Genomic DNA, 143,489 nt, shown 5'->3' with positions numbered 1-143,489 from the left:
ATACCGGTGAGCAATGATGCCACACACCAGGGATAGGTACATACCGGTGAGCAATGGTGCCACACACCAGGGATAGGTACATACCGGTGAGCAATGGTGCCACACACCAGGGATAGGTACATACCGGTGAGCAATGGTGCCACACACCAGGGATAGGTACATACCGGTGAGCAATGGTGCCACACACCAGGGATAGGTACATACCGGTGAGCAATGGTGCCACACACCAGGGATAGGTACATACCGGTGAGCAATGGTGCCACACACCAGGGATAGGTACATACCGGTGAGCAATGGTGCCACACACCAGGGATAGGTACATGGTCACTCTTGTCACTCAAAAATGACTTTTAGGCAATGAACAGTTTGAATAATAAAAAATATTCTATCGCCATTACAGATGCATTAACCTACAATAGACAGTACGATGTAGATGGATCGTGATTCACTGAACTTGTATAGAGAAGCGTATTTCCACCACTTGCTGATAAATTACAGTAGTCTGCTCTTATGGTTAATTGACGGCATTGACTGTTAATTTACATGCGAGGGATGAACATTTAACCGTATGTTACAGTTATTATGAAATACTGTAAGATACCATTGAAAATCCACCATCAATTTTCAGCAATTCATTACAGTGTGCGTTACCACTTGCTTTATCTCATTTCCTAAACACCACAGTATGCATTCTGTGGATGTCTGCTCGGTGCAACACAATTGTTGCCAGTAATTGCGAGTCGTTATGTGCTCCATTGGAGCCAGGACCCTGTTGGTTTGCCAGTCAACTGGTGACAGTAATTGAGCAATCCACTGCCTCTGAAAGACGAATAGGCAGCCAACACTGCCAAGGAAACCGTTTTTTGATGCCTGAAGGACTGAGGAAAGCCTACCATAGAAGGGGGCAGTGGACTGACAGGCTGACACAGAGTCAACTATAATTGTACATGACTGATCGATTGAAATATTCAGCAATGTGTGGTCATGGGGATGAATTAAATATTCACTACCGTCAGGACTTCTGTTTCAGAGTGGGATTTGATGTAGTAAGAGGGAGTGGGATCTGGAGTAAAATGGAGAGGGAAAACACAGAAAGAGATGTGAATGGGGTGATGAAAGACGAGAAGGGAGGGCAGATTAGGTTAGACATGGAAGAAGTGAAGTTTTACTTCTACAGCTCTCTGAAGTCTGTGATATCCCAAGCATGCATATGCCAGGCACTGCACACTTACTCCCAGAGGATTTACGTGATTTTCTATCACGTAAATCATTTTTTCAGAATTAAAATTTTAGTTTTTAATAGTTTAATAGTTTTAGTTAAATATTTTCAATTTGGTAACTTCAGGTCACATGCAGATGATTCATGCACATCCTATGCAAATATGCTGAGCAGTGCATGCTGATATTTCAGTTTGTTTAGTTTCAGTTCTTGTTTTAGTGTGTTTGGCAAGAGATATATTTTATTGTGAAATAAAAAAATAATTACAGTTCTTATAGTATTTGAGAATAGGTCTCTAATTGTTTTCAGCAGTTATGGTGTAATACAAATATAGTAAATAAAACCTGCAAAGCTAATTCAGACAGAGACGTAAAGGTGTGCTTCCACAATTACATGTGACACATTCTACAAGCTGCAATATCCAACAGAGCCTTTGTAATAAGTCGGTGTATAGCTGTCAAAAGCCTTGCTTAATCCTGGTGTTCTGGTGCTGCTATACTTTCCGGCTCAGTGTGCAACTAGTGCTGCCACAGTTACTGCTGCCGCACTCCTGCATTTCATCAACAATTAGTGGCTGACCCAGAAATAGCACAGCAGTGGTAGTGTAACAGTCATTCTGCATGGATACTGACACAAAGAAATCCCACATAATATACTGCAGCTGATGTTTGGTTCTGGATCTAAAGTGGCTTTTGGATTTCAAAGCAACATTATTTAAACAGCTTGAAAACATTTTCAATTTTGAATTAAAGCCATAGTATTTCACCACAACATTGAATATTTATGACTAAGCAACAGTAAAAGTAAAAAGAAAAATCTATGCAGATTTGTGTGTGTGTGTGTTGTTGATTCAAACATATTTCATTGACACGCGTTACACACCCAACAAAGGACATCAAGTTCTGTTTTTGTATGTTGCTAAATTCTAATTGGTGCGAATAAGTGCATGAGAAAACCTTTTCCAAACTGAGCCCCGCCCATTTAAAACCAGCGGAGAAAAAAAAACAAAAGAGAAATCTATCATGGCAAACCGGATCCCAATTGCTCATATGAGAAGCTGACTGCCAAAATACATTTTTAGGGCCTTTCAAACCTTTGCAGAGTGATGAGAGCCATGTCTCAAAATATCAACTCTGCAGATACTCTGCGTGTACATTACTGTACATATAATAAATAAATGAGAAGACTGACATTCAAGACAATGTTGATTTTGAGTTAACCACTTAGTAAGTGTAGTGAGTTTTTCTATTTTTTGTTTTTATTCAAAGGACATTCACACCCGCACAGGTGTTTTCAACTGCTCTGGTTGATTAGACCTCTGAAGTTGGGTGGTGCCATAGAGTTGAAAAGTGGAAGGGGTCACTTGTGCAAGTCTTCAGCATTATAAGAAACATGGAACCCTTATGAATAATGTAACAAATACGCCAGACCACCAGTCTGAATTATTTCAGCTTCTGAAAAATCATATCCATAATTTTTGCACGGCGGGCGGGTTGAGTTACAACACCTGGAGCGATTTTGGCCGATCCAAACTAAGTGCTCCAATTGCCAGTCACAGAACATTGTCTATAGAAAAAATGAATGGGGCCTTTACTTCCGAGCGCCCAAAATAGCTCCTTCCAGTCCGCAACTCTATGCAAGAACTTGTTATCATCAATATGTGCTTATAAGTACGACAATGGGGTATTTTTCCCTGCCCTAACAGTTGCAACAAAACTAACAGGAGAGAGAGGAAGATGTAATTTAAGCCTCCACACACACAAACATCCACACAGTTCTGAGAAGGAGTTTAATCAAGCAACATGTGACAACACCTGTGTGGGTTGACTACGGGTGTGAAGGCGCTTTAAGCTCCACATTATTTTAGTCTTTGGGGACAAAATAGACAGACAACTGTGTACACTAAATGACGTAAACTAAATACACACAAGAGTCTCATATCTTCAGGGTCCCTGCAATATTGTGTGCATCAGTGTTACCACAGAACTGCTGCTTGCTCATTCAGTCAGGTTTTTACAACCACTCTGATTAGAGCCCCCATAAAGCTGAGACCATGTCCTAATGCTGCTCTGAATTGTAGGAGACAGAAAGAGAGACAGGAGAGTGCTGCGTATGAGGAAGAGAGAAAGTGAGGCTATGGGTGTGTGTGTGTGTGTGTGTGTGTGTGTGTGTAGAGTGAAGCGTGTTACAAGGAAAGATTGGATCTGACCCATTAACTTTACAGGCTGCTCATTGAGCACCGGTGCAGCAGGGGTCAGTAGGGAGATTTCACTGTAAATCTCTACAACGATCTCAACAATAAATCAACGAGAGAGAGAGAGAGAGAGAGAGAGAGAGAGAGAGAAGGGGGGGGGGGGGTAAGCACAGCTTGCAACACTGTTCCTGACTCTGTCCAAAGCCAAGATAAGTTTTACTAAGGATGGCATCTGCTGCCAACCAGCCAGCTGGACTTCATTTCCTTTTGTTACACATTTAAACACTCTACAAAAAAAGGGCTTTGCCAGCTTAGACATGTTCTGAACAAATGGTGAGTATATGTGGGTTTTTTTTCTAGCCGACCCTCTCTCATGTTCCTGCCTTAAGTAAAGTTGTTTTTAGATGTGGCCTTTCTGGCTGTGTCAGATCACAGCCTGCAAACCCAAAGCATAACCTCAAAAGAATGGCTCATAGGGGGCTCATATGAGGACACTCTGTGCCTCAAGGAAAACACAAACAGCAGATGTGTCTCGTGGATGTGAAGTGAGAAGAGGGAAAAGTCAATGTACCAAATATCCAGCCTCAGACCAGAATGATTCTCGCTCTCCTTTTTTGCCCCGCGGCACAGCAGCTCCTTGGCTTGGTCACACCTCAGATAAAAATAGCACAGAACCCTGCACTTTACTAAACACAACACACTGCATTCAAAATCATTTTGATTACATATAGTACAATGATCTTGAAAGCAGGATGTTACTGTATAGTGTATTTATGCACCAGAATTCATTAGCATAGACTTGTGGGATAATGCACACTGCGTTTTGCTTAGACGATCAGATATTGTGCAGAGTAAAGCCAATCATGGTAATGGCTGTACTCTGGGAGTACTGGATGGTCCAATCATCACCCTTGCCTGAGAGTGCCTTTTTCCAGACTTGACATTTGATATGTGACTGCTGCTTCCATTCAGTTTTGTTTTGATCATTAGAAATATACCCACACTGTTCGAGGCGGACTTGTTTGGTGTGTTGCTCACGAGTACTTGACTGCAGCTCTTGTGCTCACTGAGGTCGAGCTCTGTTCTTTTGTGCCTGGGCTGTTACTGGTTGATCTTTGAGCTTGGCTTCAGAGAGGAATGAACTCTTGGTCAGTTATAACTGACCACTGGATGTGGGAAAAATAAAACCCCTAACACAGCTCATAAATACCACTGACCTGCCAGATGGTACATTCAACTCGAACACTTTTTCTATCAGACATCCTTTTGTTTGCTTTTGTTGTTATTTGCTGATGCAAAAGGTCATGGTTTTTATTTATTTATCAACCCTGACCCCCCCCCCCCCCCATCTCAAGAGCATCACTTTACTTTCGGATCTTTCGGAAGTCAGCATGTAATTGTTTACCAAACAGCAGAAATGTTGGTAAGTTCTCAAGCTAAATACTGCCCAAGAAACAAGATCAAATTTCATCACATTATCTCAATGGTGTGTATGTGTGTGTTCAAGTTAAATACTTTTGTCTGTGTCTCATACAGACTCACCACAAACACACATTGGCCACTTCAGGAGGCAGCAGAGCAGAGGGAGTAATTAAAGTGTAGGACAGGTCACCAGGCCCGCGGTTCACCTCAACCCTGAACACTGGAGCTATTCTGGACCTCTGGGAAAATAAGAAGGGCTGCACTCAGAGGCCAACTTCAGTTACCAGGCCTAAAAACATGAATTACTCATAGGGCCAACACAAGATTAGACTGTAATTGGTGCTTTGCCTGCTCACATGAATCAGCGATTGCTTCTACTGACCACAATATCAGTGACCGATTATAAGGATTGTGTTCTTTCACTCCAGGTGCATGGCAAGTAACCGCCCTCTCTTAAACATTATTATTCAATTTGCACACATGTCAAAGTAATTATGCACTTGGTAGGGCGTGTGAATGTTACGGTTATATAATGGGGATAATGCGGGGGAAGAGAGGAGGGGGTTGGGAGCATTCCAGCACACTGTGTTTGCACACTGTGACCTCAACACGGTCCAGATGTTTGTGACTGTTGTGATGAGTAAACGGTCAGATAATCACATTCTTGTCTGAGTTGCACTTAATCCAAGACACTGGTTTAAGATTTTATTTTGTTTTCATTTATTTGCTTGTATTCTATGTAAATGCCTAAACCTGTTAAAATGTTTTTTGAGCAACTGACATTAAGCTACAATTAAAAAATCTGTCTCATACTGTGCCAGTCAGAGCCTCTTGTGGTTTTTAGATGTGCATTTACTTCATGTCCTTAAATGAACTGGGACTTCCATTTTCTGCTTTCCTCTGTATGTGTTTCTTAATGTGTGTTGCTGCGACTTGGCTAAACCAGAAAACCACAGTATTTTGGCACACTGTTTTTTATTTTGTCCAGTGTTGCATAATCTCTCACAGAAGATCCAATGATTTCCCAGAAGAAGGCCATGTTTGAAACCTTTGCACAATATTCCCCAAAGGAACCTTTCCATACACAGCAGAGACGGATGTACCTCCCACCTTTGGAGTTTCCATGGAGTTTCCCAGTTTAGGCAGACTTCAGCCTGAGCCATGGGAGGGGATGGGCCAATACAACAACAAAATCAAGGCCGAAAAATCTGTCAGTCTAAGGAGCAATGAGTTACAAGACGGGACACATGGGCTTGAGGGGCACACAGTTGATTTGCTGACACTGTTTTTATACAGAAGTACCCAGAAGAGCTGTTATTTTGAAGACTATTACTTTGTTACATCTGCCTTGAATCTGGACACATTCTGACAAAAAAGCTGGTGGAGTATTTTGTTCTGTCAAAATCACCAGAGAGACCATCACTGTTTGTGTGAGACTGTGGCCATGTCGGCTGACAGACTGAGCAACATGTCAAAGGAAGTGAAGCCAGAGAGTGTGTTGCTGCATCCTCTGGGCACAGCAGCTGCCCCTGAGCAGGAGCTGCTGTGTATCTTCGGGACGGGGGACTTAGGGCGCTCTCTGGGCCAGCGTCTGCTCCAGTCTGGCTACAGGGTGGTGTACGGCAGCCGCAGACCTCACAGCTGTGGCCCCTTGCCTCAGGGAGCTCAGGTACGAAACAATGCATGACGTCTTCTCAAACTCTGGGATTCAACTTTTTTGCTGATTGTTCAGAACATGTGTCGCATGATGGTCCTGAACCAACTCAAACAACTGTCGATAAAAGTGCTGGAAAAAATAGAAACCGTTGTTGTCAGGCTTTGAAATCCGACTGAGCTAAACAAAGTCACTGTGTGATCATGTGTGTCTGCACATGTTGAGGCATTTAGTTTTCATCTGTTGTGTAATATGTGTTTAACTATAGTGAACTATCACTGAACACGCTGAGCCTGAGCTGTGTTGCCACATGTAATGTTCACGCAATGTTCAACACAATAGTGTTTGTGTATGTTCTGCAGGCGACGAGCCACGAGGCAGCAGCCCAGTCAGCTGCTCTGGTCTTCATTTGTATTCACAGAGAAAACTATGACTTCCTGGCGACACTTGCACCTCAACTCAAGGGGAAGGTATACCTTGTTGCACAGTCAGATGCCTTTGTGTAACAAAGCAGTTTGTTGATTTCTACTTTTTCATCCACTCTGCTGATTTCATTGATTGTAAGGTGCTGGTGGACGTCAGCAACAACCTCAGGAAGAATCTATACCCAGAGGCCAATGCTGAGTATCTGCAGAGGTAAGAGGAAATCAGGCACCACTGTAATGTCATTTCCTAAAATATTGGGAGATCTCATACATCACGTGATTTGAATTATCACTGTGTTTGTTGTTTGTCAGGCTGATCCCTGGAGCTCATGTGGTGAAGGCTTTTAACACCTTGTCTGCCTGGTCCTTGCAGAATGGACCCTCCGATGCCAATAGACAGGTGCTGAATGTGTTTGAGATCTGTTGAAAAAATATTTTGGTTGCGTATTGGTGCATTTGACACTTTAATAAGTGCCAAATTAGGTTTTCTTTCTTCCTTGCTATTTAGGAATTAATTTGTTGTCTTCCTAATGGTGACATATCTATTTTTGGAATTAAACTGTTCAGCACTGCTTGTCAAATCCTTCTCCCACTGCTTTTTACAATTCTCTAATGTGTTAACACAGCGGGGCATTGACCAACGAGTTAAAAATAATAGTCTCTTTCAGACAGAAAAGTATTTCAGTCCAAACTATATTATTAACTCATTTTGAAGTTTTGATCAAACCAAATCCAAGTAAAAGAAGCCAAATCTGAAGAGTCATCCTTGTGTCTTTGCTGTGAATGCCATCTCTGATGTATCCTTGAATCAATTAACTCCACAGTCTCTCTTAGATCTAAGCTCTCCGTCACGTGCTTTGTGCTCTTCCTCTGTACTGCAAAGCTACAGCATATGTGGGTTTTTCATTCAGTCCATTTTGATCTGGTTGTGCAATCCCCGAGGAAGGTAAAAAACACACAGTGTGTGTGTTGGTGGGGGTGTATGTTTATGTGTGAGTTGGTGTATTTGGAGCACAGTCAACAACATCAAATCGGTGTTGACTGAGCATTGGTGTTAGTTTTTTACCAGCTTTATTACAATAAATTTAGTATTTCTTACAGAAAGCCTTTCCAGGTAGTGTTCAATCCTCTGGAGTCAAAAGAATCCTTTCATCATTGCGTGGGCAAATGCATCAACATAAATGCATAAACATGAAATAATGAAGAGATATACTCCCCACATGGGGCATTTCGAGTGCTTTAAATACTATGGGTGTTTTCATGCTACAGGTGTACCTGTGTGGAAACAGTGCTGAGGGGAAGCTGACAGTAGCAGAGGTGGCCACCAAACTGGGCTTCACTGCTCTGGATAAAGGGTCTCTGTCAGCAGCCAGAGAGCTGGAGGACTTCCCCCTGCAGCTTTTCCCAGAGTGGAGGCTCCCGCTACGTGTGGCCTTCGGCCTCACTGCTTTATTCTTCTTCTACGTGCTCATTAGACAAGTCATCTACGCGTATGTTGTAGAGGGGAAAGACATCTCCTTCAGAATCATGGTGTCCTTGGCCAACAAGGTAGAGTGTTTAGTGTCTGGTAAATTAGCATCAGTTCCTCTTTAAAAGTAACTGACTTGAATCTGTCTTCCTCTCAGTAACCACTTCTGTGTTTATCCGTCATCTTTCAGGTGTTTCCTATTGTGTCTCTCATCATGTTGTCTCTGTGTTACCTGCCTGGTGTCATAGCTGCCTTCCTTCAGCTCTACCGAGGAACCAAGTACAGGTCAGACATCAAAACAGGATGCACTGATATTTAGTGCCTGCAGAGAATACATACCAAAGTGTTTTATTGTATCCTACAAGTCAAAGTATGTTTTGTTTAAGGCGTTTTCCTGACTGGTTGGATCGCTGGATGCTGTGCAGGAAGCAGCTGGGACTGGTGGCACTTGGCTTTGCTTTTCTACATGTGCTTTATACTCTCGTCATCCCCATAAGGTATGTAACAGGTGCACACATCCTCATACTGGTTCATTCAATAAATGTTCAATCACATTTTTCTTGACAATATCAACCAAAACAAATTACGACAGTTTTGAGCTAGTAATCATAACTGCAATTTCAACTGCAGTCAGTTGCCAGTTTATCAGGAACACAAAGCTAAAACTAATCTAATTTAAAGACAGCCCTGCATAAATCATACTTTCATGATGGTTTTAAAGTTGAGTTTGTACATAAATATATGTAAATATGTTTATTTTGGTAGAAATAGGAATGGCAGCAGTACTGTTAATGGCAGCAGTGGTAATCACAGAGGAAGTAGTAGAAGTAGTCTTAGGAGGAGTAGTACTAGTGATAGCAGTAGCAGCAGAATGAAGAGTAGAGGCACTCACTCTTTAAGAAGCACTTAAAACTGAGATGTAATGCTATGTTGAATGGATTGTGATTGGGTTTTAAAATCGAGTGTATTAAATAACACATAATGATAAAAATCAGGCATAGTGGAAAAAATGAGAGAGAGAAAGAGCTGTGTGATGCTGACGTGTCAATTGTGAAGATTAATTGCAGCACACAGAAAGACAATTTAAACCCTAAGTACCCACAAGAAAGTGCAGCTAAATGACCAATCATTCAGAGTTATAATGCTAAACTACAGATGAATAACATAGCAATAACACTAGGAGTCTTTTTTTATTAGTCATGGTAACTACTACCTTAGATATGTAAAATAATTAGGCCTTATTTAAATGGTTTCATCCTTTTCTTCCCCAGATATTATGTGAGATTCAGGATCGCTGACCATACCATCTCACAGGTAAGACATGAATGTAATTATTCATATACAACCAAATACATTCAGATAATTTTGCTTAATACTGTACTGTTTCAGTACATAAATGGACATATATCTGTCTTGTTTACTGTTGCTTTAAGATCAGAGAAAACAAAACGTCAGTGTTTGACACCACCACGGCCTGGCGAAGTGACTCTTACTACTCCATGGGGATTCTGGGATTTGGCCTGTATCTCTTGTTGGGAATAACCTCTCTCCCCTCCGTCAGCAATGCTCTCAGCTGGAGAGAGTTCAGCTTCATACAGGTAGATACTTGCATGTTTGTCTGAGTCATACGATATGTGGGTGTCTGGATGTGTTAGAGTGTGTGAGCTTCAGTGTGTCTGCACATTCATAGGGACACACGAAATACAAAACACTTCTTGGGCTGCATCTTGTTCACACGGACAATCATTGGCAGTTGCAACTGGAGGAATTTGGAATTTTTTTATTACAGTTTCCAGCGGTGCTGGCCCTATCGATTCCCAAGCAATCTGTCCGCCTTTCCATGAAACACTTGTGTGTCCCGTACGTGTTTTTACAGAAGTTGTTGAATCACAGATTGAACCTAAAATGACAGCGGTTTGTTTTTCTTAAAGAACTTCACCAACCCACAAGTTGAGAAGGTACATATGTGTGTATACTCTCTAATTAGCTTTGCACTTCAATGCTTTTTTTGACAACATGGAAGACAGCAAAACCTTCACACCTTTTGTAGCCAACAGATTTGGTGCTCGTAGCTCACAAAAAGGAAACTGAATGGCATTCAAACACGTTGTTGGTCATTTTAGAGCCATTTCTGTGATATTTCATGAGTATTTTTCTGAGAAAATTAATACAAACAAGCTCATCGAGAAAGAAAATTGGGACAACTGATTATCTCACCTCTACACTGTGGCCTTGAAAAGCTGCAAATGACAACCAGATTGATGATTCAGTTAACACAGAGATACATGCTCACAATATTAAACAGGCTCAGTAGGTATCCACTCACGATGTGCCCGTTGGAGGTATTATAAAGTGCGTTATGAAATGTTCTGTCTACTGCCACTACAGTATTGCACCTGTGTATGCACGAGGCTGCTGAGATTCAGTTGGTGAGGAATTTTACAGAGAAGCTACGGGACAATATTTGCAAAGATATTCCCATCATGTCCATTAGCCAAGATTCCAGCTATGACTGATAAGGAGGATTGTGTGCGTCAGCCCAGATGGAAACAAGTTACGTGGGCCAGATGGCTGCGTACAACTTCCCGTTGGATAACCTATTGGAAAGTGTGTTGGTGGTATTTCCATCCTTCCTTTGCAAAAACTTGGGATTGTTTTTACTGTTGCAGACACAAAAGTTTACCTTTTTTCCCACTTTGGCCAATCGAAAATGAAATCAGCCTCACTACAGGGAACAAACTAATTCATAAATGTAACTGGGTCATGTCAAGCTCATTTTCTCATTCCACACACCTCCCCTTTACTCAAGCCCAAATTAGAGCAATGCTTTAAATGTTAAGTTATTCATCAATTGTAATTTGCGGGGCATACATTATCTTTCACCACAGTCTTTAGGTGTAATTCATGTGTATGGAATGGATATACTTGCTTGTAAATTTGCAAGTGTGTATGTGTATGCATGGTCTCTATCAGTAGTGGAAATATCTCTATATGTATGTGTGCACAAAGTAGATAAGTGTGTACACATGTGTAGGTCAAACGTGTGTCTCTGTAAAGGTCAGTCTATCACCTAATAAGCCTTTTACACAGTAATTAGTTGTGTAACTATGTGAATGTCTTAACTGGTTTTTCTCTCTTTCAGTCGAAGCTGGGATACCTGACAGTGTTCTTCTGTACCTTTCACACCTACTTGTACGGATGGGACAGGTTCCTTAGTCCCTCTTCCTACAAATGGTACACTCCTCCAGCCTACATGCTCTGTCTGGTGGTGCCTTCTTTGTTGATTGTGCTCAAGCTGCTGCTCCTCCTGCCCTGCGTGGACCGCAGCCTCATCCGCATTCGACAGGGCTGGGAGAGGAATGATCCAGAGGACGGCAGTGCGAAAGCACTGCTAGCATAGAGACTATCAAAATTACTGACACAAAACAATGAGGCACAAGAAAACGCAGACACAAAGACCTTTGGCCTTCCAAAATCAACAGGTAACCCAGGGTCATTGTTTTGGATGTCATAGACAACTTACAATAGCAGAGACAAATGACTGGAACTCCTTTCAGTGTCTCATTCTGTAATCATCTTGTAATTGTTATATTTTGTACATAGTATATGACGCAATTGCAATGTGTAGGTTTATGTAAATACCCTGGAACAACTTAAAGATTAAAGCATTAAAGCAGCCATACAGCATTTTAACACTAGTGTTTAATAATATCACCATACCCATGTACATCTAGAGTTATTACAGCCTCTAACTCTGAGACAGGCGACTTTGTTGCATTTCCCAAAACGTCAGCAGCAACACTTTGACTTTTATATCTCAGAGTTTCTCTTCAACCTTCCTCTACAGTTGTATTTTCTTTGTATTTTTTTTCTTTGTATTTTCTTATGCTGTATGTCAAATTGAACAACTGTTCAATAAACTTAAGCGTGACTGAACATAACCGGCATGCCTCTTTTTTCCCCCTTCCATATACATTTCATCCTGTTTAAAAGCTCAGTCAAACTCAGAGAGTGTCTCCCTGCAGAGTTGAGTGTGCTCTGTCTAGTGGTCCCGGTCTGATCCCTCTCCAGGGTTCATCCCTCTGGCTGATCTGATGCAGTTCTCCAGGAAACATTTGCTCTGAGCTTCAGGATCTCCCCAGTTACTACAGGATCTCATCACATCAGTGGAGAGAGGAGCGTGCAGAGTCCTCCATCACTGAAGTCCTTTGCAGAGAGGATATCATATTTGGATGTGACAGTAGAGATAGGCCCTTGATGTTGTGCTGCAGCAAGTCATTTTAGTTGATCATGAAGTGAGTGAAGAAAGCATAGAGCTGATAACTGGTAGTTGTTGGTGACACATGATCAAACATTAATCAATACACTTGGACAAGCAGGCATGAAGACATGCAGAATGTTGTCACATGCATGAATGCATTTAAAACACAGCACACACACACACACACACACACACACACCTGTAGTGCAGGAAGATGAAGGATGGAAAAAAGAGAAAAAAGAACAACACGCCTCAAACAAAAATACTCACCTCATGGTTTCAATTACTTCAAAAATAAACAATTGAAATTGTAATAATGAATGATTATGCTGCATTTTGTGAATCATGTATCTGAGTTTTCTCCTACTAATGGAAATGACTTGACAGAGAACCATCTGCTATAAACTCTATATGCATATTCGACAATTTCACTATTCGCAAACTTTGCCACCCTTTTACCAATAAAGTCAAACCTCAACTGGCTCAACAGGAGAGTGGGCTGGCTAAAGCGGCACTCCCTGCCAGCCCAAGTGAATAAGTGAATATGTCAGGACATTCATATACATTTGCTTCACTGGACACAGTCATTTACAGAAGAAAATTATCTACATATTAACTTGTGAAAAACAAAAGACAGGTATAACAATAAGTAAACTAAAAGGCAAAGTGGGATATCAAAAAGGTTTTTGTTTATAATATTCTCTCATGGGAGCTATGATCTTCCTCAAAGCTTCATTCTTTATTCATGAATCATGAGTAATGGTTGGGCCACATGGGGAGAAGTGTATAGTTCCTATTTTTCTTGTTTGTTCCTGAAAATTCTGCCGAACTTTCACAAAAAAATGTTAACGCAATTGATTTTGTATCTTCAATTCATGAGCGTCTTTCCAGGTTTGTTCCTATTATGATTTTTAACATTAAATGTCTGAAACATTATTGTGTATATTTAGTGCATCTTGACATGATTGTCAGGTGTGGTTAAACATGCAAAAAAACCATAATCTCAGCTAACCCACCTTGGTGCAATGAAGGAAAACTCCAAACAAGCACAAATCCAAGAAATAGACCACCGCCCAGTGAAAAATGCCTTTCTACTGCATTTGTACTATACTTCACAAAAAATACACATACAATGTTACAGTGAGAGTACAGATTGGCTATATACGTTGTAAAGTGTCAAGTTATTTTATCTGATCCACAGGTGAATCCAGAAAACATGAAACATCTCTGGTAACCGTTATGTGTTAGTCATGAGTGATCAACCTTTAATCTATGTGTGTGGATTCATTGTTGTGTACAGCTGATGCATTCAAATCACAACAGCATGCACAGTTGTTTGGGAACTATGTGAGAAAATATTATATTCTTCAAGCAGTAGTATAGTAATTCACACCAATATGTATAAATAGTAAAAACAAGATAGAAAGTTACATTTTTTGAATATTTCATATTTCTTATTGCAGTGATTCATTCTTTCTAAAAGAGAAAAAGTAAAAGCACAAAAAAGTGCCTCACTTTACTTCAGCTTCATGGAGCACCTCACAATAATGTGACTATTTCAACACGAGGATGACTTTCACTGTAAATTCCGATGGTTCAGTGGAAAGCAGTAAACAGCTTTTTACACAACAGGAATCTGAAGCCAAATAAATATTGTAGATGAGGAAGAAAACACAGAGACACGTAGACACAGAGACACGTAGACATGAATGAGGAAGCAGTGATTGCACAAATCTCACGATCCTGTTCATGCTGCACACAACATCCAGACTCTGATTTCAAGGTAAGATCTACACATGACAAACTGCTAAATATAGGAATTTAAAGTTATTGTAATATTTGAAAACCTTTTGTTTTGTTTTATTTTTTTACGTTTTTCAGCTGTATTGTTTATTCTAGCAGTTCAAGGTAAATCGGAGTTAATTAATTTGTTGCACATAGAGTACTAAAGGCAAATCAAAAGTGTTGACTTCATGGTCTCTTTCCCCTTTTATATTAGATGAAGTTTTTGCTGCTGTTGGTGATGTTGACAGCATGTGCTGCAGCTCCTCAAGGTAAATATAAAAAATCCTTATTTACCAGAGGGAATAACAAAAGGAAATGTTGGAGTTTGTAGCAGTTTGTTGCCATTGTTCCTCAAATTTGCTCACACACTTGTCATGCAAAACTCTTTTAGACACAAGAAACATATTTTTTTCCAAATTCAAGGTTTTGCAGTATATTAATAGCAGATTTCTGAACTGGGCAAAATATGTCAGATATCTCTACTTAGTATATTACCAATGTTGACTTCAAGCATATGTCTGATATATTTGAGACAATACATTTATTATTTTCCATTTTCATATCAAATTTTCAAGTAACATTGTTCTACAAAATTACGGTTGACAAATCTAACAGAACAGAAAAGTGAACAAAAGACTATTATGTTTTAACATTTTCTTGACTCGACAGCCAAAACACTGGTGCCCCTTCCACTTTCAATCATTACTGCATTTGAAGATTAAATGTACCTATATATACTTGTGTAAAACAAATAGATACACGGCAAAACAATTAGCAAACCAAAAAGCTAATTGGAGTATCAAAAAGATTTTTAATAACGGTATGTAGTGTCTCTATTTGTATAAGACATCATAGCAAGTATTTTCCTTCCTCAAAGTGTTCTTATAAATCCTGAATGATGGCGTGCAGAGCGATGCTTATATGTGTGACAGAGTTCAACAGACAGTGGTTCACATGGTACTGTTTCTAATACCGTGCAAGATGACGTTCATCCAAAATATCATGTCATGTGTCACCACAATTTTTGTATAATATTCATAACGAAGATAATGTAAAATGTAATTAGTCAACTGTTACACTGCTACACCATAGGGCTGGAAATAATAATCCATGCTGACAAAGAAATCAATAAATAAAAATAAAAAATCGCCCCTCTCTGTTTTCAGATCTGTCAGGTAAAATGTTCATCTTCCCACAACAAACCAGCTCAGCTAAGGTGAGGCTGACAGCATCAAGACAGGGTTTTGGTGCTGTAACCGTCTGTCACAGGTAAAACTGAATGTTGAAAATGTACAAAACAACCCATTGTATCTCTGACTGTGATAAGTATCATGCATGATAATGTCTTTTCAATGCCTACAGATCCTTCACAGACCTTAAGAGAGACCACGTCCTTTTCTCTTTGGCCACACCCAGTTCTGCCAATGACTTCCTGATTATCTGGGAAGAAGCAACTAAAGAGATGGAGCCCCATATCAAGAATGTAAAGACAGAATATAAAGGGTGGGACTACAAGTCGAACATGTGGCACTCTATTTGTACAACATGGAACTCTGAGTCCGGACTGGTGCAGCTGTGGTTTGATGGACAACCTTCAATTAAGAAGTTTGCCAGCTCTGGATCAGACATCAGTGGATCTACTATAATTATCTTAGGACAGGTACAGTTTTATTAATAAGCACCATAATAAATGTTCTAAATAAACACATTTATTCTTAGTTTATTGTGTGTATCTAGTGTATAGATTTCAGTACAAATATTGTACAATTTAGCTTTTATTAACTGTATCTCAAACCGCATTTGTAATCTACAGGAGCAGGATTCCCATGGTGGGGGGTTTGACTTGAAGCAGTGTTTCATTGGCATGATGTCTGATGTCCACATGTGGGACTATGCCCTTTCCCCCTGTGAGATCCAGAAGTACGTGGATGAACTAAACTTCACCCCAGGGAATGTGGTCAACTGGAGTGCGCTGGAGTTCCAGATCACAGGCAGAGTGCTGATAGAAGATAAACAAAAGTTCTGTTCCTAAACTTTAAAACAAAACTACAATAATTTGAGTTACGCAAATCAAGTGGGTTTGAAATATTTCTCAATAAAGTCCTGCTACAAAGGTGTGTCTTCACAGTGATCTTTATTGTGTGGTTAAACACAAAAATGTTCGTCCAGAGGCAGAAATGTTGGATTCTAATGCTGTGTTCACACCAAATACGATGTGATTTTTTCGCGTGACAAGATTACATACAAAGTCTATGTAAAGACGCAAAAAGATGCGAGTAGACGCAATATCTACAGATGCTAATGCGTGCCGCGAATATGCACAAGATTAACTTTTTCAACTCTGACGCAAAATTCGTGTGACGCTGTGAAAGCCTATCAGCGTTGAGAATATTGTAGCCGTAGGTGGGCACCCAGAGCTCTACGATACCTCATATTAGTAGAGACCGGATGAAACTATGTGAATAAATGAATGTGTATAAACCATATGGTACAGGGAACAATAGCATGCCACACCCTGGACAGGCAGGGATGGGTAGCCTGAAATGACAGAAGGCATAATGGCAACACTACTAACAAAGTTAAAAAAAGGTATGAATTAGCTGGCATGTTTGTATTAAGACTAAATACAACCCTTTGGCTTAAGTATTTCTTGCTTCAGGTGGTTATTTGAGATTACTTTGGCGTCTGTCTTTTGCAATGAAGTTGATTTAAAATAAAAATGTGACATTCAGCAGTATTTCAAAACATTCAGGGATACACCATTCATCATTAAATGCCATTCTGCAATCTGTGTGATTATGATCCCTAACATTATTTCCTGGTCTGTTTTCATTTCCTAGCTTTTCAAAATCAGGTATGAATCCAAGACAAGAGAAAAATTAAAAAGTGAATCAATCGGCCACGTGTAATGCTTATCACTCTGCATCTTCAGTGTACTATGTACAAAAATGATTTTGTATATAGTATATGACACAATGACACTGTGTAGGTTCATGTAAATACCCTGGGACAAAAGACTCGGACATTAAAGCAGCCATACAGCATTTTAACACTAGTGTTTAATAATTTCACTATACCCATGTACATCCAGAGTTATTACAGCCCCCAACTCTGAGACAGGCGACTTTGTTGCATTTCCCTAAACATCAGCAACAACAGTTTGACTTTTATATCTCAGAGTTTCTCTTCAACCTTCTTCTACAGTATATGGCAGCTTATGTTTGTTGGATTTTCTTTGCATTATATTTTTGCATCTTTCTTATTAATGTTGCTATGTCAAATTGAACAACTGTTCAATAAACTTAAGCGTGACTGAACATAACCGGCATGCCTCTTTTTTCCCCCTTCCATATACATTTCATCCTGTTTAAAAGCTCAGTCAAACTCAGAGAGTGTCTCCCTGCAGAGTTGAGTGTGCTCTGTCTAGTGGTCCCGGTCTGATCCCTCTCCAGGGTTCATCCCTCTGGCTGATCTGATGCAGTTCTCCAGGAAACATTTGCTCTGAGCTTCAGGATCTCCCCAGTTACTACAGGATCTCATCACATCAGTGGAGAGAGGAGCGTGCAGAGTCCTCCATCACTGAAGTCCTTTGCAGAGAGGATATCATATTTGGATGTGACAGTAGAGATAGGCCCTTGATGTTGTGCTGCAGCAAGTCATTTTAGTTGATCATGAAGTGAGTGAAGAAAGCATAGAGCTGATAACTGGTAGTTGTTGGTGACACATGATCAAACATTAATCAATACACTTGGACAAGCAGGCATGAAGACATGCAGTATGTTGTCACATGCATGAATGCATTTAAAACATAGCACACACACACACAAACACACACCTGTAGTGCAGGAAGACGAAGGATGGAAAAAAGAGAAAAAAGAACAACACGCCTCAAACAAAAATACTCACCACATGGTTTCAATTACTTCAAAAATAAACAATTGAAATTGTAATAATGAATGATTATGCTGCATTTTGTGAATCATGTATCTGAGTTTTCTCCTACTAATGGAAATGACTTGACAGAGAACCATCTGCTATAAACTCTATATTGTCACAGCCCGACTCATAGACTGAGACAAAACAGGGAGACAATGAGCTGGCGCCAAAAGTAGTATTTTATTTGTGACGCCAAAAACACACAACCGCACTTTACAAGGTCAGCAACCGTGGTCGCGGTCCCGTCAGCACATGTCTTCCTTTCCCCCTGGGCTGCCAACTGGAAAGGGTATTTAAGGATGAGCCACACCCCGGCACAGGTGAGACTCATCCTGGTAACGATCCTCCACTCAGCACCTGTAACAGATGGAAAAACCGGCACCTCGTGTATGACAGGAGGAGGGTCGTCACAATATGCATATTCGACAATTTCACTATTTGCAAACTTTGCCACCCTTTTACCAATAAAGTCAAACCTCAACTGGCTCAACAGGAGAGTGGGCTGGCTAAAGCGGCACTCCCTGCCAGCCCAAGTGAATAAGTGAATATGTCAGGACATTCATATACATTTGCTTCACTGGACACAGTCATTTACAGAAGAAAATTATCTACATATTAACTAGTGAAAAACAAAAGACAGGTATAACAATAAGTAAACTAAAAGGCAAAGTGGGATATCAAAAAGGTTTTTGTTTATAATATTCTCTCATGGGAGCTATGATCTTCCTCAAAGCTTCATTCTTTATTCATGAATCATGAGTAATGGTTGGGCCACATGGGGAGAAGTGTATAGTTCCTATTTTTCTTGTTTGTTCCTGAAAATTCTGCCGAACTTTCACAAAAAAATGTTAACGCAATTGATTTTGTATCTTCAATTCATGAGCGTCTTTCCAGGTTTGTTCCTATAATGATTTTTAACATTAAATGTCTGAAACATTATTGTGTATATTTAGTGCATCTTGACATGATTGTCAGGTGTGGTTAAACATGCAAAAAAACCATAATCTCAGCTAACCCACCTTGGTGCAATGAAGGAAAACTCCAAACAAGCACAAATGCAAAGAAAAGACCACCGCCCAGTGAAAAATGCCTTTCTACTGCATTTGTACTATACTTCACAAAAAATACACATAAAATGTTACAGTGAGAGTACAGATTGGCTATATACGTTGTAAAGTGTCAAGTTATTTTATCTGATCCATAGGTGAATGCAGAAAACATGAAACATCTCTGGTAACCGTTATGTGTTAGTCATGAGTGATCAACCTTTAATCTATGTGTGTGGATTCATTGTTGTGTACAGCTGATGCATTCAAATCACAACAGCATGCACAGTTGTTTGGGAACTATGTGAGAAAATATTGTATTCTTCAAGCAGTAGTATAGTAATTCACACCAATATGTATAAATAGTAAAAACAAGATAGAAATTTACATTTTTTTGAATATTTCATATTTCTTATTGCAGTGATTCATTCTTTCTGAAAGAGAAAAAGCAAAAGCACAAAAAAGTGCCTCACTTTACTTCAGCTTCATGGAGCACCTCACAATAATGTGACTATTTCAACACGAGGATGCAGTGGAAAGCGGTAAACAGCTTTTTACACAACAGGAATCTGAAGCCAAAAAAATATTGTAGATGAGGAAGGAAACACAGAGACACGCAGACAGAAATGAGGAAGCAGTGATTGCAGAAACCTCACGATCCTGTTCATGCTGCACACAACATCCAGACTCTGATTTCAAGGTAAGATCTACACATGACAAACTGCAAAATATAGGAATTTGAAGTTATTGTAATATTTGAAAACCGTTTGTTTTATTTCATTTTTTTACTTTTTCCAGCTGCATTGTTTATTCTAGCAGTTCAAGGTAAATCAGAGTTAATTAATTTGTTGCACATAGAGTACTAAGAGCAAATCAAAAGTGTTGACTTCATGGTCTCTTTCCCCTTTTATATTAGATGAAGTTTTTGCTGCTGTTGGTGATGTTGACAGCATGTGCTGCAGCTCCTCAAGGTAAACAAAAAAATCCTTATTTACCAGAGGGAATAACAAAAGGAAATGTTGGAGTTTGTAGCAGTTTGTTGCCATTGTCCTCAAATTTGCTCACACACTTGTCATGCAAAACTCTTTTAGACAAATCGCATATTTTTTTGTAATATATTAATAGCAGATTTCTGAACTGGGCAAAATATGTCAGATATATCTACTTATATTACCAATTGTATCTTTAAGCATATGTCTGCTACATTTGAGATAATACATTTATTATTTTCCATTTTCATCTAAAATTTTCAACTAACATTGTTCTACAAAATTACAAGAACTTACGGTTAACAAATCTAACAGAACACAAAAGTAATCAAAAGACTATTTTGTTTTAATATCAAACTTGGATGTTTTAATGATTTCATAACTGTTGTTAATTTGTTTAATTGTGGACATTTTCTTGACTCGACACAGCCAAAACACTAGTGCTCCTTCCACTTTCAACGGCACTTTTCATGACTGCATTTGAAGATTAAATGTACCTATATATACTTGTGCAAAACAAATAGATACCTGGCAAAACAATAAGCAAACCACAAAGCTAATTGATTATTATAAGTTAATATCAAAAAGATTTTTAATGACGGTATGTAGTGTCTCTATTTGTATAAGACATCATAGTTGACACCATAGCAAGTATTTTCCTTCCTCAAAGTGTTCTTATAAATCCTGAATGATGGCGTGCAGAGCAATGCTTATATGTGTGACAGAGTTCAACAGACAGTGGTTCACATGGTACTGTTTCTAATACCGTGCAAGATGACGTTCATCCAAAATATCATGTCATGTGTCACCACAATTTTTGTATAATATTTATAACAAAGATAATGTAAAATGTAGTTAGTCAACTGTTACACTGCTACACCATAGGGCTGGAAATAATAATCCATGCTGATGAACAAATCGATATAAAGAAAAATCGCCCCTCTCTGTTTTCAGATCTGTCAGGTAAAATGTTCATCTTCCCACAACAAACCAGCTCAGCTCATGTGAGGCTGACAGCATCAAGACAGGGTTTTGGTGCTGTAACCGTCTGTCACAGGTAAAACTGAATGTTCAAAATGTACAAAAAAACCCATTGTATCTCTGGCTGTGAAAAGTATCATGCATGATAATGTCTTTTCAATGCCTACAGGTCCTTCACAGACCTTAAGAGAGACCACATCCTTTTCTCTTTGGCCACACCCAGTTCTGCCAATGACTTCCTGATTTTCTGGGACGAAGCAAATAAAGAGATGGAGCCCCATATCAAGAATGCAAAGACAGAATATAAAGGGTGGGACTACAAGTCGAACATGTGGCACTCTATTTGTACAACATGGAACTCTGAGTCCGGACTGGTGCAGCTGTGGTTTGATGGACAACCTTCAATTAAGAAGTTTATCAGCTCTGGATCAAACATCAGTGGCTCTACTATAATTATCTTAGGACAGGTACAGTTTTATTAATAAGCACCATAATAAATGTTCTAAATAAACACATTTATTCTTAGTTTATTGTGTGTATCTAGTGTATAGATTTCAGTACAAATATTGTACAATTTAGCTTTTATTAACTGTATCTCAAACCGCATTTGTAATCTACAGGAGCAGGATTCCCATGGTGGGGGGTTTGACTTGAAGCAGTGTTTCATTGGCATGATGTCTGATGTCCACATGTGGGACTATGCCCTTTCCCCCTGTGAGATCCAGAAGTACGTGGATGAACTAAACTTCACCCCAGGGAATGTGGTCAACTGGAGTGCGCTGGAGTTCCAGATCACAGGCAGAGTGCTGATAGAAGATAAACAAAAGTTCTGTTCCTAAACTTTAAAACAAAACTACAATAATTTGAGTTACGCAAATCAAGTGGGTTTGAAATATTTCTCAATAAAGTCCTGCTACAAAGGTGTGTCTTCACAGTGATCTTTATTGTGTGGTTAAACACAAAAATGTTCGTCCAGAGGCAGAAATGTTGGATTCTAATGCTGTGTTCACACCAAATGTGATTTCTTTGCGTGACAAAATTACATACGTCTAGACGCAAAAGGATGTGAGTAGACCTAGAATCTCGGATGCTAATGCATGCCGCAAATATGCACAAGTTGAACTTTTTAATTTTAATTACATTTTTTAATTTATTATACTATATTGGGGAATTAAGGGGGAAATTTGTCTCTGCATTTGACCCATCCCTGTATATAGGGAGCAGTGGGCTGCCAATAAATTTGTGTGACACTGTGTCGCGAAAGCCTATCAGCATTGAGAATATTGTAGCTGTAGGTGGGCACCCAGAGCTCTACGATACCTCATATTAGTAGAGACCGGATGAAACTATGTGAATAAATGAATGTGTATAAACCATATGGTACAGGGAACAATAGCATGCCACACCCTGGACAGGCAGGGATGGGTCGTCTGAAATGACAGAAGGCATAATGGCAACACTACTAACAAAGTTTAAAAAAGGTATGAATTAGCTGGCATGTTTGTATTAAGACTAAATACAACCCTTTGGCTTAAGTATTTCTTGCTTCAGGTGGTTATTTGAGATTACTTTGGCGTCTGTCTTTTGCATTATAGCTTTAAAATAAAAATGTGACATTCACCAGTATTTCAAAACATTCAGGGATACACCATTCATCATTAAATGTCATTCTGCAATCTGTGTGATTATGATCCCTAACATTATTTCCTGGTCTGTTTTCATTTCCTAGCTTTTCAAAATCAGATATGAATCCAAGACAAGAGAAAAATTAAAAAGTGAATCAATTGGCCACATGTAGTGCTTATCACTGCATCTTTACCAGTGGCGGGCCGTGTGTTTTATACCTGGGCCTTCAGTGCTGTCCTACTACAGTTGAACCACCTCCTAATAACCTCATTATGACGCCACAGCTACGGGCTATTATTTTTTGTGTAAAAACATCATATACCCAAAACACTACATTTGACAAGTAAATAAAATGTTACATGAAGCTCAGCACCTATGAAGGCAACAAATACATTAACTGCAGAGTGCAGATACATGAATACACGCAAAACTATAAAGGATGCAGGTCTATCACTATGACGCAGCATGACGGGATGCTGCGTCATTAACGAGTAATGCATATAGTCAAAATCAATGTAATTAACCCAATGACAAGAACAAACGCACAAGAAGGAGTCACATATATTTATATGACAACAAAGCAGGTAGAATAATATAAAACCCAAATAACACAATTCAACAGGCCGCTGCACATTCTAGCAAAATTGCGGCGCTAAAACACACATTCCACCACACACTCGAGGGCACCATTCAAATAGTATTCACATCAGAGGGAACAATATTAACTATATCATAAAAAAACGACACGATAGAAAAATGAACACAGTAGTAACGCTACTGCAGATGTAAATACAAAAGCAGTTCACTTACCACTTGCTCCTTTCTTTGATTACAAAGAGTTTCATGGCACATTTGTACAGTACATCGGTGCGGTTCAGTTCCAGCAAGAGGTCCTTTTCGATTGCCATGGACGCCAGTGATGACAGTCGAGCCTCCCCAGTTGACGTTTTAATGCGTTTGAGGACTGAAAATGTCCACTCGACAAAGTCAGTAGATATTGGGATTGTCACCGCCAAACATGCCAAAACGCTAAAAATGTAATGTCACGTAAAAACTTCTTACATATCTTTAAACTTTAACTCTTACTACTACAAAGTTCTGCTAGCTAGTTTCACAACAGTCAGACTAGCCCACTGACTGAAGCCGCACGTTAATGCTGACGTACTTGGCTCGGCCAGCTAGAAGGCTCTGGCATGTCAAAGAATACGCCCAACATGTCAAACAAAAAATCTGATTGTCTGTCAGTGTCTAGGCCAGCAAAGAAGGCCTTGCCTGCCCTGACGGCCCACCACTGCATTTTGTAGATAGTATATGACACAATGACACTGTGTAGGCTTATGTAAATACCCTGGGACAATATAAAGACTCAGACATTAAAGCAGCCATACAGCATTTTAACACTAGTGTTTAATAATTTCACTTTACCCATGTACATCCACAGTTATTACAGCCCCTAACTCTGAGACCGAACTACCTCAGAATTTCACAAGTAGATGTGAAATGGGGTTTGGGGGTTTGAGTGCTATCTCTAACTGCAATCTGAATGAACATACAGGCCCGATCCCTTTGTTTCAAAGCACATGGTCCCAACACAACCTTGAATCTATGTGTGCAGATTCATTGTTGTGTACAGCTGATGCATGTGAAACAAAGATGAAAACATTCAAATCACAACAGCATGCACAGTTGTTTGGGAACTATGTAAGAAAATATAGTACTATTCAAGCTTAGCTATGGTAATTTAAACCAATATCCTGTTACTACTCCTGTAAAATTTGCCTAAAACGCCTATCCAAGGCATACCCAAAGTAAATTGAAAGCTGTTATTGAACCATTGCATTGTTTTGATCTCTTTTGAAAGGTAACACTCTGAAATTGTTTCCCCAACAGTCAGAATCACTCTGAGTGCTACTGGCATTGAGTAATAGAAGTTTAAACACACTCAAGTAGAAGGTTTTTATTTCCGCCTGAATAATTTTTTGCAAACAGATGCCTGCAGATGACTATAGCTGGGACTTATTCGCTGGAAAACACAATGGGACCACAGCATGAAGCCTTACCTAGTCCAAGTTCAAATTTGATAACAATACCACAGAAAATGAATATTTTACACATGTTTTTCTAAGGGTATGTCGAGGCGTTTTCCAAAAAAGGCCATTTGGAGACGCTTGGTAACCGTGGTCACATACCTAGGCTAAAAAGGCCTAACCCACTCCTGATCTGAATCTACATCATAGGGTTTCCTATTATGTAATTTATAAGTTATTTTGCCATTATTTACTTTCCTAAAGTCTCCAAAACCACACATTTTACACACGGATGCAGGGAGCTGACTTTCGCTGTTACGCAGTGACATCCCGTGTTGTGGCTCTAAATCCATCCACTGAAGCTGTATATCGTTATTTTCGAAATTTCATTGGCTATACGAAGCGTCAGTCATCAGAACGATTGGTTGCAAATGGCTTGGTCTTTACACGAAAGAAGAGGGGCAGGCACTTTCCTTCAACGCGGACTCTCGTTGGCTATTGTAGGCTGTGGACAGGACATGGAAGCTCCTATTGGGTCAAGTGAGGTGTCAATCGAAAGGTCAGAGTGCAGCCGCCATTTTGAGACCCAGATACCGGCAATGTTTACATGCAAACTGGAGTTACAACAGAAAATACATAAATAATTAGGCATATCCACCGGCTAATTTGAAATGATGCAACAGCAGTCCGTGGGTATTTATTGACGTAATAATGTGTTTTGGACTAAATATTTTACTGGATTGGATCGTCTGGACCTTTGACAATGTAACAAGACCGTTTTTGTTGGAATATTATCGATGGGTGGATTACTATGAGGCTTCATAGGTGAGTTGTCTCAATTTTGTAATTGTTTGTTTGTTGGTGGTCTGACATTTGCGTTGATTGTACCTGCTGTTGTAATTGTATCTCGAAATGGTTTACATAAATCGAATCACAAGAATGTTAGCTTTTCAAAGATATGTCGCATCAGTACCTACCTATACATAGCAGTTGTGTACATAACACAGATATACACTTTACATTACATTACAGTCATTTAGCAGACGCTTTTATCCAAAGTGACTTACAATTCAGAGTCTATCACATTTCTACACCGCAGGCACAGCTACGGGAGCAATTTTGGGGTTAAGTGTCTTGCTCAAGGACACATCGACATGCAACTAGCGGAGCTGGAGCCAGAGTTCGAACCGCCGACCCTCTGATTGAAAGACGGCCCTGCTATTCACTTAGCCACAATCGCCCCCACTTAACACTCCAAAAGCCAGTGGGCGGGCCGTCGGAGTGTTAACAGGATATGTATACATATTAAATTCTGAAAAAGTAAAAACAAGACAGAAATTAAAATGTTTTGAATATTTCATATTTCTTATTGCAGTGATTCATTCTTTCTGAAAGAGAAAAAGTAAAAGCACATAAAAGTGCCACACTTTACTTCAGCTTCATGGAGTACCTCACAGTAAGTCACATAAGGTGACTATTTCAACATGAGGAGGACTTTGACTGTAAATTCTGTTGATTCAGTGGAAAGCGATAAACAGCTTTTTACACAACAGGAATCTGAAGCCAAAATAAATATTGTAGATAAGGAAGAAAACACAGAGACACGAAGACATGAATGAGGAAGCAGTGATTGCACAAAACTCACGATCCTGTTCATGCTGCACACAACATCCAGACTCTGATTTCAAGGTAAGATCTACACATGACAAACTGCAAAATATAGGAATTTAAAGTTATTGTATTATTTGTAAACCTTTTGTTTTATTTATATATTTTTTGTAATTTTTTCCAGCTGCATTGTTTATTCTAGCAGTTCAAGGTAAATCAGAGTTAATTAATTTGTTGCACATAGAGTACTAAAAGCGAATCAAAAGTGTGAAAAACAAAATGAGTGACTTCATGGTCTCTTTTCCCTTTTATATTAGATGAAGTTTTTGCTGCTGTTGGTGATGTTGACAGCATGTGCTGCAACTCCTCAAGGTAAAAAAAAATCCTTATTTGACAGAGGGAATAACAAAAGGAAAGTTTTGTTTGTAGTAGTTTATTGCCATTTTCCTCAAATTTGCTCACACACATGTCATGCAAAACTCTTTTAGACACAAGAAACATTTTTTACCAAATTTGCAGTATATTAATAGCAGATTTCTGAACTGGGCAAAATATGTCAGATATCTCTACTTATATTACCAATGTTGACTTTAAGCATATGTCTGCTACATTTGAGATAATACATTTATTATTTTCCATTTTCATATATCATTTTCAAGTAGTTCTACAAAATTACAAGAATTACAGGTAACAAATCTAACACAACAGAAAAGTAAACAAACGACTATTTTGTTTAAATATCAAACTTGGATGTTTTAATGATTTCATAACTGTTGTTAATTTGTTTAATTGTGGACATTTTCTTGACTACATACAGCCAAAACACTGGTGCCCCTTCCACTTTCAATCATTACTGCATTTGAAGATTAAATGTACCTATATATACTTGTGTAAAACAAATAGATACACGGCAAAACAATAAGCAAACCAAAAAGCTAATTGGAGTATCAAAAAGATTTTTAATGACGGTATGTAGTGTCTCTATTTGTATAAGACATCATAGTTGACACCATAGCAAGTATTTTCCTTCCTCAAAGTGTTCTTATAAATCCTGAATGATGGCGTGCAGAGCAATGCTTATATGTGTGACAGAGTTCAACAGACAGTGGTTCACATGGTACTGTTTCTAATACCGTGCAAGATGACGTTCATCCAAAATATCATGTCATGTGTCACCACAATTTTTGTATAATATTTATAACAAAGATAATGTAAAATGTAGTTAGTCAACTGTTACACTGCTACACCATAGGGCTGGAAATAATAATCCATGCTGACAAAAAACCTCCCTTTCTTCTTTTAGATCTATCAGGTAAAATGTTCATCTTCCCACAAGAAACCAGCACAGCTAATGTGAGGCTGACAGCATCAAGACAGGATTTTGGTGCTGTAACCGTCTGTCACAGGTAAAACTGAATGTTGAAAATATACAAAACAACCCATTGTATCTCTGACTGTGATAAGTATCATGCATGATAATGTCTTTTCAATGCCTACAGATCCTTCACAGACCTTAAGAGAGACCACGCCCTTTTCTCTTTGGCCACACCCAGTGGTTTCAATGACTTCCTGACTTTCTGGGACGAAGCAAATAAAGGAATTGCGCCCCATATCAAGAATGCAAAGACAGAATATAAAGGGTGGGACTACAAGTCGAACATGTGGCACTCTATTTGTACGACATGGGACTCTGAGTCTGGACTGGTGCAGCTGTGGTTTGATGGACAACCTTCAATTAAGAAGTTTATCAGCTCTGGATCAAACATCAGTGGCTCTACTATAATTATCTTAGGACAGGTACAGTTTTATTAATAAGCACCATAATAAATGTTCTAAATAAACACATTTATTCTTAGTTTATTGTGTGTATCTAGTGTATAGATTTCAGTACAAATATTGTACAATTTAGCTTTTATTAACTGTATCTCAAACCGCATTTGTAATCTACAGGACCAGGATTCCCATGGTGGGGGGTTTGACTTGAAGCAGAGTTTCATTGGCATGATGTCTGATGTCCACATGTGGGACTTCACCCTTTCCCCCTGTGAGATCCAGAAGTACATGGAAGGACTAAACTTCACCCCAGGGAATGTGATCAGCTGGAGTGCGCTGGAGTTCCAGATCACAGGCAGAGTGCTGATAGAAGATAAACAAAAGTTCTGTTCCTAAACTTTAAAACAAAACTACAATAATTTGAGTTACGCAAATCAAGTGGGTTTGAAATATTTCTCAATAAAGTCCTGCTACAAAGGTGTGTCTTCACAGTGATCTTTATTGTGTGGTTAAACACAAAAATGTTCGTCCAGAGGCAGAAATGTTGGATTCTAATGCTGTGTTCACAACAAACACGATGTGATTTTTTCGCGTGACGATATTACATACAAAGTCTATGCAAAGACGCAAAAGGATGAGAGTAGACGCAAAATCTCGCCGGGCGGCGTGAATGGATGCTAATGCATGACGCAAATACTCGCAATTTGAACTTTTTCAACTCTGATGCAAAATTTGTGTGACGCTGTGCGTTGAGAATCACGCCTATCAGCGTTGAGAATATTGTAGCCGTAGGTGGGCACCCAGAGCTCTACGATACCTCATATTAGTGGAGACCGGATGGAACTATGTGCATAAATGTATGTGTATAAACCATATGGTACAGGGAACAATAGCACGCCACACCCTGGACCGGCAGGGATAGGTAGCCTGAAATGACAAGAGGCAGAATGTCAACACTACTAACAAAGTAAAAGTTAGAAATTAGCTTGCATGTTTGTATTAAGACTAAATACAACCCTTTGGCTTAAGTATTTCTTGCTTCAGGTGGTTATCTGAGATTACTTTGGCGTCTGTCTTTTCCAGAAAAGTAGCTTTCAAATAAAAACATTCAGGGATACACCATTCATCATTAAATGTCATTCTGCAATCTGTGTGATTATGATCCCTAACATTATTTCCTGGTCTATTTTCATTTCCTAGCTTTTCAAAATCAGATATGAATCCAAGGCAAGAGAAAAATAAAAAAGTGAATCAATTGGCCACATGTAGTGTTTATCACTCTGCATCTTTACCCAGGTATTTAGCCCACCTACCACATTGTCTTGGTTTGGTCTTGCTGCACAGACACTCTTTTCAGACTACAACTAAAAGGCGGTGATGGTGCTCCATGCCTGCTGATTATGTAAGGAGATAATCATTTTCTTTTTTTTAACATGTTGGGCATGACAACTTTATGAAGATCATATAGGGGCTGTGGATCTGTCAGCTTGTTTTAAATTGTCTCTGCCCCCTACCCCACTGGCCAAAAATTGATAAACGCAGCTTTAAATGAGTTTTAATATTTTTATCAATTGCACTGATCTCTTTTTTAGACACTTAAATATATCTTCATTCAATGGGACAGCAATACTTTGTAGTCACTCCCTTGTATGTGAACGGGCCTATTCTTAGAATATTGGCACAGGGCTAAAGTTTCTCCATGTTTCATCACTTTCCCAGTTCTTTGATAGTAAATCACACACACTCTGACATGGACTTTTGATTGTTCATGCGAGTCATTCTGTGCAGCCAGATGCTGGCAGTCTCTCAATCAATAAAACTACTACTCTGTCTCATGGATCCACATTCATAATGAGAATGCTACAGAGGCTGGTAATTAACAAAGCCATGTGGGCACATAAATTATCAAACCTATTTTTCTGAAGAAGCTACCCAGACACTTCACTTTTATTGAAACTTCTCATTGAGCTCATGAGAAGAAACTGACTGACAGAGAGTCTGGACCTTTCTGTATACATCTGTTTTAGCACCATTTAGCATCTACATGTATACCTTCCACAGACAAATAGTGAGTGAATTCTTCATGATATTTAGAGCATGAAATGTGTTTTTACCCACAATTTACTTATGCTCTTGGACACACTACAACTGGTAACAAGGAAACAGCTAGCCTGACTGCCATGGAGCCTATTATCTCCCTCCCAATATGAAATTGATTTGAGTACATGTTGGTTTGTAGAGGAAGGTGCAAATTTCTCTCACTGTTCAACATTTATATGAGCCGTGAACATGTGATATTTGAGAGATTATTGTTCACTTAATGTGCTTAGCTCACACAGGTTTTCTGTAAGGGGACTTTAATTTCCTGACCTGCCTGACCCTTTAAGAAGTTGTGCACTTCCAAATGAGGGATGATTGTTGACACCTGAGTTAAAGTGGCACTAATTCCAGAGATTATCCCTGATTGGCCACAGACAGCAGGTGGCAGGTTACAAAAGGTCTTGGAAGACAGCAAACTGCTTGGTCTGGGTTTTTCCACTCTCTAGGAAAATGGAGCAAGGCCAGTGCTTTGTCTGCCAGAAGGTTCTCCCTCGATGATTGCAAATCAGTCTTAATTTGGGAGTTGTGCTGAGCAACACAAAAGAAAATTGTGTTCAATTTTGTGAATATTTCACTGCCATGTTTTGTCTGCAGAGAACCTTAGACGATAACCTAATGAAATGGTTTATTTTTTCCTTTTTTTGCCAGTCAAGTAAAGTTGCTTGCAGGACCATACTTCCCACTCGCACTACCAACCATCCTCAAGTACAACTATGTCTTTATCTGAAAGAAGTCAAATATTCTACAGTCATGTTAACACTTCTGTTGGGCGGTTATTTGGCACAGTGGTGCTTATTTGAGCTAAATGTTAATGTCAAGGTAATATTTGTTAATTATCACAAAAAAGTACAGCAGAGGCTGATGGGAATGTGATAAGTTTTGCATGTATTTAGTAAACCAAATATTATCACAAAAATATTGCCACATCATATTGCACCAAGGAACAGAAACTGCTGCTGGTGAATAAATACTTTGGCGCATAACTTCTCATAAAACAGCAAATTGGGGATTTAACATAAATTTGTATATTGTTGAGGACAAAGACATCTGCAATGAATACATAAAAAGAATGAAATTTAAAATGGATGTTGTTGGACAGAGTTGGGATAACTATTTTCCTCTGTTTCCAGTATCTGTGCTATGCTAAGCTAACTGACTGCTGGATCCAGCAACAGTACATGTTTAGGGCAATCTTACATACAATACATTTGTAATAATCTTCTCATCTTACTCTTGGCAGGTCAGCGAATAAGTGTATTTCAAATTTCTAACTATTCCTTGTGATATGTTGTATATGTTCAAACAATACATTGTAAACATATGGTGTTCTACAATAGCTGTTATATAAAATTACTATTTGTTGTATTTGAGGCAAGATCTAAATATTTTTGATTTTTGAAGTTGTAAAGTTGTATTGTGATTAATTATTTCTGTAGCTCAATAACTAGCTACGCTTAACAATTACATGTCCTAATTAAGGAAATTGTAAATAATATATTGGATATCATGTAATGACTTCACTTACTCTGTTTCTGGAATGATTAGAAAAATATATTTACTGTGGAATCATAAGTTATTGCTGCAAAAAGCGAGAGCTGATAAGTAGCTGTAAGGGGTTATCCTGAGTGTAAAAATACTTTAGTAATACTGTAGATTAAAACGTATCTTCCCAAAAATGGGAAGATCTCTACCACAAATATATTTATAGTAAATATAAAGTTGTTTTCTGGATTTAATGCAAGGCAACTATTAGTTTGAAATTAGCTAATTTCTCTTCAGCATGACTGTTGAACCTCTGAGTCAGTGTCCAATAGCTTGTGCACAATGATTGCTTTAATCTGCAGCAAGTGTTCCTGTTAAAGTTGTACTCAGCTATTTATTTATGCTTATATAGAAGTGAGCCTTCATAGCTGGAAATACATAATCATATTAGGGGGTTCAGGGTTGTCTAGTTGTGTAAAATTAAACATGAGTGCAAATGATTAATGTAAACTAGCTTGTTTCACAGTTTTTCTGTATGTTGCTAGATCTTAATTCTTTCCTAAGGCAATGTTTGAATACTCTATCTAACTTATACATCAGCGTACGCACACACACGCTCACACTCGCACTCGCACTCGCACTCGCACTCACACACACACACACACGCTCACACTCACACACACACACGACCCAACAGCAGGAAATTGGCTATCAAAAGCAGTTCTTTGGTAATAGGAGAACAAAACAACGTGAGAGGCTGTAAGGAATTGGAGATTGTGTGTGCAGATAATGCTGTTAGATGCTAGATAGTCAGATGCCTCTGACTAAATGTTCTGCTTTGGGCAAAAAAGACGCTGCACATTTCTCTTGTAGCACAAGACTCTGTCATGGCGACAGCTGCTCCCTCCTCCTCTCTTCCCTCCTCTGCATCTCTATCAACAAAGTTCTGTTTTGCACATACTAACTTCTCCTGTCCTTCCCACCTGCTATGCGGCCTTGCCCACATGTTGTCACTACTGAGTCCGAGTCACATGTGAACCCAGCTGCTCTACATTAACCTTATTCACACTAGACTGTGACTTATTCACTCAGCATGTGAATCACTATCCAAAATATTTGTTTGTACACTGTGTTCTTTTAAAAATACCACAAGGCAAACCACTAGAAATAAACTTGTCACATTGACATATTAATTATAGCTGTGCTTTTTAAATCATCCAATGTGTACATACTGTAATTGCAATGGTATGTGTCTGATCTTGTTTTCTTCTTTTGCAGTCCAAGACGGGTCATCTGACACCAGGCCCCATGCAAGAACAAGACAAACAAGCTGATTGTTCTCAGTAGTTAGGCCTTTCCTTGGACTGGAATTGTCTCTTATAGGTAGGTTCAAAATTCCCCCGTTGTCCAAACCTGTCAAACGAGTGATTTGCTTTTCACCACAGGGAAAAAAAACACTAAAATGGCCTGACATTTTAATGCCTGAATACGATAGCATATAACTAAGACAAACTCCATGCATAAAAAATATTCTGGTTACATCATCATTATCATCATCATCATCATCATCATCATCATCATCATCAGGGCTTGTCAATTTACTGAGAGTTTTTGTTCTACTTTCTGATTTTCATTAACATTTTTCAGCAAAACTGTATTTGATCAGTTAAATGACCAGTGGCTGCTGAGTTCACCAGTTGGATTACTGTGTGATAAAGTTACAGTTACTGTAATTTACTGTGGCGGCGAGGATCCTCTTTGCCTTTCTATGAGTGTTTTATTTTCTTTCTTAACTAACCCACACACATGTATTCACACACATACACTCTTACATTACCAACAGTGGACTGTCATGTTATTCTAATTAAATGTGGACTTGTGTTTCTTGTGTTTCTGGGAAGAGGGAAGTCTGGGTCAGCCTGCTTGGCCTGTTGCCACCGCGACCCGACCCCGGATAAGCGGAGGAAAATGGATGGATGGATGGATTGTGTTTCTGGTCAATTTCAAAAAACCAATTGAATGAAAAATGTACTTTTATGGTCTTTATCCAGTATATTACTGTAAATGTGCTTTTTAATTTTTTTTAAAGAAATTGCCAAGAGGGGACCTGCATCTTTGAGTGATGTCTACCTATCAAAGAGGGGACGTCAATATATTGCATTTCTCTGTGATACCAATATTTTAAGAAATAATCATGGCAACTTTAAATGAGAATTATGTTTTAACTGCAAATCAGAAGTGAATTGGCTGCATGCACTAATATCATGGACTACAGTATAAGCAACAAGTTTACTTTATCTAATCTTAAATCAAATAAAACATTTTAAGGTTACATTTTAAAGATTGATCACAAGAGTAAACATTAAGTGTAATTTTCTCCGTGGGGAATTCATATTCTGCTGTGGAATTGTTGGTCATTTTTATGACCGGTTTGGAATGGTGAATTGTTAAGTTTCTATGACTATCCATGACGACACAACTTTGTGAAGAAATGTCCTATGTTAATGTCTGTCATCATGATCTTGCAGATTATTGAATAATCTTGAATTGTCTGATGTCTTTAAAACTCCACCTGATAATTCATTGCTGCCCTTCATTGCCCTGCCAGCAGCATGTACCGTATGGTTTCAATGAGCTACATGTAGCTGGTTCATCAATCTCATAAAGTGAAACATTTTGTAAGATGCTGTGACTTATTATTGTGTTGATAGGTGTAATGACCTTAGCCACATTTTCCACCACACCTTTTAAAAAAATGCTCTCCAAACACATAAACAAAATGTTGCTCCTATTATAATTACTTGTTTTACCAGTATGGTCTGCTTTTGTCCATGAAAACAAGATAAGCAGGTTTTCCACATGACCTTTTACTGAGAATTTGTCATGAGGGTGTGTACAAGGAAGTAATATATGAAATTAACATAAGCAGGGGGGGTATAAATATAGCTCCTAATCACTGTTTTGCACAACATCCTGACACAGAGTCAAAGGTAAGATCAAAATACATTCAGAGTATTAATTAAGGTCACTGCACTTTTTTAATCTGTATTGTGCTGTATACTGTGTCATGCAATTGTGTAAGTGTACACTGGTAGTTAATACCGTCTCAAGAGGATTTGATGTAGTGGATTTACACTAGCATTTCCCTTAATGTCTCTTTATTTGTCTTTGTATCAGATGGCATTCCTTCTTCTCCTGGTGATGCTGACAGCATGTGCTGCAAGTCCTGAAGGTAAAAGATATATGCTTAATTAACAAAGGGAAAACAAGAGGGAATTTCACAACACGCATACATACACATATAGACAGTGTCATTCGCCTTATCATTTGCAAACACTTTCTGAAATGAATAGGATAAAACAGCTATATTTTGCAACTTGGAAAAACATGTGGAATGTATGTCTCAATTACATATGTTGAGTGAATCTACTATGCTTCTCATTTTAGATTAAATGTTGTACAAATATTTTAACATTATAATAGAATTTTATTCAACTCTTTTTCATTTTTTAAGTTTGTTTTATACTGTACAGGATACATTTATTTAGTGTGTATTGTAAAATATGTTATACTTATACACATTTATCATATTCCAACCGGACATTCATTTGTTTAATTCACAGACTTGACATCAAAGCAGGTGTTCTTTCCACTTTCTGCAAGGAATTAATGATTCTGTTTGCAGGAGAAACCCACCTTTAAATCTGTGCAAAACAGAAAAGGGATTTTGTTAACCATGCATGTTTACTTAGCTTCCTAAAATCTTCATAACATTCATGAATCTTAAATGATGAAGTGGCCACATGGGGAGAAGTTCTCATACGTATCCCATCAGATTTCAAGAATCAGTGGTTCATTTGCGTCCGTATGTTCCACATTGTTTGTAAAAAGACTTTCACCAACCAGTAGATTCAGCAGGTTCTGGGGTTGTTATCACATCTGAAACACTTTGCATTGTATGCTATATAATTTGTTCATTAACTTACATGGACATTTAGCATTTTTCTGTTTTCTTTTTTTGTAGATTTGTCTGGTAAAATGTTCGTCTTCCCAGAAGCAACCAGTACAGCTAATGTGAGATTGACAACATCAGCACACAGTTTCAGTGCTGCAACTGTCTGTCTCAGGTAATGTTTTAAGTGCAAAATGCTTGAATGAACTCACTTTATTCTGACTATAAAAGCATCATATTTGATTTTTTTCTTTTTTTCTTTCAATTCCTGCAGATCCATTACAGACCTCCGCCGAAACCACGCGCTATTCTCTCTGTCCATATCCTCTGCTGACAATGCCTTCCTGATATTCAAAGCTGCCACAAGTGATGTGCTTGATCTCCATGTCCAGAATGAAAAGGAAGGATTTGGAGCGCTGGACTACAAACTGAACGCTTGGCAGTCTATTTGTTCTACATGGGACTCTGAATCTGGTCTGGTGCAGCTGTGGTTAGATGGAAAGCCTACAATTAAGAAATTTGTTGGTGGATCACAAATCAACCACCCCATTGTTATCCTCGGACAAGTGAGTTTAATTGATAAACATAGTTCATAGAATTCCAGACATTTCTGTATATTGATACATTTTGTGTTAATTTTAAGTCTGTAAGATAAAATGTTTTTATCTTAACTCTTTGCAATCACTACAGGACCAGGATAACCATGGCGGGAGATTTGACAGTAAGCAGTCTTTTGTTGGCATGATGTCTGATGTCCACATGTGGAACTACGTCCTTTCACCCTGTGAGATCAAGCGCTACGTGGATGATCTAAACTTCACCCCAGGGAATTTGATCAACTGGAGGGCGCTGGAGTACAATTGCATTGGAAGAGTGCTGACAGAAAACAAACAAACACCATGTGACTTGCCCACAACATGCAAGGAGTAAATTAAACAAGGTCTTTTCTTTTGAATATGAAATGCAAATGCTATGTTGACTTAAAGAGTAGCTTTAAACAGTCTGTAGCTTTGTCTTTGGGAAGGGCAAGGGTTTTAATCAACTTGAATACAAATGTTATATGTTTTACAAATTACAATCCATCTCTTGATCTTCAAATTAATGTATGTTATTAACTGTGCAAATACTACATTTGTGATATATTTTGGGTCTGCCTTGTCTACTGTTTTTTGGGTGATGTTCTTCTTGACAGTTCATTAAAATTGGCACATTCTGCAGTCCCGTCTCATGTCCATCCTTTGATATAAATCATTTAATACAATTCAGCACATCAGTGGAAGGCTGGGGTGCCCTGAACATTTTTGGCCCCTTGATATCAGCTCAACAAGCCTTGATGCAACATTTCTTTTAATCTCTAGCATGTTTGAGAGGCCCAATCCAGCTCTGTGTCCCCACGGTGCTACAAGAGCTTGACTTACTAGGTTATGTCTGTCTTCTTTGTCCTATGGGCAATAACGATGTCAGCCCGTGAAGACACGATACTGCTTGGGTTGCTGCATCAGCATCTGCAAAGGGAATCATTTCCCCCGGGGATAGGGGTGGGGTACTTATTTTACATGCATGAATGATATAACATTTTGAAAATGGAATTACATTTTCTACAAATTTGTATCTTTGTCAGTTGATGCTTTATGATTTAATGGTTTGTATCAGAACCAATGTGAGGAGTGAAGTCAGTGCCTGGATCTTAAGAGTAGTGGCTTGTGACTACTGTATATTTACATTTCATAATTCCAACTCATTGTCGTTCTTTCTCCTAAACCTGTTTTATATATCAAAGGGTCTCTTTCATGAATGCTCAGTATAACTGAGACCATAAACTTGCTGTAGCTGAACTAATGTATACTTAGCAAAACTCAACACTCAACACAGCAAATAAAATGTGAATAATATATCAGACATAGAATGTACAACAACCATAAGCTCTTTAAGAGAGCTCTATTACTGAATGTGTTTTGAGCTGATCTGTTCTGTTTTCTCACTGCATGCTGCTGTGAAGTGTGAAACAAGATACAAGTAAGCCCATGTCTGCAGGTTTGATTAACTGGGTAGGTGGTGTCTTATCAGTCATCAAGATGTGTGATTTATTGTTCTATTTATTAGCAAGATGAACCAGTCTTTCTTCATAATGTCCTCATTTGCTTGACCACATTTTCTTCTCTGAATGAATTGCAGCATTTGCTCAAATGATATGGCACTAGTGATGCTGCAGGTGGCTTGCAAACATCCAGGGACTTCCACAATAAATTAGGCTGCAGGATAGGAGCTGAAGCAGTAACACGACTCACCTTAAACGCCTCTCTTTGACATTCCTGCTGAATCAATTAAGCATTATGTGCTGTGTGAGAACTCAGAAAAAGACTCTTGTGGTATGCTAGCTGCTCGCTGATGTAATGGAGGGCAACTTTTACCTCAACAGACTGAGAGATTGAGGGTTTGCAATATTGTAAAAGTTTAATTCACCGGATCATGAGGGACACTCACTCGGGATGCCATTTGCCCCCTTGATGTCGTGGTCCACGGTGCATGTGCCCCATGCTGTGCTGAGTTATACAGTCTTCAATGCAATCCTGAGGTGTTTCAGAGTTGGGCCTTCTTATCTGTAGTGAAAACCAGTAAGATTTGCCAAAGAGGTTTAGACCTTTATTTAATCTATTTCAGCTAACAAGTCTCACATTTCCTTTGAACACGGAGAACTCACAATTCAGCGTTCACAGAAGGCAAACAATGTATTAAAACTTGTTTTAACAATGGAATAAATAGATTTGGGTAAAGAGTATAACAATTCTTTTAAAACGGTGTATTTAGGTTTTATGACTGTTCATAAGTAACAGACACTTTTTTAGGTGTTGAATGTCTACACAGCCATGGATCTGTCTGAACACCACTGTGACAAGACAAAACCAAATCTATTGAGATATGTTAACAGCTTCACAAAAAGTCATATTGATATAATGTAAGACAGTAATCAAGATATGCAATTTCATACAACTAAGCAAAAGACCTGGGCATGATTAACATATATCTTGATTTGTCAGAATTTTTTAAAGATCATTTTTACAACTTCACACAAAAAAACACAACTTTACAGCAAGAAATTCCAAGTAATTTAATGTCAAGATCATGTTGTTATTCAAGCTATGTCCAACCTTTGGCATAGCACATTTTATTATATCCCTTTAATTTAACATCCAAGTGTACATGTCACAGATTAATCCTGGGTGAATTTTCCATGGTGTGTGTCTTCACCCACAATTTCAGCAGTTTATTTTTGCCTTTGTAGAATTGAACCTCAAGGATGGCAACATAGGTTTCTAACACATTCTTGCCGTTTCGCCTCTCAACAGCTCTCAACATGGCAACGGTGAGATGGAGGCTTACAGCAGACAGTGCTAACAATGCCGAAAGTGCTGACCGAGAAACTGACAGAGGAACCAGAGGGTGGGTGCTAAACTCCGGCAATGACACTGTTGGTCAGGACAGCATTATCAGCTTTAACCGCCGTATGAGAGAGCGTACTACGTCATCAGACTCCCGGAGCATTTTCTCTGAGCGTCTAATAATGAGACGGATGGATTTACATTGTACCTACGTGAAAGCCCGATGTGTCTCATAAAGGGTGCCTTGTGCGATGGTATCAGACGCCCAGGGGCTTGACAAAGTGACAAACAGCAGGATATCAGCTAAAACCAACAGCAGTTCTCTTGTAATAGGAGAACAATAAAGTGTGAGAATGTGTAAGGGATGGCAGATTGTGTTTGCAGATAATGCTGTTAGATGCTAGATAACAGGATGCCTCTGACTAAATGATCTGCTTTGGGCAAAAAAGGCACCGAATATTTCTCTTGTAGCACAAGACTCTGTCATGGAGACAGCTGCTCCATCCTCCTCTCTTCCCTCCACTGACTTTGGATCATCTGATTAGTGTTGTACATGCTAACATATCTTGTTGTTCCACACCTGCCATTCCGCACCACCAGCCGACACTATTGACTTTGCCACCTCCGCTCATCTGCTGATCAAGTCACCTGCCATTGACAAACTGTCTATGTTATGCAACCTACATTCTGCTCTGCCTCCTTGTACATGGCCTGATGATCCACCTGCTTTAGCCCTCTGTTACCCTGTTTTAGATCTGTAACAGACGCATGTTCTTCCTCCTGAGTCTGCTTTTGGCTTCCAAATCTGTTATCCACTGTGGTGTTGGCACTTGTATGGGTACATCTGTGTGCGCGTGTGTGTTGAGTCTGCATGTGGTAATATAATTAGCTTAACCTTACTCTTCTTCACAGTGTATATGTGCAAGCATAGTGTGTAATTGTGTACACTTGCATGCCCTTAAGAGGAAAGCAGGTTTTGGGAAGCAAGGTATTTGTGTTAGAAAACAGGGAGATCAATAACATCCTGAAAAGAAAGCAACCTCAGGGATACAATCGCACAACTTGAAGGGAGGGGAGAGAGGAAAGCGGAAACTGTTGCCTACGTTTATCAAAACAATGGGTCAGCGGGGGATATCAATCTATTTTTCTCCACATTCTGTGAAAAAGATACAGCACAAACATGAAATCAGTTTGTTTTTTCAAAGCTCAAAGAAAATAGACATTAAAAACATTTAAATCCAGAGAGACCTGTTCATTTGGCTGAAATACACTATACTTCTTTGTTTTGTTTGGCTATTGAACAATTGAGAGGAGGCATTGCCGACTGATCAAAGGACACAATCATGCACCAGCATGGAAGAAATTATCTTTGGATATGTTATGCTATTACTGCTATTACTGCTATTACTCATTCTACATACCAACCTGAATAATAAGAGATTTCCCCCACCCAAACAGTACATTTGAGAAAATGAATAAGTTAAGTTGTGAAGTTTCTTTTTTAATTTATGATCATCAGTATTCTATACTATTTGAAATGTATACTGTAGTTATGACCAGTTTAGGACTTATTTTAACCTCAAATAACAACTGACATAGACGTTCAATAACCAGCATCTCAGATGACTTCAGAGGTCAGAGTTCACAGGTTGGTGGCCTTAACCATCTCCTCGTCCGGCTGCGTCCTCTCCCAGCCTTGTCGAATGCGGGTTAGGGTTCGATCCACGCAGGGGAGGAGGACCAGTGCCTTCAGCACCAGCACCACAGAAGGCACAATCAGACAGAGCATGTAGCCAGGAGGAGTGTACCATTTGTAGGTAGAGGGTTGAAGGAATTTGTTCCAGCCGTAAATGTAGCCATGCGTTGTGCATATGATCAGGGTCAGGTGGCCGAGCTTAGACTGGGAAAAAAATCACATGGAATGGAAATGTTAAAAAGAGTAGTGAGATATTTTAGGAAACACGCTTATTCACTTACCGCTCTCATGTCTGCACAGCAAATATATAGTCATGGCCAGCAGCTGGTTGGCTTAGGTTAGCACAAAGGAAACAGATGCCTGTCTCTTTCCAAAGCTAACAAAATCAACTTACCAGCACCTCTAAAGCTCACTAAATCATGCGTTTTATCTCAGAAGGTTACCAAGCTCGGAGAAGAGATATTCCAGCACATAACCTCATACTCTTTGGTTTTCCTACAGACAAGTGAGATACAACATGAGCTTTAGAGACGCTTGTGGAAGGACTTTGTGAACGTTGCACAGATCCAAGTTAGCTAGTGGGTTAGTCTTTACGCTAAGCTAAGCTAACCGACTGCTGGTGTTATTCATATTTAGCGGACACACATATAACTCTTGGCAAATTAGCAAATGAGCATTTTTTTCTGAAAGATTACACTATTCCTCTAAGCATTTTATACACAAATAACACACATTGCATGATAAAAAAAAAAAATGTTCAAAATTAAATTTGTTTTGGTTCAATTGAAACAACAGTACAGCTGATTTTATAAATATGAACCTGTCACACACTGAACATTTCTGTGGTATGTTTCTGAAAAATATGAATTTTATATAAATCCAGAGTAATTGGTTTTGTAGCACTAGTGGCCTTTGAGGCTCCGTTATTGTTAATTACTTGGATAATGTGCTTTCATTTACATGTTTAGCATTTGGCTGTTGACGTTCTCATCCACAGTGACTTAGAGTAAACAGCACAATAAGGAAACGTTCATATTAATGAAGTGCAGTAATGAACGGTGACCCTATAATGATAATCGAGCATCTTCTCCAACCCATTTACAACAGCAAATCCCTCTGCTGTGAGCATTGACATTCATTCATTTACATTCCTTGGTTCACAACCCCTGAAAAGAAAAACATTTTATGTAAATTGATACCAGTTATTAAATGTTTTTCACAATTTCTCTCACCAGATCATAAGAATCATCTTGACCTAGACCTCTATCTCTGAGTCTTATTCCCTATCTGAGGTCTATCTATGGACCTGACCTTTACACAAATGGACCTGTGACCTGTATTAACAACCTCCTCCCTGAGGATTATACCAGGTATCATAATTATATTTAATGAATAACTTAACATTTAAGATCCTGGGCTAAAGTCAGCCTGTGTTAGGCAGTTAGTTAACTAGCCTTCGGGGATATGACTGCCAGTGACATATTGCTTTTACAACACTTTAATAACTCTGGTGAAATCTTGGAAACTCCAAATATAGATTATCACAGCCCTAAAATAACTTTTTTACTGATAGTAAGCACATGACTGACATAACATCTGAGGTCTTAAGGTGAACGCAAGCACACCCACCCAGACTCGAACACAATCACATGCACATAAAGGACTGTATGTTTCCAACTGAGCTCTGACCTGAATGAAGTTGAACTCTCTCCAGCTGAGAGAGCCTCCCACCGAGGGCAGGGATGTTAGTCCTAGCAGGACATAAAGAAAGAAGCCCAGGATTCCCAGCACATAGAATGAGTCTTGGCCCCATGCCTCCGTGTTATCAAAGTAAAACGGGGTGGTTTTATTGTTCTTCATCTGAGGGAGACAGAGAGACAGTACTGTAAGTAAGGTTAGCTTCATGTTATACTTCTCTATGTTCAGGATTGTAGAAACACTACGAGGTTTGACCCAGCCTGCCCCGTACCTCATCCACCACAAGCGAGATGAGTTTGTGTCTGACAGAATAGCGAGTAGGAGTGACGAATGTATAGATGGCATGGAGAAAAGCAAGGGCCAGTGCAATCAGACCCATCTGCTTCCTACACAGCATCCAGCGGTCCAGCCAATCAGGGAAGCGTCTGGAACATGCAAAACTGAGCTAAGCCTTAAAAAATTAAACACCTTTTTTTTTACAATAAATTGCACAGGTAGTGGAGATTTTTGTGATGGTTTGATGTCTGACCTGTACTTGGTACCTCTGTAGAGCTGAAGGAAGGCAGCTATGACACCAGGCAGGTAACACAGAGACAACATGATGAGAGACACAATAGGAAACACCTGAAAGATGACGAATGAACAGAACACATCCTTTAAAGGGGAACACAAAATACCATCTACAGAACATTTAACCAGACGGGGGCAAATCTTTACCTTATTGCCCAGGGCCACTGTAATTCTATAGGAGATGTCTTTCCCCTGTTCAACATAAGCGTAGATGACATCTCTAATGAGCAGATAGAAGAAGAAGAAGGCGATGAGGCCAACGGCCACACGTAGCGGGAGCCTCCACTCTGGGAAAAGCTGCAGGGGGAAGTCCTCCAGCTCTCTGGCTGCTGACAGAGACCCTTTATCCAGAACAGTGAGGCCGAGCTTAGTGGACATCTCTGCTACTGCCTGCTTTGCTTCTGCACTGTTCCCACACAGGTACACCTGTAGCATGGAGGTGTGGGTAATTCTCAAAATGTGCTGCGGCCGTTTAAAGAAAAAGGTTGGTGATTTACTATATATATATATATATATATATATACACAGTATATATCGCTTTCCCTTAATACGTCCCCCCTCACCCACACAACAACTAATGCCTCAGAATAACAACAAAAATAGAAATATTATTGTCTTGCTGCATTCTGCTCAGCTTTTGTTTTTTAGTTGCTAATAATCACTCTAAGATTATTGTTAGGTGACTCACCAGCCCTGTTTGGAGTATATAGCGCATGACTGCACCGTGTATCTACAGTGTCTGTCTACAGAATTAACCTTCTTTTGTTGATCTCCGCTGTGCTGTTTCAGTCATTTTGAGATGAAGCCCCTGCAAGTGTATGACTATGCAAAGACACATGCATACTATATATATATATATATATATATATATACACTGCTCAATATGTAATCCTATTTCTAGATCTTCACCATGCTGAAGGTTATTACCACACTCACAGCTCTGTGATAAGACGATTAACTTGTTCGTAAAGGGGGGGCGTATTCTACAAAGGGAGAGAGGGAGAGAGAGGGAGAGAGAGAGAGCAGTTTGACAGGCATATAGTGGAGTCAGTGGGATTGAGCAGTCTTCCCCCAGGTGTGTGTATAAGTGGACCGGGCAGCCAGCCATGTCTCCCTACATTACTGCACCAGTAACAGCAGGGGATGGCCGACAGACTAAATCTTCATCTGAATGTAAATGTGACAGATCCACAGCCCCGCTGTGGATCTAATCAAATTGCTGGACAACGAATAAGCACACACTTACAAGCATGTGTGTGTTGCTATACACTGCACCTACACATGCACTGATAAAGACACACATTCAGACACTCCTGTTCTCTCACAGGTACCTGTTTTCAAAGAAAATAGAGCACTGCAGTGGTGTGTGTGTGTGTGTGTGTGTGTGTGTGTGTGTGTGTGTGTGTGTGTGTGTGTGTGTGTGTGTGTGTGTGTGTGTGTGTGTGTGTGTGTGTGTGTGTGTGTGTGTGTGTGTGTGTGTGTGTGTGTGTGTGTGTGTGTGTGTGTGTTTGTTTGTGTGTTGAAGAGCATTCAAGGCAGATTCAGGTTTGGTCTCCAGAGGTTTCAGCATGTTTGTGTTTCTCTTTGTAGCTGTGAAACGGAAGCTGCAATAAACAATGGTCTTTCTACTCTGTAACATCATTAAGTGTGTTTGTTTGTTTGTTTGTTTGTGTGTTCATACAAGCACTGTCCTCATTTTCTCTTGCATTGTTCTGGAAAGACGGCAAAATCAATCATCTGCATCAACAAAAATGAAATCAATTCCCTTCCTAAAGTTTGTGTGTTTTTTGGTAAAGCATTCACCTCCTATTATTAACAAGCCTAAGATATTTCTGATGTGTTCCAGGAAATGTTGAAAGTAGTTATTGTTGCCAGGTGAGAAGTTAAACATGCATCGCATCATGAAAAGATCAAGTTGGTAATCTCTGTAAGTGCTCTTCGTATCTTCAGTCAACCAAAGCCTTCCTTAAGGCTCGGGAGCGTCCTGGCTTTTTCGCCCTGATCCCACTGCCGTCTTTAAACAGATTCCTCACTTCCCCTCCTCTCTCACCTGTTTTCCTGCCAGAAGTCCATTCTGCAAGGCCCAGGCAGACAGCGTGTTAAGCCCTTTCACCACAGCAGCTCCAGGGACCAGTCTGTGGAACACACAGCAAGGACTTTAGCTGCTATTGTTTCTATCTACAAATACACAAACAGGAAAAGAAGGGCCTGAAAATGGTGAGAATCAATGTTTCCACTTCAAATGAATAGACACACAGCAGGCCGTCCTGCCAAGGGAGCTGCGACCGCGCAATTTCTCTTCATTTCTCTTCATTTCTTTTGGATTCAGTTGAGAGTTTTGATGTCTCATGCTCTAAGTGGTTTTTAGGAGCACTTTCCCAAAAAAGACTGCCAATATTTGAAAGAAAAGTGGCACCTACTGTTGCAAAATGATTGTTGACATTAAACCTATATTTATCTGCAGAAAAGTGAGCTCCATTTATAAAACATTATACTTATGAGGATGGAAGCTTTTACATGCACAGTGTCTTTATGACTGAGACATCCTTTGTTTCTTTTCTTCGCTTTCACAGTCTGTTACCTCTGCAGGTAGGCAGCATTGGCTTCTGGGTACAAGTTTTTCTTCAGGTTGTTACTGAGGTCCACCAGCACCTTGTAATCAACCCATCAGCATCGACAGAGTGCAGAAGACAAAAGACATTTTTTTCAATCAATTCAATTAACTCTTATCTTGTCTCATACATATTCCTATTACAATAAAGGGAGCATGTTGAGCTATCCAGCAAGTATGATAAAGGTGTGAACAGAGCTGAGCTGATTACAAAAAGAAAAAAATGCTGATTAAGTCGTGTCAGCGGTATTGCTTTACAGCAGAGGTCTTCAACAGGGGGTCCGCGAAATTTTTGGTTGATTAGACAATAAAAAAAAAAATAATAATAATTTTTTTTTTTCCCCAAACATGAGTGTGTCCATTATTTTATGCAAGATAACAGGTATGTTTATGCATGGCAGGCCATCACTAATTTTTTGTTTCCACATTTATGTTTAAAATGAAAACATCAATTTGAATAGCTTGTATGATTATCATGCAATTGACAGACAATGTTGATATTGGCATTGGTATCAGTTGACAAGGTGTGCTTATAAATAGCAGTAGCACGGCCACCCTACTCACTGTACCTTGCACATGTGGCATGTGAGGTGCCTCTCTCTTGAAATTGTCATGTGTATATGTGGCTGTGATATGGCTACTTATAAAGTTTTGTAGTGCTGAAAAAGATGTTGCTTGAGCTACATTCCTTGCCCTTGACCTCTTCATTCTGCTTACACGATATATTGGGTATCATAATGAGAAGTGAACCCAGTAGCACAACTGAAGTAAAAACAATAAAAAGCTTGTGCTACAGGGAAATCAGTTCACAAATGTTATGATGATCAAAGAGTAACGGCCCTAACACTTAGAGGCTAATGTATGTTACAACACTGTACACAAAGTCGAGAACAGTTGCTGTGATATATGTAAAGAATAAATCGTGAATGAAATGGGCATTAATAGCTAATAAGTTTCACTAACTCTGAATCATGGATTATATTGTGGCTAATGGTAGATTACTTGACAACAAATACAATGTTAGTTTCTGTGAATCTGAACGCTCATCATTTACTTCAGTGGTTCTCCCCCTCCGAGGGATCACAAGACCATCTTGAGGGGTCTCAAAATGATTTAGAGGGAAAACATACGCCCGCTACATTTTTCTGACAAGTCATTGCTGGTTTCTTGTTGAAACCTGGACACTTGAACCTCTTCATGCCTCTAAAAAATGTTCATATGAAACAGTCTGTGGGAAAATTATTATTCTTCGGTGGAACTACTCAAAAGTCAATGTTTTAAGGACCACTGACTCACTTCATACTAATATATCGGTTCATAGCACCAAAAACGTATCACTGCCTCTTACACTGTGTTCGTATTAGTTACTATCTTGTGTCCCCTCTAAAGAAGTAGTCCATCACTGTGAGCTGTTTCTCAGAAAAAAGGTATCTTAAATGACCTTCCGTTTAAGCACGGGGGCACAAATATAGTAACTGCTATGTGCTGTACACAGCATTGGTTACTTATTTTTACATCCCACCTATCACCTGTTTCAGAGGTTGCTGGGTGCAACTTGTCGATTGTCAACATGTAGATTCCCTGATTTGGAGGAACTAAGAAATATGTTCCAGTTCATTGAGGATATTCCTTGATTCAGCAACAGGAACTACTTTTTTAAATTGCTATTTGTAATTAACTATTACTTCCTGATTATTTCCCTTTAGTAACTACTTAGGATTACCGTATTGTTGATTGATTGATTCCAACATCAAACCTTGATTCACCTTTTCTTTAAGATGAGAAGCCATTGTCTCCAGGAATGCGTAGTGTTCTCTGTGAACACAAATGAAGATCAGACTGGCAGATTGGGCTGCTGCTGCGTGGCTCATCACCTGTACACAACACATACATCAGGACATTGAGAGACATGAACATGTTTGAGCTGCACACACACACACACACACACACCTTTTTTTTGTACATTTTGACAGACTAAAAGTGCTATGTTAAGCCATGTGCAGTACCTGAGCTCCCTGAGGCAAGGGGCCACAGCTGTGAGGTCTGCGGCTGCCGTACACCACCCTGTAGCCAGACTGAAGCAAACGCAGGCCCAGAGAGCGCCCTAAGTCCCCCGTCCCGAATATACACAGCATCTCTGGCACAGGGGCAGCTGCTGTGCCCAGAGGATGCAGCAACACACTCTCTGGCTTCATCATCTCCAACAGTCTATTCACCACTGTTATGTTCCCCCTCTGAGTTTGGATGGTCAATGTTTCCTGCTGTGTAGTTATATTACTGTGGAATCTGACCTGTACACTGCCTCTCCCTCTTTGAGTGTGCACAACACCGTGGGATTTTTAACCCTTTTCCTCCCACTGTAAAAGTGTGTTTGCACGTGTGTGTGTGTGTGTGTGTGTGTGTGTGGGGGAGATGGGGGTGTTCTTAACACCTGCAATCAACTCCTGAGATCATATGTGTAGGAGTGTGCGAGCATGCATCATATAACGATGTGTCACTGTGAGTCAACACTACATTTAAGAGTGTATTTTTTTTATCTTTTTATTATGTGCAGTCAAGAGATTGATTGGTACAGCAGGACTTTAAACTGTAAATCAGTTGAATCTGCCGATGCAACTATAATCTCAGATTAATTCATGTTTTCACATTTAATCTCTTCTTAGAAACACAGAGAGCCTATCTGGTTCAGCCAGAATTTAACTTTTACATTTGATAGAAAAAAAAAAGAAGAAAAATCGTATTCTGCTGCTTTCCAGGGCTGCATTATTCTATTTATTTCCTCACTAGACATGGTGCCATGTGGGAGATCCTGGCCCACAGATTCATTATCATTTCAAAACCCACCGTTCCAACCAAATGACTGGGAAGAGAATTTGTGCAAATAGTGTTCATGTCCCCATGGCTGAAACATCTGCAAAGTTGTGACACGAACAAACTCAGCAGAGCAGAAATGAAGCTTGGCACACATGTAAGTTGTTTTGTGTGTGTGTGGCTGCTTTACTTTGTATGAATGCATGGCTTTGCTTGCAAGTGTTCGTCGGTCAGTGTGTGTGTGTGTGTGCACGCGGAAATCAGGACGATCAGAGCGGACTACAGTCTCAGCTGTGATCCGCAGCACCTGGGGAGTTGGCTCTGCAGGCAGGGTGACTACCATCACATCAACTTTACTGACTATTTGCACAAAAATACGCTCCTCATCATAAAAGCAGCCTCATTGAAATCACAATGTGCATATAGAGAGGCGATGATATTTATGGAAGACAAGCAGCGCGTGCAGCCTCAGGAGCTTTCACAGTCAAGTCCATAACTAAAGCATTAATGTCTACCTTGGGGGATATCGCAGCAAAATGAGAAATCATTTTATGCCTAACCTTTAAGGCATCCATTCACTTGTAGCGCTGTTAGAATAGACCTGATAGCAGATCCAGTCCGATGACTCATTTATTCGCTCTGCCTCCGGGACATCTTCCCTTTCTTCTCCTCTTCCCTCTCTATCTGCCTAAAAGTCACTCTCTCTCCTACATTGTCTGCCTTTCTTTCTCCCTTTTGCTCTTCACACTCTCACTCGACCCCTAGTGCTTCCCGGCCTCTCTTTTCCAATCTGTCTCTTTGAGTAAATCATTGAGTAAATTCAAGTAAAGCTGGCTGTTATATTTTCCACTAATCTGTTTCTTTAACAGAACAGGGTAAATTAAAAGAATGCCTCTTTGATCTCAAGGTCACCAACCCCCTTCTCCTACACACACAGAGACACGCAGGTAACACTTTTAAAGGACACTTCTTTGGATGCTTGCTCTAATCCTTCAGTTTTCAAATGTGGTTGATTTGGCGACACCTGTAGCTAAAGGTTTTAATAATACAGGTTCCAGAGGCACATGAACTGACAAGTGTCATCCACTGGGGCCATCCCTTATGGCCCACACACACACAAACACACACACACACACACACACACACACACACACACACACACACACACACACACACACACACACACACCTCTTCAACACCTGATATCCTGAAGGTTTCTACAGAAGTCCAGAGAGGATTTGAAAGCATGCAAGTGGTTTGTGCTTATCCGAAAACATCTTGCGACATTTAACAGGGAATGCGCTCTGGGACATGTTTACATCAAACACACGCTGAACCGCCATTTTATAAATGTCAGGGTGGAGTACAGATTACAGCTCATGTGAGAAACTGAGCTCAAATTGTGTCAGTGTTGTGTTGGATCAGCCTGCAGTGCATTACTGAAAGAACATGTAACCTTGCAATAGTGAACATTAAACATTTATTCTGCTAGTTTAAGAGACAAAAAACTAATTTGCAACTCTCACCGACAGCACTGCACTGCATGCACTGCAAGCAAGCGTGAACTGCTGTGGGGATGAGGTTCAATTCCCAAGGGCAATTATTTGGAAGTTTCCAGCTGCTTCCAGCTGTCAGAAGGCACAGAGAATGATATGAGGCACAGTTATTAAGGACAGTTTTGAGTTACAGCATGCATATGCAGTTCAATGCCGCTACAATGGACAAGGAAAAGCCTGCAGGATAGATGAGTTCTGCGGGATTTCTGTTATATGATGGCTACTGTAATGCATTAGGTATGAGGCTCAGATTGAGGTTCTGACTGAGCTCAGGTTTTGAGGTTGATGAAAAAGTAGACAGAGAGAAAGGTATGAAGGCACAGAGAGAGATACTGTATATACAATGAGACACAACGACAGAACCAGAGAGAGAATAGCAGAGAGAGTGGAACACAGAAAAAGAGACAAAAGGAGAGATGCAACTTAGGAAAGATGAAATTGTGCCTCTGTAGAACAAAGAGGCTTGTTAGAACCAGAGTTTCCCAAAAGTATTCCCAGAAATATTCTATAAATATTCCATTACCAGCTTTCCAGACAGACACGCCTGGGATGTTCATTATGAAACACTTAGAATAGGTTTAAGGAGAATCTGAAACAGTTTGGATGGAAATGCAACCCATTTCTGCAGATGAAAGCCTTTGATGAAATTGCTGAATTAGGGCTGATGCGATACATTAATAGATCATATGCCTGTGCATATGGAACATGCTGTATGTGTTTTGCATGCTCGGTGTAAAGAAACTGTATGTGTGTGTGAGTTTATACTCAATGTCACATTATCGCCATCTCCACAGCAGGAATACAAAGCACATAGAAACATGTCCTAACTCAGAGAGCCTCGTCCTCTATCTCTGCTTTAACAGGATGAGCATTGACTGCACGTTTGAAGTTAGGACTCTTATCTGGCAAGCCAAGCGGCAGAAATCAGAGGTGGGGAGGAGCTGCATGAAACTGCAGATTTAGAGATTTTCCTCTTCCGTCCGACACACATCGCTGCGGAATTATATTGCTTATTTCAGAATTCAGCCTTCAACACAGGGGGATTGTGACGCTTTGAACATATCTCGACAAAGATAATGCTTGCATGGGATTGTCTTATCCTCTCCTTGGAAAGCAAGCTTTGACAATCTGCTTGCCTCATCTGACTCCTTCCTTCCCTCTTCCACTCCACGTCACTCTTTGTGTGATCTAAGATGGATGAAACTGAACAGAACCATTTTGGTTGCCATGCTGGGAGAGTTGAGATGAAAATCTCTGATGTATCTGTGTCATTCTATATAATCATATCTTTGACGAACAGCTGTGGTCTACAAATAGCATGCATCCACACAGCTCCTCCCTCGTGGCTGCAGGGAAATCGGCAGCCCATTATTAGGCTGAAATAGGCCTAAAGAATTTTTCGCCTCATCTCCTCAGCCTTACCTCCAGTCGAGTGAAAGAGCTGACAAGGTAGGAAAAAGCTGACACAGAAGTCTAATTCTACAAGGATGAAAACCTCGGACTCATCACAGATGCAATTTTCCTGCTCTATAATTTTACAGCAGTAAGGGTGAAGGAAGAGGAGAGTAGGGTAGGCAGCTTGCAATTTGCACGAATTTAATGAGCAGTATGGTGATTAATGGTGATTAGGTAAATTGTTGTTTCTATCTAGGCTACATTTTCACACCAAATCTGTAGTTAACAAGAAGGAAAAATTCTCCTAATAAGGGAGGATGCCATTTGTTCTCTTTCCACTTCAAACTGCCTTCTGGGATACAATGCCACAATGAGGCGACTCGCACAGACCCATGATTGGTGAAAAATAATTACGAGCCTGCAGCAGGCCAGTAAGGTTAGTTGCATGGTTACTAAGTTTAACTGAGGTCTTGTCTGTCGTTTCAGTCTCTATGTACCTGTCTCTCTCATGTCTATCTGTTTATTGTTTACTGGCGGAGTGAGTCTGCTATTGCCGTGCTGGATTTAATTGCCTTCACACACACAGACACACACTCACACACATCACAGATAATGATATAAGGGCGACTGTGGCTCAGTGTTAGAGCGGGTCCTCCTTCAATCAGAGGATCGGTGGTTTGATCCCCGGTTCCACTACTAGACCATATTGGTGTGTTCATGGGGATTTATCAACAATTAACGCTTTTAGTTATAATGTTCAACTATTCATAAACGTATAAAGGCTGTTTTGTTAGAATGTGGTACCAGACATTTGTGTGTGTACCTTTAACAAAGAATAGCTTTGCCTGAAATTGCCTTTTCTTCAACTTACCTTTTGGTTTTAACATCAGTTCTGACTGTGGGTTATTTCATGTTTTGTGTTGATGATTTCAGAGCAGACATCTCTCTTCTTACATCCATAGAACTGTGTTTTGTGGGGAATTCTCACAGACCGCAATAAAGAGTTAACTTTAAAGATGTTGGCAACCTGCATTTCCTGCTTGTGATGTGGTTATTTGGTGCCATCCCAGTTTGTCAATCTATGTTTCTCTTCATAGACAGTACGTGTGTGTGTGTCTTTAGCTGTCTGTTTATCCGTCTGTTAGTTTGTCTGTGCACCCGTTTACCTCTGGATGTAGTTATTCAGGGAGAAACATGATTTCCAGGGATTTGCTTTGAATTGAGGTGTATTGTGATGTAAAAGCTTTGTTACTTAAATTTCTCCATTATTGCAAAAAAAAAAAGAAGAATATTTTCATTATTTCAGAACCATCCTGTGTGTCTCGTGCTTTTCTGGAGAAAATACAACAATACATACTGTGAGCGCTGATAAGACACAACAGTTTATTGTGCATTTCGCTGTCTCATGAGAGGGCTTTTTTAATAGAGAAAGAGAATTCTTCATTGTCAGCTAATCTGTAAGGTCCACTATTCGGTTTGCCATTCTATGTGATTCTATTATGTTCTATTGTGCTGAACATTCCTGAACAGCAGATGGTTTGCTAACAGCGATAACAAACAGACACTTATTTTAATAAATAAAAATGACGATTGGGTGTAACATTTAAAATGTATACATGCGAAGCTGCCATAAAAGAACACAACTGTGTTGTCTTCACTCTCATTTTGCGTTCAGTGTGTGTGTGTGTCTGATTCTTCCGCTGAACTATTTCACCTGCATTTTAACGGAAAACATATCTTTGAATAATTGGTATTGAATCTGTGCATTATTATATAATGCTTGCCAAATTTTGGACTGACAATAGGTCAGCCCGACAATGGATACTTGAGAAACAGCTGTTTGAAATAAAGCTGTATGTGAAGTGCGTGTGTGTGACGTGTAGATCTGCAAATGTGAGAGAGAGAGAGAGAGAGAGAGAGAGAGAGAGAGAGAGAGAGAGAGAGAGAGAGAGAGAGAGAGAGAGAGAGAGAGAGAGAGAGAGAGATTATGCCAGCGTATGTCCTTGTCTTTCAGGAAAATAGATTTTGAGAGAAATGTAAATAATTAATGACTTGGGAATCAAATATTAGAGTATTCAAACATGAATGATGTGTGTAGATGTTTGTGTGTGCATGTGTGTGTGTGTGTGTGAGAGAGAGTTTGTGTGTCACGAGGCAGCTGGGTGAAAAATGCAGTGCATGCAAACCTGAAATGGCAGGTGTCGGCAAGTACAGGTGAAAATCAGACACTGAATGATGCATCGAGTATCGAGAGAGTAAGACAGAAAGAGAGACTGTAAAGGATGCAATATTTGACAAAGGTTGGCATGAAACTTGCTGCACATGCTATAGTTTTTATTAGATCCTAGTCCCTCCAGAGTGCAAATGTCTCTGCTAAAATATTCCATTTAATAAAATTGACCCTATTAGAAGGGCACAGATGGAAAAGGAGTGGAGAGGGAGACATACAGTTCAAATTTTCATCGGTTGCAGTTAATGCATGTGCATGAATAGGTGTGTGTGTGTGTGTGTGTGTGTGTAAGAGAGAGAGAAAAGGAGTAGGGAGGAGAGACCGTTTGTACAGTATGCGAAGGTTAATTGCTGTGTGACCATGTTGAGAGCACTGAACTCTGACCTGTCAAGGGTCAGGCATGGCCTTCTCTGGCAGAAGAGAAAATTTATAATTACTCTGAACACCCTTGCCGATGACCTTCATACTCAGCGAAGCACATTTAAAGCACACATAGCGCAGGCACAAACACACACAGTGTTGCCAGGAACTTAGCGATGTTTTTAATCTTGCAACCGGATAGTTCCTGATTTAAGATTGAGAAAAAAAGAAAAACACTCAGCGAACAGCTAAAACTCCAGCTTCAAAATATCAAATGATCACATGCTATATGGGCTGTTCTTACACACAACTGTGATCCCCATAGCTGTGAACAAGATGACAAACTTTACATGTGAATGCATACGTGTGTGTGACAGGGATCACTTTGTATAATGTTTCTCCCAGAACATGTGGTTCTCCATGAGTGTGTTTGTCAATGTGTGTGTGTGCGTGTGTGTATGTGTGTGTGTGTGTGTGTGTGTTTGGCAGTATTCCCACTGGCGCCCATGTCACGTTTCCTGTCAGGTAGCCGTGGAGATTTAAAGAAAGAGCCAAAAGAATGTCTTTGTGTCAGCAGAGGAGTGTAATTAGTCTCTGACTTCCTGAGCTACAGATTGACATTTAAGTGTCATTCACACTCCTTTGTCTTAGTGTGTGTGTCACTGCACAAGTGTGTGTGTGCGTGTGTGTGTGTGTGTGTGTATGTGTGTGTTATTTATGTGCTATGTTCAGAACTATCAGTTGTATTGGTTTTACACATACTGTGCACACACAAACACACACTGTATAAAAGCCTCAGGATGTGATCCCCCCCACCCCGTTCTATGTCATGTCTAAAGCTGGCCTTAATCTTACATGACAAGTTATGACTCAAACTATGACTTGATATCATATCATCACAGCTGGCAGACCCCTAACAGAGACAGCCTGCCTACACTCAATACTAAATGGATCCATCTCATTGTAATGTACGGTGATGTTTCGTATTGAGCAGAGTTATATTGTGCTGCATCATATTGTATTGTATGCTAATGTTATGTATTGTGTGTGGTAATGCACTGCGCCTTTTTGAAGATCGTTTTGTATTGTGTTGTATTTCATTGTGTATGTCCAGAGGCTAATTTACCCCAGTGCAGCTGACATGTCCTGAGGACTCTGTAAATATTAATGTTAGAGAGACTCAATATTCCTTCATGTGAGTGTGTGTGTGTGTGTGTGTGTGTGTGTGTGTGTGTGTGTGTGTGTGTGTGTGTGTGTGTATGTGTGTGTGTGTGTGTGTGTGTGTGTGTGTGTGTGTGTGCGTGTGTGTGTGTGTGTGTGTGTGTGTGTGTGTGTGTGTGTGTGTGCATCTCTCAGCATTAATGCCATGGAGGAATGTGTGAAAGCTGTCAGAGAACATCAGGTTCCTAAAATAGACATTCCCCATGGGAAAGAAAGGGGAAGTGTGAGAGAGAGAGAGAGAGAGAGAGAGAGAGAGAGAGAGAGAGAGAGAGAGAGAGAGAGAGAGAGAGAGAGAGAGAGAGGGAGATTGTAGAGTAGGTATTCACATTTGCGAGACAAAAGCCCAGATTCTAGCACAGTGACAATGATTAATTATAGATTACAGATTACAGTAAAGAGACAAGCACATACACGCTCATGCAAACAGACAGTCTCACACATCGACAAACATGACGCCTTGTGGAGTTGATGAAAAGCTTTTTGTTGTGGTACGCTAGAGGAAGGCCAAATGCCAGAGACAGCAGCTTCTTCTCACCATCCAAATAAGAAAGTCTGAAAATGAGTCTTTACAAAGTAGTTAACACACTGAAATAAAGAGTGAGGTAATAGAACTTCCCTGTATTAGAGGTCAGGATGTGTAAGAGTTTAAGTTGAGTTTCGCTATTTACCCAAGTTAAATCAACTGTCATTGAAATAATGTGCAGAGGAAAAAACTCAAGAGGGTTTATACATAACCCCTACCTAAATAATATAAGATGGTTTTCAGGGTTTCGAAGATATACTAAGATTTTGACAAAAAGCTTTTTTTCATTTTATTCCGTTTATATATATATATTTCATTTTAACCAGGATAATAAGCTAACAATAATTCAAGACCACTACATCGTATTGAACACCGACCTCTGCTAGTGAGATGTTTGGGAAGATGAAGATTAAAAGACTGAATGAGTCAGAATTAATCTGTTATTTAGAGAAGTTTGAATATTGGACATAAAAGGGTCAGGGAGATTTCCCTCTGATTTGTTACCTATTAACTTTTGGTCAACATTAATAGTAAATCATAAAGGAAGTTGAAATAACAAAATGTAATTGACTCTAGAGTACACTGTATATTAACATGAGATTGGGGGGATTTCCTTGAAGGAACATTGCAATGTTTTTGCAAGCAATACATTATATCTAATCATTTTCAAATGTGTGATGTACAGCTTGTCCTACCATTACAAGCAGATAGTGCTTTCCATTTTATGGCATTCAATTAGCAGACTTGTGAAAGATGCTTGAGTTGTGTAATCGATCACTGAGAACATTAAATCTGCATTATATTCCCATCTCTCCGGCTCTTTACATTTAGAGATAATTCATTTACTACATAAGCTAAAGGTGGTAAAATGTGAAATAGTGAACATTGTCATAGGACCGTCAACAGCACAACTCACACACCTTGAGAGAAGTTTCATTGTCATTGTGTGGTAATGCATTGCAGATGTACCATTGAATATGCACATAAACTGCAAAACAAGCAATGACAATGCGACTTTGATTAAAAAAATGTAAAAAAATCTTTTAAACTTGATGTTTTCTCTGATGGATGAAATAACATAAGCAAGTTTCATATGTCTGCTATTGGTTTTTGCATCCTAAAGGACACATGATTTGTAATGGGAAAAAAACAGTGGTATGGTCCTCTATGACGATCTGCTTCAACAGACCTGACCAAGGCAGGTCTTCTTTCACAGTGGCCGATGAATAAGGTGCAGTGTCTCATGGGTCAAGGTAAATATCAAACCATGGAGAGTGATTCATGGTATGGTGACACATTTTGTAATGCTTTCCTTCAATGTACCCTTGCAAGAGAGATTCAGTTGACTAGATCGTACCACTGATGGATTTTTTTTGTTCTCCGTGCTGGTATTTTCCTTTATTCTCACATCTGACTAATACCTAGGGGAAAAAAAACGCTTTCAGGTCATGTCAGTATCTCTTTCTAGAATGAATTCCAATGCCCTACGAGTACATAGTATGCAAAAGAGGGATTGTGAAGGTATAGTGGGAGATGGAGGAGAGACAAGTGTATAAGAGACTCTTTTAAGATGACAGAGAGATGAATCCTCTACTGCAATATTAGACAGAGAGAGAGAGAGAGAGAGAGAGAGAGAGAGAGAGAGAGAGAGAGAGAGAGAGGGGACTCAATCATCAAATCATCATACACTTTTGGCAGGCAGTTGATGAGGGAATGTGAGCCCCTGCTATCTCTTCTTTTCCATACCAACCCTCTGCTTTCCACACAGGAGTAGTGGATAATTAAAAGATAGACCGATAGTACGGGAGAGCAAGAGGGCCATTGCGACCTCATCTCTGTTCTCCACACTCTGACATAATTAAAATAGAGACTTTATAAAAATCATTCACAGGATTCATCCAACTGCAGATTTTTTCCAGCTCTTTTCATCCACACTCACTCCATCAACACAAAGCATTTTCAGCCGTAATGACTCTGCTTAACAACACAGAAAAGAGGACCTGTTAAAGATACGGGATGTTTTATGGGAGCAATCATGGGAGCCGTTTAATTGCTTCAGGCTGAGAATAGAGAGGTTCACTGTGTTCCCGTGGTCTCAAAATAACCAAAGCAAACTCCTCGGGGGAGTTACAGCAGTTATTTATTGTACTGCTGTAATTATGGCGACCATCATTTGTATTTCTGTTGCTTTCATGCGAATAATGTGCATGTTTGCATGTTACTCTTATACCCTGGGAAGGTGTTGGGTTGTAGCTGATCACAGGCTGGTATGAAATTGTGTGAATAACGTTCTTGTCTTTTTTAGGTGAGGTGTTTCTGTCTCTTTTGTGTATGTGCCTCTGCAAGTCAAAGAGCTATTGCATTGCCAAAGCAGTGAGGAATAGAGAAAGACATTGTATATTTCAACATACTGTGTGTTATTGTACAGTACAGTTTGACAATGCTTCAACTGGACAAGAGACAAATTCCACAGTAAATCTATAGCCAAATTCACAATTTACGATTGCAAATGATCTATTACTAGAGCAGTCACTGGATTTCTTTTTTCATAAGATAAGAAATACAAGTCAACTTAAGGTTAACACTCTTGGACTCTGCAAAGTCAACAAGGATCAAATGGAGAAGTAAAGCGGACTCTTGACATTACGTTCAATTTCAGGAGCATTCAGATGAAAACTAATCTCAGCAGAAAACAACAGCATTGTCTGTTTGTCTCTGAGAAGTAAAGGCTGAAATAGTGTGATGTAGTTATAATGCTGTAAAAAAAAAGTCTGGGTATATGATTGGTTATAAAAAGCATTACACTTTGACATCAGGGGCTGTGGTACAAATCGTATCATCTGTCAACTATCCATGTTGGTTACTTTTAACCATGATCACTATCTTTATCTTGCCTGAACCAAATACGAAGTTGGTACAATGATGGTGATGTAGAGCATGTGGTATGGCTGAAAGCTCCAGAGCAGCTGCAAAGTGGACACTGAGATGAGATTAGTGTTTTTACGTCAACACAAATGATAAGTCCTTAAAGTGCTCAGGGAAAAAAGGAAGATTTTAAATCTACAATTCTCCATTTGTTGATGAGGCTCATGTGATATGACTGAAAGCTCCAAAACAGCTACTAAATGGACCTTGGTGAGACTTAGCCAAGTGGTTTCAGTTACTTAAACTGATGTAAACTTAAGCAGATGGCAGATCAGAAAACATTCATATGACTCATGTTGGTAATGTCATTGGTTGATTTGAACAGCAGAAACAACCTAATTAGTTTTTTAGCTGTGAGGATTCCCAGTATTTTACAATCATTTTCTGAACTTGTCCTGTTAAAGCATTTCATTGATTTGTTGGGGGAAATAAGTGCAGCTACTCTGCCATGAGAACAGATTGAGTTCTCCACTGCCCCATTGACCACCCCTGGTCACCTTAACCACCTCTCTTCAGCCTCAGGGATTGACGGATCAATTCTGTCTGAAACTCAGCTCCCCCCACGTATTTTTGAGTACCTTCATAGCTCCTCGTCTTCTTCCTGTCATCCTGCTACCATTCCCAGTTCAACCGTTGTAATCCCTCTCTGCCTCTCTGCCTCTCATTCGCTCAATCTTCTTATTTTTCACTCTCTTTCTCTCTCTTTCAATGTACAGCCTCTGCTGTGTGTGTGTGTGTCTGTGAGAGAGAGAGAGAGAGAGAGAGAGAGAGAGAGAGAGAGAGAGAGACAAAAAGAGAGATTTTCTAAATCCTAGGTAAGAGCAGAGCTTTTCTGCAGGAGAATTTCATTTCAACACCTCTCATCTTACACAGAGAGCAGGAGGATAGGAGTATCCCAGTTATGAATCCAATAACCATTGTGTGTGCCTATATAGGTGTGTGTGTGTGTGTGTGTGTGTGTGTGTGTGTGTGTGTGTGTGTGTGTGTGTGTGTGTGTGTGTGTGTGTGGGCTAGACTAACGCCTTGTTTATAGGATTGGAGGTTACTCTCATAAACTCAGACTGAAGGTCAAAGAGAGAAAGAAATACAGAGTCAAGTGTGGAGAGAAAAGGAGTGGGGGATGTGTGTGCATGAACATGTGTATGTGTGTGTGTGTGTGTGTGTGTGTGTGTGTGTGTGTGTGTGTGTGTGTGTGCTTGTGTGTGTGGGGATGAGGGGGTCAAAGAGTGAGTGCGCAGATCGAGGGCAAAGTCAAGGTGGTATCATGACACACAAGCACATACTCACTGTCTATATGTAAATATGCTTGTATGACAAACAGGCCAGAACGCTCTTACACACATTTATATACACACACACACACACACACACACACACACACATATGCATGCTGCAGCTGTGTGAAAAAGAGTATATTGAGTTAGAGAGCTGAGGTCAGCTCTAAATCATTTCAGGTCACCATGGCAGGCCTGGCTACCAGATTAAATTAACGTCTAGCTGATAGACCCAGCCAAACACATTAAAACACACACACACACACACACACACACACACTCATGCACACACAAGCACACACACACACACACACACACACACTCATGCACACACAAGCACACACACTTGTGCATGGAATAAACACAAAACTGGATACCCTAGCACATTAATCACAGTGGGCCTGGATGTACTGAGATGTAACTTTAGTTTCTTTCATAGAACGAGTGGCTGTTTCCTGACCCCTGAACAGTAAACGGACACATAATAGATAAAAGTCCCAGTGGAGCAGACTGCTGGGAAACCAGCCTATTAGGAAGTTGAGGAGACTGATTAGAGCCTGAGATGGGTCACCCTGGCTCCAGAAACTCTCACCAACAGGACGACATGGTTGTGGATACACACCTGTGTTTAATTCTCTGGGAAATGCATGTCTTTTGTTGAGACCAAAAGGTGTTAGTGTGTTTGTCTGTGTGCAGTTGCATGGAAGAGAGGATCAAATGAAAAGAGCAGCAGCTGCTGTTTATCTGCATGACATCTCCACGCTTTCGAGCACAAAACAACACTATAAAGCTCCCTTGGTGGGCTATATGTTACTGCGAGCAAAGACGGGCCCCATATCCTGCTCGCAGAGTGAAAGATGGAAGATCTCCCCTGTCTACCCCCTCTCTATCTCTTTCTGGCCCAGCAGCATGCCTATCTCTCTCTGATAGGTGATGTATGTCTGACCTTCAGTGGTAAATTTGCCATTCGCTGCCAAGTGGATCTTTAACTGCATCCATGATGCACATGACCTCACTTCCTCTGACCCTGCTAGGCACTGCTCGACATGGCGGGCAGCCAAGAGCGGAGGGGCACAGAGCCAGACCGGATAAGGGCTTCTCCGAATCAGCTTGGACTCCTCTCCTCTCCTCTCCTCTCCTCTCCTCTCCTTCACTCACTACTGTAGGGCGGTGGAGCCTGTGCTCTCTCTAACATCGTATTTAATCTTAACTGTCATTGCTTTGAAGTACAATAACTGTGGATGAGAGGACTCTTGAGTGTGCTCCCGTGTGTTTGACTAAAATTGGCTCCGCACAGTGTGTTTTCCCATTGTCCTCTGGGACAAACCAGAGCCCATCAACAGACCTTATCTATTATTTACAAAGCACCACTGATATTCCAATAAATAAACTAGCTGCCATTTCAAACAACTTTCTACTGTCACAAACAAGAGGAAACACATTCATATGCTTTCCGGCACTCAGACACAGCGGTATCTTTTGATCCAGGCGATAGCATTTCGAATCAGGCATCACAATGCCAAACGAGTATGGGGTCGAGGCTGGTATAAGCTCATGGCACACATACTTGCAAACAAAAACAAAAGAAGGAGAGAACTGCACAACATAGGCCATGCACACATGTAGAGGCACACACTTCAGACTGATGTCATTCATTCTGGACAGGAGGTTGTGTATTTCTGTATTGGTGCTAGCTCTTAGGGCCATGACTTTCATCTGCAGCAGAATATATGCTGATTAGCTTCGAGGGAGCATGCCAAGGGAGGGGAGAGGGCTGCAGAGGGGAGAGGAGGCAAAAGAGGGTGGAGGAGGGGGAGAGGATTTTGAGATATGTAAAATGAATTGAAGTGCATTTAAACTATATCTTGAATCTCAACCCCACCGGAATGTAGCACAGGGAGTTTGAGCAAATGCATGCAAAAACAGACACAAACATACACAGAAACTAAAAGTACTAAAACATATGCACACTTTGGTAAATACACACTTTCTCCGCGTATGAGGGAGAGTTGCAGTCCCATTAATAGTGTAAGCGCAGCAGCACACCTTAATGATCCCTATCTTTTTTCGGTGCAACTGCCTCTGACACCATTTCACTTTAACTGCAGGTGCAGCAGGGTTCAGGTCAGGACAGAGCATCACTCATGCACTGTCCATATATCAAAGACATATCAGAACCCTTTACCAGAGAGTGACTAATTGACTGCCACCCAGGAGATCAAGTCCAAATCCGAAGCCAGGTTGTCAGCTCTGACAGGCTCAAGTCTGGCCCTCATCCCATATTTTACCCTCCGTTCCTCTCTGTTGTGTGCTGAACAGAGTCCTATTCAGAGCAGAGGCCACTCCGCTCCTATTCTTCTGTCTAAATGGACCCTTCTGACCAGATTTGACCAGGCTCTTATTTCCTATTCCCTCTCCCTATGCATTGAGCCTGCACCCATACTGCTCAACCATGCATCCGTAACTAAATATAAATCATCCTTTCTCTTACTCTGTCATTCTGATAGCCCTTCCACACTCTCTCTTTTGCTCTCTTTATTTCCCCTCAATCCCCCTTCTCTCTCTCTCTTTTATACTCTCTTTCTTGCACACCACCTTGCACAAACACAACTCTAATAAATTGTGGCACTGGTAATTACATAGAACCCACCGGTAAATTTCACTTCCATTTACATTTAGATTACAGAATATTTCATTCCTATCAATCTGCAGTGCAAGACCAATGCGTGCATGGCTTCGCCCATATGCAGACACAACTGTTCATGGCATTTTTGTTTTCTCACTGGTGCATGTGCGGACACACACGAGATGAACACACATATAAGCACTCAGATATACACGTACACAAACTGTGCACACACACACACACATGCAGGTGAGTAGACATACACACACACACACACACACACACACACACACACGCACTGAGCAATAAATCTCAATGTTTACCAGCACATATGGACAAATGCACATATTAGTGTGGTAAATCCTATTTTCACTGCACACATATGTGCAAACATATGTGCTCACACACCCGCTCACAGCTAATGGTGTCTTAGAGTCAAATGATAGCTCTCTTACATTTTGTTCACAAATGTAATGCTGTTTTAAAAAAGAGCCACAGTTTACCTTGAACTGTGCAATTTGGATCTGATAAAAGGAATCACCCTCACACAGCCTCTCTGTGGAACGATAAAGAAATCTCTTTTGTACGAATATTTATGTGCCTCCACACGTAATACAAATTATTTGCACACTATTTTCAGAGCGATGCTATGGTGGATTTTTGGAGGGAACATACTGCTGTCCCACACATAGACATACCACACACACACACACACACACACATTTATTTCCACACAAACTTGCCCACTTCAGGATCATAACACATTCAGATGCAATCTCATCCACTGCGCATAAAAGACAGCAATATGTGGCAAAACCCTTACTGTAATATTTCAACGGTTTATAAGGAGGGAGGAGAGGGGAAATGAGCCAGAGGCGGCAACTGGGGAAAACGGATACCACCGAGATTTTGCCTTCTCTCTTTTTCTGTCTGTCTCCCCTTCTGTCTATCGCCCTGACTCTCCCAGCCACCCACCCACACCCATCCTCTCAGTATTACTGCATCATTTCCATCAGTAATAAGTGCACCATGGAGCAGGGAGATAGCAAGGGGATTTTCAGGGAATAAGAGTGTTTAAAATATACACAACAGTATAACCTAAAGATACAGAATCACACACCTGTACCATACTGTGTGCTTTCTGATCCCTGAAATTATTAAAGCATTATCAACAAATACATGGGAGCTCCTTTTTCCAATCACTATCAATGACCCTTAAGTGTTGGTGCCATTGTTTTCTGCATTACCTGATTATTCAGGATGCACTCATTACTGGCTCTGCTTTGCTCTTAGCGCATTCCAAGACACAGACAATACGTTACCTAGCAGTGCTTAAGTGTATGAGACATTAACTAAAGCTTTTACTAGAAGATAGCGTGGAGGTAATTTCCTGCGTCAAATTGGTTTCCCTTTTTCGCTTTTGTGAGAAATGTATTCCCAGGTGGTAAAGTGGCTGAGGAAAAAGCAGAAAGACAATGTTTCCATCGCTGACATACGACACGTGCAATTGGTGTTCATTTATAGTGTGTGTGTGGGTGTCCGGATGCAAACATGGGTGTAGGGATGTTTTCTCCACCCAGATGATTTTATTGTCATTAGAGAGTCCTGCTGATATGATCTGCCGCAGTTCAGGCCGGTGGCTGCAGGAGGAAATTGGAGAGCGACGTGGGTGATGTCAGCCTTTAGACTGCTGAGCAGTGGCAAACCAACAAACTGACAATGCAGGCCATTGGGATGGAGCAGCGTCAGTAAACAGTCTCACACGTATGCACACATGGTTACATGTAATCCTCAGGGTTACAATGAACTGGCAGAAGATGCTAGACGGCTTAGCAGATAGCAACTCACTGGAGAGACTATGAGCAGAGGAAAGCTGCTGTACTTATGTAAGAGCATGCAGACCCACAGACGCAGGCACAACCACATGATCAGCACTACAGGGCAGTGGCCAGCATATTAGAAATACTAAAATCAGGAATCCTAGTACATCCTCCCCTTTTTTTCATTTCAATTTTTCAGTGAACCTTTCCGTTATATTCTCTGTAAATGTTATTTACCAACACAAAGATCTCTTTCTGAAAACCATGAATGGACAACTTTTCATGAACTATGACAATGCATTTTCCAGATAAATTCAATGTTTTTTTTAATGACTTAGCCGAAGAAGTAAGAGAACATTTAATCCTTGTATTTGTCTGAAAAATGCAAAACAACCAAATTTGCAGATGCATAGATTTCAATGGACAGTGATTAGTCAAATGGAGATTAAAATTGTATCTTTGTATTTAATTATTAGCCTGAAATAAACCAGAGTTGAAAAGAATGTTGTCTAGAAATACTGAAATCAGGCTGAAAAGTTTCCAACTATGCAGAATATAAACTCACCCCAGGTTCCTAAAACCGACAACATTCCCAGAAAAACGCCAAGAACAAGACCACTGTGTCCTCAATAGTAGCTACGGTTCTTCACACAGACAAGAAAAAATATGAATAAAAAATATCACTAGGTCTACAACTATTATTTCTTCTAGACTTCCCCTTTTAAATCCATACCAATCACAAAAAGAGACACTACTGACTAAATTGTGATAGGTGCAAGAAGCGTCAATATCTGAAAGATTATACCATAAGCTTAAACAGGAGTTCTAGGCCAACATCTGTCTCAAAAGGGGAATTTAATCTTGAACTTTGCCTTGGCTGTATTTCTGAATAAAAGTTGAGCTATGTAGTGCTCCATTAAGTCCAGGCCCATATCTGAAGGAGTATGGTATAGACAGACACATCCGTGCGTCATTCTTTCTGTGTTTACTGTAACGCTGGAGATTCCCAGAGGAACAAACCTCTCATGTATGAGGGCATGCATAGAAATAAATCACATCATACACTCTCTCAGTCATACCAGATCAAAACCAAAAAGCAACATTGCTTTGACTAACAATGCTCCGAGGCTAGTTCCTGAAGTGATGCAGGCAGCTACAAAGGGCCGTGGTTTGAGAGGGCTGAGAAGTGGCAGCACCTGGCCTCGAGGACTGGACAGAAAATGCTGTAGAATGAGAGAATGAGTAGGTTGCGGAGGAGCAACAGTTTGATGAAGAGTAGGAGGTGGCCGAGAATAATATGTTTGCAAAAGTACAAGGGTCAGCCATATTTGTATTAGAAGTGTTTGGAAGTTAAAAACTGTAATAGAAACCAAAAGGTTTTTCACAAGGTGTCCTTTGGGTCTTTTTGTTGAATAACCGATGCGAAGAGCGAAAGTTTTTGTTGAGGTTCCTTTTTTCTGTGCATCAAAACATCTGCAGCACCTTGGTTGTTTTTCTAACTTTGATTTAGTCACTGCAGGAAGGCAGATATTTGAAGAGCTTAAAGCAGAATTGATAGCTGCACTAAATCTAACGACTTGGGAGGAGCATATCAGAGTCAGACTTTTTTTTTTTTTAAACATAACTCATCTACAGTGACAGGTGTCCTACCTTAAATAAAGCTGAAACCTGATAACAACAGGAAAGTTGTGCTCACCTGAAGGATATATGTGTTTTCTGTGCACATACATCAAGTTTAAAAAAAAAGAGCAGAAAGTGGACTCTCTTCCCAGGCTGTGACTTGTCCCTCTGTGTCCTTCTACCTCATGTTTACCTCTAAAACCCAGAGCTGTCTGTAGCGCTCAGTGTTGACGTTGAGCACAAAAGGCACCCTAATCCCGGGCTGAATATGCATGACGCGCCGCGGTGCTGTGGCTGCTCGCAGCTTAATAGTTTCAGCACCGCGCTGGTGAACAGCGCCATACACCGCTCAGACACACTGAGGCTCAGCTGCAGCTAGTTCCGAGCTACTCTTTGACGGCACCCGGCGCAGTTTGACAGGCCGAGCCGGAGAAAGACCCTTTTATCTGTAATCAAATTGGCTCCGAGGTTGCAACTGAGTTGAGGTTTCATTTTCCCCTGACGATACCGAGATCTTGTAAAAAAGCATGGCGCTTTTACTTTGATGCCCTCAAAAAGAAAAAAAAAAAGAAGGAGACAGGGGTGAGGGTGGACCAGATAAAATGAGAGAGTGAGAGATTGGAACATTGTCGGTGGCTCACTTACAGATATTCTTAAATCGCACACAAGTTTATCACCATTCCTTCTCAGAAAGATGAGAAAGAGAAGAAGAAACTGAAAGAAAGGAGAAATGGAAGAGGGAGGGGGTACTTCAATTCGTAGTTGCTCAAGCACAGCGCGAACAGAAGTGATTCCCCCAACCCCTGTCCCAGTATGGGCACGGGCTGCATATTATGGGCTACAGCAGACAGCTCCAGTGCAGCCACCGGGAGAGAGAGAGAGAGAGAGAGAGAGAGAGAGAGAGAGAGAGAGAGAGAGAGAGAGAGAGAGAGAGAGAGAGAGAGAGAGAGAGAGAGAGAGAGAGATTTCTTCCTTGAGAGGGAATCTGAACCACTTCAGCCTGCCTGCGCTGGAGCCCGACAATAACTACAGCACTGCTCTGGATGGATGTGGCGTCTCTCACACCTCGCACCGTCGGAATTTAATACACAGGACGTGTGATTTTAATCAATAGTGAGCAGAGGAAAATAGAAAGGGTCAGATTCCCTTTCTTTATTCTTCGACGTGCATGAAGAAGAGGCGCACCTGCGAGAGTGCGTGTACCCCCTTTCTTTACTGAGAACTCCATTTGGGCTGCTGCTGCTGCTGCTTGGCTGAGGCTGCACACACTTTACAGACAGGACCAGTGCGAGTGAGAGAGAGAGCGAGAGAGAGGGAGAGGGAGAGAGAGAGGGAGAGGGAGAGAGAGAGGGAGAGAGGAGGGGTGAAACAGAGATTGGATGGATTCATCTCCTCCTCTGGCACTCCACAGGCTCTCATTCATTTTTTTAAGCCCGACCGACGACAGCATGCCAAGCGCAGACTCAAGCGGCGGAGCTCGGTCAGTATAACATCCATGTCTCTCACTCTTTCTGTCTCTTTTTGTCCATTTCTGTTAGCAGTTCTCACATACATCGCTTAAGCAGGTCTTCACCTTCTCATATTGTCTCCCTTTTTGAATGCAGCCACATACTTTCCAACACAGGACCGGAGTGAGACGCCCTCCTTCGCACCGGCCCGGTTGCGCTCTCACCCACTGCCCGCATTTGCGCGGGACCCGACTTTGGCGACCTTCGGGACACTGCTGACACCCAGGACCCGACGCAGGGAAGTGAGGCACCCGTTGTATATGGGCCCAAAGCCCCGTGAGGCCCCTGGGATGGCGTGCAGCGCGTGTTACTACCTGGTTATCAGCTCCACACACCTGAGCAATGGACACTTTCGGCGCGTCAAGGGGGTCTTCAGAGGACCACTGTGTCCAACCGCAACCAGTGATTCACCGGTAGGAGAACAAGCTGAATTTCTTAAGTGTGTGTGTGTGTGTGTGTGAGTGTGTGTGTGGAGAGAGACGGTATGCTTGTAAAAGAGTCAATTTCAGCCACTTTTTCCACTTTCTCTTGTGACTCTTTCATCATAAAGGTTGGGAAAACGGTGGGAACGTCCTCACAAGTATACGAAAGTGTGTCTGTAAGTGTAAAGTGTCTGCAGGATATAAGAATAGAGACCTACTGGCACATCTGAGGAGGAGGATATTTTTGGAAGGGGTGGTCTTTTTTTCCTTTTTGTGAGCCACAAAAAAGAAGATTTTTGTTTGTAGAAGACAGTTAGATGGGGATATGTTAAACAGATGAGAAATTAGGTATCCAACCATGAAGCCATTGTCCCTCCATGCCTCCTTCTCTCTCGCGGCTATGGGAATTAAACGAATCAAATTACATTAGTGCTTTCAGGAGGAGATGAGTTGCCCAGCTGAAAATAGCACTAATTACCTGGGGAGTATTTGTTAGGTGTGTGTGTGTGTGTGTGTGTGTGTGTGTGTGTGTGTGTGTGTGTGTGTGTGTGTGTGTGTGTGTGTGTGTGTGTGTATGTGTGTGCGTGTGTGTGTGTGTGTGTATGTGAGTGTATGTATGTGTGTGACCTGCCAACAACTTCCTGACCTTTCCCTGATGCCTGTGGTTCCTTTGAGCCACCAAACTGGCATTTAGTTGCAAACTGGGTCTCAGTTTGTGTGCACTTACTGACTGTGTATTTTTGTACTTGTACTCTTGTAGAGACAAAGAAAGAGTGTGTGACAGAGTGAGAGAGAGAAAGAGAGAGAGAGAGAGGGGGGGGAGAGCGAGAAGGAGAGAGAGAGAAAGAGAGAGTGATGTAGTGATATAGAGAAAGAGAGAGAGAGGAGGAGAGACAGCTAAGAAAATTACAGTACATGTAAATATGTACATGATATTTTGGACTGTGTGAATTTGTGTGTGTGTGTGTGTTCTAGATTCAGGAACTGCTCGGAGGGTCTCTGGTAATCACACATTATTCATGAGCTCTTAATGTGAGACGAGACAAACTGGCGGAGCTGATGACAAGTTTGATGAGAAAGGAGGAAAGGAGCAGCTGGTATGTGTGTGTGCGCGTGTTCATACTCAAGTCATTACCAGTCTGTCATGTTCGGCCCGCGCTCACTGTGTGATGGGAATGAGCGAACAGTGTTGAGCAGACGCAGTCAGACTGGCAGAGATGCTGCAAAGAGTCATATTAACAAACAAGCATACAAACTTTTGCACACACACATACACGCAGAGATGGGCTAAAAAAAGTAGTTAAAGAGATCGTTACTGCACACACTCTCTACAGTATGCATACATCTTCATTTCTAGAAATTAGGGCTCCCCTTTTAAATTTGATCATTTGAATTATCTGTCTCGGAGCCCATTCATCTCCTTGTAGAATCATCAAATGCTCATTTTTTTATTGCACACGCAATCAGTTAAGTTATGTCTCAGAAACAAGACCGATTCCTCAGAGGAAGTCTAATTTGGATGCTCTTGAAGCGTACTGACTATATCCGGCACATCTACATATTTGAAATGATGAATGCGGTTGCCTATTTTTCAGGCATTTGCTAATTGTATTCCTTTTAGCATGTTATGAACATTTATTTTAAGAGACTTGACACTTGTGCTATCTTTACAATGCACCACATCTTTTCAGTTTCTGTCAAAACTTCCCAGTAAGGGATGAGTATGAAAACAAAATACTTTTTGAGTGCAGACCAAAATCTGTCTGTAGAATTATTGAACGGTGTCATGTATCATCAGAGGTGGACTTGAAACAATTAGTCAATTAATCAATATTTGGATTGACAGATCTGCAACTATTTTTATAAATGATTAACTACCTTTTGATCAATTGTTATCTATATTGATATGAACTCAATATCTTTGGATTTTTAACTGTTGCTCAGACAAAATGAGCAATATGAAGGCCAGTCTGGAATCTGGGAAATTGTGATGGATACATTTCACAATTTACAGTCATTTTATTGACCAAACAATGAAGCATTGAATCTTAAAAATGATAAGCAGGCTATTGAACTAATAATGATTAATAGTTGCATACTAACCAAAAGCATGTTGATTCTTAGGCTTGTTTAATTGTTTTTTGATTAGATATTGACTTAAATCAGGAAAGCGCTAACTTTACTCAAACTACAAAGTTTGTTTAACATACAGTGAGCAATGTGGCATATTTTGCTATATGTAAAAAAAACATGTTCATATTCCATAAACTAAGATATCTAAAGAAATACTGGTTTGCTATCAGCACCAAAACTCAGGAGTTGTATTGGCATAATTTTCAGACGGTACTGTGCAATAAGGCTGTTATTATTTGAAAAATATCCTGATTCAAGCCTTCACTCTGCTGAAGTGTCCCCGATCAAAAAATTGAATACACACTCAGGGTCTGACAGGCTCAAGTATAGCAGACCTCTATGAGGACAAAAGCAAAAATAGAAATGTTGAGTTCATAGTATTCTCTTAAAGCTGAAGGCTTTCAGAAATAGCTGTCATTCGTGGTAGGAAGGACATCATTTACCTCCATGTCATAACTAATGTAGATAAGTGTGTGGGAAGATGTCAGTGCTGGAAAATGCTGTGTAAGTAATGGAAGGTCGAAAAAAAAAAAGAAGAGATTTATCCGTATTAGTTTCGACATGGCCAATGTATGGGCCTGTCAGCATGATAAACAGTGAGCGCTTGTGGACAAGTATAGTTCAAAAGTGACCTCTTGTGTTAGGCTGAAAAACAGAGAGCAGGTGAGTTTAACACACCTCTCCAAGACATGCTGAGCAACATCTTTTGCACCTGTCCGTTCCGTTGTAGAGGATGCCGCGCAAGCCAGCACTACAGCCAGCTGCTCTTTGATTTAGCTTAGATCAGTGGAGCACAAAGGATATCTCAACTGGGCTTTGTCAGGGGTAACTTTTTGTGTCTTCACTTTGATAAGGCATTGCAGCATTAACAAAATACTGGGCGCCTATGAATGGTAGAGAAAAGCCGTCTAGACACACGGCCCCCTTTCTTTCCCTTTCATAACAAATCCTCTTGTGTTTGTCAAGAGTTCTGTGCTTTGTTGTTTGGTTCGCTTCCCTGTGGAATGTCTAGATTAGGATTTTGCTCATTACTCGTTTATCATCACTAATTAGTCATTGTGATAGGTCTCTCGGACGTGTCTAAAGTTTGGTTCCCGTATGTACATTAGTGCTTAAATCATCATTGGTGAGTCATTCTTCAAACTCTCATTAACACTTCAAAGGTTTTTCATTCTTGCTCTCAGCATGGAGGGAGGACAGGAGGAGAGATGTAGAAAGGTGTGTGCAAAGAGGTGCTGCCCTCATGTATCCCTTCATGTATCCCTTCATGTATCCCTTCATTCAAACAGATCCAAACTGAATCTTACCTATCATGTCTCTTGCTGTCTCTTGTCCAAATATCCCTCAATCCCTTTCCCTCTGTCTCCCCATTTCCCTTTAGAAACGCCTCCCTCTGTAGAATATTATAGCTTTGTGTGTATGCATACTTCAACTGAGGACCACTTTGATGTATATTTCACTGCCGTTGCAGAAAACAGATGAATCGTTGGCTATATCGCAAAGTGTCGAAGTAAGCGCGAATGGGCCTGTGCGTATATGTGTGTGTCTATGTATGTGACTCTGTGTATGCAACCTTGTGTTTTCATTGATTCCGCAGGGAGCTGAACAGTGTTTATGTAAATGAGGTGGCATTTAAACATATGCCCCGAACAATTATCTTGAAACAAGTATTCAGCTGCACAAAAAAACACCGCCATGTTCGAAGTGAGTCAAGTACTTAGCTGCAAATATTAAGCCATCAGGGGACAGAGGTGAGATGAGCCAACTGGCTCGCCATTTGCCGTGCCAGTTTGCTCATGCGGGTGTGGGCATCTTAGTGCGCAGTTAATGATGATCATAATAATTAGTGATACAGATTCAGTATCAAAGAACTCGCTGGGGACGATCAAGCTGGTAATAGCATCTTGACATTTATGAAGTTCGACAAATGTCAGAAAGAAAGAGATTAGTTAAATGTGAGTTAAAAGTGATTTTAATTTTAAAAAAGGTGTTTGTGATACAAGCATAAAGCAGCAATACAGTTCTTGAGTCTTGTATCGTCAGAAAAAGCTATTTCAGTCATGGCCCCTAATGCTGCTGCAGTCACTCATTCATACAGTGTAATGGTAATACACGCACACACACACACACACACACACACATACCAATGCAACCATCAGGCCCTAGCGGAGCAGTTTGAGAGCGAGCAGGTGAGTGCTGCTGAATACTAAAGTCCTGCATGACTGGCCCATTCCTGCTGACCACTGCAAAGTGCTCCCACTGATCACTGCTAATGTCCTCCATCACAGTTTACACTCAACACTCTGGAGAGAGAGAGTGTGTGTGCTGGGGAGAAAGGTGGATAATTGGGACAGATGGGTGAGATAGGATGACGAGGTAGAGGGGTAGAGTCAGACAGTTGGCATCGATTTTAACACTCTCAAGCCTTTATTGACATTTCATTTAGCTAATGAATTCATTAGTGCTTCATAGCATAATAACCTCTACTTGATAACCAGGATGGTTCCCTAGAGCACGTCTCCCACACACATACACACACACACACACACATACACACCTCTGTTTCTTTTTATTTTACCGAGCAAGTTCCCTCCCTGTCTGTTGCACTGTGTAACTTTTAAATTAACCTTAGTTTGAGGTGACACAACCTGCCAGTGCAGCACGCCCTCAAAATGATAAAGAAAGAGAGAAGCCTGAGATGTACAAGAAGATTCATCTCTGCCTATGTATTGGTGCCTTTGTGCTTCTGCTCGCGTGTACTTGCCAGCTTTAGTGCTTGTTCACCTCTGAGATGGAGATGATCTTTATTCAATTTCAGTCACTCTTTTTTTGTGTGTCTTTGACCTGCTGCTCATTCGAAACGCAATCATGCACACACACACACACACACACACACAATCCTGACTTGCATGGATTGAACGACCGTTTTTAAACTTATCCAAAAGCTGTTTTATCAGTCACATAAAGGATGATGTTTGACCCAGAAGACGTGTGTTTGTACATATTTACAGCCCTCCAACTAAAAGTTCTGTCAGACTTAAAATGCTGGTTTATGAACTGGAAGCATTTATTTATTTATGTTTGGTTCTAATGCTTGAGAGTTAAAAATTGTCTGTATGGATGTCTGTGGTGCCGAGCTGAACTGTGTGGGTGTGAGCACGTTTGGAGGGGGCTGAGATTGTTTGGTAATAGTTTGTCTGCTTCATCATGAGGTTTGCAAACATCTGTAAAGTGCACATGCTGGTATTAGATGTACAGTATGTAACGAGTGACACACAAATTATCATGCATGCGCACACACACAGACAGCACAGATGGCCAACCTCTCATTTTGTATATTACCTCGGGACAGCTGTTAGTCTGTGTGGTCATTAGTGATCGCAGCATCAGGTAAATTACCTGGAGACACATCAGCACATGAACACACACACACACACACACACATACACACACACACACACACACACACACTGACATACAATTAGTGAGTGTTTGATAATTATAGGATGTTTGATGAACCATCTGGAACACCAGCACAGGTAGAAACTGACAGAAACGCTCGAAAAATTTAAAAACGTGCAAAGCGAGCCGACGAGTGCGAGATAAAGACATTAAAGTGTTTTTGTTTCATTGCCATTAGGATGCCATGTCTCATTCAAGGTTTGGTCTTACACTCTTTTAATCTCTTTGACTCTTCATGCTCTATCTCTGCCCTTTTTCTTTTTTTTAACTATAATTTCTGCCTCTCTGTCTCTTCTCCACTCCATTTCTCTAGGCGATACCTTTGTTCCAATCCCCCTCTCCCTGACACTTTTTTTTATCTCCCTCTCCTATTGCTTTTCGTCTCATCTCTCCAGCCCATTCATTTTTTAACAGGTCAACGGTTCAACCGTTTAGGCCTTTAAATCATAGTGTGTGTGTGTGTGTGTGTGTGTGTGTGTGTGTGTGCGTGTACAGTATGCCTATATGGGAGTTTGTGTGTGTGTGTAGGTGATGGGAGTAATAATGCAGTAGCGATATTGCTGAAAACCCCTTGAAGGAATGAAAGAAAAGAGAGGGTGTGCTTTATTTTGCTGGTCAGTATTTCTGTTCTTCAATAACCCCCATTTTACTCCGCTTTCTATTCTGCTGCACTATATAGATTCATGCTTTCATGTACTGAGCATATGTGGGAAACAATTATAGCTCCATTAACTCAGGGTGTATATGCTTGCATGAGCAGGTGGGTGTGCACGTTACACATATTTGCACCTGTGTGCTTGAATGCCTGCATGCGCGTGTCTCCACCACTGACACACCGGGCCGGGGTTAAGAGCAGCTCAGACAAATTAATTATCTCTTCTCTGGAGGAGAGATGACTCACTGAAATAGAGGCTGCAAACCAGCTCCTCGTCTCCTCGTGGTTGAGCAGAAGCCCAGGAATTACTCCCAGCCTAGCAGAGAGCAAGGGGCCTCCTTCTGAAAAAACAACAACTTGGATTTCATCCTCAGCTTGATGTTCAGATCATATTTCTTCCCACTTTTCATGTGCATAAGGCCAATTTATAAAAATAACTGCGACTGAAAGAAGACGAGCAGGCACGTTGCATTTATAGATCAAAGTGGCAGAGGAATTTTAATGCATATGAACAAGTTTCCCTTCCCTGAAATCGTTGACATAAGATCAAGGCTGCCATGTTTTGCATTGCCTTGCCTTGCACAGAATAGGCTGTTTTGGTGCATAGTGTGCTGCTGAGTACACCAATACACAAACACAGACAGCTTCAATTCATAGCCTGAGAACTGAGAGATTGACATAATGATTTAAAACCTATTATAAAAAACGTGTGTGTACATTGGTCATTCGGATGTTGCAAATCTAATTTCAATGTCTGCTGTCTGGGAAAAAAACTGTATTGTCAGTGGGGCTTCGTTGAATAGTTAATGATTCTGCTGTCTCTGCCACAGCCTCTTACCCCTGACCTTTTCACCATTCCCTTATGACCTCTGAGAGATAGCCCTGGGGAAAAGAAGTGATGAAAAGGTCAATGCGAAGGTCAAGGAGTCCGATAAAAAGGTTTTTATTGAGCTATTACCTTATTATATCTCTGTGTACCTATAGGAATACACTGCTTGTATGTGTGCACATAAGGCACAGTATCATCGAGTAGAATGCCATGGTACATACACACAGGAAGGTTAACAAAAAAAAGACAAGAGCACAAGCGAGGCAGAAATCCATGTAGTATTATAATAACACTATGTGTTCACTCTGGTGTGCTCTCATGTTTATTTATCAAAGCAGATAGGACCTACTAGGACATTCTAGTAGCACGGGGTCGGCCATGCATCAGTAACAATGCATCACATTATGTCAGACTTACCTCCACCAGCAGCACGAGCCATGATGCAGACACTAATAATTCATGCCGTTTGCTTCAACCAGCCTTCACATCAGCCATGATGCCGAGAACAACCCACCATTATCGTGAGCAGCAGCATTCCTGTGCTTAGCAGATTGGAGATGCCAGGCGCCCAGCTTAGCGCTGGGCAGAAATGTCCTGGCTGCGCGCTGCAAGGATGGCAGGATCACAGTGGTCTGCAAGCATCCTCCAGCTACCAGCCACCAGGCCTTGGCTACCTCCTTTATATGGGCAGCGTGCCTGTTTCCTCTGTCTGTTTGTGTATGTATATTTGGCGCGATTGTGCTTGCACATTCCTGCAAGAGTCTGCTACGGGGCCTTCTTACCCTTGCTGTGAGGTATATTCTTACCCTGTGGTACGGGATTAGTCACAACGCTGAATGGGAAGACATGGAAACAGCAGCAGGGGAGGAGAGTAAGAGGAGAGGAGAGGAGAGGAAACCCCACAAAGATGAGAGGAAACGTGTGGGTGGATTGTGTGAGTTCATGTCTGCCTGCACACCATGGATATTCATCAATTTCCCTAACATTCTCTACTTTTCGTCTGCCATGAAACCCAGAGGCAAGAAGTAAACACAAACTCTATCAGCCTCTGTTAGTTTCTCTCTCAGCCATTCCTCCTGTTTCACTCACTTCTCTCCAATTGTAAAGTTAGCTATGCGTGTGTGTGTGTTTGATTGATTGATAAGTGAAACGTCTCTGTTGTCTTGTCGGAAACAAGTATAATGTGAGGTCCGGAGGATGTGGAACATATTCTCTTTAATCTCTGAATGTGCAGGTGTTGCAGCTGCTTAGTGCTTGTCGTGAACAGCATAAGTCCCGTTCTAAATTCTGTATCGCAGCGTGAAGTTACTTATCTCTTCCAGGTATGGCAGACGTGTGTTTTTGGAAACGGATTGAAAAAAAAAAAAGCTTGAGTCATGCACTTCACATAGCAAGACAAAATCGATAAACTTTGTGTGTTTGGCTGCATGTGGGTGTGTGTTTGTGTTTATGTGTGAGCGTGTGAAAAATAGCAGCGTGTGATTTATGTAAATGAGTGTCATCGGCCGAGGAGGAGGCAGAATTCCCAGGCCTGATGAGTGGCTTAATGATTCATCAGCCTGGCTGAGGCAGGCATCAATATTGGATGACAGAGTGGGCCATGCAGGATTGCTCGCCCCTTGATTAAAGTGCTCCACAGCTAAACGCCTCACTTCCTCCCTCTTCTCCCCCTACCTTCTGCGAGGATGAAAACAGAAATGTGCCGTATTGGCACACCCCCTCACACACACACACACACACACACACACACACACACATGGTCACACACACCTCCTCCTCGATCTCCTCCTGTACAGCCTTATGTCATCTCACCTCTCACATGCTTAATAAGCTCTCATCCCCTCTTCATCTCCTCACTCTGCTTCTTTGGTCTTAATCCAATCACGGTGGGTGAAAGAGGAAGAGAAAGGGGTAGAGAGAGGCAGCGAGAGAGCAGGAGAGGGGGGAAAGAAGACGCTGGAAAGCGTGGGAGAAAAAAAGAGAAAGACACAATTTAAAGCTTTATAATTTGTCTGTACGGAAATGGAACCTTTCTCTCTGGAGATATGACAGCAACATAAATGTTCTTTCTCTCCTCTCCACGCACAGAGCGGAGGGAGTCATTTTCCCTCTGTCTCTCTCTTTAAGCTGTATGGGGGTGTTGGTGTGACAGGACAAATCTCTGTCTATTAGGAGACATAAACCTCTAAACCCCGAGCTACACGGCCATACATACTAATGCAACCATACAGAGGGCTGGATAGAAGTTGGGAACGATAGCGAAGACACACTGAGAAAGGAGGAGATCTGGAGAGCAGAGAGATGGAAGGAGGGAGAGCATGATGTTGAAAGCAGAGAGAGTCCTGGTGGGATTTCAATCCCCGGCCAGCACAGGGTCTTAACTGCTACACAATCTTTGAGTACAGCAAAACCAGCTTTAACAAAGTCGGACTGACGTGCACCACAGAGTGAGTTTGTGTGCGTCTCCCCTGTGTGAGTGTGATGATGTTGTACCAAACAGTTCATTCCAGCCTTCTCGTCCGTAGCATCATTAATTTGCCATTCGTGCGCTCATACTCTAATGTGCCAGAGAAAAGATCACTCACTTTTATTGACCACACTCATGTTATCCCTTGATAGCACCAATGAACCACACACAGTGAACATGCACACACACACACACACACACACACACACACACAAATGCTCACCCAATCATAAATGCCTGAAAGACAGCAATCATTCCTCAATTCAGCGACAGCAGAAACCAATCGCTCTCGCTCAGCCATCCTCGCTCCCCTCATCTGTGAGTTTGGCGAGATTTAGCCGAGCGTTAAGAGTGCAGCGTCTAATCTGCAATCGCATTAATCCTGTTCTTTAAATCTGTCTCTTCCCAAACTGATTACCTTCATCTTCTTAACTTGTCTTTCACTCTAATCTGTATTATCACACTCTGACAGATTACAGTCGCAGTTTGATCACTCCAACAGATAGTGACGCAATCCTCTTTGAGGCAGTCAATCAACTGTCTTGTCTGGACAGACGGAGTCCTGTACATTACGTGTGTTTGGTGTGTGCGTGTGTGTATGTACCAATTTAGCTACACTGTATATCCATTTGTCCATGCTGGGTTTTCAATTGTGTCTGCAATTTAAATGGCAAGGGTGTATAGTCCATATAATTCCATTTTTCTGCCAGCTGGGAGAGGAACGCATTTAATACTGGAGATGACATTTAGCAAGAGGGGAAAGAAGCCTTATCGGCACACAGATGGAAGGACACATTGTTACTTGGACTCTAAGACTATGCTTTGTAATCTTTTAGTGGTCTTCATTAGTTTATCTGCCTTTGTTTTTATGTTATCATGAGATAAGCCAGGATAGGGTATCAAAGAGGTGCATATACATACAAAGCATATACAGTATAAATGTAGACATTTCAGAGACTGTGCCTAAAGTTCACCTCTCTATCCTTTATACCAACCGTATATCTTTGTCTCCCTGTAATTGGCTTATGATGTTCTCCTTAATGTGCAGAAAGGAAAAGGACATCTTCGCCTTTCAGAGAAACAAATGCAAGTCCCTGAAGAGCACTGTGAGTGAGTGGTATGATCATAAAAATACATTTAAATTCACTGAGGACAGCACAGTTTGTAGAACGGCAGGGTATTTCAGGAATTTGCATGCACGCTTTCATGCATTTGTGCTTCTGCCTTGATCCCACCCCAACACAAAATGTATCCACAAAACAACTGGAAAGAAACTATGGGTCACGTTTGTTCAAGTGGAGAAAATGTCTTAAGATGTCCTCTGCTTTTCTTTTTTTTTTGCCCGAAAGCTATGCTCTGCCCCGGTGAATCATTTTAACTTGTCCAGCATGAGCCAGGGGCCGAACTCACATTGTATTCGGGATGAAATGAACACTGAGATTGAGAGAGGAGGGGGAGGATGATGACAGGTGGGTAGATTTTAAATGTGGCACCGAATAGGACGGATCAATGATACAGCGCATGAATAACTCTGTGATAATAAGGGAGCCGTGTTGAATGAGGAGAAGATGGAGAGAATGAAGGCAGTGAGGATGGACAGATCCTTGGCCTTGCATTGTGATGGACAAATAATTAATTTTGATAGCTTGCCGGTGATTGTTTGATCGGACCTTGAGACAAATCCTAGATTTATGACCCAAACAGGAGAGCGGTGCAATTTGTTCATTCCCAAGCTTCCTGCTGTTGCCCCAGACGAAAGCAGTCGGCTACAGTTATGACTTTGTGTGTCGTTTGTCTTTTGAACACCCATCTCTCATTATTCCCCCCCCCCCCCCCTCTTTTATATTTGGATGTGATATGTCAGCCGTTGCACACAGACTGTAACCTGTAGCTTTCTTTCTTTTTTATAGCAAAAATCTATTAGGCAGCATTGATGCCTATATTTGTGTTTAGAGTAGATTTATTTTTAACAGTACAAGTATAACACAGTACAGTAAACAACGTGCGAAAGCAGCACTTACCTTGCAGCCTGTAAATATTAAGACAGTGACATATTTTAAGTTTTTTTTTGGCTTTGGCGTATTAGATTGACTACAAGGTTAAAGTGTTGACTTTCACCTTTAAGTGTTTCCGAGTGAGTCTTCGTTCATATTCAGTAAACAATGTAAAACATACAGATTTCCATTTTAAAAAGAGTCAATATTAGGACAGTGCAGCAGGACAATGGGCCTCATGCAAGAACCACTCGTATGAAAAGATTTGTTCTTAAGCGGCTTCTACAAGTAATCTTCCCGTATTTTGAATTTTCACTTAGATACGAACACAGTGGTTAAGATCTCTTGTAGGAGGCATGTGAAAATAGTCTGCTGTTATCCAAAATTAGTTTTTCACTAATGGATTGTATATTTTATTACTTTGAAGTAAAATCCTATAATTACACTTCATTATTAAGTTGACATTTTTCCTGTTTGACACTGCAATTTTGAATTATGATATAATTCAAAATTGCCTATTGTATAACACTACAGTATCAGTATGAACATCTCAAGCTGTAAAACGGCTTAAAGTATGCACTAATTGAAGTTTAATTTGTCTCTGTATTTAATAAGGTAATTGAGAAATATAACCAGGTGCGTCGCGGCAAACTAGCTTCTTTTGAATGCCTTAGCGAATCAGGCCCTTGGAAGAGAGCGTCCTAATATTTGCCGACAGATGGCTGTTTCTTCACATGAAGGTTTATGCAAGTCGTTGTCCTGGGGAATATCTTCCGTTGCAATGCCTGCAACATCACATTTAATGGCACATATTATTTGAGGCATTTTCATCATGAACTATTTTGCCTTTATTCCACTGACAGTATGAGCCTCAGGTGACACACCATTAACAGCGTTCGTTATTTTCTTCCATTCCGTGGCTTAAGCACGGTCCCTTATGCAGGCCGACGCTGTTATAAAGTATCGATTTTTCTTTATGGATCTCTGAAAGCAGGACCAAAAATCTCCAAACTTGTAAAGTTATCTTTTTATTCTTTGGTGTCATGTTCATAAATGAACACTTCCGGACATATAGGCCAGGACAAATAGCCTGATATGATGAAACTGGAGCTTTAATGATGCTAATCTACAATTCTCATGAATGAACGCTCATTTACGCACAGGTGGCATTCATCATGTTTACTGTGCTTGTTTACAGTTATATGAAGTTAGGAGCAATTGCTGAATTTGACGTGGCTCACTCGTACGAGCCCAGGGAAAGAAAGTAAGAGAAAGTTCTGATAAGAATACGAAAATGTTCTTGCATGAGGCCCAACGATCCTAAACATACAGACAAGGCAATGGAGATGTTTTTAAGGCAAAACAGTGAACTTTTCCAAACTAACCAAATCAGTCACTTGATCTCAATCCAACTGAACATCTGTTTAATTGGTAAGAGATTGCTGCACTACAGGCCTGACTAGAGAGGCTACCTAAGTGTCTGTGGGTCTCAGAGTTCAAGCAGTCACTGACAGTTTATGTTTTTTGCAAATGTAAAGTTACTTTTGGATCCCCAAAATTGGAGGTTATTTTTAAAAAAGGGATGCAATTCCCATATCAAGTCACTAAAGCACCTTTATAATTCTGGAAGAAGGAGCTTTAGCTCTTCGGGATTGTTCTGTTTCAAATGCCATTTGCAGGATTACAGACCCAACAAAATAGAAAAAGTACACTCGGGAAAGATAGATAGATAGATAGATAGATAGATAGATAGATAGATCTCGGGTTTAAGGATCAGATCCAGGGAGAAGCACACCTCATTTCAACGAAACAACAAAGGGCACAGGGCAAATTTGCAAATATAATCCCTTCATCATTTATTCATTCAGTTTGTTTGTCTTGCATGCTGCTCAACTTAAAAGGTCAGAGGGAGACGGAACATTCGGTTATATTTTGAGCAAGACACAATGGAAAGATGAATGCTGGTGATTCATGGTGTGTAGAGGCCGTTTCTTAAGATAGCGCACAGTTTATGAGTCACGACACACCTGACTCTGGATCATTGGAATAGTCTGTGCATGTGGTGGTAATCTTGCTTTGTGAATTATTTTTGCCTGTCTACTGTCTCCTCCACAGAGTTGGTTGCTGGCAGTGTGTGAGATGACGTTGGTCACTGGTGCTAACACATCTGTCCTTTTGGCTAAAAGAAGCATCGGACCGTATCTATGGTAAACACATCTGCGGTTCAGGCTGGGGTTGCTCTGCTTGTTCTAGCCATACTTCTAACTGGCTTTAATGACCTGGAGCAAACAAAGATACACCAACATTATCAGATGGTTTCACACAATACCGGCCGGGACGTACATGCAGATGCCAGATTAATAAATCGGTGGGTACTGGCCATAGAGGCATATTAAAGGCAGTCAAGGGAGATGCATTAGGGCTGTAAATACCAGCTCATTAACACTCAGCGATCCTATTTGGCAGTCTGTGTTCTTATGTGTGTGTGTGTGTGTGTGTGTGTGTGTGTGTGTGTGTGTGTGTGTGTGTGTGTGTGTGTGTGTGTGTGTGTGTTGTGCTCGCAAATGTGTCTGTCGCCGAGATCTACAGGTCATTACAGTAACAAGCAACTTAGCCCTCGGGTCAGCTGCCATTAGCTACAGAAGAATGGCCAGAAATCAACACGGCAACGCCAGACTCTCACACTGCCAGACTTTCTCCACTAGTGCATGTGTGAATGCATGTGTGAATGCATGTGTGAATGCACGTGTGTCTGACGGAGATAATCACAGGGACACTTTAGAGAAAGGGCAGAGATGAAAACAGAGAGGCATTTAGACTGCGAGGGGTGGACAGAGCTGGAGCGAACAGATTTGCTGAATTATTTTTGTACCACCAATGGAATTGTTTCTATTCATTACAGTGGCCAAGTTTGGGTGATAATTATAGGCAAAGATAATTCAAGACTTAATTGGGCTTGATAAACAGTTATGAATTGTTTATTGAATTGTCCTCACAAGGCACAGTAGCAATTTGAATTTTTCTGAATTGGTAAATGTCACTGTTAGTCCCTGTGTCACTCTCCTCTCCTCTCTTTACTTTCAAGATTCATTTCATCTTAAAATAAGCAGATGTCCTTTATGTTTTTCAGAGATCTGGTCTTGTACTCTCCAAATGTTGCTTTATAAAAAGCACCACTCATTAGATTTTGTCCATAATAAATCAACACTGTTATACTTAACAATAGCATCATGCATGGATTAACACAGCTGGAAAGAAGTTGTTTTGTTGTTGTTGTTGTTGTTGAAGAACAATAGTTTCCTCAAAGTAAGCCATGTTCATGAAGTTTTTATCTCCCCCCTGCAGTCGAAGTACTCTTCAGTTAATATATTTGAACAGAGAGAATCTGTTACCACCAGTTATGTTGGGCTCTCTTTTACTCTCTCTCTCTCTCTCTGGATTTATTATGCAAGCTGAGGCATAGTTTTTGCTAGTTTGGATATGTTTTGAATTTCATACTCAACCAAGATTGCAATTAAAACGTGTGGTGCCATGTTGTTAACAATTATCATATATGAACAGTTCTCACTATGTCCAAGCCAACACAATTTAAGTCAGAAGTAGCACAAATTAAAATCCTGGAAATGATATTTCTTTAAGCCTATAGTTGATCACTCTGTGCATTAAGCCCCAGCCAAACATCCCGTTTTAACAGGAAATACATCACATTAAGGAGGCAAACTCCTCTCAAAAGAGTGACTGTGCTGTAAAATCACTCTGTAAATCTTTCCTCACACTCTGTCCAGGATCGGAGTCCAGCCATCCATGGAATTACTGTTCAATATTTAATTACAACTACTGAGAAAGTGACCATTAAGACGAGTGAAACAATTTAGCTCAAGTGCAGTAAATGTCTGTAAACTATTTAAATTATTTATTTTAATGTAATTGATTAAATCGTAGCAAATTCTTAAAAAGATTAAACTGCACTGAACATATTCAAGTCCCTGTACATAAATTCTTTATCACTCTGAGCATTAAAGTAGCTTAATTTCCAATGTTTTCCATCGTATATGCATTTCATGTCATTTCCAACAAATGTTCAAATGTGTTCTGCCGAATTTTCTTTTCTTTTTTGAAGAACAGCACATTGTTTAGTAGATGGCTGAAGAAAAAAAGCAAACCTTTAAAAAAAAGAAATAGCTGATGGCATATGAATAGTGGTTAAAGCTAGTTCCAATTGCAGACTTGGCCTCAAACATCCAGCCTCTCTCTGTCCTTGAGGTTCCACCTGCAGTCAGCTTACTGTCAAGATGTTAGTAAGAGTTAAGTTATGGCAGTGATAAGCATATTATCTCAGGGGTCTCCGGTTTTCTGTGTAGATCAGCAGTCTTGAAGGTCAAGATCACAAGACGAAGAATTCTGAAAAGCTTTTAATTATGCTTCTTTGAAATCTCCATAAGTCTTTCTATAGTATGCTTACAACTAATGAGGGTGTCATTTTTTTATTTTATATGCCATAAAGGGTAAGATGGCAGTGAGGTGATTGCCGCCAAAGCTTTGATCTGCAGAACTCCCAGAGGTTTCTCAAGGGACTGTGTCTTTCTAAAGACTTTCTTGTGAATACATTGTATGTCATTACTTTCCAGTGCACACATTTCCAAACGCTGACATACCACGTGTGCAAAACACTTTAAGCGTGACCTGTTCATTTCCACAGAAGCTCGGGACATTGAATTACATGCGTGTGTGTGCCGGAAACTCCAGTTGTGGTTTCTTAACAATTCTTATTTCTGGCATAATTTCAGCTATGAAGAGGAATAACATGGCACTTCTCGCACAAATTGAGGATAAGCGAAGAGAAGAAAAAAAGCTCATTCACATTCACAGCCTCGCATAAACACTCACACACATAATCCTGCAAACAATCACTGTTCGTTTAGGTCTGCAGATATCAGCTGTGCTTTCTCTGCAAACACATTTATAGGTAAATTCAGGTCTATGTTAATTTAGCACTGGTATATCAGGTAGACAGACTATGTGCGAGTGTGCATGCACAAGTGTGTTTGTGTTTGTGTGGATGTAATTCTGTAAGCATGTCTATCCATTCTGTGTTGGTGCATAAGGGTATATAAATCATATTAGGTGTATTTATTTAAGGCAAATGAAAGCTCTCATGTTTGACTTTATTCAGCAGGAAAATGCATGCCAGGAGGTCTCCGACATAAACAAATGGCTCCTGAGTTCACACACACACACACACACACACACACACACACACACATTTTCTGCTTTCTTGCATTCACACCTTTTCTCATGTACATACACCCCTCTTTCTGTATAAATGTCTCCCTCTTCAAAATAATTACCCTGACAGAATGCAGAGAGGTGAGAAGAAAGGGTTCGGGGGTAAAAAGGCAAGTAGGCAGAAATATGCATGTACACACATAAAATGAGTATATGAAGACATGCACAGCTTCTAATCTTGCATAAGCCCAACGGTTGACAAATAAACAGCTTTCAGTATCTCAATCTCTTCACCCTGGCACCACTCAAAGAAAGGCCGCTCTGGGTGATTGGACCATTTCCTGGTCGTGACTTAAGCCTGCAAGGCAGATCGATGCCACGGCGGTACACACACAGAGTAACACAGGATTAATGTATATTAGTTACCTTTCTGCTGATTTCAGTGTAGGAGAGTCCTGTCCGCTTGGTCCTTTCTTCAGCCTCCTCTCCTCTTCACCCAATCTGACTGAAAGCCAGATGGAAAGAGCCAAAGGGAGGACAGTTGTTTTCTCTGTACGTGTGTTTAAGTGTGTGTGTGTGTGTGTGTGTGTAGTTATTATGTAATTATAATTGTAATTTATATGTGTGAAAAGTAATGACATGAACAGGGATTGTTACTCTGTGGTAATAATAATGCCAGGTGTTTGTGAATGTCTGCGACGGCAGGCAGGGGTCATTTCTTCTCTTGTCTGCATTCCTATCCTCCCTCTCTTTTCCTCTCACCTCTGTTCCCGTGTGCAGGCATATTACTGAAGCAAATTGGGGCCAATAGACTCTGTCACTGCATGACCTAGGGCTCACCAAACAGAAAGGAAACAAGCTAGACAGAGAGAAAAAGGCAAATAGAGGGGATAAAAGGGGAGATAGAAGAAAGAATAAAGAGTGAGTTAGTGGGGGGAAAAAAGGCTGGGAAATCAGGAGACAAAGCGAGGGAGAAAAGCCAAGAGATGGACGGAGGGAAGGAAAGAAGCAGAGAGTGAGAGAAAGAAGTGACAACCTCAAATTAAATTCCCATCATGTCAGTGTAGAACAGAATTCAATAGTGTTTATTGGCAGCCCCCAGCCTCAGGGAAATTACATTCTGAAGCAGAGCATGGCATGAATGCACACACAACCCTAAACATGTGCACGCGCCCACACACGCATATACACACACAAGCACACACATCTGTTGTACACAACACAGTGCATGTCCTCGAAACCCCCCAAAAAAGGCCCTCTGGCTGATGTGAGCATGCAGACAAGCGATTTATCCCCTGAGATCCATGTGCCATTAGTCCAGAATGTGCATCTACGTCCATGCGCTATTTGCGCACCTCTATGTGTGTATTAGTCTGAAAGTTCTTCACGTGCACGGTTTTGCCAGTGTACAAAAGACCAAGTTGTACATTTAAGAAGCTCAGTTTTTCTGTCTGTCGGCCACAATTGCCACTTTCCCTGCAGTCAGACTCCGACTATTTGCCATTAAAGTACATACACAGGTTTCTATTACAGTGGCTGTATTAAATGTGTCCCCAGGCTCAAGTTGCCATGAACACAGGGCTTCAGTGCCTTTGTCCAACCTCCAGCAGCAGCAGCAGCAGCAAAAGCAGCATACTTTAATGGGAAGCTGTTTAACAGTTTTATGCAGAGCACATGTAGAGGCTATTACTGCTGATGTCTCTGGGATGCAGATTTGCTCTAAATGGCTAACAATCTGCTATTCTTTCAACCCTCCTCCCCCTACTCCTCTTGCTCTCTATCTCTGCCCCTTTAACCCTTCATGTCTCGGTCTGTTTATGCCTCTATCTCGACTCTCTTTCATTTTTCTCCTCCTACCCCTCCAATGCACTCACTTCGTCTTTCCCTTTCTCCAGGAGCATGCAGAGAGGGCTTTGGGCTGCTCAGTGGAGGATCTGAAGGCTCTTTTCTACTGTGAGCTGTGTCACAAGCAGTACCTCAGACACCAGGAGTTTGACAACCACATCAACTCCTACGACCATGCACACAAACAGGTACATGGGATGCACCGGCACTGCAGTTACACACACACACACACACACACACACACACATGCTTTGTAACAGCACACATGCAGACATTTCTTATGATCTCTTGTCATGGAATTTGGGTGTGTTAGCTTTATGCATGTTGACGGAAAGCTACTTTACATTTCCATGTCAATCTGCCCATTGGGTACAGTTTCCCAGCAGGCAACAGTAGGAGTGTGACAACCGCATCATCTCTTACAGCACACACACAGAGGTGGAACTTGTGGCAGATACTCACATGTATAATGTAGACACACTCGTAGCAACTGAAAAATATTATTAATCATACGGTGCACAGTATTTATTTTAAAGTAATTAATTTAAAATCTTAAAATCAAAGTCCCACATTTATAATAACTAGTGCAGTGCATACATACATGCATACATACAAATAAACACTTTTCCATTTTAGTTAGATGGAAGATTTTTTTTTTTCTGGTTCAAAATTCAAAAAAATCAAAAAGTAAATCAAAAGCACTTGATTTGTATGTATCTGGTACATGAGGATGCTGCTACAAAATGCACTTTATTCTTCAAATCGCAATTCTTTCAAAAGAGAAATAAATATTCTGTACCAAATAAAACATGGGGCTATTAGCATTGCTCAAGTATGATTCTATTATTCCGGTTTGGACACGATGAGACCAATGGACCATTAGGAAAGGGCCCGGCAGCAGGTTTTCTCCTGCGTTCTGCTTCCACATCCATTTTCATACACAACCTCCACTCTGGACTAACAAGCTGAAGGTTCTGCTGATAGCACATTCTCCCACAGCTATCTGTTGTCATGCCAAGGCATACACTCACATACAAAAACATACCGACATGCACTTCCCCGTGTACACACTTGTCCACAAACACAGGCAATCTCTCAACCAAGCCAAGCCACTTCCTACTTCTGAACGCCCACACTGTGCAACATGAAATAAACATGAAATAAGACTGTTCCTTCACTGTCATTGTATTTTGAAAATGAATCGAAGCAACTGCAGGCCGATGTTAATAATGCTTTGTTTTAGCCAGCGGCAGGGACATGAAACGAGCTGCATGAGGCACTGAGCTGACAGTAGCCACTGGCACTGTAGGAACACACACACATACAGGCATGCATGCACACTACTGAGCAGACAACAGATGAAATTCTAGCTGAAGCGAGCTTCCCTGCAGGAGTATTGGCTTTGGAGAATGGCAGCTGATTGCGTTTGTTCTGTTTCCTTTCCTTGTCATCGATTCAGGGATGAACATCTCTGAATGCAGCGCTTCATCAGCATTTACTGCTGATTACAGAAATAGCTCATTACAAGAGAATTATACTCCCTTTTAAATAAAAGGGCAATCAGCCCATTAGCATGGCCCCTCACATGCTACCTAAGAATACACCAATCCTCACTCTAAGGGCCTTGTGGATTTGAAATGAATCAACTCTGACTCATCCGTAGTTGCCTCAGCCTGCGCACTCCTTAACACATCTAAAGGAATATTGATCGAGGCTTTGACAGATGGATTGAGCTTCACAACACATAGCTAGACTGGCATGTTGGAGAGTGATATCGCTTCAAGCTGTTGGGGACATGACATCCTCTTTGAAGACAAAAGTATCCGCTTTAAAGTGTGAAACGGAAATATCTCTGCACTGTGTGCTCTCTGAAAATGGTTCTGTGTGCAACATTTTGTTTGGCTCTAAATATAGCTACAGGTTTCCCTGCAGTGGGATCTGTTTTTAAGAGAGAACAATAACCTGGCAGAGTGCAAATGCAAGAGGAAGGAGGAAGAATGCATCTTCATACATTCCATCTATTATAAACTGTTCTCTCTCTCCCTCAGTCATTGCCATGGACAGCTACTCTGATCTTTTCTTCCTCCTCTTTCCTAGCTCTGTCCGCAATCGTTCATTATGTATGCCTCTCTGCTTGAACATGATTAATATTTCCCATAGAATGAGTTTAGCATCAAAGCCACTCAAAACTCCTTACCACACACTAACAAACACACACACGTGATCTCTAACACATCTATAATGCACAAGCACCTATACCGTATGTTTAAGGGACACAAATCCACAAGTGCTGCTCCGTTGGCATGCATACTCAAGACTTGCTGTCTTCAGTGAGCTGACAGTGGGATGTTAAGCAACGAGCAATAATGTAAAAAGACACCCGATTGTGTAAGACTCAGCAGAGATTAACCTGACGACTGTCAGCTCCAGCATAAGATCTGGGTGTGAAAGAGAGTGAGTGTATAAATAAATCTGATGTCTGAGGGGCTAATCTGATGTGTGCATGTGCGCGTGTGTTTGTGCAATACATACTGTATGGATGAATAATAGCGTAACATAATCTAAAAGTGAGAGTGGTGTAATCCTGTTGCAAGTTATACTACAGGATAAATTCACAACTATATAAAATAAACAACAAATCCTAAATTTATAAGCCGTGGGTGGATTGCACACTGAGGTAGCAAAAAAATATACTGGGAAGCGAGAGAGAATAAGACGGGAGATAAGAGGGATAGTGGTGCACGATACTGCAGCTATTCCCAAACTCCTTAGTCCCTCCTTAGCCTTCAGACATACTGTAGAACACACCAGCATGCACATGCACACACACACACACACACACACACACACACACACACACACACACATTCACCTGCCAAGCATGGATAAAGGAGGGATTAAAGTGTGTCAGAAAAGGAAACTGGAGAGAGAGGCATGAATCATTGTTTCCCTTAGAGGACTGGCACACCTGGTTATAAACACATAGTTTCACACATGTACAAATACACACATGAGAACTCACACAAAAGAAAACCTCAAAATTGAGCTAATTGTTATTTTTTATGCACTATGATGGGGATGAAGACCCACCAGTTTACTCAAAATTAAATCACCCACTACTCACTACCATGGTGTGCGAGTTATGTTATGTTTCTTGCATTTGTAAATACACACTCACACACACACACACACATACATTCTGGCATTTTTCCAGCAGAAATCTCTTTACGATGTCTCAGATGGCTATTTTGCCAATGTGTAATTTCAGCAACGACAAATGTACCCTTTGCTGCACTCCAGCTAAAGAGCAGATCAGTCATTGGATCAGCTTGTCTTTCAAACCAAGCTGTCACGACTGACGGAGGGCTGAACATTTTCGAAATTGCAGTGGCAAAATCATCATCGTCATTAAATCACTCATGCCACTCATCTCAACTGCGTATGTAATCTGCTATTCACCAGTTGAGATGTGTTTGCTTTCAAGCTGTGTTGGGAAAAAGATGCTTTCTTCCAGGCTGAATGGAGTTAATTGGACATGAGCTTAGAAGGAGAACATCTGCAAACGCTGCTGACTGATGTGTAGGTTTGAAAGACAGCTGCCTGCAGAGAGCTTCCGAAAACTAATTTCTCATTCTCTCTTCTCTTTGTCCAACTCTTGTGCTTCTCGCTACCCTGTGCCCTCCACATACTTTTTCTGTCCCCCCCCCTCTGTACCCCTTCATTTTCACTTCCTGCAGAGGCTGAAGGAACTCAAGCACAGGGAGTTCGCTCGCAACGTGACCTCAAAATCATGGAAGGACCAGCGCAAACAGGAGAAGGCTCTCAGACGTCTGCACCAGCTCGCACAGCTGCAACAGGAAACCCAGCGGTGAGTGGGAGGAGAGTGTGTTTGTGTGTCTGTGGCAGTGTGTTAGTCTAATGAGACCAGGGGCAGGAGTCCAGAGGGGTTAGAGTGTGTCACATCCAGTCAACGTTTATTTCATTTGATGGATGTATCCACAGACGTTAGAGCACCCAGTTGTCCTGGATAGGCCACATGTGAAGTAAATATAACATGAAGACACATTGATGCTCTGAGAGTAGATGATTTGTAGGAGAAGGAGATGTGAGTTTTAATGAAGTGGAAAAAAGGTGTTTTTAAGACGTAACTAAAATGAGTAAAACAAGTTGAACGATGAAAGCTTGCCTCTGTGTTTGCACACCGACAGCAATCAAAACAATGGATAAAAAAACAATACATCATACATATTATAATCATCTTGATTACGCCTATTCCCTGTGCAATTATATGTGTTTTCTTATCATCAGGCAATAATATGTGAACAGCATTACTGTGAATGCCAATGTTAAGCCTCTTCTTGTTTTTCTTCATGTCTTTCTTTCTGTGGTTCTTTGTTCCTTTCTTTTCTTTCTCAATGGAAAACTCATTCTATCTATCTATCTATCTATCTATCTATCTATCTATCTACTATCTATCTACTAAGGTATTATTCTCATGATTTGAATTCATCTATCAATTCAATCAATTACAGTTTAATTTATTTGAAATAATCCAAGCTTAAGTGATGTGAAGTTAAATCAATTCAAATCAAGAACACTTCTATCACTCTCTGTTTCAGAGTCCCAGGAAGCACTTCTGGACTAAGAAGTGCAGTCAGGGCTGTGAGACAGCAGCAAGATAAAGACAAGGACCAAAGCGACCGCATCCCTGAGAACAAACCTGAACCCTTCAACCACACCCATAGACCCCCTCCTACACAACCCAGATCAGCACGTCTCAGCCACCCGCCAGAAGATCCATGTCAATCTCCCTCCCAGATGCCGCTGGCCACTGCTCTAGCTGAGTCCCCACTAATCACACATCCGGCATCCAATACGGACCCTTCTGCAGTGTACCCCCAGTCCTGCCTGGGCTTGCATCCCCAGCTGCCTCTCCCTGGGCGGGGGAAAGTGGGAGGCAGACTTGGCGTGTCCTTCTGCTTCTCACGCAGAGGGCCCAGGCTTGAGCCTTCTGCCTCTGTCTTCTCAGATCTGGAAGAGGAGGAGAGAGAGAAGAGGGAACAAATGAAAGAAAGGATAAAGATGATGATGGAAAACATTGACAGGAAAATTGGGGCAACAAAGGAGGGGAAACACAGTGAGTGTGAAAAGCACGAGTCCAGATCTGACAGTGTTAGCCTTAACGACACAGGGCCAGTTCCCAGAGAGGCTGCCAGAGAACAGGGGGAGATTGAAACAAGAGATGCAGTGAAAGCACACTCTACTATTTCCACAGCAGCACCTGATAATCAGAGCCACGATTCACAATGCTTGCTACCACAGACCCAGGTGGCCCTATGGAGCACAGCACTAACAGGGTCACACATGGACACTGAGCACACGGATAGCGAGACAGACAGAAAGCCAGAAACAGAGTTGGGGATGGAGGAGAGTCAGTATATGCGTGTGCTGGGGAAAGATGGCTCCACCCGTCTGAGATGGCCTGTCAATTTGCTTATGGTCACCAAGTCTCAACCACACATCTCCTACAGCTGCAACCCACTCTGTTTGAACCCACAACAACCAGAACAACTCACAGAGGATCTGCGGGAGTCACAACAAAATCAGTTGTCTGCTCTCTCAGATGAATCAGATCTACGTGTGCCAGCTATTCTTACACCAGATGCTCCTTCCTGTTCAGAAAGACAGACAAGACAAGAGCTGAAAGCACACATAGAGGAAGCTGAGGATCATATCGATGTGGAGACAGAAGCACACCTGTTGCTAAAGAACGAAAACCTTTCATCGTCAGAAACAAGACCAGAAAGAGGAAGATGCTCGCTAAGTATGGATGATAATGTGAGGGCAGCCTCCAAACCATTTGACCCCACTCATAGTGAGAGCTTTGACACAAACTCCCAGAATCCACTGAGAGGCAGATTAGGGGGTGCAAGAGGGATCAGGGAGAGAGCCATCATATCTCTGAGCTGTAAATTAGAGTCTGTCACCCAGCCTGGCACACAGAGGATGTGCACCAGCCCGTCCAGGTGTGACTGTGGGAGTGAGACAATATGCAAGTGTGCCAGTGCTCCACAGCCGTACGTGGGCGTCTCAGAAGTGTCACGCAAAAAGAGGAAAGCCAGCACAAAGAAACACAAGCTGGGAAAGAAGAAGAGGGGTGAGAGGGAAAAAGCTTCAAACAAGCGCCAATCAGCAAGGTGCAAAGTGAGGAGTGTTGTCTCTACAGTCTCCATTGGCACAGAGAGGAGTGGAGAAGCTGGAGGGAGCTGGGGGAAGAAAAGGAGGCAAAGGGAGACGAGGATGAGGAGGGTGCAGGGAGCTGGGAGCAGCTGTCTCCTGGGAAGATGTGAGGCTGAGCCAGTATCTGTCCCTGTCAGGAAGAGGAGGCCTCACAGGAGCCTCAGCACTGAATCCCAGTCACAGCCAGACAGAGAGCAGGCAGAGCACTGCAGTGCCTACTCCCAGCTCGCCAGACACACAGCAGACAGGCACAACGAGGGGGAGGGAAAGCGAGACGGCGGTGCAGTGACTTTTCCCTCGCGGTCTCACTTCTTCTTACACTCTTTCTCACCAGGATGTAACTCAAAGCTGTTTTGGGAAAGGGGTCACCATAGCAACCCCAGGAGTTTTATTGACTGCTGTTACCCTGACAACAGCTGTGGTTGCAGCCCGGCGAGAAAGAGAAAACTCCTCCACGGGGACAGGAAATCCATTCATAGTAAGCGGAAGAGTTTGAGGCATCGTGAAGTCTGGGAGGAGACAGAGAGGGGCAGGAACATGGGAGGGCATTCAGGTTACAGAGACAGGGGCCCGATTTCAGACACAGAACAATGGGAGTGGTTGAGGCGGGGCTATCCTCGAGGTAGTGAGGAGGGCAGGTCAAGAAGTGGGTGGAGATCGAGAAACAGAGCAGTGGAATGGGATCGGGTGGCAAAGTTTAGCCCCAGTCCGAGCAGCTGGGGAAGGAGAGGCCGACGTCTGAGCACAGAAGATGTAGACTGGGACAGATGCAGCGTGGACAGATGGACATGGGGCAGCACTGACAGCTGGGAAGACAGGGGGACACACAGATCCACATCAGGCTCCAGGACAGGAGTAGAGAGCAGAGACAGCCCGGGCTGTGTGTGGAAATGTGCAGGCACCAGACGCTCAAGCTCCGGACACTTCTCCAGCCCTGAGTGGTGGACAAGTACTCAGACATACAGCCCCCAGAGTGTGATCAACACACAGTCCAGCAGGTGCCACAGCCCGCGCTCCTGCAGCCCCTGCAGCAGCACCAGCGTATCCGAGCTAAGCTGGGAGTGGAGCAGGAGCAGTACCTGCTCAGGAGTCACAGCCGATGGGTTGACAGTTAGCTCCGGCAGGACGTCCTCCGTAGCTCCAGGACTCTCATCTGAGGCCCCTCAGGAGTCAAAAAAGCAGAGCAGCCCTATGTCCACTTCATCCGGCCTTACCTCTTGTTCCTTCTCTCATTCCTCGCCTCACAGATCCTATGTTGCTCCCACAGTCCCGAGCCTCAACACACACCATTGTAACACAAGCCCTTCTCAACTTAAGGAGCCCAATACACAGTCTGACCTTGTACATAGACCCTCTGCCCCTGTTGACACAAGCAGGTCAGGCACAACTCTTCCAGGACTATCTCCGAGTAAGTCTCTGCCACAGAAACCAGCCAGAATGTTGCTTCTCCCTCTCATAGGGAAACTACCTGCAATCCAGAGAAAGGCCAGAAGGAACAAAGGGTTGCTGGAGAAGAGTCAGGAGAAGGAGGGAGAGGAGGAGGAGGAGACCAGGGGCAGTGGAATGGATCCTGGAGCGGTCGTCAACAGTCAAAAATGTCCTCTGGACACGGTTGAGTCAAACCCCAGCAACACTTCAAGTCTCTGCCTGACGCGGATTAGGACTGAAGACAAGCAGACAGGTAGAGAGACAGCTCTGCCAATCAGCTTTACTGCTGAGGAGATGGACAAATACCGCCTCCTGCAAGAGCAGGCGAGAGAGCACATGCAGAAAGTCCTGGAACAGATGCAAGAGAGCGCAGATATACACACAGAGACAAACTACACACACGCGGCACAGACAGAGAACTGTGGGACTGTAGAGGAACAATACACACCTGCGCACTTGCACAACACTTCACAGCCTCAAACCCAGTCACGTCACACAGACACGATGCAAACACAGCACACCCTCCAGGTCAGTCTCCCACTTCCACATGTGGCCCCACAAGAGAACTTCACTCAACCCATGGCTCTGAGAGTCCCTAGCCTCCCCCCTCTCTCCAGCCTCCATCATATAATTTTACAACACGCAGCCCTCTCCATGCACCCCTCCTCCTCCTCATCCTCTTCCACCTCCTCCAACTCTCCTTCCATCCACCCACACCCAGCTCAGCTGCCTCACCCCCTGCTCCATCTCCACCCCTCCCTCCCTCATCACCTTCACCTCTCTCCCTTCTCCATATCCTCCCTGTTTCCCTCCATTCTGCTGTCCCATCATCCCATCCCTCTCCTCCCCCAGTCCCCCGCTTTTCATGCGACCCCACTCGCTCCACTCTCCCAAGTAGCCTTGCAACCCTTGAACCCGCAGTCTTTCATGGAGAGAGCTTGGCCAGTGAGGTTTCAACAGAAGGCATTGTGATTTTCAAAGAGTGGCTGCCATGTTTATTTATCTTCCTTGGCAAAACAGACTAGTGAGTGAAAGAGAGGAACATTTTTGATTTGGATGAAAGCCTGCTATTTGAAATGGGGTTGTATCAGTGCTTTTACTATAATCAACTCCAATCACACACACACACACACACACACATACACGCTTACACACAAACAGCCCAACTATTGACTGTTTTCAAATGAAAATTTGTTTCTCGATCTAGCCTCTGCTGTGTTGAAGCAGACATAGTGAAAACAGACTTTGATCCTTTGCTTTTTCCATCATACCTCATTCAGGGCCAGAATAAAGGGAAAGGTGCACCTGCCATTCAAAGACAAGCTGGGTTTGTGTCATCCTCTCTCTTTCCTTCTGAACCACAGACAGACCGGCTGCCTTTTGAAGTAGCCTTCATGCCAGAAACAGAGGGGCAAGAAAGAGTGATAGTACTATCCCCTTATCTCCATTTCCTACAGGTTATCTGAGTTAGAGTGTGACTTTCAACAAACATAAATGACGTTCCAGGGACCGGTAGGCTAGCACATCCATTTTAACCTTGGTGTATGCTGTATTTGTGTGTGTGCAACTGTGCGTGTATAAGAGGTACTTCTGCACTGCCACATACACAATAGGAAGGACGGAAACTACTTTCCATATCTGACACATGTAAAGACCTGTTTTGTCTCTATAGTGTAAATAGTCTGGCAGTGAGTAATGACATTAGAATCATGGGATGCAATAAAACAAAAGGTGGATTCAACCTTGACCAGTGGTACAATGCTTATTCCACAATCAACAGCTTCAGTGATACAAACAAATTGTCATTGTCATATGTGAAATGAAAGCCTTTTTTTTTTCTCGACACAGCATTTAACAGCAATGAATGAATCGGATGTGCTACAATAAATGTTGGGTGAAAATGAACAGTCTTAAATGCTTTTTTCTTATTCTGTCTGATTCGTGTTTATCGTGCAACATGTTGCGACATGATGAATAAGCTACTGTGTGGTTTACCCCATCTCAAAGTGAGGCCCAGGACTCCTCAGAGATCTTTAGAAGATCGCAGAGCTGTGGCTCCAAACCTGTCTTACTTGTGACCCATTAGGTTGAATCAATGTCTACTTAACCCCTTGTCACAGAGTGCATGTCTATGAACTGTGAGCATGTCAGTTGGGAAGGGAATTTTCCTGTTTGTGCTGTAAGTTTTAGATGTCACAGGAGGTAAAAATATACAGTATTTCACAAAGGAAGCAAAGATCAAAAAATAGTAAACAAAAAAATCTCTGTGGCCGAATTAAAGATTGCTTATATCCTAAACTGGTGATCATCTTGAACGCTTAAAAAACACTATTCTAGAGTGTCTGAAGAAAAGACAATGATGGCATTTAATAGGTTTGTCCAGCAAGTGTAGCAATTCATTTAATAAAAAGGTGCAAATAATGTTTAAAATGTCTTTATTCTCCATTTCTAAATTATAGAAGGACCAGTCTGAAAATGTTTTTATTGTGTCAGTCATCGACTTAGATGCTGCCCTTTTCAAAAGTACCATTTTAATAGCACTCAATTAAAGTTAAATAGGCTTAATTGAGTGCTATTATGTTATATTATCCTATTCAATGCAAGATTCTCTGATTCGTTGACCACATTTCACGTCCAGTTTGACCAGGCGCGGACGTATTAAAGCTGCTTGCCAAACAGTTGATCACTACAGTGGCCGGCACTCAGGGAGCAGAACGCAGAGGAGAACAGAGCGGCATCCAGATGGTCCATGGACTTGGACTACCCAGAGTGCTTTGAGAGATTGGATTGATTTGCCCTACGTGATATTAGTGAACACAGCCCAACACGCAGCAAGCGGTGACATAAATACAGCAACAAAAACAAGACACAAAATGTACACTCCCAGTCCTGAGGTGTTGGCTGGAAATATAAGTCAACCCCTGCAGAGATTCTGTAATTAGAGCACAATTCCTCTTTTTCCTCCTTGTGACCCCTGAGCTTGCCCGTGTATGTGTGTGTGTGTGTGTGTGTGTGTGTCTACAATTGTGTGAGTTTGTGAGAAACAGAGAATCCCTATCTCTCTCCACAGGACAGGAGATCAAACAGACTATGTGAAATATAGAGCAGCAATAATTAGCAGCTGTTACAGCATCAAACCTCTCTATCTCTACCTCTCGCTCTCTGACACACACACACACACACACACACACACACACACACACACACACATCCTACTGCTCAGTTCTTATCCCAGGCTTTAATTTAGAGATACTAAAATGAGCTGCAACTTCTCAGTCCTCCACTACTGATGATTGTGGAGATGATACAAAAATCAACCCACTGCATTTTTTTGCTCCATTTTCTCTCTGCTTCTTACGCATTAAAATCACTCGCACAGTCTAAAGGGGGAAATGCAGGAGAAGAGTCACATCAGGGAAAGCTTAAAAGCAATTACAGTACTTGAACGAAAAACACAAAGAATGTTATTTTAAAACTTCATCAATGAATATGGAGTGCTTGGGACCTCCTCTGTATTATTAAGCAAAATTAGAAGTCACACAAGGGTCACGCCGAAATAAGTAATCACGATATCACTGTACTTTCTGTCAGTGACTGATTAAATCATTACCTAAGCCCTGAGATGTGCCCCCTGGTGTGTTCATGTTGTGCTGTTTTGCTGTACGTGCGTGCGTGCCCGTGCACGTACGCAGGAGTGTGGTTTTGATTTATGATGGAGAAGAAGCGGTTTCCTCAGTCAATCGCGCCTGTGAATTAATGAGGTATAAAAAATAAAGCTGGCACTCAGTCAAATACACCAGCAATCACAGAGAGCTCACTGCTCTATTGGCACCACGTTTGATTGTTAGATTGTGTGGTATAGATTGCACTGAGCAAAAAGTGCCCCTCACAGCTACTGAAGCGACCCATCGACCCAAATTGCAATGCTGTATAAATGAGACACTTCTCTTGCTCTCTCCCGTTCTTTCCTTTTTTTTTTGGTGGTCTCGCCTCTTACCCTTCTCTTTGATTCAACCGGGTCAGTGGGGCTTCAGCTCCCCCGGCTGTTCTCTGACTGTGCAGAAGAAAAGGCACCATTACACTTCGTCCTCTCAATTCCCCTCATTCAGAGGTCTACATTTGTTTCTTTTATAATTTTGAATGTTGTACAGCACCGGCATTCAAAGCACAAGGTTCTTTGCAGTATTATTATGAGACAGGGAAAGCCCTTCCCATACCTTTTCTCTCGCAGTGACGTTCATTAAAGGTTTTTGAGTCGTGGCGGAGCGTGACATACAGTACCAGACTGTTCCACTACAATTTAAATCTTTTAACTGAATATCTGTTCCTCTTAGAAATAGTAGTTACAGCAAGGGTAATATTTCAACCCTTCTACTGAGCCAACAAATGACATTCAAAAGTTACAAGTGAAAATAGTTCAAAGGGATCAAGTTCTCTCAATATTAGAGTGCACTAAAAACTGAATAGAAATTCTATTTTCTATAGTATTTTAAACAGACGGGTGTCCTCTTAGTTATCCCATTTGATCGTAAATTATCCCGCATATCTAACGATTTCAGGTCGATGCATCATTTTGCTAACTTTTGTGAGCTTCTGAACTTTAAGCTTCTCGCTTCAAAGAGTAATCTGTCACCGCTGATGCGTCAACAGACACTGCTATTGCTGCAGGTGCCATATATGGAGAGCTAAGTGGCTTCAGGCTGTTTAGAGCTTTTACATCAAAAAGATATATCACCATGTATAATTCTGAGCCAGAAAAAGCACCTTCATCCTATAAAACACCATCTATTTTTGTTATACTCTATTCACTTACTGTATGCTGGGCTCTCTTGTTGAGGAGAGACCTGTTTGTGTAGGACTTGTATTATCCAGAAATATCTCTGTGAATTCTGTTCTACGATGGATTTAGGGATTAGAGGAGGTAGTGGGCTCTGTGATACTCTTAAACTTGGCAGGCGCCCCAAGGACATGACACTGTCAGCACATTGCTTACACTCAGTCGCACACACACACATACACACACACACACACACACATAGAGGTGTAATAGGGAATAATTTAGGAGGCTGTAATAGTGAGATGTGATGCTCGGTTGTAAGACAGCATGGCTAATTCCCCGGTTATGTTATCTCTGAGAGACAGATGTTCCCACCAAAGATTATGCGTGCACCCACAAAACAAAAGCAACACACACACACAAACTGTTCATGTGTCTCTGCATGCACACAGACAATTCTCAGACAATAGAAGCAGCAGGGTAGTCTCTAAAATAGCCTTATTGACAAAAAACACAGATCAATGATGAGGACGACTTCTCTGAGAGTTAATCATGAGTATTAGTAATGAGTTTCTGCAGAAAACAATGAAGAGAAAAGCACGTGCAACTTTTCCTCAACAAATATTTCATTTAAAACCATGAAATTAATTGAATTATGGACGTTGACCCCTTGCCATATTGATTTCAGGAAAAGCACACGTTTTCCCAATAGGACCACTGTGAGAAAAACGATATCACCTTTTAATAATCACATTAAGCCCCACGAAGCTGTGAGTATTAACCCTTTACGTCCATTACCCAGCAAATCCATCCTATTCAGGAAATGGTTTCACTGCAGAGAATAAAGGCCATTTGATTCATGGATTCTCACAGCGGCTGTCAGGAAAACCCTTGGGTCAGATAACCATCACTCCCATTATGTCGTTGACTCACAGTTCAAATGCACGGCCACAGCATAAAGACAGGGATGTAGATGAGTGGCATGCAGTTCCTATCAGTCAATCCTCAAGTCGGGGGAGTCGATTCTGTCCTTGGTCTTCTTCGTATTGCTCGTCTGCATTTCTGTCACAGAGTGTCATTGAATATCCATTAAACCTCTCATGCATCCAAACACAAGGTGTCCGTAAGTATCCAGATAGCGGCTTTGAGAGGTTGAAAGAATAGCTTGCACACCTTGAAGCAAATTTGAATGCTTTGCACGTGACTTCAAGAGGACATTTTACACAAGTGAACATGTGAATGCGTGTATAAGCGGTAGAACTGCCTCTCAAAGTCCTTACTCCTCTGAGTCCTGATCGCCCTCCTCTTGTTTCCGTTTAACTGGTTTCAGCTTTAAATCTCCACATTCTAATAATTTCCCCCTTAATCCCTTAAGAGGAGCACCCCGCTTAAGTCTCTAATTAAGATCCGTGATACACACGTACTGTACATCAGCACAGGATAAACAGCACATGCACACACAGCTTGGAGCATTCAGCTGTCTGACAATTGCTGCGTATGTGCGTATGTGTGTGTGTGTGTGTGGTTACTAAGTGTTTGTGTGTATTTCAATGATTAAATCCAAATCAGGATGTTGTTATGACGACACATGCATTTTAAAGCTGTTAATCCAGGATTATTCTCTCCTCCTCATCTCATTATGTCGATTATTAAAAAAATACATACGGGCACATGCGCATACACACAAATACTAATTATGGGTTAGTTTCCCTGGAGACTGAACACATGCTGCTGGTCTCCAAAGACAGCTTGACATACAGGTAAAACCTCAGGCAGCAACTATATGCATACAATGTAATACGTTTTGTGGTTTAAGCATATATTTGTAAATTCATGGACATTTGAAACACAAAAACATAAAAGATCAAACATTGCACATCTGCAGCGTAGAAATATATTCATACAAGGCTGATAATTTCTGTGCTCCGGCCTCTCAGAGGGCCATTCTGGCCTTTCAGAAAACGATTTTCAGCACCGAGCGAGAAAGAATGCGAGTAAACAGCGAGTGTACTTTCCCTGTGATTGAATGTGTGTCCTTGTGTAGAAACGGCGCTCTCCTCTCTCAGCAAGTGAAAACAGTCCTGCGGTGCCGAGGCTGATGTACAGGTGAGAGAATGGCCACGGATTTTGAGATCACCCGAGGCTTTGTGTCCACTACGGTCCACTCACACTAGGTCAGCTCAGAATAACCAGAAAGGGCTGACCGCCGATGTTCACTCACCCCTGGAGTCATTAATCACGGAGCACTGCAGAGGAGCCGCGTGGACACACGGTAACACACACAATAGTGTAGAAACCCACATACACACTCGAGCCCATTTTAATTATGAAGCCAAATGCTCGATGACAGCATCTCTCCAGGTAGTCAGTCCTCTAGGCCTGTACTCCTGGTGCATTATCATACATTAAACATCACAGACGTGAATATTTCTGAACAAAGTTGGGTCAACTAATAACAACACATCATATCACATTAAGCTATCAATATCTGCAGCATATACAGACGCGCACAGTTTCTCCTGAGCATTTTGTAACACTCTTTAAAACACAAACACACACAATCAGATCAAGGTATCTGAACCCCTGTATTGCCAAACAGGTTTTCCAGCTTGCAGCTGGGTCGCTATCAGGAGCAGGATCTCAGATAACGTTCCTATTTACTGGTTGAAAAAATTCTTCAAAGGGGCCGTGCAGCAGTGGATGCCTGTGGTGTTTGTTAACAGGCATGCTGCATTGAGACACTGTGGTATATGTGGGTTACAGCACGCATGTCACATACTGACCTGCACTATAAATATATCAGGGCTTCAGAAAAGTCACAACTGTTGTGTCCAATATATTTTGCAAGGTAGAAACTAATGTACAAACTGCATTTAAAAAATCTTAATTAAATAGATGCTGGTTTAATTGGGCCAGTCAATCCCAATTTTGAGTGTTTAGATTTAGAGATATTAGGGGTTGTAATGTGGAAAAGTGAATTAACTATTGTCACAATAGGTTTTTGAAATTTTCAGTCCGACATCTTTTGACTGAAACAATAGTTTTTCATGCTGTAAATGTCTTACATTTTAAGTTTTATTTTTCTCTTAGTCCCAAAAATGTTTTTCTAACGACATAATCTTTACTTTCCACAGAAAATATAGCGTCACGTGTACTGTTCTACAACTTGGTTCAAACTCTTACTCTTCACCTTGCTGAATTCAATTGTAAAAAATATAAAAGAAAGTAAAAAAGCATCGGTCATTGTACCATTCCATTACACTAACCCATGCCGTTACACTACGACGTAGTGACTACGTAGCCTTGCCTGAGAATTTTAAAAGGCCTTGATGTGAACTCTAGTTGGAGAAAGAGTTGCCCGTTTCTCCTCTGAAAGACTTTGTACCAGACACTTTCAACTGTCTAGAAGACAGAAAAACGCATGCTGCATAAGTTAATGTCAAACTCTCTCTATTGTGTCTTGCCTTGTTGAATCCAATGATTTAACCGAAAAAAAGAATGGGGGAAAAAAAACAAAGCAGGAGTGTAAACTGAATAGCATAAACATTCAAGGATTGCACATGAACTTGGAATATTAGAACCGTTACAAGTAGAGACAGCGTTGAACGTTGGCAGACGCGGTTCTCTAATAAGGCTCACTTCCTGTTGAGATGCAGTCTGAGAGGGAAACGCTGCTGCTGCTGTTGTTTTGAGGATGAGCTGAAGTAATTAACGTGAATCTTTTGTGTTTGTGTGTGCGCACAAGTGCCATGTATGTTCGCTTGTAGAGACCAACGTGTGGGTGTGTATGAGAGGAAAAAGCATTCAAAGGTGTTTTGCTTTTGCTGCTGGGTAAGCAGTAAAGCTGTGAAACTAATTTCTTTCATCAACATATGTCAGGGAGATTAAGGGAAGCATTACTCGAGTATGCACTTATTTCACCAAAAGCATTAAATAACTCACTGAAAGAGATTGAGTAGACGGCTGCGTTTAATGTCGCTCTTTTGTGCATCTCAGTTGATTTCAAATTTCATCTTTGATAAACTGGTGTGAAAGGATAGTCAGTACAAAAGGCACTTTAAAGAGTGCACGACAACATTTTAACAAGAGGGAAGCATGATGGGGAGAAGGGAAATCACAGAGTACAGGCAAAGGGGCGGTTGTCAGTGTTGCATGGGGGCCTCTGCATCGTCCTCCTCCTCCTCATCACTACAGGGTTCATAGTCTTCATCCAAGGCCGGGTCTCCCTCCTCCCCCTCCAGCTGTCCTCCCAGATCGCCCAGCAGCTGCTCCACGTGTTCCAACATCGGCTGGTCATCACATCGCAACTTGCTGTACAGCTGGGGAAAAGGGGAGAGGAGACAAAAAGGAAAATGCAAGTGTGTAATGGGCTAGTAAGTAGACTGGAAAAAATGAAAATTTGAAATAGAAAGTAGGTTATACAGCAGCAATGTGGAGAACGAAAATTGTACCGCGGAGGCCATACACGAAATGAGATATGGTGAGTGAAAAGCCCTCGACTGAAGCTCTTCCATTGTGTCACTGAAGATAACGGTGCATCACCACAGCATCAGTAAGCAGCAGCTTGGAGTTGAGGGAAGTGAGCAGCCCCGAGGTTTTAAGTCTCCAAGTGCTGGTTAGGCCGCCTGAAATATCCAACAGCAGCCGCATTCTGTGAGTGAGGCAGTCACGCTCGCAAAACGCTGGTAAACAGTTTTTGTCTTTCATTTGGCAAATCAGCACATTTGACACACCGCTCATCCGTACAAGAGACAAAAAGACCATTTATCTTCCTTTTGCTTTTGCGACATGCATGCACACACACACACACACACACACATGCAGAGAACTGTATCCTGGAGCACATATGGTTATGTGGCGCACGTGTGCACTTACACACACACACACACATATTATCAAAGTTGTTATCTCTGTGAAATATGCCGTGAAGGAGCAAGATAAAAAAAAAAATTTTAAAAGTCCTGCTCTCAAAGCAGCCAGCACATTTATCTTTGTAAAATACTTTGCTTGTGTCTAATTACTGAACTCAAAGTGGAGTTGGGTGATAAAACTACTGGAGCTACCACCAAGGACAGCAAAGCATAACTATGTGTTTCAGACTGGGTGCATATACAGAGTAAGGGGAACTGATACAGCAATTTATATCTATGCTTTTCTTTCCAGAAAGAAAACTAGAGAGAAAAAGAGGGTGAGTGGGGAATGGTTCGTGAGATCTAGGAATATTATTCTATTTAGTCGAACATGCACACACACACACTCTCACACATGCGCACACAGTCCCTTGAGCTCATGGACAATAAGCAGCTGAGTGCCATCATTCTTACTAAAAGTGTAACGAGGCCAGAAGAGTGTGTGTGACTGCTTTGCCCCAGGACCAGTCTCTAAGCAACAGCAGGTCCTGACAGGAGACACGCAGTCCCACAGGAACTCATTTGGAGTGTAAGAATACGTAGTGTGTGTGTGTGTGTGTGTGTGTGTGTGTGTGTGTGTGTGTGTGTGTGTGTGTTTAAGTGGATGCTGTCTCCAGGGAGTTGGAGCGTGACACAGGTCCAGGCTCAGGGTCTGATACCGGGGGAGAGCTGACCCTCTCAGCCTCCTTAAAGCACCACACACACACACACACACACACACACAGGGGAGAAAAACACAGATTTTCATTCCGCCAACGTCACTCTGAAATGCCTGGAGATGTTTATCCACAATAAGCCCAAAGAATACAAGGTGGGTTTGCTTTACAATAGGCTTGGCTCAATAGCCAGCATAATTGCACATTACAGCCTTGGGTATGACGTGGAGGGTGTCTTTCATATGAGTCGCGTAAGAGAAATAATAAAAGAGAAATTCAGTGAACGTGTGCAAAAGAAAAAGAAAAATACTGTATGTTCTAGAATACCGAATGCCATTTGGAAATTGTATTTCTGCGTGGTGATATTTCCTACGAATCAATAACATAGTGTGTCTGCTGGATAGGATGTAATTACTCATTGCGATGCTTTCAGCTAGCTAAACAAACAGCAGCTATTCTTTACACATTTCGCAGCGAACGCTGCTGAGATCAGCATCGCCGTCGCAAGAAACGCAGGCATTTCTCATTTACCACAGCCTATGTTTTCTCTTCTCACTTTCACGGCCCAGAGAGCTGCCTCGAGAGGGAGGGAGAGTGTGTGCGTGTGTGTGTGTGAGTGTATGCAATCGTATAACTCTTTCATGGTCCACTTTGCTCTGCTTTCAAGCCCCCGAGTCACAGCCCAAAGCACAATTGACCACCGCCATAACAACACACAACAATCATTTTAACTTGCACACAAAGGGGCACATAAGACACATCTGTTCTAACCATCTACTCGCTAGTCTTTGCAGCCGCGTTAGCGCCATGACTCCAGGAATTTGACATCGGTGTTGAAGAGTGATATCTTGACAACTATTGGATGGCATTTTGCAAAGTCGAAATGTTGTACAGACCTTCGTGGTGCTTTGAGGATGAATTTGAACAACTTCTGTGATCATGTGACCTTTTTCTCAACACCATCATCAGCTCAACATTTAGAACTGTAGTGTAGTTTGTGTTCAGTGCTGATGCATGGCTGTATATTCTTAGTTTCTCATACTGGACAAACGGTCAAATGTCTTTCATCTCAACATAATCTAAAAAATAAGAAGTAAACACAATGCAGCCACAATGTATCCTGTTGAATTCAAGCGATTACTATATTTCTGTACTTTTTAATTAACTTGTTTCATTACATCTTACTGCTTGCTACGCATATTGTGTAACTCAATGTCCTTTGCTACTCTATCTTCAACTGGGAACTGGCAAACTTCTAAACCGGGAAACCAACTTGAAACTTTATTTCCAAACAAGAAGTGGCATACATCAACAGCGCTGGCAAGTTTGACTTCATGATGATGACAGTAGCAGCTCCAGCTCTTGGTAACAGAATTGAATCGGCTGGATGGATGGATTTTAATACAAAACAGAATTATGTTCCCTTAAGGTGCACGATGTAGCAGTGCTTCTGGGGCCGAATGAGGTCTCACCCTGTTTATAGTCATTATATTGCTTTCTGCTTAGTTTAAAGTACAGACTTGATCGTGAAAAAGTTTTTAAAAAAAAGAAAAAGGAAATGTACCAATAGATACGAATCCAATTTGTTGTACACCTTTATTCATTTCTTTCTCTACAATTGCTTACTTCTTTTGGCTACATAATATAGTGTGGTTCAGCATAGATTATCTGTAAGGTGCTATCTTTTGTCCCGTGTGCAGCAGAGAAAAGTGTAATAATAAGCACTAATGTACCCTTCATACGTAAATTGATTCTTTTCCCCTCATTCTTTGATAGAAACCTCTTTCTACAGCTCGCATGGCAGAATAAAGACAGGCTGATTATGTGGTGAAAGACTAATCATACCATCATTGTTCACCTTTTGTTCCACACCTATGCGTAACTCCCCCTTTCATTTCACCTCTTCTAATGATTTCATTCTTCCGCCTTGTCTTTTGACCATTTTCCTTTTGCCTTCTGTCGCTCCCACTCGTACACGCTCACCAAATGACCTTCCAGTCAAGGAGATAGATACCTCTTCATACGTTCACATCTTATACTTACACACACACACACACACACACACACACATACACACACACACACACACACACACCACGTCTACCATACTGGCAGAATAGTTCCAAAATCTTGCCCTCCTCTCATCTTCCCTCTCTATCCCCAACACATTTTTAGACCAAACACAGCACTCCAGCTGCACATCTCTTCATTAGTAAGAGAACATTAATTAGATGAACCGTTTCAACACATTTTCTTTCTCTTAACTTCTGTCTCACTTTGTGATAAAAACATACACAGACTCCCTCACTGGCAAGTGTGTGAGATTTGACCTCCTTGAGTGTGAACAGGCCATGTCGCTGGAAGTCTCAAGCGGGCTGAGCGCAAACTCTCACACTCTCACACACACACACACACACACACACACACACACACACACACACACACACACACACAAAGCACACACACACACACAATGCACAGACTGACACAACTTAACACTTCAGTTCTCGAGTTACATCCTTGGTAGGGAAAGGCATTAAAATTACATGACAAGCACACCTTGGGCCAACCCTCCCCACAATCTGTGCTCATGGGATACCCTTTCAGACACATCAAATAGTAAAGCTTTTGACCTCCGTTTGCCCTATCTGCCTCTGTGCACACTCACGCACACGCACACACATATATAAAATTGTCCTCTGTGCATACACTGCAGATCCTTCTTCAATCGCACCCTATCTGGCTGAGACTCAAATTCCATTTCACGTCCGGTTTACTATTGATTTTACCCTCGCCACTATTCACCAGCTACACCCCTGCACCCACACACACACACACATACACACACACACCATCCAATCTGTTCCCTTCCTCGCCTCCCCTTTCATTCTCCCATTCCTGCTCACCCTGCTGCTACACTTCTTTCTTGTCTTCTCAACCCATCCGTTCCTCCCCATCATTCCTTTTTATAGTATCTCTGCTGAACGCAATCTGTGTGTGTGTGTGTGTGTGTGTGTGTGTGTTTTTGTGAGAGAGAAAGAGTATCGATCACAGCTGAGGTGGATAATGAATACAATTTTTGAAAATAATTAGATATGCAAGTTGGCACACACAACCATTATTAAATATGTGCATCCACATAAGGTGCACAGAGCCGCATGATTCTCTCACTGTCTCATATCACACACACACACACACACACAGACACACACACAGGCGCACACTCGCACACTTAGCAAAGTCATACAGTATGCAGAGAAGTGGACCGGCGCCAAAACAAGCCGTTGGGCTTTGAGGTCTCATTTCCATGTTGGAGCCCATTTTAACTAGCAGACTGACTTATCGTTAATAATTAACACTCACAGTGACGCTCAGAAACAAAAGCTCTGATATAAACAAGGGAGAATCTTGACTACACAATGTACAGATGCACACACACACATGAGCAAAAGCTGCCAGATGGGGAAATAAGTGAACCACAGTCGGGGCTTTTCTCTCCACATTCCACCTCACCTTTGCAAGGTCTTCGTGCATTTGCCTTTCACATTATTCTGCGCCTGTTGCTTCACACACTCTACAGCTATGCTGTTTACTTGTCACGCTCCGCCGCCTCACCCAATTCTTCAAAAAGTCTTTCACCTTTTTATTCCTTTGCAGTACTTAATTTCTCAATTGCCATTTGTTTCTTTTATCTTTATTAAACTCTTACTACAAAGCCGGCAGCTCAAATGTGCCGTGTGCCTTTGTTTTCTTTACGCACAGTTTCTTCTATTCTCCCTCTTGGCAGCTCAAAGCGCACCTCGCTCCTGTCCCCTGTGGAAGCTGGTCAGACAGGCCTGTCACTGCGCTGCTGGCCAGAGAGACTGACATTAATACATCGCCACTCTGCTGCCCCTACTCATCTGTAGAGGAACACAATGTTGAGGGAGAGCAGGAGGGAAGGTGGGTAGTGAGGTGGCGAGGTGAAAAGGAGAGGAAAGTAAAGAGAAGGAAAGAAAGAATTGTAGGTTGGGCCTGCTATCCGTCAAGTCTTTGCTGTCTGATTTACAAGCCTATTGGATTTTAGACTAACATGAATCATGGCCCCAAAGAGGCATTGCTCCCTGACAGAATGACAGAATGAATGAAAACACATCACTCCAAGTGTGCGTGTGTGTGTGAGGGGGAATGGAAGAGAGACAGCCGTATATTTAAACCTCTTTGAGATAGTAAGAAAAAATATTTCTTTGGCAACAATAGAGCTTAGTTAAAATCCTCTCACAGTTGCAGGACTGCATGTACTCCATCTCTGACAAGGACTGGTTCTTAAGAGTTTGACCTATTCTGACTAGATGTAACTATCCGTACCCACATCTGCCATGCACAGTGGTGGAAGAAGCATTCAGAGCCTTTACTTAAGTAAAAGTATTACACTATAAAAATACTCAATAATAAGTAAAAGGCAAAATCTCACTGAAGTAAAAGTATGAAGGTTTTATCAGGAATACCCTGAGTATCAGGATAGTACCACAAAGTACTGCAGATAAATGGCCCTTATGTGTGCTATATTCTTGTTTGTTACACCATTACATTATTATTACTCATTGCTTTTTTATCTAAGCAGCGTTTAACCCGTGTTGTTGGTTGAGGTGAAGCTGAATTATTTTATATACGGCTGCAACTAATGATTTTCATGATGGATTAATCTGCTAATTATCGTCCCGATCAAACCAGTAGCAGTTTGCTTTGTAAAAAGGTAAGAAATCGTGAAAATGCCCATCACAACTAGCCAGAGCTCAAAGTTACACCGACCTCAAAATGATTCAGTCTCCTGCAATTCAATGTTTGGCATTTTTGCATGAAAAATGGCTTCAATGATTGGTCGATTAATCAACTAACTAGATAGATAGATGTAGTGGAGTAAAAAAGTACAATATTTCCTTTTGGAATGTAGTCGAGGTGATGTGTAACGTGTCCTGAAATGGAAATACTTTAGTGAGGACACAACTGCGTCAAATATGTACTAAAGTACATAACTTGAGTAGATGTCCTTACTTACTTTCCAACACTGGTAAAGCACTATTAAAATAATTATCAATTAATTCAGTCGCATTGATATACTTTACAGCAGTATTTGCTTTGTGGACAGATTTTCTGAGCTGAATTACCTTCGTAGCGTTGGTCAGGTACGATCTGGCCGCCTCCTTCAATCCATTCCACTCCTCTGTCTCCTCCTCTGTCACTTCTCTCCCATCTCTTTCCTGCTGCTCCTTTGCTTTCTCCAACTGGAGGCAGCAGACCCAGCCGGAGAGATACCACACCTGGGAGGCACAGAGGAAGAGAGGCGGGTTGGGGGTGTGGGGAGGATTCAGACAGAGAGAAAGTGTTCTTAGTTGCAGTAAGTGAGCTGTGACAAGGGAAACACATCCGTAACCCTCACGAAGCACGTCCGCATGACATCCCACATCCTTCTCTGACAAACAGGTTTCACGCACATGACATGGAATCCCACACACACACACACGGGCAATCAATCACTCACATCATAACTGTCAACCTGATCCAATCTTGACATATATACGGTTCTCATTTACAAACGATGCATGTAAATGCACATGTGCACATAGTGTAGCTTAACAATGAATTCAGACCCGACATGTGACTGTGCCATCTGTCACTACCAATTTGTTTATCTTTCTATAGCAAAAAGTGCATTTACTTTGTTGAAACGTATACCAAAACATAAGGCAAATGTATTCTCTGCATTTCAAATCGTATCATACTCACAGGTTGTGTACAGTATTAGCCATTCATTTAGAGGACGAAATAATGTTTAATAATCTCTTTATCTGACTAGTAATTATTTTATTCCACACATAATTCTGCCTTGATATGAATTGTGGAGGAACAAAAGTACCACAGTCCTGGGGCCTGAACCACGGACACAGATTGAATTTACAAGTAGGTCCATGTCGGTTCGATGACTACATTTTTGACATGAGACCAGTAGTATCATCTGATACAGAGCTTTAGATCCATCAATGTGCCTCTTCTGTTGCAAACGTGCAACCCTTAACACGATTATGACACAGACACACATGACTCATTTCAAGAGTGCACCATGTAGACGAGGTGTTAAGGATCTCCTAACTGGCTCTGATTGAACTTCATGAAAACCTCATGAATATATGTAAAATTCTAACAAAAAAACCAAGAACATCCCTTTGAAATAGCCCTGTTGCTTCACAGAGTTCAAACAGTGAGTGGAGGCATATTTTAAATTGTAAGTAAGTAAGCTGAAAAACACACAAAACATTCTTTCTTTTCCATAATCACATTTTTTTTTTCCTCCCACATAATTACATATACTGTGCTATGCTTGCTCTTCCACCTCTACACACAATCATTTTCAACTCTCAGTGAACTTGGAAGTGTGTGTGTGTGTGTGTGTGTGTGTGTGCGCCTCTCATCTGAGGCCAAAGATCACCCACCCACTGTTCTTCAAGCACCAAGACACAAATATTCACTGGATTCATTATTCATTGAGGGCAGAGGCAGTGGGGACCTGCACCTCTGCCAAATAAACCATTTAGCTAAAAAAAAACACATCAAGGCGTACCACACTGAATTCAGAAATGCCACTAAGCATGCTGAGTGGGTGGCTACCCCCTGCAGCCATACTTAACAGAACAACAGCAGCGCTGGATAAATGTAGTTATGTGGCAGAACCAGTAGTACGACATTTATATCAGTGAAACATTTTCTGTGAATGCAGAAATGTGTCCTTGTGAATATTTGTGCATGTCCGGGAGAGAAAGTAAAATTTGGGTCAGTTCAATTCAAAAGTTTAGCTTCCACTGCATGTCTTTAAAACAGCTAGAACAATCTTTACAGATGGTCCACCGTCAAATATTTGTGTATGCGGTAAAGACGACTTCCACACTTCAAAATTGAAACAAAACAAAAGTTGGCTAATTGAGAATTTGAGAGAAGCCGCTCTTCACAACCGCAACCCCAGACAGAAGAAGCACACATAATAAAATAAACTCTCGTCTGTCAATCAAATCACTGAGACTATTGTCACTTCAAAGTGAAGGCACATCTTAGTTCCCATATGGTGCGGCAGAGGGAGGAACAAAAGCATCATGAATCAACTGAATACCTTTGAAACAAGATTTGCAAGGAACCAGCTCAGTTGTTGGTGCAGACGTAACATTTTAGAAGTACGGCTCCAACTTTGAGATATACGCCAGAGCAAGAAGACGGAGACGAAAGCGAACAACTTATCTACTGCACTTAAGAGAGGAAATAAGAAAGAGAGTAAGACAAAGAGGGGAGGAGAGACGGGGAAAGAAGGAGAGAGAGTAGTCAAATGTGTCAGTCAGACACTCCAGTCACCAGTATGACCAGCAACAGAACTGTGGTGCAACCTGACAAAACACTTTCTGACCATCAGAACCGGTGCCTGTATGTATGTGTGATTGGCTGCTGGCCCACTCAAATCGATTGTCACAGCTGTACGTCTCTGGAGCAAGTTTAAAAGTTCAGCCCCCCAATGATTGCTCCCAATCTGTCAGCTCAGGGGTGTGTGTGGGAGGCTGAGCCTGAGGGGGAGTGGGGGGGAGGGAGAGAGAGAGAGAGAGAGAGAGAGAGAGACTGCTGTGTTCTTGAATCTGACACTCAGTGGTAAACCTTCACTTCATCTGCCACTGACAGAGGGGATTTGGAGCACAATGACAGCACATACTTCCTACTAAAGCACAGCAAATACTGTCATTTACGCCACTCTCTAATAAGCATTCAAGTTCTCAGACATACATCGTCGTGTACGAGCAAGTAATGACAAAGTCTGGGCGTGGAGACACGTCTTAGTGCGTGCACATAAACAGTGGCTCAACAGAAGCAAAGAGGTGCACAGGCTGAGGCTCTCTCCTTCCCTCTGGGCTGATAAAAGATCGGCCGACAAGTTGGTCTGATCCAGCAGTAAGACTGTATCATGGCAATAAGACAACCTGCAAGAGGACACGAGAAAAGACATCGCTTAACCCTATGTCTTGACAAGTAACACACACGTGCACACACATCCGCGCACACACACGTGCATAAACAAATCAGAGGTGTGGGCTGTGATTCAGAGGTCTGGAACCACAAGAGAGAGAGAGAGAGAGAGAGAGAGAGAGAGAGAGAGAGAGAGAGAGAGAGAGAGAGAGAGAGAGAGAGAGAGAGAGAGAGAGAGAGAGAGAGAGAGAGAGAGAGACCGCCATGCTGGAAATATGAAAACAGTTAAAGCAAAACCAGAAACCCACATTTTCAGAGGCACAAAGCTTCTCTGTATTTTACCACATTATAAAAAATACAAAATGAAAACAATGAATGAATGCAGACAAGCACAGTTTTTAGACATTGCTTACCTGGACTACTTCATCATCCTCCTCCAGAAGACCCTCCAACACATCCACCGCCATCTAATGCAGACAGACAAAGAGACTGAAATGAGATTTGACATAATCTTTAACATTGACAGAATAGTCAGACAAGAACATTACTTTTAAGGTTCAACAAATTCATCAGTACACGCTCATTGATACAGCCTCGATCCATTAACAAGCAAGTAAGCACGTTGCACACGGTGTTGAGCATCTCCCAGGCAGCTCGATCAGAGCGATCAGAAGGTCTGATAAGCGTGTAGATCGGCGTCTTATACACAACATCGTCGATACCAACAAGACAACAGACATGGCCGTCGATAGACACACTCACCAGTGCTTATCGCACAGTCAATAGTCACTCTGGCTGCTCTGTTCGATAGCCCTTTTAATCCATTTACAGACATCAGCAGTCAATATATTGCTAACCAGCATCACCCCATTGGACGCATTAATAAACTTAAATATCAGCCTGACCCATCGTCTCTATCACCCCCCCCCCTCCCTCTCCTTTTATGGTCTAAACTGAGTTTAATGTTAGGTGACCTTTACCAGAGAGCCCCACTGTCTGGGTCAGACTCTGTGGGAAGTTTCTTTTACAGAAAACAGACCTTGACTAAAGTATGCCGTGTGTTTGGTTTGCTCTGCCTCTCTCCTTGCGGATGCTGTGGTTTTGGTGTGTGCGTGTGTGTGTGTGTGTGAGAGAGGCCCCAGGTGATGATATATTGATTTTTGTCAACTTCAGGTTGGAGGCGACTGTTAGCCAATCACCCATGGTGAAGGGCAAGAATAAAAGACACGCACGCACCCGCGCATGCACTCACACACCGCCGCAAAGTCACACACTATAACAAAGCTACACACAACAGTGAGCACAACAAGCAGCACTTGTTTTTTGTTAAGGCAGTCTTATTAGCTGGAGAGCTTCCTCATTTCCTCCCGCTCTTTGGACTTCTCTCTTCTTTTCATTAAGCCTACGTGCTTCTGGTGGCAATAAAGAGGTGAGCTGTCCGTGTAGACGGAGGGAGAGTCAGGTTAATTGAGGGTATCTCATTAAGAGTGTGCAAATGTCCGTGTCAGGGAGTCCATTGATTGATTGCTCGACCAATTATCAGCCGAAAACCCCCATTGTCTTTAATTAATTAATGACTGATTAAAAATACACAAACAAAAACACCTAATCCCAGTTGACGATGAATGGATTCATGCCCAGCGTCAGAATGATCCACTTGACTTTCATTGTACCACACCGATGTGACAGGCAGACACACAACCACACGCATACACACACTCGGAGTATGTCAAGCTAAGCCCTAGATATTAGAGATAGGAGTAAAGATCTGTCTGGGTATTAAACAACTGCTAGAACAGGCAGTTTTTTGGAGCAACAAAAATAGAACAAGAGATATCTGGGAGCCAGGATAAGTAGCAATGATAACCATTATATCATCTCCAACTGTACTCCTTCCTAACTACACCGGTCAACCCAGAGGCGAGTGATTAAAGATTCAGAGATTCTTAAGCCGCTTCACGCTCTAAACAACAACACGATTAATATTCGCATGAAGATAAGGGGAAGAGAGGAGGCACTACGAGGGGAAAAAAGTGTGAAAATGGGAAGGAAGGGCACAGAAAAGTATCTTAATAAACAATGTGAAAGTGGTCCATGAACAACGGTGCACGGCAAAGACACACAAACACACACGGCAAAGACACTCCGTACATGCTGTCCCCTTTATTTCAAGACCTGTTAAAGATTTAAAAAAGCAACACTCTGGGGAGAAACTCATTTATAATGGCCATTGTGTGTGTGCACGGTTTGTGTGTGTGTGTGTGTGTGTGTGTGTGTGTGTGTGCGTGTGTGTGTGTGTGTGTGTGTGTGTGAACTTCAGGCAATTTTGTTTAACAGAATCATTTTACCGGAGCGCATAGCAGAGACAGGAGAAAGACAAATCACTTTACAAGCGAGGGCAAGCAGTATCTCTAACACACAGAGACTCATACAAACACACACACATGCACGCACACACACGCACACACACACACACATGCATTGCCCGCACAAACAGGGACGTCGACACTTAAGTAAATAAATCCTGGGGATGTCTGTGCTAACTGTACTTGCAAGCCACATTGGAAAGTACAAGCTGCTTTCCATCACGAGCTAAATTTAAGAACAGAAATGTTCGAGGAATAACATAAAAGCTGACAAGAGTGACAACGACAAGGAGAGTAACTAACCATCAGCTGCTGTGAAAGCTACGCCGAACAGACACCTTAATGGCTGTTCGGCGTAGCTTTCACATCAGCTGATGGTTAGTGTCTGTGTGTCTGTGTGTCTGCTACGTGGCAAGTGAAGTAATGGTGGTGATGGGTGATGATGATGGAAATGTGTGTGTCTGTGTGTGTGGCAGTGAGAAAACTGTGGTCTCTGAGGGCCGCATTGTTACGACAAAGCACATTTGTTTTTCATTTATAAAACAAATATAATAAAACATGAATAGGGCTACAAATAATGATCATTTCATTATGAAATAATCTCTTCATAGATGGATTTCTTGTTGAGTTTTTATTATTCAAATGAAAGAAATTATTGAAAAGCTTCGTCAAACTGATTATTTAGTGCAAACAGCCGTTTCAAAACTCAAAGATATAATTACATAAATTGGTATAAAGCAGCAAATCGTGACATTGGGGAAGATGGAACCGGAGATTGGTGTTCCTGCTTGATAGATGACTAAAACGATTAACGGATTAGGAAAATATTTGGTAATTATTCAGACAATCATTTCCGAACTGGTTTAGTCTTTCAAATATCAGAAAAAAAGTGAAAAATGGCCATTACAGTTTGCCCACAGCGCTGCCTTGAACTGTTTAATTCCTCCGACCAGCACTCCAAAACCCCAAAGATGAAAAGGAGAAAAGCAGCGGATTCTTGTTTAGTATTCATGAGTGACAACAATTAATCTTCCACCCATCAACATATCTATTAATTAACTAGCTGTTTCAACACTACAAAACCAGAAATATTTAAGCAGTGACATTTTTGCAGTTGTCTCACTTATGCTGCTTTTCAAGCACCCCTGGTGTGCTTCAACTCAATTTCCATTACAGATATGGAAATCAGACACATTTGGCATGCATTCAAGTGTCTCTCCTCAAAAGCAAGGGGGAAAAAAAGACCCTGAAAAGCAATTTGTGTTGACTTTTTCCTCTTTCCAAATTAAGTGGCACAGATCATCTTGCTGAGAGAAGATTTTGGTTTTCAAGAATTTAGTAGCCCAGTTTGTTTTTCTCCAATGCTAGTTTATTTACAAAGAGCATGAGACGAGTACCAATCCATCGGTTGACGTCATGGTTCCTCTTGACCCCTTATTTTTAGGTAACTCAAGCATCGTAAAAATAACCACTTCCTCAGCCAAATTGAATTTCATTTTGAACTTCTCATAAGCACTCAGCTTACAAATTGGTCGGAAAATTCTCTTTTAAAAAGGTTTTTTTTCCCCTCAAAACCGTTTTGGAAGTCTTGACAGATTGTGTTTTTTAAAAGCTGATACTATAATAATTTATGCACATTCCTACTTTGGGTTTAGCATTACTGTTGCAGAGGCTGCCCACTGGCGATGAATTGGTGACCGCCTCTATGAATGTCATGAGAAATCAATTGGCTTTAATGAAATAACCCCGAAGAAACTCTCAAGACAAAAAGGTAAGCGGTGCTATTTCAGATAGCAAAGGTCATGTATTCAATGTGTGAGCCATTTGTGTGGACCGTCACCTAGTGAAGCCGCAAACGACAGGATGTCCTCTACCTACCATTGACCAAGATCTGTCACCACCATGCTCTACAGTGATTTCCCAACTGTCGAGATAATATCATACACCCAGATCATTTGGACAACTTAATCACACTATTATTTTGCCAAATGCCTAATTTTCTCAAACTCAAACCACATAATGGCCCAAACTGCATTCATCAGACAAACAGCTTAATCGCCAACAGAGACAGACAAATGCTTTTTGACAAAGAACAGGGTAGTTCTTTATTTACCAGGAGGAGCATTATACTCTATGAAGCTACAGAAAACCCAAGTTATCTAAATGTGTTTCTTTGGCATATATATAAATTAAATATTCAAAGCCATGGCTCAGTTCGGAAGACTAAACTAAATATCCAATAGGGAAAAAATACAGACAAATTGTCGCACTCTGGCGCCCTGCTAAGACGGTAGCCTTCAAAACTTTACAGAGTTTAGTTGTGAATAGATTTATAGTCCACAGGGAGAGATGGTGAGCGCAGAAATGAGTGAATGTGTGTGTGTGTGTGTGTGTGTGACAGAGGAGTAGAGGAAGGAAAGGGAAGCGAGGATGTCCCTATCAAATCCGGCTAAGTCCCAGTCTGGGAGAGACGGACAGAAAATAGCTCGCTTCTACTCCACTTCTATCCGTAAGCTCAATTTCCCTCAGAAACGTTCACATAGCTGCTGGATAAAAAGCATATGAGCAACCTTGTTCATGGATGTGTATGTGCAAACGTATCCGCACAGCAAAATAAAGCACTCAGAATGTGTGCAGTTTGTGTTTCAGTCGTGATGACACCAACAGGAGGATGAAGACAAACGACATGTCAGAAACTGTGGACCGGGACGTTGTCATTTTACTGACACACCTGACAGCCCATCTCCTAGACACACACACACACACACACACACACACACAGATATAACTGCAGCTGAACCATTTAGGAGTGAGGGGGGAGAAAAAGGACACTGTTCTCATTTCCTGTCAGTAATAACCATAAACCACTCAACAAGAGTGACTAGAAATGAATCAGCGGATCACAACAGAAAATAGTTGAAGCGCTGTTGGTTTGCCAGCAATCACAGAAAATGACTTCAAGCGTTAATGACTGCAAAGGGTTTTTAGCACCGAAATGAAGGCAGTGAGCCACTAAAATCGAGGCCATTAATACTAGAAATTGATGAGTGATCTAGAAGTGCTCCGTATCACAGATATGGCAGCAATTCATCAGACTGTCCCCCCCCCCCCCCCCCCCCTTCCTTCTACACAACCCCCCTCCCCTGTGCGCCCCCCCTTACCCCTGTCCCTCTCTGTAAATACCACTCTTAAATTATTGAGACTGAACTCTGGAGGGGATAAAGACCAGGCATGGCCTTCCCACCTCCAGTGCTATTCACTAGAAAGGAAAGCACTCCAACGCTTGCGCTCACACACACACACACACACACACACACACACACACACACACACACACACACACACACACACACACACACACATACACACACACACACAAATGCCAGGCCAACCTCCCACCATGAAACAAATACAGACCAACAACAGCACAGTGCACGGGCACAACGTTGTACCTCGTATTCCTCCGACTCGATGAGCAGTTTGGCTGTGGTGACGCGAGACTCGTACGGCGGGATGTCATTCTGGAGAGAAAAGACAACGCCGTCACCTCTACAGCGTTCACGCAAACATAGTTCTTCATTTGTCTGATAATAACTCGGTCCAATTTCAAGGTACGCAACATTCTGCAGCTATGTGGCTGTTAATCACAGCAAAAGTGTGGGCAGGCTGAGTTGAGATCAACCTGCTCCTACAGATAAGAGTCGTAACTGTGGTGCCGCTGGGATGTTTCTCTCAAATCATCACCCCCAACCCCTCTTATATCACATTTGCTCACTATCGACTTGGTGTCATTTAGAACCCATCCTTACTTTGACATTACAACCATTCCTTTCTTTATGCCAAATTCCCTGACGTAATTTGCTGATTTATCCGTTATACACTTTCCTGGTTTTGCCTTGTGCTTTCATATACGCACACACACACACAAAAGCACACAGGTTTGCGAAGTAGTTGTTCCAGTCTTTCTACTTTTTATTATCCCTCATTTCGTTATCTCTTACTTTTTATCTCTACTGTGTACTCGTGTTTGTGCTCACTGCAAAGCACACTGTGAAAATCCTGTTAGTTGAAAGCGCTTTATAAATAAACTGGGATCTTATGAGTATTTGTTGCTGTCAGAGAAATACTAAGCACAGCTCCGACTCACCTGCATGTCTTCTTCTGTGCTGAAGGAAGCCGCACTTTGTTTCTGGGCAGGTAGCCACGATGCAACACTCTTCAACAGGTATTCTTTGCCTTCCTGAAGACAGAAAAAGGCATTTCAACTACAATTAAACCTGCATATATATATATATATACGTGGAGATGAAGACACACAAGTCAAACAAAATAACAAAATAATAATGAATTAAAATCCCTTTTACAGGCTGGATCATGAATGCTCCATAGATGTCAATAGTCTTTTGATTAAACTGAGGTCAGGTCAGGTTAATAATATTTTTTAATTATTACCAGAATATCGCTAAATAGACTTTTTCTGTATGTGTGACGATATAAAGTGTGACAGGAGCCAGCCTGACCCCTACAGCTTACAGCTAGTACTACAGATCCACTTCAGCCCGACTGAACTTTTCAGAAAAATGATGTGAAAAGAAAAGTGCCTTTCCATTAACAATGCACGGGTTAGGATGTCGCTGTGAACAATTGTTGCTATATTTTTAATCTCTTTATTAAATGGTCTCCAGGAAACATTGGAAGAGTGTTGTTATGTCTTAAACATGAAATCCCGGTCTTGTAGCATTTTTATTTTACAAAAGAACTGTAAAAGGATGAAAACCATGTGTTATTATTCAACTCAAAAATACATTAGCAAACCAGATAACTCACAGGCTGCAACGTCAAAAACAAAATGGGTCGCATTCTTAAGCATGCTCCACATACGTTTCTCAGAGAAAGGTTTTGCCTTGAATGTAGTCTGCCCTTAATAACAGTTGGTAGAGCAGCAATACTTTCAATATGTCTTGAAAATGAAACAGTTTTTTCAAAATGAGAAACAAATTGAGAAAATTGAATTAAGACATTCTTCCAAACTCATTGTCAGATGCTTCATATGGCAAAATTGAGTCCAATAGGCTGCTGCTCTCTCATTTATCAGATGACTATATGACCTCAATGATCTGCCCAGTAATTAACATTCCTATCGGCATGACCTGCCTGAGTGTGTGTGTGTGTGTGTGTTAATGCGAGTGTCCATCTGCTGATTAATGGCATACAATTCAATTTGCTCAGAATAATTAACTCAGCAGATTCCCACTTTAATATGGTGATAACTCATCCAGTGTGTGTGTGTGTGTGTGTGTGTGTGTGTGTGTTTGACTGACCTGGTTTCTCTCTGTGCTGAACAGGTAACTTGCCATGAGCTGTAGAGCCTCAGAGTTGTCATGGTGATACTGTAATGCACGCTCAATGAACTCCTTGCACTTGTCTGCAGCTCCCTCTTCCATGCTACACACACACACACACACACACACACACACACACGTACACAGTCAGAGAGAGAAAGACAAATCTCAACTCATTAAAACAAAGCAGTAACATGAATTGGGGTTACAAGTGTCCAGAGTGCTACTCTGTGTGCTGTAGTACCAGAGGTCCGTTAGGTAAATCTCAGCCATGGAGCAGTAGGCTACACAGACATCCTTCGCTGTGGGGAGCTCGGTGTCCTCATCTGGTGGGGCAGCAGCTCCGGCCTGAGCCTGCTTAAAGACCACAGCGCAGAAGTCTTTAAAAGGGTGTCTAAAGTGTCTATTAAGTTTAATAAATCCAAAGATAGAGAACATAGTATGCAATTTCTGTTAAATTAAGTTAAGTCCAATAAAGGGAAACACGGCACAACTTCCTTGTATTCCCAGACAAACATTTTGATATGTCATAGTAGAAAAAAGGCCTTGATGTAAACAATAAAATGAATGGGGGCTGAATTCCATTTAGCTGCTTCGGTTTCAAGGTCCTGGTATTGTCAACGCTGGCTCACTGTCACGGCTTACTGGGACACTTGAATAGAATGGAGCCATTGTTAATGTTAACAGCTTTGCTTTTCTTACTATGACAAGTCAAAATGTCTGCTGTGAAAAGGGTCTATGAAGATTTGAATTACACGGAACAGCTCATGCCTTTTCCTAGTTATACTATATAACATTTGCTATGAACATAATAAAGAGGAGTCAAACACTTTTATGCTATTTCTTATAAAAACTGTAAGTTATTTAAAATTACACCGATTATAAACATGAAATATTGTAAGCTAGACAGCGTGTGACTTCAACTGGAAACAAAACATGACATTGTGAGTGTAACATTAATATCTTTATACATAATATAATGTAACACCTTAAAGCTGAGCCATTATTAATGACTCTGCTCTGAGTATGTCCACTACCACCGACAACTGACACTGCTTCAGAGATCTATGGTATGACAAGGTGAAATGCATGCGTGCAATAGATAAATAGATAATACTTATTCCATATATTGTTCAACAGCACCCTCTTGTGAAGATAAATACCACTACACTAGCATTAAGCCTTGGGTGCAATGGCATCCCTCCCTTGTTGATGTTAGGTATGTACAACTAAGTGGTAGAGGAAATGTGAGTGTGTGTATGGGGGTGAACTCACTGTGGTCTGTGCTTGTTTGTCCAATGTAGACAGCAGGACTTGTATTCCTTTAGTGTAGTAGTTCACTGCCTCCTGGCCTGTGTGGATTTGCCCCAGGTACATGTACTTACTGTGGCCTACATCTGGGTTCAGCTCCACGGCACGCAGAAAAGCGTAAAAGATATTTGGTCAAGGAGGCTCACTCCACTCAAACAGCATGGCTATATATCAGTGTTTTAAATGAAATGACTGCGTTACCGACATGCACACAACAGGAAAGAATAAACCTGCATAAAGGATATTCCCTTAGCTTTCTGCGTGTCTCCTAGTTCAGAGCAGATGTGTCCCTGCATGTCGAGAGCTTGCAGGTTGGTGGACTCCACTTCCAGGGCCCGTTGACAGAAAAGGCCGGCCATCTCAAAGTCAAAACTGTCCATGTACTCCTCCGTCTGTACAACAGATGATCACATGATATAACAAGCATGTAATAGATGATCAGAATAAAACATGCATTTCAAATGTCTTTGATGTGGATGTATTGTCAATGTCACCTTTTCTAGTAGCTGATGCACAGAGTACTTCTCAGCTGTCTTCTTCTTGGCTTTTTCATGTACTCTTAGTTTCATCCTTTCTTGAGGTGACAATCCAACAAATCCTGCATCTGCTGTGATCAAATAAGCGGAGAGTCAGCGTTAGTTTTGTCTCATTTGGTCTCGTTAGGAATTTAAATCAAAGCATAACAGATTAATTCACATTAACGTTAACTGCTATCTGAGAGGTGGAAGTTACACACTAACTAGCAAAATGGTGTACCAATGAGCAAAATTACTGTTTGGGCGATTGTCTTTCCTCTTCGGCTTGGCTTTTTTTTTGCCCTTTGCTTGTCCTCCCATGGTGGTAAAAATACGGCTTATATTTCTATAATTTCTGTCTTCAAAGCAGACTTTTTCCAAAGTGTGAATCTTACACACGCGTATAACAACTGAGCTGGAGGAATGCAGTGCGCATGCTCCAAACAGCGACTTGGTGACTGCTACGGAGAGAGGTAATGGACATAACGAGCGGTTTGAAATAATAGGAATAAACCTTTTTACACGGAAAAAGGTCTGACATTTTGTTAGACATTGCGTTTGAACGCATGATTTAATACTGACGTAACCTTAGAATACCACAGTTTTAATTGTTTTTACCCAAGACGCCGTTAAAGCGCGCTTTAAATTAATTAAACGGTTCCTTGTTTGTGGGCGGGTGCTCAATATGATTGACTTAGCCTGTAGGCCAATGAGGTAACTCCTTGAAGCTGAACCCCTTGACGCATCACGAACTTTCTGTATTTCAACCAATGGGCAGCTACGTCAAAATGTACGCACACCTTTTTTTTTTTTTTTTTAACAATGCTGTTGTAAATAAACGATTGACAGAGACGCTGCTGATAGTGAAATTGCTACCAACATATTTTATCAATCCGGATTCACGTTACTCGACTGTGTATCAAGGTAAATAAGCTTTAACGCCATCGAACTAACGGCAAACCGTATGAAGTCATACAACAACTATCGGCATAGCTACAGCGTGAGAGGTAACTGAATGACAATGAAAGAAATAGCTGCTAGGAGTAATGCTAATGCTAACTGCTGACATTATCAAGTCAACTCAGCTCTTTTAAAACAACCAGTAACGCCGTTATTTCACTATAGTTTAACGAGTTAACAACGCCTCGGCAGAAAATAAACTTGTTAGCCGTTATCTTGCTCTCAGTACTTCATTGCTAACCTCGCGCTAGTGCCAACTATTGGACGTTAACACAACTGTTAGCTTTGTCGGTTGTTACTACGAGCGAGTAGGCTATATAGCATTACACTTATATATATATAAACTAGCTATATCGCGCCATTGTCGCCTTATGCAATAAAGTTATCTTTTAAAAAGTGTGTTCCCCTATAGATAGTGACATTAATGCTTTTGTCCCATTACTTCGCAGGCTTGTGTGGCTACGTTGATGTCATTCCCACCCGCCAGTTTGCTGCCAGCCACTAGAGTCGGACTGTGTCGAACAGCACAGGTAGCTTGTGGCCAATGTCACAGGCTCCACCTGTCGAGAGAAGGGGACTATCAAAAGAAAGCTCAGAGAAAGCTACCAAGTTGGCCCTCAACAAAAGACTTCTCTTGTTTCCTTGTGGCTGTTGGACTGAGTAGGGGACTCACCAGCTGTAAAGAATTGTCATGTTGGATTTAAATGAAGAAGTGGTGGATTTGGTTTGGGGGAGACCCTCTAGTGGAAGAGTGTCTGCCTCCATCTTCCGTAGATGGACCCAAGGTATGATGCTTTGTTTCTGAATTATTATATGAATTAAAGTGTTATTTCGCAGAACGGGAAATACACTCAAGACCAGGGTAGTTCACCCATGTGCAGTTGAGAGCAAAGTGTATCCCGGGTTTTAATTCTAACCAAAAGAGTACAGCAGGTAATTTCTCCTGATAGGTCCTCCTCTCCAGCTGAATGAAGGTCAGATAAGTAGAACAATACAATTCTGTCGTGTAGTGATTCAGTGTGAATATTGCACATGATCCTGCTCTTTACTTTAGCCGGTGGTCGTCAATGTGAGCATGCATGCATTTGTGGCTTTTTAATGTGTGCGGGATGAAAGTGTCTAAAACCAACAGCCTTATTTGTTGTAGATGAACATTTTTAAGGTTGTCTTGATTGTTTTTATTACAGGATTTGTTTTTTGTGAGAATGAGCAAACTGCACTGGAGCAATTTGAAGGAGGGCCGTGTGCTGTCCTGGCACCTGTCCAGGTATGGTCTAGCTCAACATCCTTGCAGTATTATCAGGGCCAGTTAACAGTTTCCATTTACTCCCATTTTACAGTGAGCCAGCTTTTACACCTGGCACACCTACTTGGTAACTTAGTCTGTGAGGCTTATAGCTATACGCATTGGTGGCAATGCTTAATTTACTAAAAAAAATGATTGATCACACACAAATAAAGTATACACAAAAGTCTGAGAGTGCATCAAAGTGCACCATGGAATATTTTGTGTTTGTGTTTTTTTACAGGCTTTCCTCGTAAAGAACATGCTCTTCAACAGAGAGAGTTCCAACTGGAGACAGATGACGGGTAGATTGTCCACACCTTGTGCTATTGTTTTAAATATTTGTGTGGCTTGTTATGTCATCTATCTTTTATGTTTGTGTCTGTTTTAGAAGAGGAGCAGAAAATAGCACTGTGTTCCACACTGAGTGAAATCCTGGAGTCTGCCTGCTCCAGCCCCTCCACAGGGTTCTGCCTGGTGACTTGGGCCAAGGGACAAAGCCCACATACTAGCACACAGTCACAAACACAGGACATGCCAGAGAGCAGCCAGCCGCCACAAGAACAGCAGCCCAGTGAGTCCTATGTCTGTCACACTCAGAATGACGGTGTACAAACAAATTCTTACTGATCCATTTAACAGTTTGTAGTTTTTTTTCTGTGCCATGCTCTGATGTTACCATGTATGTGTGTTTTCATGTGCCTAGCTGCTTTGGCTGCTGAGGACCTTGGCTTTGAACGATTTCACAGTGCTGTCCAGTAAGTGACTGCAGATAACACCTTGCATATTTATACTCGTATCTGTCTCTACCTCCAAGCTGTCTCTACTGTGGGTTTCTGGAGGGATTACTAAGACCTCACAAATCCTTGTTTTACCGTTGCCATTATGCAGTACTGGGATAGAGAACTTCATATTTCTCAGATTAGTATCAGCGAAGGGGATAGGTGGTATTTGATTCATCTAGTCTGTAAGAATTGGCTTTCACATTGAATTGGCTATTTCACTCTCACAATTTGCAGACTCAGCACTTTCACTGATTGCCTAGTTAAAAACAAAAAACTACCTTTTCCAAACCCTTCTCACAGAGTTAATGTCTGTCACACACACCCAGACTAAATGTATGCAAGGCTGCGTTGGCCAGTGGACATATTGATTTTCCATCACACAGCATACTGGCAGCTGAGACCACGGTCAGCAAAAAGCAGTGCTGACTCACAGTAATGAAGTTCATGCTATCTATGACCAACAACTCCACTTGCAAGCTTTCCAGGGTGGGGCAAAAGAGGGTAGTGGCTCCAAATAGACAATATTAGATTTTTCTTTGCCCTCTGATGCATTTAATTGATTTCTTCCCCATTTTGAAAGTTATTTTTACCAAGTAGACATGACAAATACAAATAATACATCAGTCTCATTGATCCCAAAACCCAACAAATCTCATAAGTTAACCTGACGTTTGTTCCCATCCGGCAGTAAGCGGACTGTGACGTCAGTGTCTGGTCTCAGAGAGGAGGTGTTGTCTCTCTGCCACACCTGGAGGGGGTGCTGTGGAGTCCTGCTATTCCTCTACTCTGTCATCCTCACCAAGGTAAAGAAAAGGCTAGATAGAGAGATGGATATAAATATTAAATACTGATTGGAAATAATTATTTTGGCAATGTTGTCTCTGATAGCATATTTATAACGTGATAATCAAATAAGACATTTTTAAAAATCTGTTGCAGGTAATACGATTTTTATTGTGTTGTATCATTTTTAGTCATTTTTCTTTTGTGTTGCATCAATGTTCAAATACACAAAAAATGAAATGCGGACTTATCTCTTCTGTGCAGGGCATCGAGAATATCAGAAATGAGATCCAGGACACGATGGAGCCTCTCATAGACCCTGTGCATGGCCATGGCAGGTATTAAAACGCCTTTCTTCGTCAATTAGTTGCACAAAAAAAAGTTAAACGTCATTGCAAGATCTTTCTTTGTGTGGTTATGTTTGTGTGAATCTAATGTTGGATATCTTTTGCTTTCTCTAAATCTCTCCTTTCTTATCTATCTTTTCAGTCAGAGCCTGGTGAACCTCCTTATCACTGGCCATGCTGTCTCTAATGTCTGGGATGGAGACAGGGAGTGCTCTGGCATGAGTAAGAGTTGCTGCATCCGCACAGACGCACCATATTCACACAACAGACATGCTCATATATCAAACTTACAGAACTCAGTTTTGTGGCACCAGATTTACATTTATCCACCAGAGGGCAATACATCTTACATCCCACAGCAGTGTGCAACAGGCACAAATGAATGCCAGTTTGATGTAATTTAACAAATTCTTATTTTGTTCTTTTTTTTCTCCCTGTCATGGTAGAACTTCATGGTCTTCATAAACAGGCATCAGTTGGCTTCCTCACGCTTATGGAATCTCTCCGCTACTGCAAGGTACAGACTCGTACAGGTTCCCAAAAGATTATGCAAAAGCAAACTGTTCAAAAATTGTTCATGGCAAATACACATAGGACTAGTAGATCTTTTTTTGAAGACTCTATGAATTGAGACACCTACTCTATAAGCAGAGAGAGTGCTTGGAAAACAAATAAACAAATGAATGCTCTCTGTTACTAAGATGTGGGACATATCCAACGTTTGAACACAAACCACAGTCAGAGCTACCGTGTGAACATATGTGTTTGGAGGAAACCGGCCCAACAGACTAACTGTAAACCCTCTCCTACTCCTTCTCACTACGCTTTTATTTTCTGGCACACATGCAGTGTACAAAACATAGATATTTGTAAATACATGTAACGGGACATATTCGTCTTGAAAACAGGAATCATGTTTGGAATTTATTTATCATTGCCAAAATAAGTAAGCTTAAAAAAAAGTAAGTAGCGATAACAAGTTAAGAGCAAGTAGATGTCTGCCAAAGAGGGCTGTTAAGAGTGATTTAAGAGCCCAACTCGTATCAAATAAGGAGAGGTATGCTCATATCTACGCTGTTCATAAATTTGGTTTGTTGTTCGTCTCTGGCAATCAAGTTCAAGCTGCATAGGTAGATCAGTAATAAGAGAAGATCCAAGTGAGAATGAGTTAAACATTAACATTTATGGTTTCCATTTCATTAAGTACTATTTGTTCGGGATCCGGAGAGTTATTATGCTGTTCATGTACATTACAACATGTAATCTCTGTTCAAATATTAATGTACGTGATGAAAAGACTGATGTTAATCTTTTAGCAATTACTGATTCATGATGAAGATGACTGAAAATAGATACTCATTTGTTACACATTCCTTTATTGTGTGCATGTGTGTTTCAGGTCGGGGCATTCCTCAAGTCTCCAAAGTTCCCTATTTGGATCCTTGGCAGTGAAACTCACCTCTCTGTGTTTTTTGCCAAGGCAAGTTCAATACACTCATCCACAAGAAACACATATTTCACTTACAAAGACACAGTGCGTAATGTGAGCCAGTCTCCTCAGCAGGTAGGGAAAACCAAAATATGTAATGTGCTTAACCGATTTAATATAGTGCAGGTCAGATATCACTGTGGGGGAAAAAGAGGGGCAGGAGAGGAGGGGAGGGAAAATGAGTGCAGGAGATAGTCATATATGGCCAGTGCTGATCTATCCAGCATTAAGGGGGGGGGAAACAAGTGCACACTTTCATCTCCATGCTCTCGCTTTCTCACGCACATGAAAACACACAATTCAAGTTTCTTAGCCATCTGTGATCAACTAAACAATGTGTTCGTAATGTATGACGGTAATCTAAACTGCTGAATTGGGGCTCCAGCGAGAGCTTCTATTACAGTATACTTCTGTCTACCCTCACTGTTGGGTTCATTTCAACAATATGGATATCACACATTTTTCTGTCCTGGCACTTGTTCATAAGAAACAACACTCAGGAACTAAATAACAAACAGTCCCTTCAGCGTATTCATGTTTGAGCTTCCACTGCATCTCAAGAAATGTTAAGAAAAGGACAATTAGATGGAGATTTAGAAGCAGCTGCTTGGTTTGAGACGTGTCCAAAAAAGCAAGACACCTGTCTCAAAGGGAGTAAAGATCTCGTCTCCTTCATGTTTTTGGATGACGTACGCAAGTGTCTGCATGCAGTTGGGCAAAGGAAGTACAATGGGAATGCAATAGCAAAGGTTAAACGTGAGCATTTGTGATCGTGTCCTCAATCCAGTCGTAGTTATGTTTAATAGCCACAGATCCATCCAGTGTTTCGATTGAACGAGCGACCATGTTAACTGGTGACTCTCGGTTCAATGCGTCCGTGGTTGCTCTGAGGGACGGCAGCTGTTGAAAACACAAACGGAACATGTGGGTGTCCTCGTAAAAAAAACAACCTTCAATCAATTTTAATTTAATTATCCACGCCAACCGTTTACACAAGTTACTATGAACAACCATGGACGCATTTGGCTGAAAGTCACCAATTAACACGGTCACTCATTAAACTGAAACACCTGTTGCTCTGAACATGTGACATCCAAACATTGTGACGCTGTTAACAGTTTTAATTAAATGTTAAAAGCTGGCTGGGGCAAAACACTCTTCTGATGCCAACATGCACAAGCATATGTTTGACGTTCGGTCTGTTATAGTAATAAGGGCTTGAGTCCAAATGACTGCTCTGTTCAAGTTGTTGCATTCTGGATGCTTGTGTTTGACAAATGTGGGATTCTGTGCTGCGTAGTGTACTCTTGAGCTGTAGTTAGCTTTGTGTGAAAGGAAAAAGGGTTCCTGGGCTCTCTAAAAGGGCCATGAAGTCCTGCTCCTGCAGTATCAACGCGGATATGCACTATGCCACAAGGTATAGAATGCAGTACCTGATTGAGGTCAACCCTACTGTTGTCGTTTTGAGAGAAACCTTGGCTCTTGGATAGAAGTTTCATCAGATCGCTGTACTAGTGTGGATGTGTGTACACAGTTTGCACTCAGACAAGCATGTTTATCATCTCTATCAGTGAACACGTAACACGATCCATTGCTGTAGCCTGTGAAGTAAGCTGGCAGGTTGGTGTCGATTCTCCCTGCTGTTGTGAAAATGGCACCAGCGAAGCAGAAAAATCACCAGGCAATCATCTCCATCATAACGCCACACCCTTAATATAGCATTGATTAAAAGCTCCGTTACATGCATTAAGCTCTAGCCTGCCTGTGCGAGTAGATCATATGTTGGCTCAGTGATGAACCAAAGTCGTCATGCATGCGCTGATGACCAGACTTACCGATTGCTACAACTCCCCCTGGCACTAGTGACATGTTCACATATACACACACACATTCCAGAGCCCAGGGAACCTAATCCTGATTAGCATTAGTGTGTGTGTGTGTGTGTGTGTGTGTGTGTGTGTGTGTGTCTTCAGGTGGATGGCTTCCTGTAGGGAATGTGATTCCAGAGTTCCCATCTGGATCCATTTGTCCCATTGGAGTATGGGAACGCACTTAAACACACATGCATGCATATGAGCTGACGCTACACTATGCCGCCTCTAAAACTTTGAGCCTAAGGGGGAGGGGGGGGCGACATGGGGGACTGCACTCAATGTGACCCTGTCTTCCTTGAAAGGGAATCAATGTTTGGAGCTAATTTGAAACACGCTGAGATTTCCCAGGCTTGGTGATACAAAAATACACGCTACCTGGTTATGTAGCTTTTAGCTCCGATACACAGAGCCATCCCCACAAAAGCAGAAAACCTGATCCCTGCTTCTGATGTGTCAGCGGCTCCTTCTGTCTGCCATCGGGGACGGGTGTGTATTCCCCTGGGTCGCTGTCAGTGTGTGACTGTGGCTTTCAGACCATCAGCTTAATAGCATTAGTGTTTTTATCTAATCTACCTACACAAAGGCCATTCCACCAACTCTGATCCCTACCCACAACACCCCTGTGTGTGTGTGTGTGTGTGTGTGTGTGTGTGTGTGTGTGTGTGTGTGTGTGTGTGTGTGTGTGTGTGTGTGTGTGTGTGTGTGTGTGTGTGTGTGTGTGTGTGTGTGTGTGTGTGTGTGTGTGTGTGTGTGTGTGTGTGTGTGTGTGTGTAATAGGATCTGTTTTTGGACAAGAGTTTCTGAGATGCCAGAGGAAGTAGGGAAAGGTAGAAAGGACAGAGTGAAGGAGAAGAGGGATGGGTGATGTATGAGACATATCATGCAATATGTTTTAAAAAAAGGATTCTTTCTTCCTTCCTTTCCCCATTCCTGTCTTTGAAAAAACTATCTACTCCAATGTGCAGCAGGTTGGTTGCCCAAGTAAAGGTTTCCCTTGGGCACCTCAGCCATCCTCTTCAGATTATCGGTCCCTCATGGGGCGGAAAGAGGAAGAAAGGAAAGGAAGGATGCACTTTAAAGAGTGTTGCAATGGTCACTCGGGAAAGGGGAGGGGGGGGTCCTCCTGTGACATTTCTCATCGCTCTTTCCTCTCCTCTAGCGGAGTGATGAGGTTCACAGGCTGTATCTCTGTTTCTCAAGGGTGTGTGTGTGTGTGTGTGTATACAGTAGTCGTGTTCTGGGTCAGTGATTTACTAAAGAGAGAGAGCAGCTGCTGTGGCGCTTCGTGTCCCTTAAGACTCAGACTCCTGTCTGCAACATGTCCTTCGTGGACTGGTAAGGACCAAGAACTTAAAATGCGAGTGTGCAGACACCATTAATGTAGGTCAGCTTATTTCAGTCAGGCTTTATTGGCAAGTTTTGCACAATATATCAATACTAGAAATGTATCGCAATTAAAAACTCAACAATACCCCATGTGATTATACCAATAATTTAAGAATGACTGTTTAAATAAGAGCCATATGTTTGTGTTACATCGGTGTGCGACAGCAGGGCAATGTGTGTGTGCAACACTCTGCAGGTATAGTGGGCGTGTTTTTCGCTCATGCACGCTGATAATACAAGTGCTCTTGTCGACAAAGCAGACTTATAGAGCGAGATCTGGCACTAAAGTACTGTTGCTGAGGGTTATGTGTTGCACCTATACTTATGAAGCTAATACAATAATAACAAGTAGGCTCTGTCGTCCAAACCCAGATGGGAAACTATTTGTTGCTCCCACCTTGTCAACTCTAGTTGCTGCCTATTACAGCTAGAGTTTTTTCCGAACTACCGTTCACAATAAAGGCCCTAGACATATACACTCCATCGCTGCTTATCAACGGGACCTTAAATTAACTCGGGCATTTCGCTAGTAGCAACTCAACAAAATAGCTTACATTACATGCTCTTGCATTGACATTGTCAAAATCTCTTCTTTTTTTTTTCTTCTTTTTTTTAAATGAATGACAAAAGAGTTTTAAGTTCCGTGTTCTGTCATTTATGCCTCATCATTTCCGTATCGAGATACTTTAGGCCGGTATGGATTTGGTATTGTAACAGCACTACACAGTAAATGGCCAACAGGGCTGAGCTATATCTCTGAAAATCATTATGATAATAGAAATAATATTCTTAACTCAATGTTGATTTATTACCTTTTTCCAGAGCTTTCAGCTGCATCCTGCAGCCTTCTCCAGTCAATGAAATGTGATCAGGTGTCAAAGCTAGTAAGAGAATCTTGAGTTTAGAATATTATATCACAAACTATGTATTCTTAAGGTCAATAATGAGCCTCCAGTAATAATATACCATTCTGTAGCAAAATCCGACAAGGTAATCGACAACAACTGCCATAACCGAAATGTGGTTAGTTTTTACTCGCAGCTCGTTCAGAATTAGTCTTTTGGACAACAGAAATTTGAAAATGATAACATGATATGATCATATAAACACAATACGGTGCCAGTGTATATATATATATATATATATATATATATATATATATATATATATATATATATATATATATATATATATATATATATATATATATATATATATATATATATATATATATATATATATATATATATATATATATATATATATATATATATATATACATACATACACATGATAATACTGAATTATACTAGTCCTCCCAGTGTGCTTTCTGTTAAAGAAGATTACTTTCTGTCCTTAGTGTGATCAGAGGGTGCGGGCCACACAGTAACAAAGCGGAGTACGTTAACGGTCATTAATAATGTGTGACAGGTCAGACCATGGGTCATTGTAGTCGGATGAAAAGCTGTCTGTGTCACTGTGTGTGTGCTGCATTATTCTGCCTTTGTGTGTCGTCTTTTGTTATAGGACCCGTCATTACGCTATATAACTGTCCTCTGGTGTTGCCTCTCTTTTATGATGAGACACCGTCTTTCTCATCCAAGACAGCTCCATAAATCACGACTTTTGTACTGTCGCTCACACCTGAAACACACACACGATACTGCAGACACTCCTTTTGCAGCAGGAGAGATAGGTTTCCCATTGTTTTCTGTACTCGTAATCGCATGTGACTGCGGCTATTTAAGGTGAAAAAAGTAAACGCAGACTCTCTCTAGATTACACGCCCTCACACAGACTCCCTGCTCAGCCTGTCATGTAGTGTGGCTGTCGCTGCCTGCTAGGAACAAGGCAGGAGACACTGTCCGAGACCTCTGCTTTGTTGTCTTGAAACCGATCCCTTCAGACGCACTCTATGGCCACTCGGAGCCTCTCAGCACAAACAATGGCTCTTTAGCTGGACCGGAGGGAAAGAGAGAGTAATTCTAGTAAAGTACTATGCCTACCTGTCTTTCCTGAAGTACCTACCTGCAAGATGAGATAAAGGGGGGGGCAAGAATGGAAAAAAAAGTCAAGGGTTGTAGGGGAGGAAATACTCCAGAAGTGTAGTAGCTACTTAGCACAGGAAAAAGCAAACACAAAGGGGTAGAATTGGCAAGAGAAGGAACAAGAGAGGAAAAAGACCTCAAGGAGATGAGTTGTCAACCTAAGAAAGCCACTAAGTCTGGTGGGAAGAGAGCAGCAGAAGTGCAGATGGCTAGAGTTGAAGGTTTAGGCAGTGGTCAGTAGACTCCATTTCCCCCCCCCCCCCCAAATAAGACTCAAACACAGAGCTATGTTCTTTATCTAGGAGGGTGTAATGCAGGAAATCTGGTCTGATGAAGACATGTGTGATGTCAATAAATGTATTCTTGTTTTGCTCACAGCAAATGTTTTGCATTACGTCGTGTGTTGAAGTCCTTCGTGGAGTGCGTGCCTGCGTGTTGTTCTTGCCTGTTGTTGCTCCTCTGTTAAGGGGGTCACGGGCTGTGCTGATGCCAGGTCCTTTTGTGAGTGTGTCATTGTAATGCATCTCCGCATGAGTATGGATATCTGGGCACACAGAGAGAACAGGATGCCGGCTTCTATTCGAATATAAGCAAACAACCTTCGGCAGGGGACAGGCCTAATTATTGCAGATTCTCTCTCTTACGCAGACACGCATACGCTCACACATACTGTAACACAGTGGGATTGGGAGGATAGAAATGCGGAGACACGAAAACACACACACACCTTCCCTGTGGAGTGCGTTAGCTCCGTGACATGTTTTCCAACTCAGCAGCGTCTTCCTCGGGCCTCTAGTAAAACATAGATGAAAGACAGCCAGGCAGACCTGTCATCACACACACACAATCACGTCATTTCTGCAGCTCTTATGTTTGTCTGTGCATGATGTGACGCTCACACAAGTCTTTTCTATGTGTTCATTTGCCTCATATTAGCGTGTACAGGTTACCAATGATGATATGTTTTAAGTTGTTTTTGTTGTAGATGACCACTTAGGAGTGTTTCTTCTTCCGGTAAAGTGTTGACATCTTGTAACTGTGTTATTACCAGGTGATTTACTCAGACTTGCATACGTCTTGCTTCGGAAGATAATAAACTGTTTTAGCCGAGCTTTGGTTCACTTACAGCAGCAGCTGCCACATACAAATGTGGCAGCCTAAGATTGATTAGCTGCTCATCACCTTGGGGGAAGAGCTGTTTTCTTAGGTCAGATATACTGTTTATAAATGTAATAAGTTTAGTTCTAGCAACAGTTTATCAAAACAGGTCATGTTTCGAGATGCACGCTTCCCTGTTAATCCTACATTTAGTATGTTCGTCTTTAGGATGCAGTCAACCGCTAACAGCTTCTTCTTTTTTTTTTTTAAGCACTTTATTCCTCCCAACACACCAAAACGACCCTTGTTCCCCCCTGTAAGTGAAACACAGACATATCTAGCTAATAACAAATCTACCGTCAGATTTATGGAGCCTGTAATGTTAACACACCGGGCCTCCCTGCTATACTCTGTGACAGAACAGTGTGTGAGCGCGTGTTCACTGGCCTGTGCATGTTTTTCTTTGCATCTGAAGAGCCGGCAGCTGGGAGTTCTCTCTCTCTCTCTCTCTCTCTCTCTCTCTCTCTCTCTCTCTCTCTCTCCTCTCTCTCTCTCTCTCTCTCTCTCTCTCTCTCTCCTCTCTCTCTCTCTCTCTCTCTCTCTCTCTCTCTCTCTCTCTCTCTCTCTCTCTCTCTCTCTCTCTCTCTCTCTCTCTCTCTCTCTCTCTCTCTCTCCTCTCTCTCTCTCTCTCTCTCTCTCTCTCTCTGTGTGAGTAAGCCCAGAATACGTTAATAAGTGGACCATGAAACTCTAACAGCCTGCATGGATCTGAGGCTCAAGCTTTAATAGCGGCCAGCGAGAGGAGATGAGCAGGGTTCGTCTGCTTTCCAAAAACATTGTGTGTTTGTCCAGCGCTTCGTTGTCATAAATACACTCCCTCCCTCACTCATGAGGAAGAACAGTGAGAACCCTCTGACTCTCGCCGTGTGCGTGTGTGTGTGTCAGTCACACAAGGCTGAAATGCATCTCCTTGAGAAGTATCTCATTTCATTTTCTCTTGTAAAAAATATCCCTTCCATCTCCTCTGAGCTTCTTAAACTTCTTTAAATGGTTAGATCATATAATATGTTTAAGGAACTATGAGACCGTTGCATTCATTGTCATTGTTTTCTTACAATGTTGATAATCAGAAGGTGATGGTTATTCAGCTTTTAGCTCTGGGCAAGATCTGACCGTGAGCTTGAAGATATCACATGACGCTTGATAAGATAAGAGATGGCATAAGGAGACGTTCCTTGTGTAAGTGTTCATTATGCTAAACACAAACTTGGGAATTTAATGATCATCCAAAAGTAAAATGTTTACACCTGTTCAAAAAGGCCTCACATGAAGGCGCTCCTTCTGGCTGTGGCACACTGCTTCTCTGCTGTATATTTGTCTTTTGTATTTCGTTATTGTTTCAATGCAGTTTATCTTACAAATGGGAAGACGCATGCAAATTTGAGCAGTTTCTCTTGGGTGGCGTTCATGTTGTTTCACTCAGTTGCACCATTGGAAGTAGTTGTATGAATAATTAAAAAGCCAGATGTGATGTTTGTCAGATTCTGTTGCAGAAAGTTACAAATATTGTCGAATGCGGACGTGTATATGTGAGCCGAGTGGGTTTTATGTGCCGTTAGATGATCTGACAAGCATTTAGTTTGAGTCCCTTGGTGTACAGAGAACAATGAAGTGTTCATTCAATCAGCATCTACATTATAGGGGCATCACCCTCTTCTCTTCATGCACACACACATACCCCTGTTTCTAATCTCCCTGCCAACACTGCTCGTTCTAAACTTCAACAACAAACAAACACTGTAGAGCTCGACATAAATCAACGGTTGTATGTGTAAGACTCAATTTCCTGATTGTGTGTTTGGAGTGAAAACAAGCCGTCTAACTTTATCAGCAGATCGGTTAATAACCCGATGGGTTCTGGTGATTGCACTGGCCCCTTAGATTACACATAGTCTCGCACACACACATGTACATGTTGTTCTAATATTTCAGCACTGATGAAGCCACATTCTCCACAATGTCATCTAATTTTGAATGCACAATCTCACCTTTTGCACTTGTTTTTCTCCTCTCGCTCGCTCGCTCTCTCTCTCTCTCTCTCTCTCTCTCTCTCTCTCTCTCATATTCATTCATTCCGGTCTTTCTGTTTCTCCTTCCCTGTAGGAGATGTCCCTGGTGGGTCCAGAGTCTCCATCAGAACAGGCAAGGAGGGTCTTCCAGTCGTTTGATCCTGAAGGTAATGAACAAGTGTTTTGCGTACATTTACACATTGTCATTATGTTGCTCTCTGGCTTCATTCCCAGCACACTTGTTTTTACAGACCATTCTCATTACCACACCGGCTTTATGAAAACCCTGGCACACAGATGTACTTTGATTAATCCAAACTTTCACTCACACACACACACTGAGCAAACAATATCCTGGCCCTGTTGTATTTCTCTTCCCTTCTTCCTGGTTGAGCAGATGCATTTATAACCTCCACTGCCCTCCTCGCCTCTTGTTTCTCGTCTCCATTATTTTTCTTCTTCAGAAAGAACGAGGGTCTGTTTCTCTCCCTTCATCTCCACTGTTGTTGTTTAGGTTGGTGAGATCAGCTCCTCTTACAGCTGAGTCAACCATCCCGCTCTCTCTCCCTCTCCTCCTCGTTTTGCTAAACCGCCTTTCTTGTCACTTCCAGGTGACTGGGCTTAAAAGGCGAGGGGGAAGGAAGCAGGGAGGGACACAATGACAGTAGAAAGTTAAAGAGGCTGTCATGTCGGATGAACTGAAAGTCGGAAGTCTGCTGCATTTCATTTATGTCGCCTCAAGATCAACATTTAGTCCTAACAGCTGTTCCGTAATGTTTTTCTTCTGCTGTCGAGAGATGCAGAGATGTCTCACTCGAGACACGAGCATATCCAGCATGAAGAGTGTTCAGCTTAGCACCTGACGTCGTTACGCAAACCTTCATATTCATGTGTTTTCATTGTGAAATGAAGTATGCTCTTCTCTGTCGCCGCCATTAAAAAAAAAAAACGAGTATTCACTTTCAGGCTTGTAGGAACAACATGCTGATTCGTAGAGATCTGTTTGTGTGTGTGTGTGTGTGTGTGGTGCAAAAGGATGTTACATTAATCCTACCAGCTGAAACAGTCTCGCCTGCTTTGGCATCTTCGAAAACAAATGTGTAAACCCAACTGTCTGTCACCTTATTCTTCCCCTTTGTTCTCCATCTGTCTTTTCCTGTTGCACATAATACAGCTTCGCACATTCTCAAATCCACTTCTGCTATCGTCTGCTGGGACATTCTGCGAGCCATATGGTCTTTTCCCAAACATACTTGTGCACAGACAGACAGACACAAACAAACAAACAAACAAACAAATGCATGCACGGACGGACTACAGTAGGCGCTTCCAGAGATATAAATATACATGTATACACACATGCAAGGAGGAGGCACTGTACACGACTCTCACACGATGCAATGTATATACACACATGCTGTAGCCAGTAGCGCAGTTGAGCGCTGTGTAAAAAGCCCATAAATCTGTCTGTCACATGTAGAGTCAGCAGAGCTCCCGGTGTTGTGGAAAAGGGGCGCCAGACGCATTCACACGCACTGCAGTGACTCACCAGACCTACGCATTCAGCAACCTACTGTCTCAGGATGCTCTATAATATGTGGCGTTTGTCATTGGTCCTCTGCTCGCTGTCAAACTGTCTATTGTCACACTGAGAGGCTAACATCTGGCATCGAAAAGGCAAGATTGAGTTGCTTGAGAGCGGACGAGCAGAGCGCTCCTCAGTTAATCTTCTTCACAACACACATGGGGTTTATGGATGTATCCAAACAACCGGCCTCACAGGCTCTCATACGGATGTTTAAATGAGTGCCTAGACACACGCACACGCACACATACTCTTTCAGGCAAAAACACATGTTAGTGTTTAGAGCCTTCTCCTCTCAGGTAAAGCAATCACATGGAATGTAGGTCAGCGAGAAAGGACAAGGTGTGTGTGTGTGAGAGAGAGAGAGAGAGAGTTTTCTCTTTTAGTTGTGTCGGATGATTTCATTCCCCAGGGCCGGTGATGTAAATAGTGCTTGTGCCACATGTGTAGGTGAAGGCCTTCCCTGGTTTTCAGCTACAGCCTGTATTTTATGTTCTGTCCGGTTCAGCCAATGCATCAGTCTCTCTTTGTCTCTCGCTCTCCCTCTCCAGATAATGGCTTTATCCCCGAATCTCTGCTGGAGGACGTGATGAAAGCCCTTGACCTTGTCTCCGAGCCTGAATAGTAAGTGCTTGCATGTTGGTGTGTGTGTGTGTGTGTGTGTGTGTGTGTGTGTGTGTGTGTGTGTGTGTGTGTGTGGGGCACCTGTAGAGCTTCTAAAGTTCCAACTCCTAAGTCATGGCCAGGCCAGGTCAGCAGCCCTGTGCTCATGTTTCACTGCCAGGCTCCTATAAAGTAAGACCAGAGAGAGCCAACTATAAAAGCGCATTAAAGAGTCCGAAAAAGGAGGCTTAGAGGGAGATCATTAACAGCAGGAAGAAAGACTGAGAGGGAGGAAATGCTTTAAAGTGCCGCTTCAAACAGAAGCACGTTCTCGTCTGAGGAACAGTAAGCCCCCAAATGCTGCAGCCGTGGGCCTCGGCCAAGTAACTGGACCACTGATCTGCTCTGCAGACCCCCAGATGGGCGATGCATCACAACACGGCAAACTGCAAACAGGAGAGTTTGCTTACAAAACGAGAGTTACTGCAGAGATGCCACCATGAGAAAAAAAGTAGCATCTTTAGTGCTTGGGGGGGGGGGGGGGTAATAGGAGTATCTAGATGTAATGAAATGAGGGCTTTCATCACTCATGGAAGATGCGTGCAAAGAGTGTTTTCAGTTGCCTGTGACCAATGTCACATATCAGCTGATATCATTTGTGGTAAACCAACTTTGTGAACACTGACTGTTCTCAGACAAAGTCAGGATTCAGTCTCTTGATCATTTGCTTTTTAGTGTTTGGGATAGTTATTCTATCTTTTTTTTATTCCATTTAATTAAACGTTGATGTACGATTTAGTGTAAATCCACAAAAGCTCTTACTGCCTCGAGGTTTTCCCTTTTTATACATACATACTTAATACAGTCATGCAGTGGATACTGTTCAAACCCACCTCAAACTATTCATTCCTATGACCCCCATCAACACACAACCACTTGTTGATCAAAATTAGATTTATAATACTGATTCCTGAGGAGATGCTCTTTTTTCTAACTTTGCTATAGAGCAGCACATCTGACCTCTTCTAGGGATTCATAGTGTTGCTCAATGACACTTCAGCCAGGCTCCCTGTCCACTCTGTATGCCGCCCTGCTGCACATGCTACTGATATCGACCGATATAGAAACCATCATTGCCTTCCCTCTGTGTCTCGGTATAACCCTTGCTTCTCTCCTTGCAGCCTTAAAAGGGCAATCTGACAGTGAAAGAATAATAACACTGATCTAACACCAAGGAATGTCTGGAAAGAGGTATATTTAGTTTCACCACGATATTCATGAAAACATGCAGCAAAACACGCATTATGAGTCCACGTTGAGTGATGAGGTGATCGTAAATTTGACTCGGCTTTCATACACAAAACATTGCAGACTGTTGTTTCGTACTTTTTTGACCTGCATGTTTTCTCTCTCTGGATTTGTTGATATGTTTCTCTCTACTCCCTTTTTACATACTTCCTTCTCTCTCTCTGTCTCTGTCTCTGTCTCTCTCTCTGTGTGTGTGTGCCTTCTCAGTGTCAGTCTGGTGAAGAGTAAACTGGATCCAGAGAGTTTGGGCATTATTCTACTGGGCCCGTTCCTGCTGGAGTTCTTCCCCGATCAGGTATGTGTGTGTGTGTGCGCAAAAGGTGGACTTCCACCTCAAAGATGCACACAAAACAGTATGACGAATACCTTCCACCAGTCATACATTCCATATCATAGTTAGAACACATGGACAAAGAGTTGTACACACACACGTATGGGTGACACGTCTCTTTCCCAAGCATATGTGAAGTGCTGTTTTAGAAAATCAACATTTTTTTTAATGCCCAAAACGTGTGTGTGTGTGTGTGTGTGTGTGTGTGTGTGTGTGTGTGTGTGTGTGTGTGTGTGTGTGTGTGTGTGTGTGTGTGTGTGTGTGTGTGTGTGTGTGTGTGTGTGTGTGTGTGTGTGTGTGTGTGTGTGTGTGTGTGTGTGTGTGTGTGTGTGTGTGGCGTTACTTGCCGAGAAGCTCAGAAAGAGCAGTCGGACTGCTTTATGAGGCAGAGGGAGAGATACAGGGGAACTGTGTTAAAGTGATCAGGGCTTTAGGGACTCACCAGAGGAACGGCCCCGAGCCGCAAAGAAATTATACTACCATTAGCCAACTGGACACACACACTCAGACACACGTGGGATTGGGGTGAGGGTTAGGGTTTCATATATAGGCATTTAAACACGAGAAGCTGGGACACGCTCTCAGACAACACACCCTATTAGCATTCTGCACCTTTTTAAGCCAAAGGCGGTGGAAGTGTTTAGGCTCGATGTCATTGTTCGGACGTTTTTGTAGTGTTGGATGCTGTCTGGTAATTGGAGTTGGACAAATACACACACGCATGTTTAAATTGAACACGCGGGATTTAACATTGAGCTTTGGTTGCAGGCAGGAGATGTGTCTGTTTTACTTTTCGGTTCAAAAATGTTCTGCTTCTGTGGTTCTTTACCTCCTTCTCTGTGAGAACAGAGGCTCTCTAACAACATTGCATGTTTTTCACTCTGTTTCAGGATTCAGGAATCCCAGACTCATTCCCCGTCTACCACTACAATGGACTCAAACAGTCCAACCACAACGAGAGGGTAAGACACTGTTTCATGTTCAGGTTAATCACAGCAACTGCTGCTGAGTCCTTTTCATATTCCCTCGTTCTGCCTATTGCTCTTCTTCATGAACTCACACACACACACACACACACACACACACATACACACACACACACAAACAGATCTCTACGAATCAGCATGTTGTTCCTACAAGAGTTGTGATGGATGTAGGATCCACAGAGTTGTGATGGATGATTGTCAGAGGATGCAGTTGGTGGCTGTGCAAAAAAACAAAATGGTACTCGGGAATATCACTTTCTTCATCTGTCAGCTTTGTCTAGTCTGTAAAGCAGAGTTTTTCCATACATCTACCTGAAAACGTAGGAATGGCACCAGATGTGTGCCCACACAAAAACACACGCCCACACACACACATATGCACATGGCGGCTGATGCCTTTAAGGTTGGTGATGGCAATTCCATTCCCATAGCTCCAGATGGGAATAACAGACCTGCAGTCCCCTTCAGCTGGTGTATGTGTGTGTGTGTGTGTATGTCTGTTTGTATACTTGCATCCATCCCTTGCATTTCACCCCTGACCCCTTCAGAAGAAATATGACAGACAGTGTTTAAATTTGGGTGTTTGGTTAACTGTGTGCGTGTGTGTGTGCTCAGGTGGAATATGTGGAGGGGACGGCTCTGGTGCTGGGTTTTGAGGACCCCATGGTTCGGACCGACGACACTCCAGTGAAGCGCTGCCTACAGACCAGGTGGCCCTACATCGAGCTTCTGTGGACCACCGACCGCTCCCCGTCACTGAACTAGCACCGACACAGTCTGTGTGTGTCCGTGGATGGACCACTACTGCTCCACACACTCAGTCCTCTCCGACTTCCTCTCTGTGCACTGACCCTGAAAGGTCAGCAGGTTTCGCCTGACACACATATACAGATGGAGGAAAAACACAAATGCCCACAAGAGACTGAGACGAACACATTCATGGACTTAACATACTTGCCTGAGATCCATTTTTCGATCCTCACTCACATATTCCACAAACAAACACACCTTTACAGTTCATGCTATGGTCTTCACCATGGCTTATATTTGACACACATCCTGTTGATGATGTAATTATTTAAAAGAAGAAAAAAAAAAAAAAGTGACTGTTTATTTTACTGCTCTGTCCCGACACCTCTGCTACAGTTAAGCAGTATAGGCGAACTGGAGAGCGAACTGGTTTGGTTCAACGACTTAAGTGTGTCACCACAACCCACGCTGAGCCACTTGTACAGCCAGTCGACTGTAAAGCACTACTGTTAATCCAGCTATAGGACTGTTTGAGGGGAAAAATCTACCAAAGCCTTCCACGTTTGAGAACACATTCACACCGTCGCACTCACAGATAAGCGTTTACAGCGTAAAAGGGACCAACCCAGACGCATAGAACAAAAGGTTTCTTCATTGTTTTCACTGAGATGAAGCTGGTTTAGGTGCTCTCTCTCTCTGTGTGTCTGTGTGTGCGTGCTTTGTGCACCACACAAGGATGTTGGCCAAGTGTTCATGTATTTATTATCACACTCAAAGGTTCTGGAATAAACACTTTTTTTTGTTCAAATGCTGTGTGATTCGGTACCTTTTTTAAAAAAATCATATATGTCCTCCTCTCTGTGTGTTTTTCTCATAAATATCCTGACATTGACATAAGACAACCTCAGGTTTAGGATGGCCACGGTCTTTCTGGTTTCCTCAACACTAAATCACACACCATCACATGTTTCGTGTCCCCAGAGACTCTAAATCAGTAATTCACTAAATCTCCAAGACACTGGTGGTGACTTAACGTGCCTTTGTGTAACCGGAAAATATTCCTCCTAAGAAAGAAAAACTCCATGATTCTGTTTGCTCGTCATCAAAATTCCCCAAAAGATGAAACATTGGCCCTTTTTATAAGGCATCCTATAAAAACAGTGGCATGTCTGGCATGTGATTCTGTGTGCTATTAAGTAGCCACTCAAGACAAGTGGCACGTGTTATAGGAAGAGTACTTTATACCATTTAAGTGCCTTGTTCTGGCTCAGTTTTTATGTTTATGCATTTTGTGTTTGTGTATCTGCAGATATTCTGGCTCCAGTATGCATCCCTGCATATGAGTGTTGTAATATTGGCTGGGTGCGTGTCTAATGGATTTGTCTAATGCAGAAAGGATGTGGGCCTAATCTGACACAACAATCTGCCTAACAGTCTCAGGAGTTTGTAAAGAGAGACGTGGGCACAGTGCGTAG

At 41.6% G+C, this 143,489-nt stretch overlaps 9 protein-coding genes across 16 annotated transcripts; 7 read left to right on the top strand and 2 right to left on the bottom strand.

Annotated features, from left to right (window-relative positions):
* Positions 1-6,098: 6,098 nt before the first annotated feature.
* LOC142969319 (metalloreductase STEAP4-like) lies at positions 6,099-12,323 on the top strand. The gene is made up of 10 exons (XM_076109157.1): positions 6,099-6,504; positions 6,852-6,959; positions 7,055-7,125; positions 7,227-7,314; positions 8,184-8,462; positions 8,573-8,667; positions 8,769-8,879; positions 9,654-9,696; positions 9,816-9,980; positions 11,525-12,323. The coding sequence occupies exons 1-10, from the start codon at positions 6,280-6,282 to the stop codon at positions 11,780-11,782; spliced, it is 1,443 nt and encodes a 480-aa protein (XP_075965272.1). The 5' UTR covers positions 6,099-6,279; the 3' UTR covers positions 11,783-12,323.
* A 2,010-nt stretch (positions 12,324-14,333) lies between these two features.
* Positions 14,334-16,545, top strand: LOC142969554 (C-reactive protein-like). Of its 2 annotated transcripts, XM_076109516.1 has the most exons (6): positions 14,383-14,426; positions 14,525-14,551; positions 14,643-14,697; positions 15,595-15,697; positions 15,791-16,088; positions 16,242-16,545. In XM_076109516.1, the coding sequence occupies exons 3-6, from the start codon at positions 14,643-14,645 to the stop codon at positions 16,458-16,460; spliced, it is 675 nt and encodes a 224-aa protein (XP_075965631.1). In that variant the 5' UTR covers positions 14,383-14,426; positions 14,525-14,551; the 3' UTR covers positions 16,461-16,545. The 2 variants fall into 2 exon arrangements, with proteins under 2 accessions (XP_075965630.1, XP_075965631.1); XM_076109515.1 differs by lacking the exon at positions 14,525-14,551 and having other exon boundaries at positions 14,334-14,426.
* A 3,449-nt stretch (positions 16,546-19,994) lies between these two features.
* LOC142969226 (C-reactive protein-like) lies at positions 19,995-22,304 on the top strand. 2 transcript variants are annotated; one of them, XM_076108998.1, is made up of 6 exons: positions 20,050-20,110; positions 20,209-20,235; positions 20,327-20,381; positions 21,354-21,456; positions 21,550-21,847; positions 22,001-22,304. In XM_076108998.1, the coding sequence occupies exons 3-6, from the start codon at positions 20,327-20,329 to the stop codon at positions 22,217-22,219; spliced, it is 675 nt and encodes a 224-aa protein (XP_075965113.1). In that variant the 5' UTR covers positions 20,050-20,110; positions 20,209-20,235; the 3' UTR covers positions 22,220-22,304. The 2 variants fall into 2 exon arrangements, with proteins under 2 accessions (XP_075965112.1, XP_075965113.1); XM_076108997.1 differs by lacking the exon at positions 20,209-20,235 and having other exon boundaries at positions 19,995-20,110.
* Positions 22,305-26,620: 4,316 nt separating this feature from the next.
* LOC142969402 (C-reactive protein-like) lies at positions 26,621-28,891 on the top strand. Its single transcript, XM_076109278.1, has 5 exons — positions 26,621-26,722; positions 26,959-27,013; positions 27,945-28,047; positions 28,141-28,438; positions 28,592-28,891. The coding sequence occupies exons 1-5, from the start codon at positions 26,645-26,647 to the stop codon at positions 28,808-28,810; spliced, it is 753 nt and encodes a 250-aa protein (XP_075965393.1). The 5' UTR covers positions 26,621-26,644; the 3' UTR covers positions 28,811-28,891.
* A 6,282-nt stretch (positions 28,892-35,173) lies between these two features.
* LOC142969673 (serum amyloid P-component-like) lies at positions 35,174-36,878 on the top strand. The gene is made up of 4 exons (XM_076109678.1): positions 35,174-35,228; positions 36,021-36,123; positions 36,223-36,514; positions 36,639-36,878. Exons 1-4 carry the CDS (start codon positions 35,174-35,176, stop codon positions 36,876-36,878), a joined length of 690 nt encoding a protein of 229 aa, XP_075965793.1.
* Positions 36,879-40,970: 4,092 nt separating this feature from the next.
* Positions 40,971-48,101, bottom strand: LOC142969310 (metalloreductase STEAP4-like). The gene is made up of 9 exons (XM_076109146.1): positions 47,910-48,101; positions 47,670-47,777; positions 45,874-45,944; positions 45,343-45,427; positions 43,440-43,718; positions 43,252-43,346; positions 42,994-43,147; positions 42,714-42,884; positions 40,971-41,228 (listed from the first exon to the last, which is right to left on the bottom strand). The coding sequence occupies exons 1-9, from the start codon at positions 48,099-48,101 to the stop codon at positions 40,971-40,973; spliced, it is 1,413 nt and encodes a 470-aa protein (XP_075965261.1).
* Positions 48,102-68,062: 19,961 nt separating this feature from the next.
* Positions 68,063-95,445, top strand: znf804b (zinc finger protein 804B). The gene is made up of 4 exons (XM_076109080.1): positions 68,063-68,185; positions 86,856-86,993; positions 90,543-90,673; positions 91,425-95,445. The coding sequence occupies exons 1-4, from the start codon at positions 68,063-68,065 to the stop codon at positions 95,443-95,445; spliced, it is 4,413 nt and encodes a 1,470-aa protein (XP_075965195.1).
* Positions 95,446-103,201: 7,756 nt separating this feature from the next.
* Positions 103,202-122,754, bottom strand: LOC142969282 (uncharacterized). 4 transcript variants are annotated; one of them, XR_012959115.1, is made up of 12 exons: positions 122,585-122,754; positions 122,307-122,419; positions 122,058-122,204; positions 121,777-121,929; positions 120,746-120,858; positions 120,481-120,604; positions 119,307-119,399; positions 118,612-118,680; positions 113,207-113,260; positions 109,964-110,116; positions 108,526-108,718; positions 103,429-103,569 (listed from the first exon to the last, which is right to left on the bottom strand). XR_012959115.1 is itself a non-coding variant. In XM_076109101.1 (11 exons), the coding sequence occupies exons 1-11, from the start codon at positions 122,646-122,648 to the stop codon at positions 103,393-103,395; spliced, it is 1,260 nt and encodes a 419-aa protein (XP_075965216.1). In that variant the 5' UTR covers positions 122,649-122,750; the 3' UTR covers positions 103,202-103,392. The 4 variants fall into 4 exon arrangements, 2 of the variants coding, with proteins under 2 accessions (XP_075965216.1, XP_075965217.1); XR_012959116.1 differs by having other exon boundaries at positions 103,432-103,569; positions 108,616-108,718; XM_076109101.1 differs by lacking the exon at positions 108,526-108,718 and having other exon boundaries at positions 103,202-103,569; positions 122,585-122,750.
* A 248-nt stretch (positions 122,755-123,002) lies between these two features.
* On the top strand, positions 123,003-142,822 carry mindy3 (MINDY lysine 48 deubiquitinase 3). 3 transcript variants are annotated; one of them, XM_076109098.1, is made up of 17 exons: positions 123,003-123,251; positions 123,737-124,072; positions 124,238-124,261; positions 124,475-124,554; positions 124,817-124,877; positions 124,964-125,146; positions 125,279-125,330; positions 126,046-126,160; positions 126,405-126,478; positions 126,630-126,709; positions 126,934-127,004; positions 127,887-127,967; positions 136,546-136,618; positions 138,588-138,660; positions 140,155-140,242; positions 141,169-141,240; positions 141,880-142,822. In XM_076109098.1, exons 2-17 carry the CDS (start codon positions 123,979-123,981, stop codon positions 142,027-142,029), a joined length of 1,371 nt encoding a protein of 456 aa, XP_075965213.1. In that variant the 5' UTR covers positions 123,003-123,251; positions 123,737-123,978; the 3' UTR covers positions 142,030-142,822. The 3 variants fall into 3 exon arrangements, with proteins under 3 accessions (XP_075965213.1, XP_075965215.1, XP_075965214.1); XM_076109099.1 differs by having other exon boundaries at positions 123,197-123,334; XM_076109100.1 differs by lacking the exon at positions 124,238-124,261 and having other exon boundaries at positions 123,006-123,251.
* The last annotated feature ends 667 nt before the right edge of the window (positions 142,823-143,489 follow it).

This window comes from Anarhichas minor, unplaced genomic scaffold (genome assembly GCF_050575085.1).
Source record: "Anarhichas minor isolate MPS153535 unplaced genomic scaffold, ASM5057508v1 ptg000041l, whole genome shotgun sequence".
Lineage (NCBI taxonomy): Eukaryota > Metazoa > Chordata > Actinopteri > Perciformes > Anarhichadidae > Anarhichas > Anarhichas minor.
This window is presented reverse-complemented; position numbering and strand designations above follow the sequence as displayed.

Coding starts and splice junctions, on each gene's coding strand:
- LOC142969402 (XM_076109278.1), top strand. CDS start 26,645: ATGAATGAGGAAGCAGTGATTGCACAAAACTCACGATCCTGTTCATGC. Junction 27,014..27,944: donor ATGTGCTGCAACTCCTCAAG/GTAAAAAAAAAT, acceptor TTCTTCTTTTAG/ATCTATCAGGTAAAATGTTC. Junction 28,048..28,140: donor GCTGTAACCGTCTGTCACAG/GTAAAACTGAAT, acceptor CAATGCCTACAG/ATCCTTCACAGACCTTAAGA.
- LOC142969673 (XM_076109678.1), top strand. CDS start 35,174: ATGGCATTCCTTCTTCTCCTGGTGATGCTGACAGCATGTGCTGCAAGT. Junction 35,229..36,020: donor ATGTGCTGCAAGTCCTGAAG/GTAAAAGATATA, acceptor CTTTTTTTGTAG/ATTTGTCTGGTAAAATGTTC. Junction 36,124..36,222: donor GCTGCAACTGTCTGTCTCAG/GTAATGTTTTAA, acceptor CAATTCCTGCAG/ATCCATTACAGACCTCCGCC.
- mindy3 (XM_076109098.1), top strand. CDS start 123,979: ATGTTGGATTTAAATGAAGAAGTGGTGGATTTGGTTTGGGGGAGACCC. Junction 126,710..126,933: donor CAGGGAGTGCTCTGGCATGA/GTAAGAGTTGCT, acceptor CTGTCATGGTAG/AACTTCATGGTCTTCATAAA. Junction 141,241..141,879: donor AGTCCAACCACAACGAGAGG/GTAAGACACTGT, acceptor GTGTGTGCTCAG/GTGGAATATGTGGAGGGGAC.
- LOC142969310 (XM_076109146.1), bottom strand. CDS start 48,101: ATGATGAAGCCAGAGAGTGTGTTGCTGCATCCTCTGGGCACAGCAGCT. Junction 43,148..43,251: donor TACAGAGGTACCAAGTACAG/GTCAGACATCAA, acceptor TGCATGTTCCAG/ACGCTTCCCTGATTGGCTGG. Junction 41,229..42,713: donor GAGAGTTCAACTTCATTCAG/GTCAGAGCTCAG, acceptor TTTTTTTCCCAG/TCTAAGCTCGGCCACCTGAC.
- LOC142969554 (XM_076109515.1), top strand. CDS start 14,349: ATGAATGAGGAAGCAGTGATTGCACAAATCTCACGATCCTGTTCATGC. Junction 14,427..14,642: donor ATCCAGACTCTGATTTCAAG/GTAAGATCTACA, acceptor CTTTTATATTAG/ATGAAGTTTTTGCTGCTGTT. Junction 14,698..15,594: donor ATGTGCTGCAGCTCCTCAAG/GTAAATATAAAA, acceptor CTCTGTTTTCAG/ATCTGTCAGGTAAAATGTTC.
- znf804b (XM_076109080.1), top strand. CDS start 68,063: ATGGCGTGCAGCGCGTGTTACTACCTGGTTATCAGCTCCACACACCTG. Junction 68,186..86,855: donor CCGCAACCAGTGATTCACCG/GTAGGAGAACAA, acceptor CCCTTTCTCCAG/GAGCATGCAGAGAGGGCTTT. Junction 86,994..90,542: donor ACGACCATGCACACAAACAG/GTACATGGGATG, acceptor CACTTCCTGCAG/AGGCTGAAGGAACTCAAGCA.
- LOC142969226 (XM_076108997.1), top strand. CDS start 20,003: ATGAGGAAGGAAACACAGAGACACGCAGACAGAAATGAGGAAGCAGTG. Junction 21,457..21,549: donor GCTGTAACCGTCTGTCACAG/GTAAAACTGAAT, acceptor CAATGCCTACAG/GTCCTTCACAGACCTTAAGA. Junction 21,848..22,000: donor CTATAATTATCTTAGGACAG/GTACAGTTTTAT, acceptor TGTAATCTACAG/GAGCAGGATTCCCATGGTGG.
- LOC142969282 (XM_076109101.1), bottom strand. CDS start 122,648: ATGGGAGGACAAGCAAAGGGCAAAAAAAAAGCCAAGCCGAAGAGGAAA. Junction 122,420..122,584: donor GAAAGACAATCGCCCAAACA/GTAATTTTGCTC, acceptor ATTTGATCACAG/CAGATGCAGGATTTGTTGGA. Junction 118,681..119,306: donor GCACAGAAGAAGACATGCAG/GTGAGTCGGAGC, acceptor TTTTCTCTCCAG/AATGACATCCCGCCGTACGA.
- LOC142969319 (XM_076109157.1), top strand. CDS start 6,280: ATGTCGGCTGACAGACTGAGCAACATGTCAAAGGAAGTGAAGCCAGAG. Junction 6,505..6,851: donor CCTTGCCTCAGGGAGCTCAG/GTACGAAACAAT, acceptor TATGTTCTGCAG/GCGACGAGCCACGAGGCAGC. Junction 8,668..8,768: donor TACCGAGGAACCAAGTACAG/GTCAGACATCAA, acceptor GTTTTGTTTAAG/GCGTTTTCCTGACTGGTTGG.